Source organism: Staurois parvus, unplaced genomic scaffold (genome assembly GCF_062004578.1).
Source record: "Staurois parvus isolate SC_StPar_1 unplaced genomic scaffold, SC_StPar_1.0 ptg000140l, whole genome shotgun sequence".
Classification (NCBI taxonomy): Eukaryota; Metazoa; Chordata; class Amphibia; order Anura; family Ranidae; genus Staurois; species Staurois parvus.
The window spans coordinates 737,898-882,076 of NW_028317936.1; the positions used below are offsets into that span (position 1 = coordinate 737,898).

Below are 144,179 nucleotides of genomic sequence, written 5' to 3' on the forward strand. Positions count from 1 at the left end.
CCCCTAGTATGTATGATGCATGCATATTCTTAGCCCCCAAGTGCAGACCCTTACGTTTATCAACATTAAACCTCATTTGCCACATAGTTGCCCAATTAAACAGTGCATTGAGATCGGCTTGTAAATTGGGGACATCCTGTAAGGACGTTTTTCCACTGCACAGCTTGGTGTCATCTGCAAAGACTGAAATGGAATTTATAATCCCAGACCCGATATCGTAGTTTTAGATATAGTCATTTTAGCAGGAATTCCTGAGACCAGAAAGGTATTTCAAGGGTTCCTTTGTGTTGAAAAAGTTGAGAAAGGCTGGGTTATACATTTTGTCCCCTAAACATATTACCATTTACAAAAATAGTGTCAAAGCAAATGTGCAGAGCAATAAAAGTATTATAACACCACAAACGTAATAGAGAACCTTGTCTGATTTATTTAGGGCACTAATAAGGGAAAACCAGTTGCACAAACAGAAAACTACATCAAATGTGAGTATTAGATTGGAACAACCAATAAACTGGCCAAGGCCGGAACACAATACACACACAGTATTACAATTATACTCCAAACAAAAACACAAGAAACCTGTCATCCACTTTTTTTGTTTTAACGCTTTTACACACATAAGCTACATGGCCAAACAATTGTGGACACCTGACCTTCACACCTGTCTGAGCTTGGTGGACATCTCATTCCAAAGGGATTTTGCTTGTGGGAATTTGTGCCCATTTGTCAGGTTGGTTACTGATGTTGGGCGAAAAGACCGAAAAGTTCAAATATGATTCCTCAGAAAAGTCATGGGCTCCCCAGAGGGTTCCCCATTCTTTACTACCTCCTTTTTCTTTCCTCCTTTCTTTCCCTTCTCTTTTTCTTACTTCCTTTTATTTTGCTAGGCCTTCAGATATCAGAGGCAATTAAGATAGGACCACCTGATCATCTTTGGTCCCTTTGAAACCTACCTCTGTTCATGATCAAATGCTGTGCACCTGGGAAGGCCCAATTTTAAGTGTTAGTCACCATGGCTGTCTCAGTAGCTCTGTTTTGTTATAGCCTGGCTCTTGGGATGGCTACACAAGTAATCATTGACCCCAAGTGCTGCTCTGCCTATCAAACCTGCGAGGCTTGGAGCCCCATATGTTCAATGCATATATTTATTACCTAAATTATATAAATTCTGTTTATCACAACCCCTTAAGTTGAAGTATTTGTTACAATTACACACATATTTTGTTGTTAATTCCATTCAGGTGCTGCTTAGAAGAATATTTGTTTATTTGACAGATGGCATGGTCCATTAATGTCCATTTCCTTTCTTTTTTCTGTAAGTCATGCATCGTGTTTTCCACAAAACCATCCCAATAAAAATATTGTTAAAGAAAAGTCTAAGAAGATTTGTCATCACTATTGGCATTCCAGTTCTTCCAAAAGGTGTTCAGTAGCGTTGAGGTCAGGTCTTTGTGAAGGCCACTTAAGTTCCTTCATACCATACTCATCAACCCATGTCTTTATGAAGTTGGCTTTGTGCACAAGGGCATAGTCATGTTGGATCAAAAAAGGGTCTTTTCCCAAACTGGTTTGAAGGGCACAATTTTCTAAAACGTCTATTACATCACTATCGGCATTACAATTCTTCCCGAAGGTGTTAAATAGGGTTGAGGTCAAAGCTTTGTGTAGGCCACTTACGTTCCTTCATACCCAACTCATCAACACATGTCTTTATGAAGTCAGCTTTGTGGACAAGGGCATAGTCATGTTGGATCAAAAAAGGGCCTTGCCCAAAGTGGCTGGTATTGCACACTTGTCTAAAACGTCTATAACATCACCATTGGCATTCCAACTCTTCCCAAAGGTGTTCAGTGGGGTTGAGGTCAAGGCTTTGTGAAGGCCACTCAAGTTCCTTCCTCCCATACACATCAACCCATGTCTTTATGAAGTTGGCTTTGTGCACAAGGGCATAGTCATGTTGGATCAAAAAAAGGGTCTTTGCCCAAACTGGTTGGAGGTTTACAATTATCTAAAATGTCTTTGACATTGCCAGTACCCTTCCCAGGAAACACCTAGGCCTCAATCATTTGAAGGGATTCTCACATATTTTGGCCTTTTATTGTAGAAGTGATGGTCAGGACTCCATTTATCATACATTTACGTTTGGCCATATAGCATACATCTATAAAGGAATAGGCTACACTAACACATATACCAAGCAATTTTCACTCCAGTTTAGAACTGGATTTGAACCCATATCCAATAAATGAAAAAACTTCAAATCATGGATAAAAAAATATCAGCCATTTTTCTCTACGCTGTACATTCCAACAACCAAATGGCTGGGATAACCGAGATGCTCTTGCAGGAGACACAATTATTAAGCAGGTGGATCAGGCAGTGACTGGATTGGCTAATTTTTCTCCGCATTCTCAAACTCCTCAACCTCACTGGATTCACCAACAATTTTCCCGTCCACTAGCGTCTGCGTGACAATCTTTACAATCTTCTTGGTTCGAATGTCAGGTTCTGCAAAACAAAAGATTTTTTTATATTTTGTTCCATGTAAGTATACAGAAGATCTCATATAAAAGCCATAAAGTATCTAAAAAGAAACAGTATTTCAAAAGTAACGTATTGCAGCTTGTCAGTTCTTAGATGTGGTGGTTGCATTCGTTTTCTTTTTTTTTTTCAGGACTTTTCCACTTATTTTCACCTGATAATCCTGTGAATAACATACTTTCTGGCTCTGGGTGGCCACACTCACTCCTGGAGGGAACCATGGTGGTCACACAGGCTGGACTACAAACATGTCTTTCTGTCTTCATCTCCATTACGTGGGGTGGTGTAGAGATTACTAGTTTACCGGAAATGCAGTGTCCTTGTCCCTTCCTGGTTCTGGAGCAGCCTACCAATGACGAGCTAGACCCACCCCCCTCCTCTGTTGGTGAATATGGTGACGTGCTGGGCCTACTGCATGCATGTCACATACTGTATCCCAACAGGCGATGGGGGCTCTGATGTTATTCGCCTAATGATGGAGAATGGGGGAGGGCCGAAACTAAAGTATTAAAAAACACAGAAAACAAAAAAGGAATAAAAAAAAAAAAGAACCCAATATATGAGCAGCTTGGTGGGATGAGGAGGAGCTAAGTCATCAGAATGGGTGAAGATCTGCTTTAAGAGAAAGCAACCTCTTTTATCTTGGCTAAACTACTGATCCCATCAATCCACTACATCCAGGAGATTAATAAAGGCAGACATGTCCAGCCTAGCAGCCTACCCACATGGAAGAAAAATATATTTGAAATATGTTTTAAAAAAATTCATCCCAAATATATTGACATATGTTTGAAATACTACAATTTTGGCCATATTCAATATATTTAAAAAATATATATATATATACTACATGTTGAAATGCGTTTTTATTACAAAATATATGAAAAATATTTTTAAAAATACATTTCAAATATACTGTATGCCTTTAAAAATACAAATCTACATTTGTGGAATGCATTTACAAATATATGGTAAAATATATGTTAAAACTACTTTTTGATATGTAAAAAAAAATCTGAAGAATATATTTAAAAAAATATTTTTTTATATTTTGTAATATATAAAAAATGAATTTCAACAAGCTATATATATATATATATATATATATATATATATATATATATTTTTTTTTTTTTTTTTTTTTAAATATATTGAATATGGACTTCTCACAGCCACATTATGAGATCTAAAAGGAGTGTATTTACAAAAAAAAAAATTGTTGAGCTATTCATCCTGTGGACCTGCATGTACTTAGTTCTCTGCAAATCAAATGTTATTTGACTATTTTCTCTCCAGGTCAAATGTTATGCATTGATAAATAATTGTAAATAAACAACAGAGGGCTCACCTAAGTACAGCAAGTTTAGAAATTTAGTGAAAACTTGCTGCACTTAGATGTGGTCCTCTTTTTTATTTATTGATACATAATTGCTTGGTTTGAGAAAATTCCACATTATGGCCACTAGATGGAGCTGACGATCATAGGAAATAAGTATTTATTTCCTATGATCATCAGCCATATCAAGTGGCCATAATGAAGTATTTTCCTGATTCACACATTTGACCTGGAGAAGAAACACCCTTTTTTGGATATAACTAATAGCACTTTGTATGTTTATATATAATTTATAAATAATTTTAGAATCCAATACTGGTTACCAGAGTCTTTTTTAATTTTTTTTTTAGATTCAGACTTGTGAATTATAATAGTATCCCTTTGTTTTTTTTTAAGTGAATTATAATAGTATCCCTCTGTTTTGTTTTTTTAAGTCAAAGTTAAAGGAATGTAGCTAACTTACGTTTTGGTTCAGGGATTACAATCTTCTCTCTGAAAATCAAACATATAAAAAAAAACATTAATAGAAAACTAGCAGGAGCAAACTGGTAAAAAGTACAGATTAGAGTGTTGTCACCAAGATTATTTTATTTTCTAAACTCTTCAGCGCTTGTACATGTACAACTCTTACAGACCCATAGCAATTTTTACATTTTCACAAAAAGTAATACATTTTTTCGAGGGGGGGAATTATAAAATCAACAGATAAAAAAATTTAAAAAATGTAAAAAATAAAAAAAAAACTTTCTGTTATTTACATAGTTACATAGTTAGTCTGGCTGAAAAAAGACAAAAGTTCAACCATAAAAAAAAAAAAAGTTATAATCTTATACCCACAGTTGATCCAGAGGAAGGCAACAAAAACCAGCAAAGCGTGATCATTATGATCGTTATTTTTGTAGGGATACATTTTATTTATTAATAATAAAAAAAACCTGTAAGATTCATCAATTACCTTGGTATTAAAGAAAATGGAAAATTGAATGACAGATACTTACTGTAATTTTCCTTTCCTGACGAGCTCCATGTCAGCCCAGCTGTGCTGACATGGAGCTTGCCAGGAAAATGCTATTCCTAAATCAGATGAAAAAAATCTTTGTTTTAAACAATGTTGGTTTAGAAAAAAAAAGACATTTTATTGTAAATATAAAGTATACATTTTCGCCTCTAATGTTTCCCATTTAAAATTACCTTATATTAAAATGATTTTTCTTCCAGTACAATAAGTGGCAAAATTATTTTCAATTAAAAAAAACACTGACAAAACTGACAAAAATAACAAGCAAAATAAATAAAAATTATACAAAGATAATAAATTAAAACAAAAACAATGGAAATCAGTAGACTTAGAATACTGTTTGAAAGAATACTATGGAAGAATTCAATAATATTTTATAACGTAATCAATAATCAAAAAATTATATTTTCACACAACTGTGTGATAATTGTCCCCATGGCTGTGGGAAATAATATTTTTTGATTAGTTATTACATGTTATACATAGGAAGGAAATAAGTATTTGCTCCCCTGCTGATTTTTTATGTTTGCCCCTCACAAAGAAATGATCGGTCTAAAAATCGAATGTTCGGTGTATTGTAACACTGAGAGACAGAATAGCAACAAAAAATTCAGCAGAAATGCATGCCTAACAAATGATGCACTGATTTGCATGTTCATGAGGGAAATAAGTATTTGATCCCCTTCACAAAACATGGCTTAGTACTTGATGGCAAATCCCTTGTTGGCAATCACAGAGGTCAGACGTTTCCTGGAGTTGGCCATCAGGTTTGCACACATCTCAGGAGGGATTTTGGCCCACTCCTCTTGGCAGATCCTCTCCAAGTCATTAAGGTTTGGTGGCTGACGTTTGGCAACTCGAACTTTCAGCTCCCTCCACAGATTTTCAATCGGATTAAGGTCTGGAGACTGGCTAGGCCACTCCAGGACCTTAATGTGCTTCTTCTTGAGCCACTCCTTTGTTGCCTTGGCCGTGTGTTTTGGGTCATTGTCATGCTGGAACACCCATCCACGACCCATTTTCAATGCCCTGGCTGAGGGAAGAAGGTTCTCACCCAAGATTTGATGGTACATTGCCCCGTCCATCGTCCCTTTGATGCGGTGCAGTTGTCCTGTCCCCTTAGCAGAAAAACACCCCAAAGCAGAATGTTTCCACCACCATGTTTGACAGTTAAGATGGTGTTCTTGGGGTCATAGGTAGCATTCCTCCTCCTCCAAACATGGGGAGTTGAGTTGATGCCAAAGAGCTCGATTTTGGTCTCATCTGACCACAACACTTTCAACCAGTCCTCCTCTGCATCAGTCAGATGTTCAGTGGCAAACTTCAGATGGGCCTGGACATGTGCTTTCTTGAGCAGAGGGACCTTGCGGGCACTGCAGGATTTCAGTCCTTGTCGGCGTAGTGTGTTACCAATTGTTTTCTTGGTGACTGTGGTCCCAGCTGCCTGGATATCATTGACAAGCTCCTCACATGTAGTTCTGGGATGATTCCTCACTATTCTCATGATCATTGACACTCCACAAGGTGAGATCTTGCATGGTGCACCAGCCCTAGGGAGACTGACAGTTGTTTTGTGCTACTTCCATTTGTGAATGATTGCCCCAACTGTTGTCACCTTCTCACCAAGCTGCTTGGTGATAGTTTGGTAGCCCAGTCCAGCCTTGTGAAGGTCTACAGTCTTGTCCCTGACATCCTTGGACAGCTCTTTGGTCTTTGCCATGGTGGAGAGTTTGGAATCTGATTGTTTGATTGCTCCTGTGGACAGGTGTCTTTTATACAGGTAACAACATGAGATTAGCAGCACTCCCTTTAAGAGACTGCTTCTAATCTCAGCTTGTTACCTGTATGAAAGACACCTGGTAGCCAGAAATCCTGCTTAATGATAGGGGATCAAATACTTATTTCCCTCATGAACATGGAAATCAGTCATCATTTGTTAGACATGCATTTCTGCTGAATTTTTTGTTGCTATTCTGTCTCTCAGTGTTACAATACACCGAACATTCGATTTTTAGACTGATCATTTCTTTGTGAGTGGGCAAACATTCAAAATCAGCAGGGGAGCAAATATGTATTTCCTTCACTATATATATATATATTTATGTATTGAATTCCTCCATGGTAGTCTTTCAAACGGTGCTCTAGATTTTTTTATTGTTATTGATAGTATTTGCCATAGAAGCCAGTAAGATAGGGGTTGGTAGATCCTCCAATTTTTGTCATTTTGTGAAAAAAAAAATATATCAGCAGAAATATAATAGCTATCAGGAGAAAAGAATGGAGGAGTTTATTCACGCTTATTATAGCTAACTAGGGCTAATAAAGTGGTTTTCCTGTAAATAAAAAGTATACATTTTATTCTATAATTTTTCTCATTTAAATTAACACTAAAATAGTTTTTTTTGCTGGTACAAAACATGGCAAAAAATTTTTGCAATTTACTTTGCTTTTTATGGAACACTGACAAAAATAACAAAGAAAATAAGTGAAAATGAAAGAAATGATGGTAAAAAAAATACAAATGTATAAAAAAATGAGAAAGGGGAGAAACGGAAGAGGGAGTTAATTCTGATGGATTAGGGTTAACAAAGGTTATAGGAATACATTTTATTAAAGGTTAAAGGAACTAAAGGTTTCTTTAGACTCCATTCACACCTCAGCGATTTGTAACTCAAAGCTTGAAGCTCCAAAACGCTTGAGGAGAAAAAAATAAATTATTCTCAATGGAGATGGTTCACATCTCCACTCCAAGTTGTCTAAAGTCAAACGCCTGAAGCTCAAACAAGTTCTGGAGTTTTTTTCATTGTGTGTTTTTTCTGCGCATTTTGTCTTGTGTTTTTGTGGCTTTCTCTGCTCAAATGAAAAAATGTATGAAAAATGTAAAAATAAAAATAAAAAATTCAAATAATAATAAATGAACAAATAATTGCTAAAAAAATAAAATAAATACACAAATAAATAAAAATAATCATAAATAAATAATAAAGTAAAGATATAATATGTAATAAATAAATAATATATAACCCCTAACCTTAAACCTTAAAAAAATTAATAAATAAACAAACAAATAAACAAATTAACTAACACCCTAACAAAAAACATTTTAAATAAGGGAATACCTTAAATAAATTCTTTCAAAATGCACATACAAATTTGCGACAAAATGCCTGAAAAAAACCTTCTAAAACACACATACAAACAGGTGAAAAACACTCAAAAACATGCATATAAATGCTCGAAAAATGCTCAAATATGCAACACTTGTGAATACAGGTTAAATTCACAAATAAAAATTCACGACAAAAATGCCTGAAAAAAAACTTTCAAAGAAACGCATCCAAACGGGTGAAAAACGCTCAAAAACAAGCATACAAATGGGTGAAAAACGCTCAAAACACACAAATTAACACCCTAACAAAACCATCCTAAAATGAATACCTTATAAAAATTCTTTAAAAATGCACATACAAATTCGCTGCAAAATGTCCAGGAAAAAACCCTTAAAAAACATGCATCCAAATGGGTGAAAAATGCTCAAAAACAAGCATACAAATGCTTGAAAAATGCTCTAAAATGCAACACTTGTGAATACAAGTTAAATTCACAAATACAAATTCACGCCAAAAATGCCCAAAAAAAACCTTTCAAAAAAACGCATCCAAATGGGTGAAAAATGCTCAAAAACAAGCATACAAATGCTTGAAAAATGCTCTAAAATGCAACACTTGTGAATACAGGTTAAATTCACAAATACAAATTCACGCCAAAAATGCCCAAAAAAACTTTCAAAAACACGCATCCAAAAGGGTGAAAAACGCCCAAAAACAAGCATATAAATGGGTGAAAAACGCACAACAAACACTCAAACTAACACCCTAACAAAACCATCCTAAATAAATGAATACCTTAAAAAAATTCTTTAAAAATGCACATACAAATTCACAACAAAATGCCAAAAAAACCTCCTTAAAAAACATGCATACAAACGGATGAAAAATGCTCAAAAACAAGCATAAAATGCTCGAAAAACACTAAAAAATGCAACATTTGTGAATACAGGTTAAATTCACAAATACAAATTCACGCCAAAAATGCCCAAAAAAAACCTTTCAAAAACACGCATCCAAATGGGTGAAAAATGCTCAAAAACAAGCATACAAATGCTTGAAAAATGCAACATTTGTGAATACAGGTTAAATTCACAAATACAAATTCACGCCAAAAATGCCCAAGAACAACTTTCAAAAACACGCATCCAAAAGGGTGAAAAACGCACAAAAACAAGCATACAAATGGGTGAAAAACGCACAAAAAACACTCAAACATCCTAACAAAACCATCCTGAAATGAATACCTTAAAAAAATTCTTTAAAAATGCGCATACAAATTCACAACAAAATGCCCCAAGAAAACCCTTAAAAAACACGCATACAAACGGGTGAAAAACGCTCAAAAACAAGCATAAAACGCTCGAAAAACACTCAAAAATGCAACACTTGTGAATACAGGTTACATTCACAAATAAAAAATTCTCGACAAAAATGCCCCAAAAAAAACCTTTTAAAAACACGCATACAAACGGGTGAAAAATGCTCAAAAACAACAATACAAACACTGGAAAAACACTCAAAAATGCAACACTTGTGAATACAGGTTAAATTCACAAATACAAATTCGCGACAAAAATGCCCGAAAAAAAACTTTCAAAAACATGCATACAAACAGGTGAAAAACAATAAAAAACAAGCATACAAACGGGTAAAAAATGCTCAAAAACAGGAATACAAACGGGTAAAAAATGCTAAAAAACAAGCATACAAATGGGTGAAAACGCTCAAAACACTCAAACTAACACCCTAACAAAACCATCCTAAAATAAATACCTTAAAAAAATTCTTTAAAAATGCACATACAAATTTGCGACAAAATGTCCGGAAAGAAACCCTTAAAAAACATGCATACAAACGCTTGAAAAACGCTAAAAAATGCAACACTTGTGAATACAGGTTAAAAGTGGTATTAAAGTAATTTTTTTCCTAAATCAGATACTATTAAGGCTTCATGTACACATAGGCGCTTCATATCGTGGGTGGAATAGCTGCAATTCTGCCAGCGTTTTGAAAACACTCTGTTAAAATGTGAAAACGCACATTAGCATGTGCAGGCACCATGAAAACACGGGACAAACAAAATCGCAGGATGCATGGTGCCCAAAAATAGTTCCAGAAGCTGTGTTGGTTGCCGCGCGTCCTGCGATTTTGTCTATATGAATGAAATAGTGAATACAATGAAACTATACATTGTTACATTGTCATTACTCAATGACACTTGCAGACTGCCCGCATAGACATCACCTAGGAAGATGGGACAATGTCCTCCGTGTATTCTGTCTCCTGGGGATTGGAACACATTAATACAAATTGAAATAAGATTTCTTCTATATTCTCTATTTTTTTATGCAGCAATTGATTGATGAAATAATTATTAGCGGTCTCTATTAGCATGCGGTTGCTGGCTGAGCAGGCAGAATAATACATTCTGGAATTAGTATCCATTGAACTTCACAGCGGAGTCCTGTGTCTCTCTACAACATGCATTCATATGCTAAAACCATCAATAGTCAAATCAAATATAACAAACTACAATACCATCTTAAAAATAATAGCGAGTTACTCTTTATAAGTCATTATTAATACAATTTCATTCTCCTGTGGGGGCAGCTGAACAACATTTTGGGGTAAACGACAATAGCTGTGATTTGCTGAACAGGACAAGCGAAGGATTAACATTTTTTGGCAAAGCTGAAAAGGTTCATTTGTCTGAACGGAGAAGTTTTTTTTTTCCTTTGAGTGAAATTTCTGAAGACAAGAAGACAACCACCCGTAGAGTATTCATGGAGCCAATGAACCCGCCGCTATACTTCTAACCAAGCAAACGCCTGAGAAAGGGACTGCATTCTTGGATGTTGGGGCAAAGTACAAAACACGATCACCACATTTTTGCAACAAGTAGACTTTGCACTGCTCGAGGGCCCGGGGTCTGTAGGGGGCCCAATGAGATGCCCCTGGTACCTTTCATAGGCTTTTTTGGGTGTGCTTTGAGTCTGGGCGAGGACACAGGGGCCCCATGATCCCCTATTGACCGGGGGCCCCATGAGTTGTCAGTCCGTCGATGGTCATATTTTAGCCCTTTAAAAATGCTGCGAGCACAGGAAAATATCAGTTTATCCTCCAATAAAATCCAAGTGCTCTTGGCTTCTTGTAGTTCACTAATAGGGATGAGCTTTGATCCAAAGTTGGAAGTCAGCTGTCAGTGCTGGACCAATGAACTACAGGAGGGGGATTCCAGGTGGGATGCTTGTGACCAGGGCTTTTTTTTTCAGTGCCATATGGAAGAAAAATATATTTGAAATATGCTTTAATAATATTCTTCCCAAATATATTGACATATATTTGAAATACTACAATTTTGGCCGTATTCAATATATTTAAAAATATATTTTAATAGAGAGAGAGAGAGAGATAAATATATATATATATATATGTATATACTGTATGTTGAAATGCATTTTTAACGTTTATTATTTTGGCCGTATTCAATATATTGCAATAAATATATATATTAAATATATATATATATATATATATATAGTATATATATATATATGTATATAAAATATATATATATATAATATATATATATATATATATTTGAAATGCATTTTTAAAAATTATTTTCATATATTTTGTGATAAAAACGCATTTCAACATGCAGTATATATATGCTGCCACTAAAAATGTCCACGGCTAAGCCATAGTCCTGATAGTTTTCGCAATATGACCATTTATTTGCAACTCACGCCGCCCATTGACATTCATTGAAACTCCACTCTAGCCACCTCAAATTTGAAGGGCAATTTCTAAACTGTGACTGTGCCTTCATTTTTAATATTTCAGAGACATACTATGCATCAAAATGTAGGTCTGGGTCTTGTGATTCTCACAATATAAAGCTCTTCGGTGTAGGATTTTTAAACTACAACCGTTTAAAGATGGCAACCGCCAGTGAAGTGAGCAAGCTGGAGCAGTTTGTTTTTAACCGCTCTTCTCTGCCCTTTCTGTAGAGTGAGTTGCCATAGGAACCCAGGTGTGTGAGCAGGCAGCAGAGTGACAAGTCACTCCACCCAGTTACTCTACCCACTCCAGTTGTAGACTACTGGTGGAGGCAAGAACACTTCACACAATTTCCCCAGAAATTGTAGCTTTTCTAGTTACCATTGTAACCCGTGTGTGTCACCTTGTGTGTCTGTATTCAGGCCAAATATTCCAGGGGAGGGAAACTTCTGATCCGGGTCATTTGGGGGATTTCTGTTATCATTAGGATTTAGAAAGAAGCCAAACAACTATGTGATATAAATGGCTTCATATGATCATTATCCCTAAATAAAAGAAAGTTTTTTTGTCACGATCAGTCATATTTTCAATATAAATGCCAAAATTTCACAATTTTTGCCAGGGGATGTAAACTTTCGAGCACAACTGTACATAAAAGGGGTTGTTTTACCTTCCAAGGGATTTTATTTCTCTCCATCCAGTCTTGAGATTTACATAGCTCTGCCACACAGCATGGCCCAGTCTGGCACAGAAGGAGACCTCATTGTTCAATAACGTTTATAGGTCTCCTCTCCACCCCCTGCCTGTGATTGGACAGTGAGAACCAGAACAATGAGCTCATGTCTCTGTCACTCTGCTCTCTCCTCCAATCAGCTTGAACTGCAACACATCTTACTGGCCCCATGTGCTAACACTGGTTGTCCTTAAAAATTAAATTTAATGGCGTATTAATGATTACCGGAGCTGCAACATTTTTTTTTTATATCTGCATAGAGTTCAACTTTAGGAGGACGGTGGAGGTAAAGGCGAAGCTGTGAAATGTACCTACAACATGGGATGAGTATGAAAGGCTTTGCAGAACATCTCACACACACACATGAATATCAGCCTAAATCTCCCACACTGAGGAATGCCGGGGCTCTGTTTATAGAGAGAATCACACAAGGCTGCCACATTCCCAAGGTGTCACCATGAATCACTTCTCCCCATTCAGCTGTGAAATAAGTGCATTCCATCGGGTACCACCACACTGGGCAATATACTCACGGTGGTTCTCCTTCCAGCAAACGCCGATACTCTGCAATTTCGGCTTCCAGGGTCTCTTTAATCCTCCACAGGGCTTCGTACTCCAGCTTGTTGTTCTGCACATTGTGTAGGACCTCCGATAGGTCTTGTTCTAAGACGCCGATGTTACCCTGAAGCCGTTCCAGTTCCTTCTTGTAGCGGAGCTCGGTCTCCTCAAGGTCTCGTCTCAAGGCATTGATCTGAAAAATTATTATTATACAGGATTTATATAGCACCAACAGTTTGCTCAGCGCTTTACAATATAACGGGAGACAATACAGCAACAATACAGTTCAATACAAGAGGGATAGGAGGGCCCTGCTCCTTGGAGCTTACAATCTAAGAGGGAGGGGCTGGTGGTACAAAAGGTAATAACTGTAGGGGATGGACTGGTAGGAGGAATAGAAGATTCCATTATTAGCTGAGGGCAGGATAGGCTTCCCTGAAGAAATGGGTTTTCAGAGATCGCCTAAAAGTGGTCAGAGTAGGCGATAGTCTGATAGATTGGGGTAGAGAGTTCCAGAGGATGGGGGAGGCTCTGGAGAAGTCCTGGAGATGAGCATGGGAGGAAGAGACAAGGGAGCTAGAGAGCAGGAGGTTGTGGGAGGAGCGGAGAGGACGGTTTGGGTGATATTTGGAGACGAGATTGGTAATGTAATTTGGGGTAGAGTTATAAATGGTTTTATATGTGATTGCTAATGTTTTGAATTTTATTCGTTGGACAATGGGAAGCCAGTGGAGGGAATGGCAGAGAGGGATGGAGGACACTGAGTGGAGGTCAGTGGAGAGATTGGCAGAGAGGGATGGAGGACACTGAGTGGGGGCCAGTGGAGGGATTGGCAGAGGCATGGGGGACACTGAGTGGAGGTCAGTGGAGGGATTGGCAGAGAGGGATGGAGGACACTGAGTGGAGGTCAGTGGAGAGATTGGCAAAGAGGGATGGAGGACACTGAGTGGGGGTCAATGGAGGGATTGACAGAGAGGGGTGGAGGACACTGAGTGGGGGCCAGTGGAGAGATTGGCCGAGAGGGATGGAGGACACTGAGTAGGGGGTCAGTGGAGGGATTGGCAGAGAGGGGTGGAGGAAACTGAGTGGAGGTCAGTGGAGGGATTGGCAGAGAGGGATGGAGAACACTGAGTGGAGGGACTGGTAGAGAGGGGTGGAGGACACTGAGTGGAGGCCAGTGGAGGGACTGGCAGAGAGGGGTGGAGGACACTGAGTGGAGGCCAGTGGAGGGATTGACAGAGAGGGGTGGCAGATATGGAACAGTTAGTAAGGTGGATGAGTCTGGCAGCAGCATTCATGATAGACTGAAGAGGGGATAGCCTGTGATGAGGTCAGCCAATGAGGAGGGAGTTACAATAGTCAAGGCGAGAGATAACAATGGAGTGAATAAGTTGCTTTGTAGTTTCAAAGGTTAAGAACGGGCCTATCTTGGAGATGTTGCGGAGGTGAAGTCTACAAGATTTGGACAGCGATTGGATTTGGGGCAGAAAGGACAGATGGGAGTCTAGGATTACAGCTAGCACCCCGGCATGAGGGGAGGGACTGATGGTTGTATTGCTGATCTTGATGAAGAAATCAGGGGAGGGGGCACGAGCTGGAGGGAATAGTATGAGCTCCGTTTTTGAAAGGTTGAGTTTGAAAAATAGAAGTTTATCTTCAGACCCTGGTATTATATAGAAACCCGGTGTCCAACTTGTGATCCAAGGGCCACATGTTGCCCCTTTGGGGTTTTTGGGGTGACCCTTTTTGTCCCCTATGTGATGAAAAATAAACTTTAAAAAAAAAGTGTAAAAAAATTAAGGGGTTTGGGTGCTTGGGTGTAACTTTCTTACACTTTTTTTTTACACTTTATTTTTCGTCACATAGGGGACAAAAATCCCTTATGTGATAACTGTTTTTGTGATAGGTGACGACCCACAAATAGATTTTCGATTCCCTTCCCCCCCACACTAATGTAAAATCACACTTTGGGAGTGCCTACACAAGAAAACGTTGATTGCAATTTGTTACATATGAGAGCCATAACTCTAGGGCCATTATGCACTGTTAACTCCAAACCGATGACCTGCAGAAGCTTTAGAGCGTCACCTATGAAAAATAAAGGGCACTGAAGCTGCGGGCGCACACAATTTTAAGCCTTGACATGTTGGGTATCTTTTTACTTGACGCATCATCAAAAATTGGGTAAAATTTAGCATTTTTGTGCCCTAAAATTAACTTTAATGTGGTTTTTAATGAAATTTTGAATGTCATAAATGATTGCGCTAATATAGTGTGACATGAAAAATTGCAATTACCGCTATTTTATTCTTAGTGCAGGGGTGTCAAACTGGCGCCCCCCCAGCTGTTGCGAAACTACCCATCATGCCTTTGGGAGTCATTCTTGTAACTGTCAATCTTGCAATGCCTCATGGGACTTGTAGTTTGCCAACATCTGGAGGGCCGCCAGTTTGACACCCGTGCTCTAGGGTGTCTGCTTTGAGAAAATTTATCTGGGGGTTTTAACTAAACTTCAGGCCTAAAATGAGAGGGTTAAATCTTATGGAGCGTAGCAACTTGTGTTGATGATAAATATTCAATAATTTAGGATACATTACATTTTCTAAATTTTCGTGACGTGACTTCTCTTTATAACTCCATACAGTAAGTTAAGCCGGCCATAATTGGGGTGATTCCCCATCAACAGTCAGTTTTGATGGGGGAACCCCTCCCATGGATCCATTGTGTTCTCCCAGCAGGGGGAGCCATCCCCACCAGGAGAACACAGTGATTATTGCGAGCAGGTATTATTATTATTATTATACAGGATTTATATAGCACCAACAGTTTGCTCAGCGCTTTACAATATAATGGGAGTCAATACAGTAACAATACAGTTCAATACAAAAGGGATAGAAGGGCCCTGCTCCTCGAAGCTTACAATCTAGGAGGGAGGGATAATTGTCACTAGCGTGTAAAATCTGACAGGCTGGTTCTACCCGAGTTGATTGATCGAGGTACATTCAGCCTGCCCATACATGGTTCAAATTTTAGCTGGTCCCTGCTGAACCGGCAGAGAATCGAACCGTCTATGGCCGGCTTTATCCAATAAATGGCAGTTATTTTACAACAAGCTGATAAGAACTCATTGTTCCCACCTGGTTTCCGGCAGTCTCCAGCTCTAGTTGTAGCCCCTGCAACACGGTTCTCCTCTCTCGCAATTCGTCTTGCGCCCTTCTGACATCATCATCTTCCTTTGCCAACTGTGATGTCATAGCTTCATACTGGAAAACATGTGACACCATATAATATCCCTGCTATAAATGTGGCAAAAACAGATACAGATGAGTCATAAAATGTAAATTATTTTTTATATTGGGTTTGAGGTTAAACAGCAACATACAAAAAACACTTTTGAGTCCTGCAATCTACATCCTGAAACAGGTCATTACATTGAGGCATTGTATAATATAAATATAGTTTCATTGTTGGTTAAATTGGTCTTTCTGAATGTTTTCAGGAACCCCTGAAATAGCTTTTCCCTACTGAATATTTCCCTGTATCTCCCTATTATCTTTTCCCTGTTGAATATGTCAGAAGCCTAACCAAACACAGACAATAATTTTGTGAAAATGGCTCCCATTACATTGGAGGTCTGTAAAAAATGCATTGGTGAACAGTGGAGAGATGTCCCCTTACATTGGTGGACAGTGGAGAGATGTCCCCTTACATTGGTGGACAGTGGAGAGATGTCCCCTTACATTGGTGGATAGTGGAGATATGTTCCCATACATTGGTGGTCATTGGAAAGATGTCCCTTTACATTGATGGTCATTGGAAAGATGTCCCTTTACATTGATGGTCATTGGAAAGATGTCCCCTTACATCGGTGGTCACTGGAGAGATGTCCCCTTACATCGGTGGTTATTAAAGAGATGACCCCTTACATTGGTGGTCATTGGAGAGACGTCCCCTTACATTGGTGTTCAGTGGAGAAATGTCCTCACACTGGTGGTCAGTTGAAGAATACCTTGCATTGGTAGTTAGTGGAGATGTTCTCCCTTTGGTAGTGGAGCTTTGGTGGTCATTGTAAAAATGACCCTTTGCGTTAGATGTTAGGAAAATGCTGCTCCTAACATTGATTGTGGTGTAGATGGTAGGACAATTTGCCACTGCCAAAGGAACCCCTAGCAACCTTGTAAGAACCCTAGTTGAGAACGACTGATTTAGACTGTCCAGCTGTGATTGGAATTTTTTTTTTTGTCTGGCTAGCTAGAGCACCTTTGTCTTAACTAGGTTTTCTACAGAGGTCCCTTAAGCAGATAGCAGTGTCAGAATGACCTCCTACTGGATGGTTTCTGCATAGGGCTGACATCCTTCAGCAGAGCCGTCAAAGTGGCACAAGTGGAGCCTCTTCTCTTATCTCTCAGATAAGTAACCAATAACACCAGTGATCTAGCTAAAACAGCCTTTTTCAATGTAAGTTTCTCCAGAGGTCCCTTAAGCAGACTTTAGTTTCAGAATGACCTCCTACCTGATGGTTTCTGCATGGGGCTGGTTTCATTCAGCAGAGCCATCTAAGTGGTCACAGTGGAACCTCTTCTCTCATCTCTCAGATAAGTAACCAATAACACTAGTGATCTAGCTAAAGCAGCCATTCTCAACTTAGGTTCCTCCAAAGATCACTTAGGCAGACTTCCGTTTCAGAATGACCTCCTTTCTGCATAAGGCTGGCATCATTCAGTAGAGTTATCAAAGTGGTACCAGTGAAGCCAATAATTTTTTCATCTGTGTGTAAGGGGGCATTCTTGTTTGTAACTCCCATTGTTAACAGGGCATTCTTCTTCTCCCTGACCACCAATGTAAAGGGACACCTTTCCTACTGGCCACTTCTCCTCTGATCTTCCATGAACGAAGGTCTAATCCACTGATCATCAATGTACAGGGACCATTTTCTACTGATGTATGAGGGACACTAAAATGGCAACAATGTAGTAGGCACCTCCCCACTGACCACTAATGTGAGGGAGCACTACACTAACAACCACGTAACAGTCACTTTTCTGCTGATCACCATGGTAGGGGTCACTACACCCTTTCTTTTTTAGAAATAATTTTTATTTGGTTCAATTTTAATTTTGTTAATTTATATTCATTCATGCATTTAATCCTTGTGTACCTGTGCAGCTTGTTAAATCTTAGGCCGCAGCTGTGAATGGGGCCTCAGCATTTTTCAAACTAAGAGCAAGCTCTACCCCTTCTTAGAAATACGCCCTGCAGGAATAGTGTTGTGTTTGCCCTTAGGTGGAGATTTTGGTTTTAAATGTTGAAAATGGTTCACAGGTTCACTTAAAAGAAGATTCATCATCATCGTTACTGTATATCTAACATCATTATTCAGTGTTATTGCCTCAGCCCATAGTACAGTATCAGTTGAACTTGTGCCTAACATGGTGGACAGGTTCGCTTTAAAGAAGATCCATTATCATCATTATCCAATGTTATTGCCCCAGGCTACTGATATGGTTTGTACACATGGCTTTTTCTCTCAGAGAACAGATGCAGGAACTCCCCGCTTGCAGAGTCACCCTTTGTCTCCTCCCCCTACCCACCATTGACCACCTCCCAGTACCACGCCTTTTAAAAAATACAGAACCAAGTATCATTTTGTGAAGTAATTTGTATGGAATTTGGTAATGATAATTAGAAAATCACTAAACTAGATTCCCTGCAGCCAGCAGCAATAGATCCCCCAGCAACGGTAGATCCTCACAACAACTATGGACTCCCCACAACAAAATACAAGTAACAATAGATCCACGGCAGCAACAACAGACCACCAGGAACACCAACAGGTCTCCCAGCAGTCAGCAACAATAAACCCCTCCCTCAACAGAAGACCCACCCCCAGCAAAAATAGACTCTCCACCAGCAACAATAGACCCCCCCTACCCCCCACAAAAATAGATCTCCATTAACAATAGATCCCCCAGCAACCATCATCACCAGACCATCCAGCAGACCCCAGCACCCCTTGCCATTACATACACTTAATACTGGAGGTGCTGGAATTGCTCTTCCCTGCTGAAACAAACCCTCTTTGTACCTGTGTTTGGAATAAAGCATCTGCATCCTCCTTATTTTTCCTCATGATGTCTTCATATTGTGCACGAATTTCCGACAATGTGGTCTGCAAGTCTGGTCCCTGAGCGGCATCCACGGCCACGTCTACCTTCGCACGTGCCATTGTCTCTTTGACAGCTGCAAGTTCCTGTATAAAAGATTTAATATATTAATGCGCTAATATCTTAACTAAGTTTGAATTACTATATGACTCTGCATATGTTGTATTGTAATGAGTGGGGCTAAGACAAATTTGAGACATCTGAATATAATGAGCTTTGGCAAGAGGAACATCATTGGTGGCCTCAGTAGTTTTCATAGGGACTGTAGGGAGCCTGAATTTGAGAACATTGGTTTGTGAAAAGATTGTAATGACAGTAAGCTCCAGCAGTGGCATGTATTATTTCCTCAGACATTGTTTCCTGTAGCATTGACAAAAAGAGCTCCAGATGGTCATCTTAAGGATCCATAATCACTGATTGCTGATAGAATTGAGACAAATAGAAGCTAAAAGGTAACCATCGTGTTTCAGGGGCCAAACGATCCCCCTTCATAAGGGCTTGGGTGAGCAATGACAAACCTTCCTATAGGACTCTAATAAAAAAAAACTGCATGAGTCCACTGTGACTATTACTTTTCTCTCTATAACATAGAACACTTTTCAGGAGTTTTTAAAGAGAGTCCTATAGGAGGTTAAGCTAGACTCCTACATTGCTCATTCAAGCCCTGATAAAGGGGGTTGGTTTGCCTACAAAACATGATGGATACTTTTTATATTCTGTTCTCAATTTTATGAGTGATAACAGATTATGGACTCCTGAGATGACTGTTTGGTACTTTTTTGGTGGATTCCACCTGGATCTCCAGTGGAGGCCATCATGTTTTTGAGGGCCCTCCGACTTTGTGGTAGAGCTGCTGAGGTTCAATCAAGCCCAAGCATTACTCTTTGATGGATGGATTAATGTTCTGAGTCCAGCACCTTACACCCACGTGTAGCATGTCCCCCACCTCCATCCACTTCTGTAGTATTTCTGAAGTATCTGGTCATCTCCTATAACAGTGATGGCGAACCCGTGGCACACGTGCCACAGCCGGCACGCCGAGCCTTATCTGTGGGCACGCCAGGAGAATCCCGGCTGTAGTGTGCGTGACAGCCGGGTCCCAAGTGCGCATGCACAAGAAGCAGTGCTCTTTGTGAATGGTAAGGCGGTACCTGGGACACATGACAGATCCCAGAAGCCGCCGGACCAATCACAAAGCGCAGCGCTTCTCGCGCATGCGCACTGGGCATCCGGCTGTCCGACGAGCGCCCACACTACAGAAGCCGGGAAGACAGCGCGCGGCTGGATAAAGGAACAGGTAAGATGAAAAAAAAAAAATTTGCGGAAGTAAGAGCGGGTACCTGTCAAATTCAGGTACCCGCTCCCCCTCCCTCCCCAAAGGTCAGCAGTCATCTCTGTACTGTCCGCAGTCTCTGGTCATCTCCTGTACCGCGTCCGCAGTCTCTGGTCATCCCTGTGCTGTCCGCAGTCTCTGGTCATCCCCTGTGCTGTCCGCAGTCTCTGGTCATCCCTGTGCTGTCCGCAGTCTCTGGTCATCCCTGTACTGTCCGCAGTCTCTGGTCATCTCCTGTACTGTCCGCAGTCTCTGGTCATCCCTGTGCTGTCCGCAGTCTCTGGTCATCCCTGTACTGTGTCCGCAGTCTCTGGTCATCCCTGTGCTGTCCGCAGTCTCTGGTCATCTCCTGTACTGTGTCCGCAGTCTCTGGTCATCCCTGTACTGTCCGCAGTCTCTGGTCATCCCTGTACTGTCCGCAGTCACTGGTCATCCCTGTACTATGTCCGCAGTCTCTGGTCATCCCTGTACTGTCCGCAGTCTCTGGTCATCTCCTGTACTTTCCGCAGTCTCTGGTCATCCCTGTACTGTCCGCAGTCACTGGTCATCCCTGTACTGTGTCCGCAGTCTCTGGTCATCTCCTGTACTGTGTCCGCAGTCTCTGGTCATCCCTGTACTGTCCGCAGTCTCTGGTCATCCCTGTACTGTCCGCAGTCTCTGGTCATCCCTGTACTGTGTCCGCAGTCTCTGGTCATCCCTGTACTGTCCGCAGTCTCTGGTCATCTCCTGTACTGTTCGCAGTCTCTGGTCATCTCCTGTACTGTGTCCGCAGTCTCTGGTCATCTCCTGTACTGTTCGCAGTCTCTGGTCATCTCCTGTACTGTTCGCAATCTCTGGTCATCTCCTGTACTGTCCGCAGTCTCTGGTCATCCCTGTACTGTGTCCGCAGTCTCTGGTCATCCCTGTACTGTGTCCGCAGTCTCTGGTCATCCCTGTACTGTCCGCAGTCTCTGGTCATCTCCTGTACTGTGTCCGCAGTCTCTGGTCATCCCTGTACTGTGTCTGCAGTCTCTGGTCATCCCTGTACTGTGTCCGCAGTCTCTGGTCATCCCTGTACTGTCCGCAGTCTCTGGTCATCCCTGTACTGTCCGCAGTCTCTGGTCATCTCCTGTACTGTGTCCGCAGTCTCTGGTCATCCCTGTACTGTGTCTGCAGTCTCTGGTCATCCCTGTACTGTGTCTGCAGTCTCTGGTCATCCCTGTACTGTGTCCGCAGTCTCTGGTCATCTCCTGTACTGTCCGCAGTCTCTGGTCATCCCTGTACTGTCCGCAGTCTCTGGTCATCTCCTGTACTGTTCGCAGTCTCTGGTCATCTCCTGTACTGTGTCCGCAGTCTCTGGTCATCTCCTGTACTGTGTCCACAGTCTCTGGTCATCTCCTGTACTGTGTCCGCAGTCTCTGGTCATCTCCTGTACTGTGTCCGCAGTCTCTGGTCATCTCCTGTACTGTCCGCAGTCTCTGGTCATCCCTGTACTGTCCGCAGTCTCTGGTCATCTCCTGTACTGTTCGCAGTCTCTGGTCATCTCCTGTACTGTGTCCGCAGTCTCTGGTCATCTCCTGTACTGTTCGCAGTCTCTGGTCATCTCCTGTACTGTCCGCAGTCTCTGGTCATCCCTGTACTGTGTCCGCAGTCTCTGGTCATCCCTGTACTGTGTCCGCAGTCTCTGGTCATCCCTGTACTGTCCGCAGTCTCTGGTCATCTCCTGTACTGTGTCCGCAGTCTCTGGTCATCCCTGTACTGTGTCTGCAGTCTCTGGTCATCCCTGTACTGTGTCCGCAGTCTCTGGTCATCCCTGTACTGTCCGCAGTCTCTGGTCATCCCTGTACTGTCCGCAGTCTCTGGTCATCTCCTGTACTGTGTCCGCAGTCTCTGGTCATCCCTGTACTGTGTCTGCAGTCTCTGGTCATCCCTGTACTGTGTCTGCAGTCTCTGGTCATCCCTGTACTGTGTCCGCAGTCTCTGGTCATCTCCTGTACTGTCCGCAGTCTCTGGTCATCCCTGTACTGTCCGCAGTCTCTGGTCATCTCCTGTACTGTTCGCAGTCTCTGGTCATCTCCTGTACTGTGTCCGCAGTCTCTGGTCATCTCCTGTACTGTGTCCACAGTCTCTGGTCATCTCCTGTACTGTGTCCGCAGTCTCTGGTCATCTCCTGTACTGTGTCCGCAGTCTCTGGTCATCTCCTGTACTGTCCGCAGTCTCTGGTCATCCCTGTACTGTCCGCAGTCTCTGGTCATCCCTGTACTGTGTCCGCAGTCTCTGGTCATCCCTGTACTGTGTCCGCAGTCTCTGGTCATCTCCTGTACTGTGTCCGCAGTCTCTGGTCATCCCTGTACTGTCCGCAGTCTCTGGTCATCTCCTGTACTGTGTCCGCAGTCTCTGGTCATCCCTGTACTGTGTCTGCAGTCTCTGGTCATCCCTGTACTGTGTCCGCAGTCTCTGGTCATCCCTGTACTGTCCGCAGTCTCTGGTCATCCCTGTACTGTCCGCAGTCTCTGGTCATCTCCTGTACTGTGTCCACAGTCTCTGGTCATCCCTGTACTGTGTCCGCAGTCTCTGGTCATCCCTGTACTGTGTCCGCAGTCTCTGGTCATCCCTGTACTGTAAATTAGTTTGCACTACTGTACGAGTTGTTTTTTCTAAACCAAAAGCTCGATATTCAGGTTTCATTGCAGTGTTGGCACTTTGAAAGAAATAAGTTGGTTTTGGGTTGCAGTTTGGGCACTCGGGCTCAAAAAGGTTTGCCATCACTGTCCTATAACATGTCTCCGGGCTCTAACTATCTGCTGTTCACGGTTCTTGACAGTTTTCTGCAGGATTACTAAAGATTGAATAATGTGTGTTGTCCTTTGATGGCTTCAAGAGTTGTGCTATTCAGTACATTGCTGTAGACCGGCCATCCTCAACCAGGGTTCCATGGATTCCTTGAGTTTATGAAGTGGTTGCTAGGGGTTCCTTGAGCTTTGGCTGATTGAATTCCCATCTGATAGCACCTGCATAGTCCCGGGGTCAACACGACTTGGTAGACAGCATGTATCTGTAAAGCCAGCCATAGATGGTTCAAATCCCAGTTCAGCAGGCACCAGCCAAGATTCAAAAAATTCGATTATTGCCAGTGGCTATAGCCTCTAGCAATAATCACAGTGTGTTCTCCTGGCTGGGATGGCAACCCTCCCCCACCCCCGAAGAACCTGTGGCTGCAGGAAAGAAGGTCACTCCATCTATGGCCAGCTTAGGGTTTGCATTCTCACCACCTTCTTCCTGCTGACTACCAATGTTAAAGGTATTTTCCCACTGTCCCTCAATGAACTGTACTTTGAAGGGTTTCCCTGAGACCTGCAAATTATTTTAGAGGTTCCTCTGATATAAAAATGTAGGGAAAGGCTGTTGTAGACAATCTGTAGTAACATTAGGACAGGGGCTAATGCCAAAGGACTAACATTGTCACCATCTGACGCATTTCAAAATGTGAAACTTGTCAGAGGTTTGGCCTGGGAGGAGCCTAGGCTGAGGCTGCTTTACATCCATTGTCTCGGTACATAGGCTGTTGAGGAGTGCGGCGTCTCATACTTTGTGCATCAGACAGGGATGAGCATTTCAGATGCAGGCACCTGAAAGCGGTGGGCCATCGGATAATGTTGGATGGGTGTTTGGAGCAGCACTCTGAGAAACATATTAGTATCCCTAAGTTCAGTTAATAGTTTGTTTTATTCCAACTACCTTGGAAGTGTCCCTGTCAATAGTGTGGGAGACAATGAGTTATGAATATTAATATTCCGCCTGGCCAATCACTAGGAGTAATGTTACTGGTTTCCATTCTCTAGGAGGGTATAAAAATTTAGAACTCCCAAGAAGCTCTCTTGCCTCCCAGGCTCTGCCCTGGTGAGGATATGTGCTTTCTACCTGGACCTCCCAGGTCTGCTGCCTTGGAAGAGCTTCTGCTAAGAGAATGCCCTGAGTCCATAAGTTTATGCTGCCCCTCTGGAAGTTGACTCCAGGTGGAGGGGAGCAGAAAGCTTCCAGTTATGAGCATTCTACAGAGGAAATTTCACTGTGGTTAGAGTTCTGGAGGGTTGGGTATAATCAGCTACCTGTAGACCCTACAGGAAACCTGAACTACTCACATTGCAATCAAGTATTGCACAATTAAATGTTGCCAGTCTTGGTTTAAAGGAAGACCATACTAGTCTGCAGAAGAAACTGAAGTAATTTTTCCATTGTTTGTGTTGAACATGGAAGGAACCTTTTTGAATCTCATGGGTATCCTGTATTGCCTAACCCGTGTTCCCTCAGAGTTATAAAAAAAAAAGTTCTCATCAAGCAAATATGAAGATCCATTTATTGGTTGCTCCTGATTAGCCAGTGCTTTGGGGTAAATGTGGAACTGTTACCTCTAGACAGGTTAGGAGGGCCCAGTATTCAGAGTGGCTCCTTCAGGGGTCTCATTACATGTCTACTTCTTCAGCAACAAATTCATTAACTGGAAATTATTGAAAATCTAACTGATCAATGTTGTTCCTTTTAGACAAGGGCAAAATTGTTTTACTGCTTGTGAATCTGAATGTAACATCTCTCAACCCAGGTGAAAAGTCAGCATTATCTAGTAATTTTGTTGGGTATAGGCCCCCTCGACTTTCAAAGCCTATAGATATAATATATACAACAAAGATGGTCATGGCAGTTGAATGAGGTTCTTCACTGGTCATCAAATGGCCACTCCGACTGCACAATGATAGCCATGTGTGGGGTGGACAGATTTGGCCCAATCTGTTACCAAAAAGGCAAACACCCAGTTTTGACTGTGGCTGACTCAACCTGCATATAGCCTTTAAGCTTCTTGAACTCAACCCGAGCAAAAAAATCAGCAGATTATCTAATCATTTTGTTGGGTATAGGCCCCCTTGAATTTCAAAGCCTAAAAATATACCATACAACCAAGGCAGTCAAGGTAGTTAAATGAAGTTCTTCACTGGTCATCATATGGTCACTCCGACTGTCTGCTGATAGCACATCTGGGGTGGAGAGTTTTGGCCCAATTTGTAACCGAATAAGCATACACCCTGTTCTGAGTTCTGAGTTCTGAATTTGGTTGACTCAACCTACATATAGCCTTTAAGCTTCTTGGACCAAGCCTTTAAAAAAAACTATATTGTCTGACTGTTGTATAAATAGAAAGGGAATGTTGGCCAGTAGAGATGAGCGAAGTATTCAAAAATTCGATTCGGCTGATTCAGCGAATTCGAGGAATAAATTCGATTCGATGCGAATATATTCGCTGCGAATTTAACTTATAAAAAGGGTGTTTCTAGGCTTCAGAGAGCCTTTATATTAGTGCAGAACACTGTACCTTTAATTTAAATGCCCTTGGAGTCTGCTGGGGAAGAGAAATAATACTGTCAGTCAGTATGACATGCAGATGAGTGCCGTCGATCTTAGAATCACCGCACACTTCACTCATTTGGGCAGTCACGGGGCCAAAACCAGAGTGTGGAGCCACAGTGTGGCGGTGGAGGCAGCAGCAATGGGAGGCCATACAGCACCCTATGACAAAATGGAACCCACCAGCAGTGTGAGGAGACCTGAAAGTGGCACATGGCAGAGTGTGGCGATGGAGACAGCAGCAATGGGAGGCCGTACAGGGACCCATGAGACACTCTGGACCTGGCAGCAGCATGAGGAGGCGGTACGGGGGCCCATGGCAGATTACGGGCCTGGCAGCAGCAATGGGAGGCCCGTAATCTGCCAGCACCCTATGACAAAATGGAACCCACCAGCAGTGTGAGGAGACCTGAAAGTGGCACATGGCAGAGTGTGGCGATGGAGACAGCAGCAATGGGAGGCTGTACAGGGACCCATGAGACACTCTGGACCTGGCAGCAGCATGAGGAGGCGGTACGGGGGCCCATGGCAGATTACGGGCCTGGCAGCAGCAATGGGAGGCCCGTAATCTGCCAGCACCCTATGACAAAATGGAACCCACCAGCAGTGTGAGGAGACCTGAAAGTGGCACATGGCAGAGTGTGGCGATGGAGACAGCAGCAATGGGAGGCCGTACAGGGACCCATGACACACTCTGGACCTGGCAGCAGCATGAGGAGGCGGTACAGGGGCCCATGGCAGATTACGGGCCTGGCAGCAGCAATGGGAGGCCCGTAATCTGCCAGCACCCTATGACAAAATGGAACCCACCAACAGTGTAAGGAGACCTGAAAGTGGCACATGGCAGAGTCTGGCGATGAAGTCAGCAGCAATGGGAGGCCGTACAGGGACCCATGACACACTCTGGACCTGGCAGCAGCAAGAGGAGGCGGTACAGGGGCCCATGGCAGAGTGGCGAAGCGTAAGCAGCTTAAATTGAAGGCCATACAGAGGCCTATGTTAAAAATAATAACATGTTTGGGGCATGATTCATGGCGGATTTAGTCAGTTGTGTCAGGAACTGGTGGTTTGAAATCCAGACTAATCCACGCCTGATTCATTTTCACAAACGTGAGTCTCTCCACACTTTGGGTGGACAGTCGTGTCCTCCGCGGAGTTACAATACCTCCTGCCGCACTAAACACGCGCTCCGATGCCACGCTACTGGCCGGGCATGACAGCCTTTCAAGGGCAAATTCAGCTAGTTGGGGCCAAAGGTCAAATTTCGTTGCCCAGTAGTCAAGGGGATTGTCTACCTCGGTTGGCAGGGTGCTGTCCAAGTAGGCCCGAGCCTGTTGTTTGAGGTCCTGCTCCAGGTCCACCTGATGCTGCTGCTGCTGCGGCTGGTTAGTAGTTTCCTCACTGCGCTGGTGAAGAAAGCTACTCATCATCGACTGCAGACTGAGGCAGCTGCTGCTGGTGGAGCTGCCACTGCTCCTACCACCCCACCCCTCCCCTGCTGCCATGGCAGCGGAACGCGAGCGCACAGGGCCCACAGTGTCTGAGGATGGACGTTGGCGCAGAAAGGCAGAGACCAACTGACTACATAGGTGGTTTTTATAGTACGTTATTTTGGCCTCCCTCTCAGCAGGTGTGAAAAAGGCCACCATTTTTGAACGGTAGCGAGGGTCCAACAAGGTGGACAGCCAAAAGTCATCCCTCTGTCTGATGGTTATTATTCGGCTGTCACTACGCAAGCAACCGAGCATGCTATGGGCCATTTGTGGCAAGGAATGCGAGGGACTCCCTGCCTCCATCTCCACAGCATACTGCCACGGTGCGTCTGGGTCCTCTGTCTCCTCCTCCTCTACCAGATGCTCCTGCTCCTCCACTCCTGTCCGCTGAGTGGAAAAACCACCCATTTCACTCAATAATTCCTGAGCACCAATGTCCTCCTCTACCTCCTCCTCTTCTTCCTGTCCTGCCCCCACAGGGGTCATGTGGCGTTGAGATCTGTGCGCCACGTCTACCGCACCCTGACCAGCCATTGTTAACAGCATTTGTTCCAGGACGTGCAACAGAGGAATGACGTCGTTCATCCCATAGTCCTGCCGACTCACGAATAGCGTGGCCTCCTCAAAGGGCCTGAGCAAGCGGCAGGTGTCACGCATGAGCTGCCAATGGCTGACATCTAAGTTACACAGGGGAGTACCTTTATCCGCTTGTAACATAAGGAAATCGGTGATGGCCTTTCGCTGTTCGTAAAGGTGGTCTAACATATGTAGTGTTGAATTCCACCTTGTTGCAACGTCGCAGATCAGGCAATGCTGTGGAATTCCGTTCTGCCGCTGCAGCTCAAGGACGGTGTGCTTTGCGGTGTAGGAATGGCTGAAATGCATGCAAAGTTTACGTGACATTTTAAGGATGTCTTGCAGTGGGATGGTGGATTTTAGGAACCGCTTGACAACCAGATTGAACACGTGAGTCATGCATGGCGCATGGCACAACCTTCCTTGACGCAGAGCAGACACCATGTTCTTTCTGTTGTCGGTCAACATGGTTCCGATTTTCAGTTTGCGCGGAGACAGCCATCTGTCGATTTCTCTGTTCATTACACTCAGAAGTTCTTCCCCTGTGTGACTACGTTCGCCAAGGCATACCAGGTGCAGCACAGCGTGACACCGTTGCGCCCTGCACATGTGATATGCCGGTCGGGTAATGGGACTTGGCACGGGGGTGGCGGCTGAGGACACGGCGGAAGAAGAGGTGGTAGAGGCGGACATCTTTGCTGGACCAAAGACGTGCAAACGTGGAGGCAAAAGCAGCGTGACCTGTCCAAGTTGCTGGTGTGGCTGTGCCGGCACCACGTTCACCCAGTGGGCCGTAAATGACATGTACTGTCCCTGACCGTAGTTACAGCTCCACACGTCGGCGCTGCCGTGCACTTTGGCAGAGACCGACATGCTCAAAGACTGGCCCACCATCTCTTCTACATGTGAATGCAGGGCTGGCACTGCCTTTTTGGCGAAGAAATTCCGGCTTGGCACTCTCCACCGCGGCGCGGCACAAGCCATCATTTCTCGGAAAGGTGCTGAGTCCACCACTTGGAAAGGGAGGGACTGCAGCACCAGCAACTTGGACAGGAGGACGTTCAGCTTTTGCACCGTCGGGTGCGTGCTCGCAAACTGTTGTCTCTTGGAAACGGATTCCAAGAAAGACTGCTGACGGAATACGTGAAGAGGAGTAGCAGGAGAAGGAGCATCTGAACGAGCGGAAGATGTCAACGAGCGACAACTCCCCTCAGCAGAGGTGTTGGAGCCTTGACTGGCTGATAGAGGGCGATTGAGGTCGGGTGACGGAGCAAGTAACGGAGCGGGTGATGGAGCGGGGGCTGGGGCTGGGGCAGGCAGAACCGCCGTATCTTTATCACGGTTTTCCCAGGCCACCGAATGGCGACGCTGCATATGCTGACGCAACGCTGTAGTCCCAACATGGGCCCCCTGGCCACGCTTGACTTTCTGCCCACATAGTCGACATACGGCTACGTTTACTTCCTCGGGCGGCTTGACGAAAAATTGCCACACCGCCGAGTAGGAAACTTTGCCCCCGCTACTCCTCACTGGCTGACTGCTACTTCCTCCGTGCACACCGGCACCACTACTGGCCGTGGTGGTAGGCTGCAGTGGAGCTGGTGCTCTACTCCGTGGCCGTTTGCCTCCACTGACACTGCTGCGACCCTGCTGCCTCCTGGGCAACCCACCGACTGTTTTGCTCGCTGCCAAGCTGGCACCCTCTTCTCCTGATGATGCGGAAGAAATAGCCTGATGACGACGAGGCTGCCAAGTGCGATCAGCCTCATCATCATCAATTAGGGTCTCCGCCTCACTACTAGCCCCCTCGGCTGCGTGTGGGTCAGGAGACAGACCTGTCTCTAGACCGGCTACCGAGCCACTCTCCTCGCCAGTACTTCTTCACCTGGCTGCTGAAGAGGCGGATGTCTCCCCCCGTTCCTGACCGCCCTGTTAGCTCTTCCTCACTGTACAGTGGGGCTGAGCCCACAGCATGCGATACTTCGCTTGGTGAGGGAACACCAAAGGACAGGGGCAGGTAGAGGACACGTGATTTCAGTGGGCTTGCTCCCGAGCCATGCCAACTAACGGTTGTGTCTGACGTACCCACCGACCGTTGGCTGTAGGTGTCAGAGGTGACCTGGGAAGAGGAAGACGACCGAGCCAACCAATCGATGACGGCAGGGTTGTCGGTGGAGACACGACCGCTGGATGACACCGGGAGCACTGGCCTCTGGCTGCGACTAGTGCTGCCTCGACCCCTTCCTCTGCTGCCACGTCTGCTCGCTCCTAAAACATGGCCTCCTCTGACACTCCCCTGCGTGTTGTCTGACATACTCTTTAATTCAACGATTCTGTGTCCCTGAGTAACAATTCTGTGTCCCTCAGTAACAATTCTGTGTCTGTCCCTGAGTAACAATTCTGTGTCCCTGAGTAACAATTCGGTGTCCCTGAGTAACAATTCTGTGTCCCTCAGTAACAATTCTGTGTCCCTCAGTAACAATTCTGTGTCTGTCCCTGAGTAACAATTCTGTGTCCCTGAGTAACAATTCTCTGTCCCTCAGTAACAATTCTGTGTCCCTCAGTAACAATTCTGTGTCCCTCAGTAACAATTCTGTGTCTGTCCCTGAGTAACAATTCTGTGTCCCTGAGTAACAATTCTGTGTCCCTCAGTAACAATTCTGTGTCCCTGAGTAACAATTCTGTGTCCCTCAGTAACAATTCTGTGTCCCTCAGTAACAATTCTGTGTCCCTGAGTAACAATTCTGTGTCCCTGAGTAACAATTCTGTGTCCCTCAGTAACAATTCTGTGACCCTCAGTAACAATTCTGTGTCCCTCAGTAACAATTCTGTGTCCCTGAGTAACAATTCTGTGTCCCTGAGTAACAATTCTGTGGCCCTCAGTAACAATTCTGTGTCCCTCAGTAACAATTCTGTGTCCCTGAGTAACAATTCTGTGTCCCTGAGTAACAATTCTGTGTCCCTGAGTAACAATTCTGTGTCCCTCAGTAACAATTCTGTGTCCCTCAGTAACAATTCTGTGTCCCTGAGTAACAATTCTGTGTCCCTCAGTAACAATTCTGTGTCCCTCAGTAACAATTCTGTGTCTGTCCCTCAGTAACAATTCTGTGTCTGTCCCTGAGTAACAATTCTGTGTCCCTGAGTAACAATTCTGTGTCCCTGAGTAACAATTCTGTGTCCCTCAGTAACAATTCTGTGTCCCTCAGTAACAATTCTGTGTCTGTCCCTGAGTAACAATTCTGTGTCCCTGAGTAACAATTCTGTGTCCCTCAGTAACAATTCTGTGTCCCTCAGTAACAATTCTGTGTCTGTCCCTGAGTAACAATTCCGTGTCCCTCAGTAACAATTCTGTGTCCCTCAGTAACAATTCTGTGTCCCTCAGTAACAATTCTGTGTCTGTCCCTGAGTAACAATTCTGTGTCCCTCAGTAACAATTCTGTGACCCTCAGTAACAATTCTGTGTCTGTCCCTGAGTAACAATTCTGTGTCCATGAGTAACAATTCTGTGTCCCTGAGTAACAATTCTGTGTCCCTCAGTAACAATTCTGTGTCCCTCAGTAACAATTCTGTGTCCCTCAGTAACAATTCTGTGTCTGTCCCTGAGTAACAATTCTGTGTCCCTGAGTAACAATTCTGTGTCCCTCAGTAACAATTCTGTGTCCCTCAGTAACAATTCTGTGTCCCTCAGTAACAATTCTGTGTCTGTCCCTGAGTAACAATTCTGTGTCCCTGAGTAACAATTCTGTGTCCCTGAGTAACAATTCTGTGTCCCTCAGTAACAATTCTGTGTCCCTCAGTAACAATTCTGTGTCTGTCCCTCAGTAACAATTCTGTGTCCCTCAGTAACAATTCTGTGTCTGTCCCTCAGTAACAATTCTGTGTCTGTCCCTGAGTAACAATTCTGTGTCTCTGAGTAACAATTCTGTGTCCCTCAGTAACAATTCTGTGTCCCTCAGTAACAATTCTGTGTCTGTCCCTGAGTAACAATTCTGTGTCTGTCCCTGAGTAACAATTCTGTGTCTGTCCCTGAGTAACAATTCTGTGTCCCTAAGTAACGGTTCTGTGTCCCTAAGTAACGGTTCTGTGTCCCTAAGTAACGGTTGTGTGTCCCTAAGTAACGGTTCTATGTCCCTAAGTAACGGTTCTGTGTCCCTAAGTAACGGTTCTGTGTCCCTAAGTAACGGTTCTGTGTCCCTAAGTAACAATTCTGTGTCTGTCCCTGAGTAACAATTCTGTGTCCCTGAGTAACAATTCTGTGTCCCTCAGTAACAATTCTGTGTCCCTCAGTAACAATTCTGTGTCCCTGAGTAACAATTCTGTGTCCCTCAGTAACAATTCTGTGTCCCTCAGTAACAATTCTGTGTCTGTCCCTGAGTAACAATTCTGTGTCCCTGAGTAACAATTCTGTGTCCCTGAGTAACAATTCTGTGTCCCTCAGTAACAATTCTGTGTCTGTCCCTGAGTAACAATTCTGTGTCCCTGAGTAACAATTCTGTGTCCCTGAGTAACAATTCTGTGTCCCTCAGTAACAATTCTGTGTCCCTCAGTAACAATTCTGTGTCCCTCAGTAACAATTCTGTGTCTGTCCCTGAGTAACAATTCTGTGTCTGTCCCTGAGTAACAATTCTGTGTCTGTCCCTGAGTAACAATTCTGTGTCCCTAAGTAACGGTTCTGTGTCCCTAAGTAACGGTTCTGTGTCCCTAAGTAACGGTTGTGTGTCCCTAAGTAACGGTTCTATGTCCCTAAGTAACGGTTCTGTGTCCCTAAGTAACGGTTCTGTGTCCCTAAGTAACGGTTCTGTGTCCCTAAGTAACAATTCTGTGTCTGTCCCTGAGTAACAATTCTGTGTCCCTGAGTAACAATTCTGTGTCCCTCAGTAACAATTCTGTGTCCCTCAGTAACAATTCTGTGTCCCTGAGTAACAATTCTGTGTCCCTCAGTAACAATTCTGTGTCCCTCAGTAACAATTCTGTGTCTGTCCCTGAGTAACAATTCTGTGTCCCTGAGTAACAATTCTGTGTCCCTGAGTAACAATTCTGTGTCCCTGAGTAACAATTCTGTGTCCCTGAGTAACAATTCTGTGTCCCTCAGTAACAATTCTGTGTCTGTCCCTGAGTAACAATTCTGTGTCCCTCAGTAACAATTCTGTGTCCCTCAGTAACAATTCTGTGTCTGTCCCTGAGTAACAATTCTGTGCCCCTGAGTAACAATTCTGTGTCCCTGAGTAACAATTCTGTGTCCCTCAGTAACAATTCTGTGTCCCTCAGTAACAATTCTGTGTCTGTCCCTGAGTAACAATTCTGTGTCCCTGAGTAACAATTCTGTGTCTCTGAGTAACAATTCTGTGTCCCTCAGTAACAATTCTGTGTCCCTCAGTAACAATTCTGTGTCTGTCCCTGAGTAACAATTCTGTGTCCCTGAGTAACAATTCTGTGTCCCTCAGTAACAATTCTGTGTCCCTCAGTAACAATTCTGTGTCCCTCAGTAACAATTCTGTGTCTGTCCCTGAGTAACAATTATGTGTCCCTGAGTAACAATTCTGTGTCCCTCAGTAACAATTCTGTGTCCCTCAGTAACAATTCTGTGTCCCTGAGTAACAATTCTGTGTCCCTCAGTAACAATTCTGTGTCCCTCAGTAACAATTCTGTGTCTGTCCCTGAGTAACAATTCTGTGTCCCTCAGTAACAATTCTGTGTCTGTCCCTGAGTAACAATTCTGTGTCTGTCCCTGAGTAACAATTCTGTGTCCCTGAGTAACAATTCTGTGTCTGTCCCTGAGTAACAATTCTGTGTCCCTCAGTAACAATTCTGTGTCCCTCAGTAACAATTCTGTGTCCCTCAGTAACAATTCTGTGTCTGTCCCTGAGTAACAATTCTGTGTCCCTCAGTAACAATTCTGTGTCCCTCAGTAACAATTCTGTGTCTGTCCCTGAGTAACAATTCTGTGTCCCTGAGTAACAATTCTGTGTCCCTCAGTAACAATTCTGTGTCCCTCAGTAACAATTCTGTGTCCCTCAGTAACAATTCTGTGTCTGTCCCTGAGTAACAATTCTGTGTCCCTGAGTAACAATTCTGTGTCCCTGAGTAACAATTCTGTGTCCCTCAGTAACAATTCTGTGTCCCTCAGTAACAATTCTGTGTCTGTCCCTGAGTAACAATTCTGTGTCTGTCCCTGAGTAACAATTCTGTGTCTGTCCCTGAGTAACAATTCTGTGTCCCTAAGTAACGGTTCTGTGTCCCTAAGTAACGGTTCTGTGTCCCTAAGTAACGATTGTGTGTCCCTAAGTAACGGTTCTATGTCCCTAAGTAACGGTTCTGTGTCCCTAAGTAACGGTTCTGTGTCCCTAAGTAACAATTCTGTGTCTGTCCCTGAGTAACAATTCTGTGTCCCTGAGTAACAATTCTGTGTCCCTCAGTAACAATTCTGTGTCCCTGAGTAACAATTCTGTGTCCCTCAGTAACAATTCTGTGTCCCTCAGTAACAATTCTGTGTCTGTCCCTGAGTAACAATTCTGTGTCCCTCAGTAACAATTCTGTGTCCCTCAGTAACAATTCTGTGTCTGTCCCTGAGTAACAATTCTGTGTCTGTCCCTGAGTAACAATTCTGTGTCCCTGAGTAACAATTCTGTGTCTGTCCCTGAGTAACAATTCTGTGTCCCTCAGTAACAATTCTGTGTCCCTCAGTAACAATTCTGTGTCTGTCCCTGAGTAACAATTCTGTGTCCCTCAGTAATAATTCTGTGTCCCTCAGTAACAATTCTGTGTCTGTCCCTGAGTAACAATTCTGTGTCCCTCAGTAACAATTCTGTGTCCCTGAGTAACAATTCTGTGTCCCTCAGTAACAATTCTGTGTCCCTCAGTAACAATTCTGTGTCTGTCCCTGAGTAACAATTCTGTGTCCCTGAGTAACAATTCTGTGTCCCCGAGTAACAATTCTGTGTCCCCGAGTAACAATTCTGTGTCCCCCAGTAACAATTCTGTGTCCCTCAGTAACAATTCTGTGTCCCTCAGTAACAATTCTGTGTCTGTCCCTGAGTAACAATTCTGTGTCCCTAAGTAACGGTTCTGTGTCCCTAAGTAACGGTTCTGTGTCCCTAAGTAACGATTGTGTGTCCCTAAGTAACGGTTCTATGTCCCTAAGTAACGGTTCTGTGTCCCTAAGTAACGATTCTGTGGCCCTAACTCTGTCCCTCAATACAGACAGGTGGTCTGTCTCTCTTGAATGACTGGAGGCTAATGGAGAATTCTAAAATGGCCGCAATTTATAGCTCGACCATTACACAGTGCTGGCTGGCTGGCTGCTGATTGGCTAATGCGATCACATGTCATGAATGAATGCATTATGGGTCAGCGCGCCTTGTCTGCGCGCCTTCCCACAGATCCCCGCTCCGTCGCTGCACATGTCGCCGCCATTTTTGGAAAAAGTTCGATTCGCGCATCCGAAGTCTGCTAATTTTCCTAATATTCGAAACGAATTCCACTTCGCCAAGTTCGATTTGCTCATCTCTATTGGCCAGCTATTGGCCTTCTACTCATAACTTTCTAAATTATCTGGTAAAGAAAACATGTCTTTTGAACCATAAATAGAACCCGTTATTATAAGCGAATTCTTTATCAACAAATGCAACCTTTTAGCTTTCACATCTTTCCTGGTTCATGACTCAACAATTTGTTCATATAGATCAGGCGTGTCAAACTGGCGGCCCTCCAGCTGTTGCAAAACTACAAGTCCCACCATACCTCTGCCTTTGGGAGTCATGCTTTTAACTGTCAATCTTGCAATGCCTCATGGGACTTGTAGATTGGCAACAGCTGGAGGGCCGCCAGTTTGACACCCCTGCTCTATATGAACAAATTGTTGAGTCATGAACCAGGAAAGATGTGAAAGCTAGCTAAAAGGTTGCATTTGTTGATAAGGAATATCAACAAATGCAATATCTATATCAGGTTAAAATGTTACTAAACCCAAGACCCTTCAGTCACTATATCTGGTCTGCCCGGACCCTGCATTCACTATATCTGGTCTCCCTGGACCCTGCATTCCCTATATCTGGTCTCCCTGGACCTTGCATTCACTATATCTGGTCTCCCACAGTAGACACAACACGGAAATGCAATTATTTTAGTAAATATGAACTGCTAAATACCTTTTCTCAGCAGTTACAGCAGTCTTGTGACTTCAGCAGAGTACTAGTTAAAGGTTGTAGGAGTTTTCTTTCTGCTCTAGGAGGATATGAAACCTTTGACCCTCTGTCTGGACAGTGATGATTGGCCCTGTGCTGATCACATGCACCTTCCCAAGAAAAAAAAAAAAACCTCTCTAGCAATACACACTAAACTGAGCATGTGAATGTGACCATGGGTTGAGTCTATATCAGGTGGTCATTTCAACAAGAGGAGGGGCAGACAAGACAAGATCAAACAGCCTTTTTACACAATGCAGAAGATTAACCCCTTAGGTTCCACAGTAAGTATGCCAAACATGCTTTACTGCATATACAGACTGATTTTACTGTTGTGGGTTTAGTAACACTTTAAGACTGAGGGCAGTGATGTATTATATTAAAAAGATATTTAATAATAGTACCAGCTCATGGTCAGCCTTTAAGGAAAATAGCTCGTTCTGTAGACTGTCGAGATCGGCTCTCAGGCTTTCATTGAGGGCTTCATTCGTTTCCTTAGCTTTCTGTATGGCATTGGCATCCCTTTCCACAGACTGACGCAGCGCAGATTCCGTGTTCAACCTGATGAGATAACAACATTCTCATTCATTGGGCAGGTATAATGCATAACAGTGCAGATTATACTCACTTCAAGGCATACCTCTTGGGATTAAGTGGAATTTACCTTAATAAACCAAGTCTACTTACTTTATTGGCTGTTTGGCTTGATGTGGTTAAACACGATACTTACATTAAAAGAAGCTTAACTCAAGCTTTTTTTTCGAAGAAAGGCATTTCTGTTATTTTTTTCAGTTGTAGAGGTTTTAGTGTATTTTTTAAAGGTAATGTTAAAATCATTTACTACTAAAGAAAATCTGTACCAGAGCTGCCAATGTTGACCTATTTTTAAAATCTATGACCATGGGTATTCTCATTCTGACCATTTAATTCATAGACACCCGAAAAAGCATGGAGCCAGGGAAGTGTGAAAATTCTGATCTCCTGTATTGCATCCAAAATGGTGTCCTGAGACCGAAGTTGATCAGATATGTTCCCCTGCCTGCTATTGTATTCTGGCCCCAGTAGCTATCAAAATACCTGAACAGTGACTGCATCTGGTTGGTTACAGTCACTGTTTAGCCTGCACTTTTCCACCTGCTCCTCCAACAAAAGTTGATTGAAAAATTTACTTTTTCTAAGCCAATTGGTGCCAACAGGTCCACCCATGGCTCACATTTTGACCGATTTAGCAGGAACTGGAAACAATTTGAACTGGTTATGGCAGTCTTTACGGTGTTTGTTGATGGCAAATTCATAGTTTTGCCATCTACAATAAATGAATAAAAATGAAATAAAATTTAGTTCTGGAACCTTGTTCTTTGGGGTTTTTTTTGGAGTTACATAGTTAGTCTGGCTGAAAAAAGACAAAAATCCATCCAGTTCAACCATAAAAAAAAAAAAAAAAAATTATTCTCCTACACCCACAGTTGATCCAGAGGAAGGCAAAAAAACTCAGCAGAGCACGATCTAATTTGCTCTTGCAGGGAAAAAAATTCCTTCCTGATCCCCCGAGAGGCAATCAAATATTTCCTGGATCAACTCTACCTATAAATGTTAGTATCCAGTTATATTTTGTGTATCCAAGAAAGAATCCAGGACTTTTTTAAAGCAATCCAGTGAGCTGGCCAGAACTAACTCTTGAGGGAGTCTATTTCACATTCTCACAGCTCTTACTGTGAAGAAACCTTTCAGTGTTTGGAGATTAAATTTATTTTCCGCCAGACATAAAGAGTGCCCCCTTGTCCTCTGTGATGACCTCAGGGTGAATAACTCTACACAAAGTTCACTATATGAACCACTGATGTATTTATACATGGAGATCATATCCCCCTTATGTATTATACATGGAGATCATATCCCCCCTTATGTATTTATACATGGAGATCATATCCCCCCTTATGTATTATACATGGAGATCATATCCCCCCTTATGTATTTATACATGGAGATCATATCCCCCTTATGTATTATACATGGAGATCATATCCCCCTTATGTATTATACATGGAGATCATATCCCCCCTTATGTTTTATACATGGAGATCATATCCCCCCTTATGTTTTATACATGGCGATCATATCCCCCCTTGTGTATTATACATGGAGATCATATCCACCCCTTATGTATTATACATGGTGATCACATACCCCTTATGTATTATACATGGAGATCATATCCCCCTTATGTATTATACATGGAGATCATATCCCCCCTTATGTATTATACATGGAGATCATATCCCCCCTTATGTATTATACATGGTGATCATATCCCCCCTTATGTATTATTCATGGAGATCATATCCCCCCTTATGTATTATACATGGAGATCATATCCCCCCTTATGTATTATACATGGTGATCATATCCCCCCTTATGTATTATACATGGAGATCATATCCCCCCTTATGTATTATACATGGTGATCATATCCCCCCCTTATGTATTATACATGGAGATCATATCCCCCCTTATGTATTATACATGGAGATCATATCCCCCCTTATGTATTATACATGGAGATCATATCCCCCCCTTAATCTCCTCTTCTCAAGACAGAATAAATTCAGTGCTTCTAATCTTTCCTCATAGCTGATCTCCTCCATGCCTCTTTTCAGTTTAGTTGCCCTTCTCTGTACTTTCCCCAGTTCCCCAGTGTTCTTTTTGTGAATTGGTGCCCAAAACTGAACTGCATATTCCAGATGAGGTATTACTAATGATTTGTACCGGGGGAAATGATATCTCTCTCTCACAGAGTCTATACTTCTCCTAATACAAGAGAGGATTTTGCTCGCTTTAGAACCTGCAGCTTGTCATTGCATGCCATTAGTAAGCTTGTGATCTACCAGCACCCCCAGATCCTTCTCCACCATTGACCCCCCCCAGACCCTTCTCCACCATTGACCCCCCCCCCAGATTCTTCTCTACCATTGACCCCCCCAGATCCTTCTCCATCATTGAGAATAGAAAAGTTTATATTGCCAACTGTTAAACTATGATGGACTTACGACAATGAGATGTCTTCATTTTTTCTTTGTTTCACTTTACATAAACCTTACATGACTACAGTTTATTCAGTATATGGATTGATAATATCCCTCTGATACTCACTTTTCCTGGAAGTCATCTATGGCCAGTTTGGTGTTGTCAATAGCCAACAGTAGTCGTGTGTTGTCAAGTATGGAATCTGCAATCTAGAACATCAATGGAGATATGTCATGACAAACCCATCAAGTACTGAAGAATGTTTTTGTTGTTTTCAGTTTTCTCTGTGGCATTTTAGTGAATTACATTTTTCTCAAGCCTGTCAACACAGAGGAACCCTTAAATTAACTTTCTGGTCTCTGGAAACCTCTGCTAAAAATGATTGGACCTTCAACTCATGATACATTAGATTGATGGTCACTGGGAAAAATGCTCCTTACACTTGTGGTCATTGGGAAGAATTACTCCCTTACAGATAACTAGAAAGATCAATGGTGCCAGTGGGAACTTTTCGTAGAGGCAGAAACTACTCATTGCTCAAGGAACCCCTAGCAACCTCTGGAGGAACTCTGACTGAGAAATCCTGAAATAGACCAAACCTTTCTCAAACAGGGTTCCAAGGATCCCTAGAGTTGCTCCAGAGGTTGAAAGGGGTTCCTTGAGCAATGAACAATTTCTGCCTCTCCAATATCTAGCCCTTGACACCAATGATCTTTTTTAGACATCTTTAAGGGTGGGATTTTCCCCAGTTACCACCAATGTAAGGAGCACGGTTCTCAATAACTATCACACTAATGTACTGTGAGCTGTAGATATAGTATATATTAGCATGGGTTCCCTGGCGCCAAAAAGTTATTTTAAGGGTTCCTCCATGTACAAAAAGCTGGGAAAGGCTGAAATAGACTTTTAAAGCCTCTACACATACCTCCCAACTTTTTGAGTTTATACAAAGGGACACCTTTTTGGGTAAAGTATGTGGACAATGAACATGACCCCAACTAAAGTGGAACTAAAGTCCATTATACTCACCTTTGCTTCAATTACTCAACGTCTACTAGCTTGTTGACTGTGACATCTTTGCTCAGTCTTCTTCTAGGTTTCTGCATTATCTGCCAACATGATTGGTACTTGTACAATTTTTGGTCACTTACTGGAGGTGCATTTTTACTTACTGTACATGTGTGTTCAGATTGCATTCATGTGAATGTAAAGGTTGAAACTCCATTGGGTTTGTCATCACTGTCTTTGCCCCCACTGTGGAGATACCACCTCTCTATCTGTTCTGGTGACCACTGTCACCAGGACTAAAAGTAAGGTGGAAATCTAGCATTTTCAGTAGCTACCAGAAGAAGAATAGAGGGGAAATCTTCCAAAGAGGACACTTCTTTCAATTGGGAAATGCCGCAGAAGGATTGCCCCTCATTTTGAAAATAATTCCACTCAATTCTTGATGATTTTCCTGAAAGTGAATGAAAATTTTCCTAAAGTTAGATTACCAAAAAAATCTAAAAATTTTTATGAAGTATACCAACCTTTAGGCCTTGTGAACGATGGGCATTTAGCCATTTGTCGCCATTTCAAGGGACATGTTTGGTATCTATTTACTCAACGCAACTGGATTTTTTACATTTTACTGAAATATTGCGGAAAATATTGTGTTTATGTGCACTAAAATCTTTTTCGGTTTGTTTTTATTTTTTTATGGATACTTATATAGCGTGTTCAATTTACTCAGCAGTTTACAAATTTATTGTACATTCACATCATTCCCGGCCCTCAAGGAGTGTACAATCTGCAGTAAGATCCCTAACTCACATTCATTCCCGGCCCTCAAGGAGCCAATTAACCTACCAGCATGTCTTTGGAGTGTGGAAAGAAACCTATGAAGGCACAGGGAGAACGTGCAAACTCCAGGCAAGTAGTGGGGTGTTTGGGATTTGAACTGATGACCCTAGTGCTGCTAGGCGCAAGTGCCAACAACTTAGCCATTGTGCTGCCCCGAACTAAATATTAGTGTATTTTTTACTGATAAAGGATGCCAGTATAATGCAACTACCACTATATTATTCTTTAGGGTCTTTTATTGTAAAAAATATATAATGTTTGGGGGGTTTAAACTAATCTTCAGGTCCAAAATGTGCATTTTATTATGTGTGTAAAAAAAAAAATGCAAAAGAAGCTCTGGTATTGAAAAGGTTCTTTCAAGATGGTTAAGCTTGTTTGTTCATTCCTGTCTGCCATCTGATGGATTTAGTTGAACTGAAGTAACCATGATACAGCAAATTAGTTATAGTTTACTAATGCTATTCATGAGTCATAACCTCTTTCTTTTATTACTATTACATACTATTATTATCGAGGGCTTTGTTCCTTTTATATAGAAAATAAAGCCTTGGGTTTCACCAAAGCACAGTCTGTGTGCCGCTCATTGTATTATGTAATATTTGAGTCTGTTTGATTTAATGTCTGTCATTTGCTTCTTTTATCGTCTTTTATAGCAAACGACTGTTGTCTTCTCACCTTAGTCAAGAACTGCTGGGTCATTCCATTTGTAAAAATAATTAAAAAATAAAGTAGCAAAGGCTTTTAAAGTGTCACCTATGGACAATTTTGGGTGAGAATATTCATAATTCCCTGTACACCTGGATAAAGTCATCTCTTTTATAACAAGTTACCTCAAAGGTAATCATTAGTATTATATTATTCTAGTTAATTTATATTATTTAGTTATTTTGCCTAAAAAACACAAAAAAGGTAAAGGTTTTATTAAAAATAAAGTAGCAAATACAATAAGATAAAGGTTTTTAAAGTGTCACCTATGGACAATTATGGGTAAGAATATTTATAATTCCCTGTACACCTGGATAAAATAATCTCTTTTATAACAAGTGACTATTTTCTTACCTTAGTCAAAAATTGATAGGACTTTCTATTTGTAAAAAAAAAAATAACACCCACAACGTTAATCATTAATTATTATATTATTATAGTTAATTTATATTATTTAGCTATTTTGCCTAAAAGAAAAAAAAAACAAAAAGGTAAAGGCAAAGGCTTTATTAAAAATAAAGTAGCAAATAAAATAAGGTAAAGGCTTTTAAAGTATTACCTATGGACAATTTTGGGTAAGAATATTCATAATTCCCTGTACACCTGGTTAAAGTCATCTCTTTTATAACAAGTGGCTATTGTCTCACCTTAGTCAAAGTCTGAAAGGGCTTTCCATTTGTAAAAAAAAAAAAAATACACCAAAAAGGTAAAGGCTTTATTAAAAATAAAGTAGCAAATAAAATAAGGTAAAGGCTTTTAAAGTGTTACCTATGGACAATTTTGGATAAGAATATTCATAATTTCCTGTACACCTGGTTAAAGTCATCTCTTTTATAACAAGTGACTAATTTCTCACCTTAGTCAAAAATTGATAGGACTTTCTATTTGTTTCTTTTCTTTTAAAAAAAAAAACACCCACAAAGGTAATCATTATTAATATTATTATTACTATTATTATAGTTAATTTATATTATTTAGTTATTTTGCCTAAAAAACACACCAAAAAAGGTAAAGGCATTATTAAAAATAAAGTAACAAATAAAATAAGGTAAAGGCTTTTAAAGTGTCTCCTATGGACAATTTGGGTAGGAATATTCATAATTCCCTGTACACCGGTTAAAGTCATCTCTTTTATAACAAGTGACTATTTTCTCACCTTAGTCAAACATTGATAGGACTTTCTATTTGAAAAAAAAAATAAACACCCATAAAGTTAATCATTATTATTATATTATTATAGTTAATTTATATTATTTAGTTATTTTGACTAAAAGAAAACCACCAAAAGGTAAAGACTTTATTAAAAATAAAGTAGCAAATAAAATAAGATAAAGGCTTTTAAAGTGTCACCTATAGACAATTTTGGGTAAGAATATTCATAATTCCCTGTACACCTGGTTAAAGTAATCTCTTTTATAACAAGTGGCTATTGTCTCACCTTAGTCAAAGTCTGAAAGGGCTTTCCATTTGTAAAAAAAAAAAAAACACCAAAAAGGTAAAGGCTTTATTAAAAATAAAGTAGCAAATAAAATAAGGTAAAGGCGTTTAAAGTGTTACCTATGGACAATTTTGGGTAGGAATATTCATAATTCCCTGTACAACTGGTTAAAGTAATCTCTTTTATAACAAGTGACTATTTTCTCACCTTAGTCAAAAATTGATAGGACTTTCTATTTGTAAAAAAAACAACACCCACAAAGTTAATCATTATTATTATAATTAATTTTTGTTATTTTGCCTATTCTGGACAATTTTGGGTCGAAATTCATAATGCTTGGTACATAAAGTTGTCTATATCAAGAGACTGTTTACTCTCTCACCTAAGTCACGGTTTGCTAGGTCTTTCTATTAAAAAAAAAGTATGATAAAAAAAACAACAACAACAAACCAAAAAAGGTGAAGCTTTTTAAAGCATTGCTTATAGACAATATTGGGTAGGAATACTCATAATGCTCTGTACACATGGTTAAAATCTTTTGGTGCAAGCCACTGTTTCTGTTTCCCCCCGATCTATGAGTAATAGGTCTTTCCATTAGTAAACTAAATAAATAACAAAACAACTAAATAAATAAATTAAAAATATAAAAAAAAAGTTAAAAGCTTTGAAATTGTCTCCTATGGACAGTTTTGGGTAGGAATACTCATAATGCTCTGTCCACATGGTTAAAATCTTTTGAAGCAAGTGACTGTTTTTTTTTTTCCTCCGATCTATGAGTAATAGATCTTTCCATCAGTAAAATAAATAAATTAGTTAATTAATTAAGAAAAAAAAATTATAAAAAAGGTAAAAGCATTGAAATTGTCTCCTATGGACAATTTTGGGTAGGAATACTCATAATGCTCTGTACACATGGTTAAAATGTTTTGGAGCAAGTGACTTTTTTTTTCCTCCGATCTATGAGTAATAGGTCTTTCCATCAGTAAAATAAATAAATTAGTTAATTAATTAATTAATTAAGAAAAAAAAATTATAAAAAAAGGTAAAATCTTTGAAATTGTCTCCTATGGACAATTTTGGGTAGGAATACTCATAATGCTCTGTACACATGGTTAAAATGTTTTGGAGCAAGTGACTGTTTCTTTTTTCCTTTGATCTACGAGTAATAGGTCTTTCCATTAGTAAAATTAATTAATTAACAAAGAAAACAAATGTATAAAAAAAAGGTAAAACCTTTGAAATTGTCTCCTATGGACAATTTTGGGTAGGAATACTCATAACCCTCTGTACACATGGTCAAAGTCATCTATTATAACAAGAGACTATATTCTTACCTCAGTCAAGGATTGCTAGGTCTTTCTATTCATATAAAAGTAACAAATAAAAAAAAAAACCCACCAAACAGTTGCAGCCTTTTAAAGCATTGCTTATGGACAATTTTGGGTAGGAATACTGATAATGCTCTGTACAAATGGTTAAAATCTTTTGCAGCAAACAACTGTTTGTCTTTTCCCCCCTTATCAATGAGTAATAGGTCTTTCCATTAGTAAATAAAAATAAAAATGACCAAATAAAAAAACAAACAAAAAAAAAACACCAAGAAAGACTAGGGCTTTGAAAGTATCTCCTATGGACATTTTTAGATTCCTATACTCATCACGCTTTGCACACAGTTTGAGTTGTTTCTTTTACCAAGTGACTGTTTGTTTTCTCACCTCAACTGAAAAGTTTCTGTTAAATATTTGCTTTCAGACCTCAAGTATTGTTCCATCAAATTGTTGGAGATTTCATGTGTTTAATGACGTCACCTGAGCTGAAATTTAGCTTTCATGTGTGGTTCAGTCAAGACTGGAAGGACAAATATTGGGAATCTCCGTAGTGAAATGGAAATACGGAAGAACAAAGATAGAATAAAGTTGGCCATACACCAACAATTCCCTTCGCAGCTTTTAATAGAAGAATTTCAGGACGGCACCAATGGGACCAACTATGGAGCTGCTTTATGCTCTTCAGTCAACCCAGAAAAGGAGCTGATCTGGTTTGGTGAGCGGCTGAGAATGTGGGGGACATCGGGGTCAGTATTGCATGGAAAATTGCCTGTTTTCTTTTCACAAATGGTGGCCAATGTATCAGGTTGAGCTTGACCCTTATATATCCTATAGTCTTCTAAACCTTCAAAAATTTGATTAGTAATTTTACACCAGAGCTTAAACAGGGGACTAATATCATGCCCCCCCCCACCACCATCACATGACAGTGTTCAGACCTGGTGACTGGTGGCTATCACATAGAGGAAGTCACATGCTCTCCCATACCCTTGTGCGCACCGCCATAAACAAGGGCCCCTGGGAGTTTTGGAATGTGGCTGAGAAAGTATACAGGTCTAGGGAGGAGGACAATGTAAAGACACTATGGGGTCTATTTATAAAAAAAAAAGAGCTATTTATGTTAGAAACCACATGTACATTTGTTCAGTGTGCATGGGGGGCAAAACTAAATGTTATTAGGCTATTTTCTCTCCAGGTCAAATTTGGGAATCAGGAAAATATCACATTATGGTCACTAGATGGAGCTGATCATAGGAAATGAACTATGATCATCATTTCCATCTAGTGACCATAATGCAGTATTCTCCCAAACTACCCTATTTCTAATAATTGAATAACATTCGACCTGGAGAGAAGATAGCCTAGTAACATTCGATTTTGCCTCTATTTGCACAGAATGAATGTACATGCAGTCTCACAGGACAAATAGCTCTGAAATATCCTGATCACTTTGCCCGGAATAGGCCCGATCTACCCATATCGGAGAAAAATATATTTGAAATATATTTTTAAAATATTCTTCCCAAATATATTGACATATATTTGAAAATGCTACAATTTTGGCCATATTCAATATATTTTAAAATATAATATATATATATATATATATATATATATATATATATACCGTATTTTCCGGCGTATAAGACGACCCCGTACTTTTCCTGTTAAAATGTAGTGTTTGGGTTATACTCGCCGTATAAGACTACCCCTCTTCCAATGCCCACCAGTGGAAAGAATCATGCCCAATCATTGGTGTCAGTGGGAGGAATAGTGTCCCATCATTGGTATTAGTGGGAGGAATAGTGCCCCATCATTAGTATCAGTGGGGGGAATAGTGCCCCATCATTGGTGTCAGTGGGAGGAATAGTGTCCCATCATTGGTATTAGTGGGAGGAATAGTGCCCCATCATTGGTGTCAGTGGGAGGAATAGTGCCCCATCATTAGTATCAGTGGGGGGAATAGTGCCCCATCATTAGTATCAGTGGGTGGAACAGTGCCCCATCATTGGTATCAGTGGGAGGAATAGTGCCCCATCATTGATATTAGTGGGAGGAATAGTGCCCCATTATTGGTGTCAGTGGGAGGAATAGTGCACCATCATTGGTATCAGTGGGAGGAATAGTGCCCCATCATTGGTATCAGTGGAAGGAATAGTGCCCCATCATTGGTGTCAGTGGGAGGAATAGCGCCCCATCATTGGTGTCAGTGGCAGGAATCGTGCCCCATCATTGGTATCAGTGGGAGGAATAGCGCCCCATCATTGGTATCAGTGGGAGGAATAATGCCCCATCATTGGTATCAGTGGGAGGAATCGTGTCCCATCATTGGTATCAGTGGCAGGAATAGTGCCCCATCATCAGTATCAGTGGGGGGAATAGTACCCCATCATTGGTGCCAGTGGGAAGAATCGTGCCCCATCATTGGTGTCAGTGGGAGTAATAGTGTCCCAACATTGGTGTCAGTGGGAGTAATAGTATCCCATCATTGGTGTCAGTGGGGGGTGGAATAGTGCCCCATCATTGGTGTCAGTGGGGGGGGGGGGAGGAATAGTGCCCCATCGTTGGTGTCAGTGGGGGGGAGAAAAAGTGCCCCATCGTTGGTGTCAGTGGGAGGAATAATGCCCCATCATTGGTATCAGTGACACCAATGATGGGGCACTATTCCTCCCACTGACACCAATGACACTTGCTGACCCCTGTTGCAGTATGGTGCTGCTGCAGCCAGCATATGTGGTTGCAGCAGCACCTCTGTACGGCACACTTACCGGCCGCTCCTTCACTCGATTTTCGCGGGGCCGCTCGGCTCCGCCTCCTCGCCGGTGATTGGCCGCCTGTGTGCCTTTCCTGAGCTACAGTTCTGGCAGCCAATCACCGGTGAGGAGGTGGAGCCAAGCAGCCGCGTGAACATCCAGCGGCCGAATTGAATGAAGGAGCAGCCGCGCTTCCTGGACCGGATCGTCGTGGGACCGGAGCCAGGTAAGAGACAGCAGCCCCTGGCACCGCGCCACCCCCCTAAAAAGTGTCAGCATGCCGTATACCGGCGTATAAGACGACCCCCGACTTTTGAGAAGATTTTCAAGGGGTAAAAAGTCGCCTTATACGCTGGAAAATACGGTATATATATATACATACTGCATGTTGAAATGCATTTTTATTACACAATGTATGAAGAATATTTATAAAAATACATTTCAAATATACTGTATGTCTTTAAAAATACAAATCTACATTTTTTTTAATGCATTTACAAATATATGTAAAATATATGTTAAAATTACTTTTTTTAGATGTTAGATAAAAAGAAATCTGAAGAATTTTTAAAAATATATTTTTTTTAAATATATTCTTTAGTTTTTTTTAACAGTAAAGTAATTTTAACATATATTTTTACATATATTTGTACATGCATTCCAAAAAAGCAGATTTGTATTTTTAAAGACTTACAGTATATTTGAAATGTATTTTTAAAAATATTTTTCATATATTTTGTAATAAACACACATTTCAACATGCAGTGTATATATACAGTATATATATATATTGAAATATATTTTGAAATTGATTGAATATATATATATATATATATGTGTGTTTATATATATTTATTGAATATGGCCAAAATTGTAGCATTTCATAAATATGTCAAGAATATTTTTAAAATATATTTCAAATATATTTTTCTTCCATGTGGGTAGTCATCTATGACTAATAAGGGACATGGAGGGTCCTGCTTGTCCTTTACTAATTAGTGGCCCCAGTAAATTTTGAGTTGTAACACTTCACAACATTTTGCTTTTCCCACACCGAGTGCGGGCTGCCAGCTCAGCAATGGTTTGCAGCTTGCAGATCAGGTTTCTACTATTGAATACTGTTTTTGCTCCAGCGATTGTCAGAGCTGTTCCAATAAATGGCCATCTACGAGGGAGTTCCTGTGTTCAGTCCTCACCATGTTTGCCTAGTGTGATGGAGACACCTTCTTCTTCTGTTCACCGGAATGCTTGCTTTGTTTGCTAACAGATCTCTGTAATTTCTCTCTCTCTAAGTTCTGTCTTTTCTCCCATAGAGAAAAAATGATCACCTACTATTAAAATGTTTTGAACATTTTGGATCAATTAAAATAGTGCAAATGACGTTCCTCCATGCGAATGGCTCCTTAAACTTGTGCTCCGCCCCTGAGGAACCATCATCTTTTATCTGGAATATTATAATTATGCAGGAACATCCCCAGTTCTTACCTGTTTTCTGAGGACATGGATCAGGTTGTATTGGTCTGTGTAGTCTCTTTTCACTGAATCACTTGCTGCTAATTTTTCTCTTATCTGAATTTCGAGTTGCTTGTTTGACTTTTCCAAAGAGGCCACCTTCTCCAGATAACTGGCCAGACGATTGTTAAGATTCTGCATCACCTCCTTGTCATTGGAACCGTTGGACAGTGAGGTGTTGAGCACCGGTGTCGAGGAGACAGCCCAGGGTTTTCCATCGTAGGATATGCTAGCTGAGGAGAACCTTAGCTTTGAGGAACCTCTGCGAGGGGAGACCAGGGAAGCCATGGGATACTAAAGAAACAAAGAACATGTCTTCAGACAAACAAGAATAAACAAGAAGAACTGGAAATATTCCAGTTTGCTCAAGAAAGGACAACTAATGTGCCTCTTTAACTGTGTAACTATGCTACCAACAGACTAACTTTAAAAGAGGCCAAATTCCAAGGCTTTGAAGTCCTTGTTTTCTCCAGAAGGACACCAACATCTTCATTCAGGCATCACCAAGGGTCGCCATCTACTTCCTGGATTGAGATGCCAGCTCAGAGATGGCACGGTCATGTAAATCCTTTTGCCTGTGCAGTCCTTACACAATGTCCATGTTGTATGGAACTGTGAAGGATCGCTACTATAACAGACCCTTTACAAAGCAACGCTCCCGATACTATAGGCACTACAGGGCCGCATGTGGCCCTCAGGTTGGCTACCAGAGCTATGTAGTCATTTTACAAGTATTTCACTCGAAGAAGTCTTTTCCCATTGGCATGCTCATTACAACACCCAATGCAGCTACATACGTCCCGGACATATCTAATTACACCGGTATTACAGCTCTGTGAACTTTGACCTTGGAATTTATTTATTCATTTTGCATATGTCCAACGCGGAGTTACTGGAAACTGGCCGTTACTGAACTATTGACCTAAATGCAAATTGTGTGCTGGCTCTCAGGAAGATCTTACATTTCCATATACTGCATTGCTTCTCTTATCTCAGTTCTGAGAACATAGAAAAACTCATATTAGAACAGAGTCCCATTTTCTACATATGCAGAAGTAAAAGGGTCTACACCAGGGGCGGACTGACAACTTATGGGGCCCCCGGACAATAGGGGATCATGGGGCCCCTGTGTCCTTGCCCAAACTCAAAAAAGCCTATGAAAAAGGTACCAGGGGCATCTCATGGGGCCCCCTTCTGACCCCGGGCCCTCGGGCAGTGCCTGAGTTTCCAAATGGTCAGTCCGCCCCTGGTCCACACCCAGCCTGACGCCTACAAATGGCGCAAACGGTTTACCTGAACTAATGCTAATACTCTCCCCCCACCAGCTGTCCTTAAACTGGACGAACCCTTGAACCCTCTCTCAAGTCCCAGCCTCAAGATGGCCAAACAGGGATTGAAGTTTGGACAATGTCTTGCTGGACTGGCCAAAATGTATTCTGTGGTTAGTCCTGTCAGTACCACCCGAATGGAAAATTGGCTTTTGTTGAAGGAAACGGGAGGAAAACAGTCTCTTCATCCAATTAGGTGCAGTCACTGGCTATTCTGACAGCTGCATGCGTTTTCCGCCAAAATAAAACAGCCAACACATTTTGGGGGCACTCCATGATTGCTCGGAAACTAGTGGTCAAGTTGGTGCTCCATGAGGAGAGTTCGGTACTGGTTCTAATATAGATCTGGGATGTCACTGTGTTCTCTAAGTCCATCCAAATTTGATCCCGTTTTAAGCTCCGATGAAGGGGTAGCAGTGTTGCCCTGAAATGTGTTGGATGTTTTTTTTTTATATGATTTAGTTACCAACAATTAAATTAAACATAGGAACATAGAAGAGTGACAGCAGAAACCGGGTGGTCCATCAAGTCTGCCCCATTTTTTTACTTTATATTTATACCTTTATTTTTCGTTAGAGATATAACAATAATTACATCAATTATTATTTAATAAATAAAAAAGTATGTATATATATATATATATATATTATAATTTTATTTTTTAAACATTTTTTATTTACTTTTAATATTTTTTAGTTCTCAGATAAAAAAAAATGATTACATTAAAGAATTTGTATGTGTCTATCTATCTATCTATCTATCTATCTATCTATCTATCTATCTATCTATCTATCTATCTACCTATATATCGACCTATATATACACATACACACACACAGTATGTGCATATAAAACAGCAGATTAAATGTTCAACTTTGTTTTATTAATTTAATATTAATTATATAATATATAATATATATAATAATATACAATAATTAGATATCTTAATAAAAAATTATATATATATATATATATATATATATATATATACACTGTATATTCTTATAAACACTACATATATAGTGTTTAGCATAATAATATTTATAAATTTTATATATACAGTATATACTGTAGATTCTTATAAACACTACATATCTACATATATAAAAAAGAGCAGGGTCAATGGATCACTCGGACTTCTTATCTAAGACATTTTCATCTGGTTTTGGCCTGGCGGTCCTTTCTGGTTTTCTATAGCTTGAAAATAAAATAGAGAATATCAAAATAGCTGGCACTGCTGATTAGTAGGGAAGGGCTAGGCTTGGCCTGAACTGCAAACCTAGTTCACCAGAACTTGCAGCAAGCTGTTACATGATCGCATCGCCACCAACCCAAGCAACAGCACCCGATGCATTCTCCGCCCTCAAGTTGCACATACGCAAAAGGAATGGGGATGCGCATGACTTCATAAACTTAACATGGCAACATAGCCATATTAGGTTAATGATATTGAAATAATTAGATACAATATTATATAAAAAATTTGAAATAATATTTAAAAAAAATAAATTATAATAAAAATAAATATAAAATAATTGAATACAAATAAATATAAAATAGCTTAATGAAAAATTGATACACAATAATTTAATAAAATAAATTGCATGAGAAATGGGGGAATTAAATCATTTCTCTTGATCAGCCAACATGGTGAAATTTTGCAGAAATCTCCCAATTTTTAGAAAAATTTAGGGGGCAAATTAAAATTCCCAATTTCACTTGTCCCTACCCACCATCCAGACCCCTAGGAACAGCTGATCTCCCTGATAGAAATAGCAGCTAGACGCTTGTTTGAGTTCACTGTTTGACCTTCAGTTTACTGTTTGACCTTCAAGTCAATTGTTTGACCTTTGAGTCGATTGTTTCACCAAGATGCAGCTCCAGTTTTGGAAACCCATTCAATAGCGTTAATTTTGGGCACTATGGTGCCCAAAATTAAAAGTTACTAATAGTAATGAAAAAGGTCGCCACTCCCAAGCCCACTCAGTCTGTTGCGGTCTGAAAAATCAGGAGCAAGCATCAGATGGAGCTCGTCCATGCTCCCCATACATAGTTTCCAAGAAAGAACTGGCCGTGCACCAATGGCCTCAGCATTTCAATAGAAATTTATTATTCTGGAAGGCATGCACAAAGAAGCCCCACTTGGGAACCTCCCCACGCTAACTCCACACTTGTAGGATTAAAAAAAATAGCAATTAAAAAAAACCAAAAATTGAACTTATACAATTCTTACACAAGTCATTTTGTAAAAAAAAGACTTTTCTTTTAATTTTGTGTTGTGGCAATTTTTTTCTGTAAAATTCAATGCTATATTACATATTTCAAAAATATTCTTCCCAAATATATTGACATATATTTACAATACTACAATTTTATCTGTATTCAATATATTTCAAAATATATTTAAATATATATATATATATACTGTATGTTGAATGCGTTTTTTATATCTTACAAAATATATGAATAATATTTCAAAAAAAATTTATTTTTTAATTAATTCTTCAGATTTTTTTTAACATATAAAACAGTCATTTTAAAAAGGATTTGTAAATGCATTCTAAAAATGTAGATTAAGTGCATTTTTAAAGACAGTATATTTGAAAATGTATTTTTAAAAATATTTTTCATATATTTTGTAATAAAAACGCATTTCAACATACAGTATATTTATATATATATATATATTTATTAAAAAATATTTTGAAATATATTGAATATGGCCAAAATTTTTGTATTTCAAATATACAGTATGTCAATATATCTGGGAAGAATATTTAAAAAATATATTTAAAATATATTTTTCTTCCATGTTGGAGGTTTTGGTGCGATACTCCCCAAGGGTTAATTATTTCTAAAAGGACCCTGCAGCTTTTCTCATCAGAACACTGAGAGCGCACCAGGTGATTATAATGAACCAGACCCTCCCATTCAGAATCAGTCTGCCCTAAGATACAAGTTCGATTTTAGGCATCCCCTGCAATAGGTTTTGGTGAGATACTCCTATTCAGAATCAGTCTGCACAGGACTTGGTGTAACAAACAGTTCTTTCTTCAGAACAACAAAAGACAGGAATCTGCTCTCAAGTTTGTTCAAATGTCTGCAATTTACTTTGGGCACCCAGAGGGGATCATTTTTTTCTCAACAAAAGTGGAGTTACTCTTTAATCACCATCATTAAGCCTGTTTTCCCGGGGAGGTGGGGAGGTTCCCAGACATGGTTCTCATCTTACAGAACAATAGAGTTCTATGGAAACACTGGAATCATTAGTACGCAGCCAGCTCTTTCTTGGGAAAGGTATTTGATAGGGTGACGTCAATGTTGATTCTAAATGAATAATGGTTTAGTTTGCTAAAGCAATTTTTTTCATTTATTTTTGCATGTCAGTGCTGTTGATCTCATGCGGCCTCTTTGCAGCCACTTCCTGCATATATGCACTTCAGGAATGGCTGTATGGCTTTTCTCATGGCAAGGCTATTGTTATCTCTATTGAGAATGAATCTCACGCGGTGACAACACAAGAGCGCAAGTGGGATACAGGTGCAGAGTGTTGTCATCCTATAAACACTACTTTGAACATCTAATCATCCACAGGGAAGTTGCTGTGATAAAATAAATGGATATTTAAAACAGAAATTTGGGCACAATAGCTTTCATTTAAATATAATCCATTGGGTGCAGAGGATTTGCGCTTGGAGGGGGGGGGGGGTAGGGAGGGGGATTTGTGCTTGGAGGGGGGATTGGGGGGTAATTTGTGCTTTGAGGCAGGATTGGGAAGGAGCATTTGTGCTAAAAGGAGAGGTGGGGAAGAGGGATTTATGCTGGGAGGGGGATTTGGGGGTAGTGGGGGGAAGAAAATGAGGATTTATGCTAGAAAGATAGGTGCTAGGAAGGTGTAAGAGGGTTTGTGCTGGTAGGGGGGAATTGGGGAATGTGGAAGAGGATTTGTGCTGGGAGGGGGGACTTGGGGAAGGTGGAAGAGGCTTTGTGCTGGGAGGGGGGATTTGGGGAAGGTGGAAGAGGATTTGTGCTGGGAGGGGTGAATTGGGGAAGGTGGAAAAGGGTTTGTGCTGGTAGGGGGGAATTGGGGAATGTGGAAGAGGATTTGTGCTGGGAGGGGGGACTTGGGGAAGGTGGAAGAGGATTTGTGCTGGAAGGGGGGAATTGGGGAAGGTAGAAGAGGATTTGTGCTGGGAGGGGGGAATTGGGGAAGGTTAGAAGAGGATTTGTGCTGGGAGGGGGGAATTGGGGAAGGTGGAAGAGGATTTGTGTCTAGAAGAAAGGGGTTGTGCTGGGGGGATTTGGAGAGGAAGTGGTTTTGCGCTAGAAGGGGTACAATAGCTTTCATTTAAATATAATCCATTGGGTGCAGAGGATTTGCGCTTGGAGGGGGGGGGTAGGGAGGGGGATTTGTGCTTGGAGGGGGGATTGGGGGGTAATTTGTGCTTTGAGGCAGGATTGGGAAGGAGCATTTGTGCTAAAAGGAGAGGTGGGGAAGAGGGATTTATGCTGGGAGGGGGATTTGGGGGTAGTGGGGGGAAGAAAATGAGGATTTATGCTAGAAAGATAGGTGCTAGGAGAGGATTTGTGTTTGGTTGGGAGTGGAAGAGGATTTGTGCTGGGAGGGGGGAATTGGGGAAGGTGGAAGAGGATTTGTGCTGGTAGGGGGGAATTGGGGAAGGTGGAAGAGGATTTGGGCTGGGAGGGGGGAATTGGGGAAGGTGGAAGAGGATTTGTGCTGGGAGGGGGGAATTGGGGAAGGTGGAAGAGGATTTGTGCTGCGAGGGGGGAATTGGGGATGGTGGAAGAGAATTTGTGCTGGGAGGGGGGATTGGGGGGTAATTTGTGCTTTGAGGCAGGATTGGGAAGGAGCATTTGTGCTAAAAGGAGAGGTGGGGAAGAGGGATTTATGCTGGGAGGGGGATTTGGGGGTAGTGGGGGGAAGAAAATGAGGATTTATGCTAGAAAGATAGGTGCTAGGAGAGGATTTGTGTTTGGTTGGGAGTGGAAGAGGATTTGTGCTGGGAGGGGGGAATTGGGGAAGGTGGAAGAGGATTTGTGCTGGTAGGGGGGAATTGGGGAAGGTGGAAGAGGATTTGGGCTGGGAGGGGGGAATTGGGGAAGGTGGAAGAGGATTTGTGCTGGGAGGGGGGAATTGGGGAAGGTGGAAGAGGATTTGTGCTGCGAGGGGGGAATTGGGGATGGTGGAAGAGAATTTGTGCTGGGAGGGGGGAATTGGGGAAGGTGGAAGAGTATTTGTGCTGGGAGAGGGGAATTGGGGAAGGTGTAAGAGGGTTTGTGCTGGTAGGGGGGAATTGGGGAATGTGGAAGAGGATTTGTGCTGGGAGGGGGGACTTGGGGAAGGTGGAAGAGGCTTTGTGCTGGGAGGGGGGATTTGGGGAAGGTGGAAGAGGATTTGTGCTGGGAGGGGTGAATTGGGGAAGGTGGAAAAGGGTTTGTGCTGGTAGGGGGGAATTGGGGAATGTGGAAGAGGATTTGTGCTGGGAGGGGGGACTTGGGGAAGGTGGAAGAGGATTTGTGCTGGAAGGGGGGAATTGGGGAAGATAGAAGAGGATTTGTGCTGGGAGGGGGGAATTGGGGAAGGTTAGAAGAGGATTTGTGCTGGGAGGGGGGAATTGGGGAAGGTGGAAGAGGATTTGTGTCTAGAAGAAAGGGGTTGTGCTGGGGGGATTTGGAGAGGAAGTGGTTTTGCGCTAGAAGGGGTATGGGGGGGCTAGTGCTGGAAGGGGAAGAGGATCCATACTGAAGGGGAAATGTGGGGAGGGGAGTGTTGAGAGGTTTTGTGCCAGAAGGGTTGGGGGGCGGGGTGGGACAGAATTTGTGCTGGGAGGTAATATTGGAAAACGGAGCAAGATTTGTGCTGGAATGAGGCTTTGTGCTGGCAGGGGGGAATTGGGGAAGGTAGAAGGATTTTTGCTAAAATGGGGGGGGGGATTTGGAGTGGAAGTGGATTTGTACTAGAAAGGAGGATTGGGGGGGGGGTTAAGTGCTGGAAGGGGAAGTGGAATCATGCTTGGGGGGGGGGGGGATTGGAGGGATTGTGCTAGAAGGGGGTGGGAGGATTTTTACTCGGAGGGGGTGTTTAGAGGGAAAGAGGATTTGTACTAGAATGGGGATTTGTGCTGGGAGAGTGAATTGGTGGGAAAGGGGAGGATTGTGCTACACTCTTATTGTTATATTCTCCTCACCCCTACTGTGCATTACATATTGCTGATCCCTGCATTCTGTGCATTACATATTGCTGACCCCTGCATTTTGTTCATTACATATTGCTGACTCCTGCATTCTGTGCATTACATATTGCTGACCCCTGCATTCTGTGCATTACATATTGCTGACCCCTGCTAGCTGTGCATTACATATTGCTGAACCCTGCATTCTGTTCATTACATACTGTTGACCCCTGCTATCTGTGCATTACATATTGCTGACCCCTGCTATCTGTGCATTACATATTGCTGACCCCTGCATCCTGTGCATTACATATTGCTGACCTCTGCTGGCTGTACATTACATATTGTTGACCCCTGCATTCTGTTCATTACATATTGCTGACTCCTGCATTCTGTTCATTACATATTGCTGACCCATGCATTCTGTTCATTACATATTGCTGACCCCTGCATCCTGTGCATTACATATTGCTGACCCCTGCTAGCTGTGCATTACATATTGCTGAACCCTGCATTCTGTTCATTACATATTGCTGAACCCTGATTCTACGCATTACATATTGCTGACCCCTGCATTATGTTCATTACATATTGCTGAATTCTGCATTCCGTGCATTACATATTGCTGAACCCCTGCATTCTGTTCATTACATATTGCTGACTCCTGCATTCTGTGTATTACATATTGCTGACTCCTGCATTCTGTGTATTACATATTGCTGACTCCTGCATTCTGTGTGTTACATATTGCTGACACCTGCATTCTGTTCATTACATATTGCTGACTCCTGCATTCTGTGCATTAGATATTGCTGACTCCTGCATTCGGTATATTACATATTGCTGACTCCTGCATTCTGTTCATTACATATTGCTGACTTCTGCATTCTGTGCATTACATATTGCTGACTCCTGCATTCCGTGCATTACATATTGCTGACTCCTGCATTCTGTGCATTACATATTGCTGACCCCTGCATTCTGTTCATTACATATTGCTGACTCCTGCATTCTGTGCATTACATATTGCTGACCCCTGCATTCTGTGCATTACATATTGCTGACCCCTGCTAGCTGTGCATTACATATTGCTGAACCCTGCATTCTGTTCATTACATACTGTTGACCCCTGCTATCTGTGCATTACATATTGCTGACCCCTGCTATCTGTGCATTACATATTGCTGACCCCTGCATCCTGTGCATTACATATTGCTGACCTCTGCTGGCTGTACATTACATATTGTTGACCCCTGCATTCTGTTCATTACATATTGCTGACTCCTGCATTCTGTTCATTACATATTGCTGACCCATGCATTCTGTTCATTACATATTGCTGACCCCTGCATCCTGTGCATTACATATTGCTGACCCCTGCTAGCTGTGCATTACATATTGCTGAACCCTGCATTCTGTTCATTACATATTGCTGAACCCTGATTCTACGCATTACATATTGCTGACCCCTGCATTATGTTCATTACATATTGCTGAATTCTGCATTCCGTGCATTACATATTGCTGAACCCTTGCATTCTGTTCATTACATATTGCTGACTCCTGCATTCTGTGTATTACATATTGCTGACTCCTGCATTCTGTGTGTTACATATTGCTGACACCTGCATTCTGTTCATTACATATTGCTGACTCCTGCATTCTGTGCATTAGATATTGCTGACTCCTGCATTCTGTATATTACATATTGCTGACTCCTGCATTCTGTTCATTACATATTGCTGACTTCTGCATTCTGTGCATTACATATTGCTGACTCCTGCATTCCGTGCATTACATATTGCTGACTCCTGCATTCTGTTCATTACATATTGCTGACTCCTGCATTCTGTATATTACATATTGCTGACTCCTGCATTCTGTTCATTACATATTGCTGACTCCTGCATTCTGTTCATTACATATTGCTGACTCCTGCATTCTGTTCATTACATATTGCTGACTCCTGCATTCTGTTCATTACATATTGCTGACTCCTGCATTCTGTGTGTTACATATTGCTGACCCCTGCTCTCTGTCTGTTATGTATTCCAAAACCCCAACTCATTACTGCTCTCCTTGGGGTGCCCCAAGGTGTCCCAGGTCTGTTATAATCCTAGTAATGCCCCTGCAAAGCACACCAAAGTTCAAGGAAGAATACACATGCTTCTTGTAGTTAAACAATATTTGCTTAACACAGAGACAACACGGGTTGACTTTTCTTCATGTCACCTCATTTCACGCTTCAGTAAATCAGGCTCATAATGTCAGATGAAAATTTAGCGTCCCCCATGACCTGCAGATCCTCTATTCTATTTATTGGAATGTTATGTCAGGTTGCTGTATTAGATGTATAATGTTGCTATGGATGCTTCACACACAATTTGAATAAGCAACAAACACAAGTCTGTCTCATGTCCATTTATGATCGTTCTTCCTGTAATAAAAGCCTGGCCTTTGTTGGCAAAGACAAAACTGAAGGAGGAGAGGCATGGGACTCGGCATTCTGTGACCTAGCAGCCTGAGAACATTGCGGCCATCAGCAGCCTGGACACAGGGGGAGAGAAAAAAAAACAATAAAAGTGTTCTAAGGAGGATGGGATGATCAGGTGTCACTATAGATACAGCAGCATACATTCCAAAGTCATTCTTAAAGTCACCAAGGAACTCAAGCAGAACCATGGGCAAAAATTTTAAAAAAATTTTCTATGGGAATATGTATGGTAGAGCTTATTATAACATAAAATAAAGCAAAATACACACAAAAAAAAAATAAACATACAAATATTTACTTGTACAAAAATGAATATATAAACGGTATATATATATATACACATACTCGCACAAAAAGTATTTATTCATGCGAACTATAAATATATACATATATATATATATATATATATATATATAATGGTGTAAAAGTAAAAAATATTTATTTGCAAAAATATGCAAACTTGTAAAAAGAAATATATATATATATATATATATATATATATATATATATATATATATGCCCAAAAGGTACACAATGGTATAAGAGAAAAAAATATTTCTATGCAAACATATGCAAAACAACTTCTTCAAAAGAAATAAATAATAATAATATATTTTTTAATTTGTAAACAAAAATGCAGTAACACAATGGTGTAAAAGAAAAAATATTTACATGCAAATGTATGTAAACTTAATTAAAACTAAAAAAAATCTCTCTCTCTCTTTATATATATATATACAGTCATGGCCGAAATTGTTGGCACCCTTGATATTTCTCCAGGAAATCATGTATTTCTCACGAAACGTATTGCATTAACACATGTTTTGCTATACACATGTTTATTCCCTTTGTGTGTATTGGGACAAAACAAAAAAAGGGAGGAAAGAAAGCAAATTCGACATAATGTCACACAAACCTCCAAAAATGGGCTGGACAAAAGTATTGGCACCCTTTCACAACTGCGGATAAATAAGAATGTTACAAGCATGTGATGCTCCTGTAAACTCACCTGGGGCAAGTAACAGGTGTGGGCAATATAGAAATCACACCTGAAAGCAGATAAAAAGGAGAGACGTTCACTTAACCTTTGCATTGTGTGTCTGTCTGTGCCACACTAAGCATGGACAACAGAAAGAGGAGACGAGAACTGTCTGAGGACCTGAGAACCAAAATTGTGGCAAAATATCAACAATCTCAAGGTTACAAGTCCATCTCCAGAGAACTAGATTTGCCTTTGTCCACAGTGCGCAACATTATCAAGAAGTTTGCAACCCATGGCACTGTAGCTAATCTCCCTGGTCGTGGACGGATGAGGAAAATTGATGAAAGATTGCAACGCAGAATAGTCCGGATGGTGGATAAGCAGCCCCAAACATGTTCCAAAGACATTCAAGCTGTCCTGCAGGCTCAGGGAGCATCAGTGTCAGCGCGAACTATCCGTCGACATTTAAATGAAATGAAACGCTATGGCAGGAGACCCAGGAGGACCCCACTGCTGACACAGAGACATAAAAAAGCAAGACTACAGTTTGCCAAAATGTACTTGAGTAAGCCAAAAGCCTTCTGGGAAAACGTCTTGTGGACAGATGAGACCAAGATAGAGCTTTTCGGTAAAGCACATCATTCTACTGTTTACCGAAAACGGAATGAGGCCTACAAAGAACAAAACACAGTACCTACGGTAAAATATGGTGGAGGTTCAATGATGTTTTGGGGTTGTTTTGCTGCCTCTGGCACTGGGTGCCTTGACTGTGTGCAAGGCATCATGAAATCTGAGGATTACCAAAGGATTTTGGGTCGCACTGTAGGGCCCAGTGTCAGAAAGCTGGGTTTGCGTCCAAGATCCTGGGTCTTCCAGCAGGACAATGACCCCAAACATACGTCAAAAAGCACTCAGAAATGGATGGCAAAGAAGCGCTGGAGAGTTCTGAAGTGGCCAGCAATGAGCCCAGATCTAAATCCCATTGAACACCTGTGGAGAGATCTTAAAATTGCTGTTGGGAAAAGGTGTCCTTCCAATAAGAGAGACCTGGAGCTGTTTGCAAAGGAAGAGTAGTCCAAAATTCCGGGTGAGAGGTGTCAGAAGCTTATTGATGGTTATAGGAAGCGACTGATTTCAGTTATGTTTTCCAAAGGGTGTGCAACCAAATATTAAGTTAAGGGTGCCAATACTTTTGTCCAGCCCATTTTTGGGGTTTTGTGTGACATTATGTCATATTTGCTTTTCTGCCTCTGTTTTATATTTGTTCCAATACATACAAAGGGAATAAACATGTGTATAGCAAAACATGTGTTAATGCAATACCTTTTTTGTGTGAAATACTTGATTTTCAGGAAAAATATCAAGGGTGCCAACAATTTCGGCCATGACTGTATATACAAAAATACTATATTCACAATGGTGTAAAATAAAAATTATATGCAAAAAATGTTAATAGGTACAAAATTTGCCTCTCAAGGGACAGTGCCTCTGATGGATGTCTGTGTCCTTACTTAACTGTGGATACACTAGATAAGCATACACTTTGCTTTGTTTTACAGCTTGTATCTAGTTTTGCCAGGTACAGTGAAGGAAATGAGTATTTGATCCCATTATGATCTCCAGGCAGCTGGGACCACAGTCACCAAGAAAACAATTGGTAACACACTACGCCGACAAGGATTGAAATCCTGCAGTGCCCGCAAGGTCCCTCTGCTCAAGAAAGCACATGTCCAGGCCCGTCTGAAGTTTGCACTGAACATCTGACTGATGCAGAGGAGGACTGGTTGAAAGTGTTGTGGTCAGATGAAACCAAAATCGAGCTTTTTGGCATCAACTCAACTCGCCGTGTTTGGAGGAGGAGGAATGCTGCCTATGACCCCAAAAACACCATCCCAACTGTCAAACATGGTGGTGGAAACATTCTGCTTTGGGGGTGTTTTTCTGCTAAGGATACAGGACAACTGCACTTCATCAAAGGGACCTTCATCAAAGGGACGATGGATGGGGCAATGTACCGTCAAATCTTGGGTGAGAACCTTCTTCCCTCAGCCAGGGCATTGAAGATGGGTCGTGGATGGGTGTTCCAGCATGACAATGACCCAAAACACAAAGGCAACAAAGGAGTGGCTCGAGAAGAAGCACATAGCCAGTCTCCAGACCTTAATCTGATTGAAAATCTGTGGAGAGAGTTGAAAGTTCGAGTTGTCAAACATCAGCCACCAAATCTTAATGACTTGGAGAGGATCTGCCAAGAGGAGTGGGCCAAAATCCCTCCTGAGATGTGTGCAAACCTGGTGGCCAACTACAGGGAAAAGTCTCACCTCTGTGATTGCCAACAAGAGATTTGCCACCAAGTACTAAGCCATATTTTGTGAAGGGGATCAAATACTTTTTTCCCTCAGTGCAACATTTATTAGACATGCATTTCTTTTGAATTTTTTGTTGCTATTCTGTCTCTCAGTGTTACAATACACCGAACATTCGAGTGGGCAAACGTTCAAAACCAGCAGGGGATCAAATACTGATTTCCTTCAGTGTATATTCATTTGTAGCCATGTTTACTCAAAATTTTTGAACCACTAAAAAATGTATATCAAAAATTAAAAAAAAAATATATATAGTGTTTAATATATATATTTTTAATATATAGATATAGATATCAATGTAGATATATATATATATATATATAAATAACATTTATTTATTTATTGCTTTATTTTTTTACAATGTATATATCACTATATAGTAAACAATGTATCAGGAAATACTCATATTAAATCCAGGTGAAGAAGTCTGAAGTACAGGAGTACCCAAGCTGCCTTTGTTGCACACATTGTAATACATCATATACACTATATACATTGTTTTGGCTTTTCCTCTAAGGCAACCACCTGTATGTATATAGTATCTGTAACTGAAGCTTTTATTTTTCTCTGGAATTTGTTTTCCCTTTTCTCATGCTATATTGTAACAGTGTGATTACTTTCCATGGTCCAGTAAATGTAAAGATATGATTACATGGGCTGATCATCTGACGGATCAGATCATTTCAGGTATCCACAGACAGTAGATGATGGTAATGTGATCTTGCTGGGTTGCACAGGCAGGGTGATGGTCGTGAGCTCTATAGGCATCTCGGAACTTCAGAAGACACCCCCTGCTAGTCAGCTGATCTCAAGGAAACATGTTCTATTGCTACCTACAGGCATCGAAATGGCTGTCACACCTGCAGGCACAATCCGACCACTAAACATGCAAATTCGGAGCAGCTGTTCATTGTTCCAGGCCAACAATTTAGGCCAAAAATTTATGCAGCACTTTACTGTAAGTTCACAACAGTCCCTGCCCACAAGGAGATTGCAATCTATCATTAGGGTTGAGCTGAGTGTTCGACCATCTGAACATAATTTTGGACCAAACATTCATTTGTTAGATATTCATCCGAACGCCAAATGTTTAGGGTATTTGGTATTCACGAAAATGGCAGCTTTCCCGCTGTCAATGGTTGCTAAGGAAGCAGGCGGAGCCTGAACCCGCCTCGTCCTTAGCAATTATTGACATCATCTGGCCCATTCACTTACATGGCTGGGAATCCACATGCCACAAAGCAACAGGGTAGGAATTGGGGGATGATGCAATTTTCTAAAAATGGCCACATGGCAATAACTCTGATCATATATGGTCATATCTGGACAATGATGTCACCACTACCAGCGCCCCTTCTTCTACATTGCCAATGACAGTTCAGGGAGTGGACGTCATCACGTTAGGGCCATTGTATTTTTTTCTTTTGGCAGGTGTCATTCATCTTGATTGCTGAGGATCTACATCACTGGATGATCGAATTAACGGTGGAGCTACATCATGGGGCTGTACCCCCTATTCACTCACATGAGGGGGTTGGTATCTGGGTGCCCCTTTATTGTTAAAGGGGCACCAGATTCCGATAAGCCTCCTTGCCCGCAGACCCACAACTAATGGACCAGGGTTGTGGAGAAGAGGCCCTTGTCCCAATCAACTTGGAGACAAGGTACTTTGAAAGAGGGATCCCCTGTGGCAAAGTCCTCCCCATGTTAAGGGCATGTGGCCTGGTATGGTTCAAGAAGAAGGAGGGGTACACTCGTGTCCCCTCCCACCCTTTTCTAGCAAGTGAGGCTACATATTAGAATTAAAGGTTTGGTATGAGTTTTGGGGACCCCACCCCAAATACATTTTTGCTTGTTTTTTTTTTGTATGGGTTTTCCTCTTAAAATTCATACCAGACTCAAAAGGAAGATCTGGTATAGATTTTGGGGGAGGACCTTAACACTTTATTTTGCATGGGGCATCCATGAGTGTGGGAGGCAGCCAGAGTAACTGGAGAAAACTCATACAAGTACAGGGAGAATATGAAAACTCCATGCAGAGAGTGTCTTGACCAGGATTTCAACAAAGAATCCCAGTGCTGCAAGGGAGGAGAGCAGGAATGGAGTGGAGGAGTGGAGAGGAGAAAAAGAGGAGAGGAGGAAAGGAGAAGAAGAAGAGGAGGAGAGGAGAAAAAGAGGAGAGGAGGAGTGGAGTAGAGTAGGAGAGGAGGAGAAGAGGAGAGAAGGTGAGAGGAGGAGGAGATAAGAAGAGTAGAAGAGGAGCGGGGGAGAGGAGAAGAAAAGGAGATGAGGTGAGGAGGAGGGGAGCAAAATAGGAGAGGAAGAGTGAAGAAAAGGAGAAGAAGAGGAGAGGACAAGAAGAGGAAAGAAGGAAAAGAGGAGAGGAGAAGAAGAGAAGTGAAGGAGAGGAGGAGAAAACAAGATGAGGTGGGGAGGAGAGGAAGAGAAGAGGAAAACGGGAGATGAGGTGAGGAGGAGAGGAGGAAAATAGGAGAGGAAGAGTGAAGGAAAGGAGAAGAAGAGGAGAGGACAAGAAGAGGAAAGAAGGAAAAGAGGAGAGGAGAAGAAGAGGAGTGAAGGAGAGGAGGAGAAAACAAGATGAGGTGAGGAGGAGAGGAAGAGAAGAGGAAAACAGGAGATGAGGTGAGGAGGAGAGGAGGGGAAGTGGAGAGGAAGAAAGGAGAAGGACAGAAGAAAAGGAGAGGAGGATTGGAGAAGAACAGAAGAAAAGGAAGGAGTGGAGGAGAGCAGAGGAGGAGAAGAGAGGAGGAGAAGAGGAAAAAAAAGGGGAGATGAGGTGAGGAGGAGAGGAGGGGAAAAGGAGAGGAAGAATGGAGGAGAGGATGAGAGGACAAGAATAGGAAAAGAGGAGAGGAGAAAAGAAAAGGAGAGGAGGAGAGCAGAAGAAAAGGGGAGAGAAGGAATAGAGGAGAGGAGGATAAGAGAATGCATGGCAACACAACACAACTGCTCTATGCACAGTGCCAGTCATTGTGACCCTGCTCTGCAAGATTTAAATGCTCATTTAGGTCTAGGCAGGGTGAGGTAAAAAGCACACTACTTTGTCCGATCATCCACTCCCACAGGCTCCCTCCATGCTGCTAGACTAGCCCTCACAGCCTCTTCTTCCCTATGCCCTGGCAATTGCAAGTCCTCATCAGTGACATCATCAAGTACAAAGCAGGGCCCATAGCCTGACATCGAATGTGAGGATGCAGAGGAACAGTCTACAAGCCGGAGTGTAGGGGAGTTGAGGCGCAGCAGCTGCAGGGAGAGTGGAGGATCGAGTGAATAAAACTACTTTTTCTGGTCCCCTAGATCGTGGCGGTCATTTAACCCTTGGAGCAGCCCCACTGCAAGGGAGTATTATTGTTTTTCCCAGAGACAACAATGCATTTTTTAGTGCTTTTTGCAGAACGCACTACATTCCATTTAACTTGGTTTCCTATGGAACATTTTCACATCTACGCTTTTATGAGCCACTGCGGTTTTGGAAAGTGTCAGGGACTTTTTTAAAAGCAAAAAGCAGAGTTTTTGCTACAATAGAGTTCAATAGAGAAGCTGCTGAAATGCATGTTGTGCGTTTTTGCCACGTTTCTGCAGCGTTATGCATTTTTATTCTGCCCAGCAACAAAAAGAAATCCACTTTAACAAAAAAAAGAGCTGAACAAAATGCAAAATGCATTAAAACATGTGTAGAAAAACGCAAAAAAAAAAAACTGCAGAAGCACTGCAAAAAGCATGAAACGCAAAATACATATGTGTGAATCAAGCCTCAGCATGAATAGATCTTCAATGAAACAAACTAAACTCCTCTAAATACACCCCAAAAACACATCCTGTAAATAACATGAAAAATAAAATATTTTTTAACCAGAACCTAAGCAGCAAAATATTAGAAATAAAGAATTTTGTATTGGTCATTTCAAGACAAGTTCAATTTGAACAAAGTCACTAATAAAGGTAATAAAAGAGCACAAACTCTAACACTATAAATAGTATGGCAATACAACAGAAAAGGCATCCAAATGTAGATAAAAAAGTAAAAAACAAAAACTCCCAAACTTTTTTAAACTGGCAACATTTTTTAAAGCAATTAAATAACTTTTTTTTACCTCCAGCACCAACCCCTTTATATTTCAGCAGTGGCCCTATTTACTTCAAAGGCAGTGGTCCATACAATGCATCCTTGTCATGCATCCAAGCCAATGAATCATAAAATACTGCAAGCGATGTGCAAAGTCCCAGGAGAAGATGTCAGTTGATTTGGGCACAATGCCATCTACACACCAGACAGAAGAGAGCCTAGCCTAGAATGGGATCATACTGTACCTTGCTGCAAGCAGATCCTGGAAGAACAGTCAATGCGATGAAGTGTTACCTCTCCTGGGAAGCTTATATTCAGTCCAAGGGAGGGGATCTCACACCCACAGGAGGATGGCAGTTTACTGAGCTCATTCACAGCAACATGCAATGTGAAAATGTTCCCCAGTGAGGTCTTTACTTGGCAGGTCTGCAGTGACACCTACCCTGTACAATGGAGATAGATGTGTGTGTGTGTATATATAATATATATAAATATATATATATATATATATATATATATATTTGTAAAAAATGTAATTATATATATATTTGTACAAAAAAAGTATATATATATATATATATAAAAAAATAATTAAATATATATGTATATATTTGTACAAAATAAAAAAATTAAATATATATATATATATTAAGTATATATTTGTATATATATAATAAACAATTTATAATGTTGTATATTGTATATATACATAAAAAAATTATATATATACATATATATATATGAAAATTATTTATTTGTACAAAAAATATATATCTATATACTGTACTCTATGTACACTATATTGCCAATAGTGTTATACGCCTGCCTTTCCACGCACATGACCTTTAATGGCCCCCCAGTCTTAGTCCATAGGGTTCAATATTGAGTTGGCCCCGCCCTTTGCAGATATAACAGCTTCAACTCTTCTGGGAAGGCCATCCACAAGGTTTAGGAGGGTGTCTATGGGAAGGTTGGACCATTCTTCCAGAAGCACATTTGTCAGGTCAGGCACTGATGTCGGGGGAGGAGGCCTGGCTCGCAGTCTCCGCTCTAATTCATCCCAAAGGTGTTCTATGGGGTTGAGGTCAGGACTCTGTGCAGGACAGTCAAGTTCCTCCACCCCAAACTGGCTCATTCATGTCTTTATGGATCTTGCTTTGTGCAAGGATGCGCAGTCATGTTCAGGGGTGGACTGACAACTCATGGGGACCCCGGGCAATAGGGGATCATGGGGCCCCTGTGTCCTTGCCCAAACTCAAAAAAGCCTATGAAAAAGGTACCAGGGGCATCTCATGGGGCCCCCTACTGTCCCCGGGCCCTCGGGCGGTGCCCAAGTTTCCAAATGGTCAGTCCGCCCCTGGTCATGTTGGAACAGGAAGGGGCCATCCCCAAACTCTTCCCATAAAATTGGGAGCATGAAATTGTCCAAAATGTCACCTTAAGAGTTCCCTTCACTGGAACTAGGGGGACAAGCCTAACCCCTGAAAAACAACCCCACACCATAATGCCCCCTCCACCAAACTTGGCACAATGCAGTCAGGCAAGTATCGTTCTCCTGGCAACTGCCAAACCCAGACACGTCCATCGGATTGCCAGACAGAGAAGCGTGATTGGTCACACCAGAGAACACGTCTCCTCTGCTCTAGAGTCCAGTGGCGGCGTGCTTTACACCACGGCATCCGACGCTTTGCATTGCACTTGGTGATGTAAGGCACGGATGCAGCTGCTCGGCCATGGAAACCCATTCCATAAAGCTCTCTACACACTGTTGTTGTGTAATCTGAAGGCCACACCAAGTTTGGAGGTCTTTAGCTATTGACTCTGCAGACAGTTAGCGACTTCTGCGCACTGTGCGCTTTAGCATGCGCTGACCCCGCTCTGTCATGTGACGTGGCCTACCACTTGGTGGCTGAGTGGCTGTTGTTCCCAGTTGCTTCCACTTTGTTATAATCCCACTAATAGTTGAGCGTGGAATATTTAGTAGCCAGGAAATGTCACGGATGGACTTATTGCACAGGTGGCCACCTATCACGGGACCACGCTTCTTTCACCAATGTTTGTAGAAGCAGTTTGCATGCTTAGGGGCTTGATTTTTACATACAATGTGAAAAATTATTTATTTGCACAAAAAACATTTTATATACATATATATATATACACACACACACATACTGTATATACTGTATATATATATTTAAAATGTATGTATTTATGTATGTATTTATTGTACAAATTATATATATATATATATATATATATATATAGTATATAGGTACTGTATATATATTTTGTTTGTACAAAAATAAAATCTATCTACTGTACATGCATTTTATATATATATAATATTCTTCTTTGTCTGTTGTGCTTTGTATTTTTTCATATTGTGTTATTTTAAGCACTCTTTACCATTGTTCCCATTGAATTTTTTTTTTGTTGCTTTGCACTTTGTTGTACTAAGTTTATATGATCCGGTCTATAGATACATAAATAAAAAAAGGTGGTGTATGTCGCTATACAAATACAACCTTCGATGTAGTGATGCACACACCCTTGTGAACACAAAATAAAAGAAAGAGATAAGGAAGGACAGATGAAATATATTCACATAGCATGGACATACCATTATATAATGAACAGGATGTATTTACAGCCTGCACCACCCTACACTATTACCTAATAAAGGGAAAGTAACTATTAAAAGACACATGCTAGAACTACCCATATGCTTTGCAAAATACAAGAAAAAAAAAAGATTTAGGGTTTATGTCGACAGACATTACGCTGCGTTACCATTCAAATGCACAAGAAAACACAGCATTTGCAGGAAAAAGTTGCTTTCGATCTGCATTACCTGCACCTCCATAGGATATGCTGAGTCTAAATAAACGCGGAGCAAAGCAGATCAAGCTCAGCCTCTAAACTGTCATGTGCTATGCTCCATTAAAGTCAATGGGATTTTTCTGACCTGCCATTGACATGCGTTCCAAATGCATATCAAACACGTGAAGACAATGCCCAATAATGTGAGATACCACCCATGACATGTGGCTGGGACAGAGTTTAAGCCAGTTGTATGACATGAAGGTGTGATGTCTAATATAAAGAGAACCCTTCTCCAGTTGTGACGTGAGCCCTTCCTAAGCAGGTTCCATCACACTGTGGAGTGTTTTAAACAGGGGCGAACTGACAACTCATGGGGTCCCTGGGCAATAGGGGATCATGGGGCCCCTGTGTCCTTGCCCAAACTCAAAAAAGCCTATGAAAAAGGTACCAGGGGCTTCTCATGGGGCCCCCTATTGACCCTGGGCCCTCGGGCAGTGGCCGAGTTTGCAAATGGTCAGTCCGCCCCTGGTTTCAAATGTTCCATTGTGTGTGATGGTGCAGTATCACTTTGTAGAGTATTGCGTGACTATCACACAATGCCAGGCAATGTTTCTTCAAGCCTGGCATTGTTATGCGATTTGCATGAGTTTAATACAGTTTCTGTTTACTATTTCACACTCATGAGTCCTCCACCTCCACCTTAGCACCATGATCCCAATGATTACCAATACACATCCAACAATGGCATCTCATCTGCTATGAGAGACACTTAATTGCTGGTGTAATGGAGAGACATAAGCAGCGGGCCTATAGTCATGTGCACAAAAAATAGATGAAACTGCCAAATAGCACCCAAGATGTCAAGAGATGACTAACAACGCCCTTGCTTCCTAATCAAAAACTCCTTCCTCTGGAACACCACTTGTGTGCTTCCATAGCCAGCTTCTGATTGATTGTTCCAGATGGCAGTGGAAGGGGCGCGTGCTTTACTTACGTACTTTCTATTAAAAGGTGCCCTCTTACTCATATTACAGTGGTCTCCAAACTGCGGCATGTTGGCCAGATGTTGCCCTTTACTTGCCTTCATCCGGTCCTTGGGGCACTGTTCTTCCCACTGAGACGATGTACTATTCCTTTCATTGACACCAACAATGGGGCACTATTTCTTCCACTGACACCAACAATGAGGCACCATTTCTCCCACTTAAACCAACAATGGGTCACTACTGCTTCCACTAACAATGGGGTATTTGTCTTTCTCCTGGCATCAACTATGAGGCACCATTTCTCTAACTGATACCAATGATGTGGCACTATTTCTCCCACTGAAACCAATGATGGGGCACTATTCCTCCCACTGACACCAATGATGAGGCACTAATTCCTTCCACTGATACCAATGATGGGACAATATTACTCCCACTGACAGCAATGATGGGGCACTATTACTTCCACTGACACCAATAATGGGTCACCATTTCTCTCACTGAAACCAATGATGGGGCACTATTCCTTCCACTGATAACAATGATGAGGCACTATTCCTCCCACCGATACCAACAATGAGGTGCTATTTCTCCCACTAAAACCAATAATAGGGCACTATTCCTTCCACTGATACCAATGATAGGACACTATTCCTCCCTCTGACTGCAATACTGGGGCACTAATCCTTCCACTGACACCAATGATGAGTCATTACTCCTTCCACTAACAACAGGGCACTATTCCTTCCAAAGACACGAACGATGGGCCACCATTTCCCCCACTGAAGTCAACAATGGGACACTATTCTTCCTCCTAATGACCACAAATGCTTTGTAATTTTTTACTCCCACTGATCACCAAGCTTGGGACATTGTCTACTTGCACAGATGCCTAGGGCATTTTATACCCCCAATGGCCACAGTCCAGTCCCACTAAAGTCTGAAGGGCAGTAAACTGGCCCTTTGTTTAGATGGTTTGTAAACTCCCGTCATAGCAGAAAGTTGGGCTGTATGCCCATTTCATTCTCCATTTAGCACCACCATTTTGCCTCTCATCCCAGCTTAAAACTGAAAATCCAGAATGACAATCATAGCCTAAAAGTCCTGATGGAACAGCTGATGGAACCAACTATGAAGATACTGTTGTGATTACATGCTTGGGGAATGCAAGGGTTCCCTTTAATTCTCCTTAGCACAATGCAAGTCTTGTAAGGCTGATATCTTATCTCAACAGTTGTTAAGTAGTTAAGAAGAGTAATTGCAGCATTTAATCTACATTGTCTATAAGGGAAATCTACAAATCCCTAATAAAATAACAGAAAAGGAATCTTATCAAATTTGAAGGTTACTTCAAAAATGGTAACACCAGATAAATATATACGCCCAATGAAAATGCATTCAGCTTTTTCTATACGTTCATGTGCAGTGCAGAAATGCAACCTTTTATCCTCTTTCTCCAATTTTTTGTGCTTAGTTGGCAGCACATTTGAAAAGCAGGATATACCAGTGTTCTGCTAACATTTGGAAAGTGGGTGTTCAAAAAGCCTTCTCTTCATCAACACTTTATTAATGTTAATCCTTTAATTCCCTGGATATACTCACCAATCCATTGTTTCCCTATTTATCCATTCAGTGCCAGGAGACAGGGGGAAATTCCCAGTACTTCCCAGTATGGAGAACCATGTGACTCACTCCATGTGACGGGGCTTGGCCAATAGCTCTGTGTTAGCTACGACTCTGGTGACTCTAGCTCTCATAGAACTTTCTCTTAATTGTTGGTGACTGAATGGAGTGGTGTTGGAGCAAAAGGAAGGCGAGTCGGGATGAGCTCCCGGTTCAACACAGGTTCGGCACTGAACTTTGTTAGCTGGAGTGTTCATCATAAGGCTCTGCTTGTCAGGAGCCAAACATCATACATAGTAGTGGGTTTCCTTCCTCTGTGTCAATGGTTGTTAAAGAAGTACCCACTGCATCCTTACCAACCAGTGACATCACCGGCCCCATTGTTTTACTGGCTGAGCAAGATTTTAAAAAATTGTGTGGGATTTCCCCCAATAATTCATACTAGCCCCCTCAAACCTGGTATGAATTTTAAGGGAGACCGCACGCTGAGAGAGAGAAAAAAAAGTCGTGGGGAACCCAGATTCTATACCAGAGCCTTTGGTTTGCAGGGAAAAGGCCCTTCTCCTCATCTTCTTAAGGACATGGGGCTTGGCTAAGGGGTGAAATCTGGCAAGGTACTCTCCCATGTTGAGGGAATGTGGCCTGGTGTGATTCAGGAGAGAAGGGAGAATACCTTCGTATGTATTTTAGGAGGGAGCCCCATGCAAAGATCAAGAAAAAAAACTCAAAAAAAATCCACTTCAGACCCATATCCGAGCGTGCTGCCTGGCAGATCGGGAAAGAACGGGGGCCTTCCTTCTTCCTGCCCCCTTCTTTCCTGAATCACACCTTTGCGCAAGCCCTCGACCTGGGACAGAGGGGGGTACCTTGCCAGATGGGACCCCTTGACAAAGCCCTATATCCCCATGATGAGGAGTACAAGGGCCTATTCCCCACAACCCTGGTCTGGTGGTTGTGGGGGTCTGTAAATAGGGGGATTATAAGAATCTGGAAACCTCCCTTAAGAAATAAGATACTGCCCCCCCCCCCATTTGAATGAATAAGGGGTAAATGGTACCTCTACTGATTCGCAAAAACAAAAAATAAACAGTAATAAACACTTACACAGTTTTTACCCAGCTCTTTTAAAGAAAAAATGTTCTGTGCTATTCTTCTATCGTCAATCACGTCGTCCAATGATGCAGATCCAAGTCAACCAACCTGCCGAAAAAAAAAAGTGTAACATATGCTGACAGTAAGTATTAATAAGCTTTAGCCAATGGCCGTTAATACCATCTACTTCAAACCTTAAATTCCAAAACATATTAGAAACGCTCCTCAACACACAAAGAAAACGCATGTTGACGCATGACAATTAAAATAAAAAAATGTTCCATGCTATTCTTCTATCGTCAATCATGTCGTCTAATGATGCAGATCCAAGTCAACCAACCTGCCGAAAAAAAAAAGTGTAACAAGTGCTGACAGCAAATATTAATAAGCTTTGGCCAATGGCCCTTAATACCATCCATGCCAAACCTTAATTTCCAAAACATATTAGAAACGCGCCTCAACACACAAAGAAAACGCATGTTGACGCATGACAATTAAAAAAAGAAAAGAAAAACCTTTATGCATCTTACCACTGACTTCTAACGCACATGCATGAGTTATTGTGCAACACTGTCAATGGGCCCCTATTGTTCAGAATGGTACTAGTGTGAGTGCAGGACTATAGGACAGTTGCAAGGTCTTAAGATCGTAAACTTCCATGATGGCAGGGACAGGTGTTTATGGTTTTATATTCCCCATCAATCATTATAAAAGGTGCCCAAGTAATTAGTAAAATAAATATCGAGACTGGAGCAAGGACAGTTTATTGCTCCCTGGATGTAATGGTGGTAGGTGGTGTTTGTGCTCTTAGGCAAACATATCGTATTGTAGAAGTTCACCCATAAAGTGTTCAATATTCAGCAGCAAAACTGAGGACTTCTGTAGATTCTGCAGGGGGATCAGGTGGGATAATGGGTATCATTGGAGGTTTGATAGTGGTGGGCTTCGAGGGGATTAATATTATAGTAATGAGGTCCGCTAATATCACATACAGTAGATGGTGCCTTGGCACTACACTAATATATGATGTGGCAATGTACATTTACCAGGCGGGCAGTTGTTGTGACAATATGTGAATAACTCAGTGGCAGTCATGGCAGTATGTGGGTATAACACTGGCAATACACAGGCAATAAACTGGTAATACATGGTGTCAGGAATGGACTTGCCAATGGTGGTGGGACTCACCTGCCTTGTGGGCTGCAGTACCAGGGCTGGCCAGTGGGTGCTCTCAGCAACCAGAGGCTCACTCCTGCAATCGGCCATCACCTGAAGCTGATTGCAGGAGGTGTATTTAAGGAATAGCCAGACCTGCAGTCAGGGCTTTGGTGTATGTTTCCCATGAGCCCCTGTACCTGCATCTTGTCTGCTTCCTGCCTGATCCTGATTCTGCTTTGATCCTACTCTGAATGAACTCAGCCTGTCCTGACCTTGGCTATTCCTGACTACTCTTCCGCCTGCTCCTTGTACCTTGCCTGCCCGTTTGCTACCGACCCGGCCTGCCCGACTACGTTTAGTATTGTTCTTATTGTTATCTGTTGGAGGTTTGGTTGCACTGTGTTTATGTTTAGTCTTGCACTGCGTTTATGTATTGTTTAGTCTTTAATAAATTGTATTGTTTATACTATACCTGGAGCCTGTGTTTCCCTGTGTCAGTCCACACATCTCTGGTCATACCTGGAGCCCTGACACATGGACAATTATATGCGTCGGCACTAGGTGGATCCCTTTGAGAACGTGCGTGCGCACGAAACGCGTCAGAGGGGAGCCTCCGTGCTGACGTCATGCCGCCGAGTCCACGTGATGGTCCGGTGGCCATCTTTGTAAGTGCTTTTTATCTGTTGATGATTTTATGCTCCACGTGGTTGCTATCTTTTTAATAACACATAATACACTATATCATACTGTCTCCAGGCTCAGTATATGAGCTTGCCCTCTAGGAGGAATCCCTTTCCTTGGTTCACCGTGGGCTGGAGATGGAGACTTGGCTACTCTACTTTTGATTGTTCATTTGGTATATCTGGAGAGATCCCACCTTCAACCCGGTCACTGGCAGGAGTAACAAGCAGGAACACCCCTTAGTATCATTCCGCTCTGGGCTTACTTGCTACTTGCTTCTGGTGAGTGCATTATGGTGGAGGTTCAGTGTGGAAGTCACAAAAGTCACTACATTTTGTTGATTTGATCACATCACCATTTTTGGACTATTATGATATTTAGAGGACTTATATATTTTCATTTGTGATTTGTTATACCGTCCATTTTTTTTTCTTCATTGGAGTAGTCACAATTCTCTATTTCTTTTTTATAATATTTCCTTTCTTTTTTACAGGCATTGATTATAACACACAATTTTATTAGCGCTGCACTTTGATATTATAGTAATTATTTATTACATGTTTAACCCCTTCACGCCTAAGGGTAAAACAAATCTAAATGCCTAAGCACAATTTTGCAACGTTGACATGTGTTGGTAAAACCGTCCATATCATCACAACTACTTTGTACATCCGGGTGAATTATACTGCGTTTTTTTCAGGAACAATTGGGCTTTCATTTGGTGGCAAATGGTAATGGATACCTCCTGATTTCTTTTTATTATCAAAGGAAAACTGGCCCAAAATAGTAAAAAAAAATGTTTTTTTAATTTTGCTGTGTGTTTCTTGTTACTACCATAACTTACCATCAAAGAACAACCCGAAATACATTTTACAGCTCTTTACGATCGCAGCGATACCATAAATGTGTATGTTATTTGTTGTTTGTACCCGTAGTATAACCCAGAAACAATAGTGCACATTTTGTTTTTTGTTTTTTTACCTAAAACACACTGACACTAACTGACACTGATACCAATTTTTTTTTAAATCCTGACCTTTGACCCTGACCTTTTGACCTTTGACCCTGACCTTGACCCAGACACTTACTCTGGCACTGAACTAGATCAAACCTTGATCTAGGTATTTTTTAATATTTCTTTATCTTTTTTTTTTTTACAAACATTTGTTTCCCCCTCTATGCCAGGAGTTAGAGAGATACAATGTATCTCTCTCCTCCATTCATAGAGAGAAAAAAAAACAAGGGGGCCGGGTTGTACAGTGACTGATCGCTGTGACAGCCAATCAGAGGCTATCGCAGCGCTCATGTGACACGGAATCGGGAGTCCTAGGTTTCGATCATTAGAACGGGACCCGGGGCTTTCAATGACACCCGGTCTTTGTGCTGGGAGTGCGCAGTTCGGCACGCTCCCAGCACAAAGACAGGTATGCAAATATGCGGCCCTACGGAAAAAAGCTTAGTCCTGTGAGGGTGCATATTTGTGTTACGTCGGCATCAAAGGGTTAAATATTGCACCAACAATTTGTGCCGACGATGTCCATCCTATGACGAAACGCATTGGGTGGAGCCTGATGTGACGTCACCACACTGAGTGGCCTTCGGCCGAAATTTGTTATGCATCGGGATTGCTGCAGCTGTGCGCTGTTTTGATATCTACCTATTGTAAGCGCAATACTATTTTAATAAAGCTATTTCTTTTGGAATGTACTGAACTATTGGCTTTTATATATTCAATATTCTGCTACTGATGGAGAGTGAAGGTACACTGGAGCCATAGGAGTGGAATATCGCCATACAGCATGAATATGTTGTGGGATTGATCCCTTTACGCGCTTTTTGCTTTTCATTAAATTGAGAGCCCAACAGCTCCAGTAAGGGCTCACTCACCTGTGGTCACCAGAAGTAACCTAGAGTGTCTCTCTCTCTTCAGCCCTGCTGGATAAGCGTTTCTTTCTCTTCTCCTATTGTGTGAAGCACATCCATTATCATGGACATTTCTTGATGTGGACATTCAATTGATTATGGTGGACTGTCACTATTTTGAATATTGTGTTTAGTGCTGCACTTTATATATTATGTTTACTGTGGTTTAGTATCTTCTACATGTGCTAGCTGCTCGTGTTTCTGTTCTATACAAGTGTACCTCAGCTTATAAATTTAATTCATTCTGCGGGACTTTTGGTTTTGTGAAAAATTTGTAAACCGAAACGCGGTTTCCCCTAGGAATGCAATGAAAACCAATGAATCCGTTCTGGAGGTCAGGAATAAGTACAAAAAAAAATGTATCTGTTCAAAACTCTTTGTAAAGTGCACTTTAAAGGCATAACTACTGTACAGGGACATGATTAAAAAACAATTCATAAATGCACTGAAAACCAATTAATCAGTTCGTATTGCGAAAAAAATTTGTAAACCGAGGCATAATTTTCAATGGTTTTTTTATTCGTAAACCGAAAATTATGTTAACCAAGGTGTTCGTAAACCGAAGTACTCCTGTATTTTTTATCAAAGCGCAGAATCACATTGGGTTTGATTCAGTATGTGGGTAAAACACTGGCAATCAATAGACAACAAACTGGCAATACATGGGCAATTATTTATTACATGTATAAATATAGCACCAACAATTTACACAACGCTTTACATACTGTGCATTAACAACAGCCCAATCCCTGGGGGAGCTTACAATCTAAGGCCTCTATCACCAACAGGCACACACATATAAGAGCCAATTAACCAATCAGAATGTGTGTTGGAGTGTGCAAAGGAACCTAAGTAACTGGAGGAAACCCATGTAAGCACAGGTATAACATGCAAACTCCATGCAGGTAGTGTTTCAGTTGGGATTCAAACTGGGAACCCTAGTGCAAGGCAGAGGTGCTAACTATGAAGTCACTGTGCTGTAACACACAGGTAATTATTGCAATTTATGGGCAACAAATGGGCAATCAATGTAAAGCGTGCGTAACAAATGGGTAGCTGTGGCAATACATGGACAACAAACAGCAATTGTTACAATACAGGGGCAAAAATGACTATATATGGGCAACCATGGTAATACATGAGCAACAAACCAGCAATTGTGACAATACAGGGGCAAAAATGACAATCTATGGGCAACCATGGCAATATAGTACATGGGAAACAAAACTGGCCATCATGGTAACAGAAACAAAGATAGTCATTACAAAACATGGGCAACAAACAGCAATCACCAAAATACATGTTCAACAAATAGGCAATCATGACAATACATAAAAAATAAATAGGCAATTGTAATACATGGGCAACAAGTTGGTAGTCATGGCAATGCATGGGCAACAAATAGCAACCGTTACAATTCATGGGCAATAAATGGGCAATCATGGCAATACAGGTGCAATCATTGTAACATGACAAATAAGCAAACTTACCAGCTAGCTTCAAAAAATAAAACACATAGACGCTGTTTATTCACAATAACATGGGCCTCAAATGGGGACAATACAAGGGAGGCAAACAGCAATCATTACAGTACATGGGCAACAAATGGCCAATGCTTACAATACATGGGCAACAAATGGCCAATGATTACAACACATGGGCAACAAATGGGCCATCATGACAATATATTGGCAATCAATATAGAATGGGCATCAAATGGATAATCAGGACAATAAAAGGGCAACAAATGGCCAATGATTACAATACAGGGGCAACAAATGGGCCATCATGACAATATATGGGCAATCACCATAGCACGGGCATCATATGGGTAGCCGGGACACTACAAGGGCAACAAACGGCAATCATTACATGGGCAGCACAGTGGCTAAATGGTTAGCACTTCCGCCTGGCAGTACTGGGGTCCTTGGTCTGAATCCAAACCACGACACCACCTGCCTGGAGTTCTCCCAGTGCCTGTGTGGGTTTCCTCCCACACTTCAAAGACATGCTGTTAGGTGAATTGGATCCTGTCTAAATTGGCCCTAGTATGTGTATGAATGTGAGTTAGGGACCTTACATTGTACACCCCTTGAGGGTTAGGGATGATGTGAATGTACAATATATATGTAAAGTGCTGCGTAAATTGATGGTGCTATATAAGTACCTATAATAATACATGGGTAACAAATGGGCAATGATTACAATACATGGGCAACCATGACAATACACAGGCAACAAACTAGCAGTCCTGACAATGCATGGGCAATAAATAGATGTTCGTGGTAATATGTGGGCAACAAATTGGTAGTTGTGGCAACACATGAGCAACAAACAGCAATTGTTAAAATACATAAGTAACAAATGGATAATCGTGGCAATAAATAGGAAACTAATAGGCAATCATTATATTACATGGGTAACAAAATGGAAGACACCTAACAAAACTAGACAGAAATAATCTAAAATTGATACATGCAGGTATGTAAGAAAAAAAAAACACATAAAGTTCATTTTTAAAATATTTTGTGCAGTCCCTGTACAGCAGAGCTCAGACTGAGAAGAGAAAGGATTGGATGCACACCACTGTAGAGCCGTTAACAAATGTATTCCATCAAATCTTCCAAACGGCAGCATAAGGATACAAAGAAGCAGTATGATCGACGCGTTTCACACAAAGCTGTAATGCAATGCTCATGTGTTAACAAGCAACAGGCTGATGGGATTGAAGAAAAGAGTGAGTTGATCTCATCAGTCTGCTGATTCTCCTGCGCTGTCCAATCGCAGGCTATAGGGAGGGACGAGACCTAGCTCTATTATTTAACTGCAGTAGAGAAAAACCCAGGTCTTTAGGCTGGCTGTGCTCTCCAGCAGAGCTGTGTAAATCTTAAGAATGAATGGACAGAGACACAAATCTGCTGCAAATTGCAGTGGCCTAGGAGTGCATGTATAAAAAATTTTTATATCCATTGTAAATTTGTTCTGTCCAAATGGGGCAAAGTCCAACATTCTATATTCTCTGCAGATTGAATTTTATTCATTAGAAAATTTTAAAAAAAAAGTGTTCACTAGATGGCGCTGAGTATCCTAGAAAATAAGTATGCTCCTCCACTCCATCTAGTGGACATAAAGTGGTATTTTCCCAATACGCATTTTTTTTTTTAATGAATACCATTCAATCTACAGAGAATATAGAGGAAGTTAAGTAAGGTAACAAGCTTTCCTATCACAGTCCTGCACATTTCTAGAAGGTTCTGTCACTTACTAATCAATGTTACATATCACTGATGTGTCAGCTTGCCGTGTGTATGTGGAATCTACTTTAGCGTGTGATCTGCCCGTCAAGTTTGCATTCCCTGTTTATATATTAGTAAGGCAGTCCGCCCTCTCATGACAACTTAATTAATCTGACCGATCACTCATTTTGTTTGAAAAGGTTTGTATACGTCTTTTTGTCACACCGCCACAATTTATGGCCCTTGAAATGTCTTTTTACCTACATTGTAGGGAGGTGGCTACACAGAAATAGTGGAGAAAGCAGGTTTATTGTTCAAACTCGCAGAAGTTGTCTAGAGAAGATAAAAGGAAAATCCACAAATCGTGGGCTCTGCCAAACATTGGAAGTGCTTTGGCGGATATGTCATGACAAAGGTCTTGGAACACAATAATATATTGGAGTCTATTTCTAAAAACAATTCGCTGGACGAACGTCACAAGCATTCACCGAGGCGTATGGAATTTTCACCGTATTTTGCCTCGTAGATTTAAAGTGAAAGGCAAGTCACAACCAAGCTTAAATCTACTCCCACCCCCATTCTAAACCTATTCTATCTACCCTGAAAAAGGAAATATGTCTATACCAGGGGTGGACTGACAACTCATGGGGCCCCCGGGCAATAGGGGATCATGGGGCCCCTGTGTCCTTGCCCAAACTCAAAAAAGCCTATGAAAAAAAAGGTACCAGTGGCATCTTATGGGGCCTCCTATTGACCCCGGGCAGTGCCCGAGTTTCCAAATGGTCAGTCCGCCCCTGGTCTATACTTATCTATTCTGAGGGTGCTCTGGTCAGGTCATTACAGCGGTGGCTTCAGTGTAGAGGAGGGACAGCCAACAACTAATGCCCCATAGTAAGTCTAAGGATGACGTCACTGCATAGGTTCTGCAGCCGTGTCGCAGCTTCTCCTCTACACTGAAGCTGCTGCTGGAGAGATCATGTGATTAGACCAGAGCATGTTTTGGCACATGTGCACAAAATGTGTAAAAAAAAAAAATAAAGCAAATGTTGATTGAGGTGCCATTCATTGTTAATGGCACCCCAAATGTGGCAAGTGGATGTAGAAAGCTCAGCACTGAAAAAGGTACATGAGCTTCTTCCCATCACGTCAAAGGTTCTCCATCACATCAAAGGTCCCCCCATCACATCAAAGGTTCTCCATCACATCAGAGGTCCCACCATCACATCAAAGATCCCTCCATCACATCAGAGGTCCCACCATCACATCAAAGGTTCTCCATCACATCAGAGGTCCCACCATCACATGAAAGGTCCCACCATCATATCAAAGGTCCTATCATCACATTAGAGGTCCCCCCATCACATCATAGGTCCTATCATCACATTAGAGGTCCCCCCATCACATCAAAGGTCCCCCCATCACATCAAAGGTCCCCCCATCACATCAAAGGTCCCCCCATCACATCAAAGGTCCTACCATCATATCAAAGGTTCTCCATCACATCAGAGATCTCACCATAGCATTGGAGGTCCTATCATCATATTAAAGGTCCTGCCATTATAAAAAGGTCCTCCCGTCATATCAAAAGGTCCTAAAATAACATAAGAGGTCCCCCCATCAAATCAAAGGTCCTATCATCACATTAGAGGTCCCCCCATCACATCAACGGTCGCCCTATCACATTAAAGGTCCTACCATCATATCAAAGGTTCTCCATCACATCAGAGATCTCACCATAACATCAGAGGTCCTATCATCACATTAAAGGTCTCCCCATCATCAAAGGTCCTCCCGGCACATAAAAGGTCCTAAAATAACATAAGAGGTCCTCCCCTCACATCAGACATCCTACCATCACATCAGAGATCCTCCCATCACATCAAACGTCCTACAATCACATCAGAGGTCCCCGCATCATATCAGAGGTCTTACTATCACATTAGAGTTCCTACAATTACATCAGATGTCCCCCATTAAAACAGAGCTTCTCCTATCACATCAAAGGTCCTACCATATATCAGAGGTCCCTCCCATCACATTAGAGGTCCCCCATCACTTCAGAGGTCCTAACATCACATCTGAGTCTTCCTATCACATTAGATTACCCCCATCACATCAGAGGTTCCCCATAACATCAGAGGTCCCTCATCACATTAGAGGTTCCCCATAACATCAGAGGTCCCTTCATCACATCAGAGTCTTCCTATCACATTAGAGGTCTTTCCATCACATCAAAGGTTCCACCATTACATTAGAGGTCCTACAATCACATTTGCTCTTATTCTGTATGTATATATTCACAAAGCCCGTAAAAAACGAGTATCTTGCTTGTGGTGCCATTCATTGTTAATGGCACCCCAAATGCAGTAAATGGACGCACAAAGCCCAGGGCCCAAAAATGTACATGAGCTATTTGGAGAGTTTGTCACGGGTAGGGCAGCCCATTGAAATGAATGGACTGCCCTATGCGTGTAGCGTGAAAAACCTGCATTAAAACACGCATTTGCAGAATTCTAGGTGTGACCATAGCGTTGGGGTTAAAACAAATGGTAAAAAGGTGACATATCACCTCTCAGCTGCCTTTCAAATGCCCTCAGAAAAGCAATCCACTGCAGATTGCTCTTCAGAGGGTAACGCCAATGTAAATGAAAACTTATGAACAATTTTCTGGATCTGATTTTCCAATCAGAGCAGGAACAGGTGGAGGAGAGTTAGTCATCTCTACCAATGATCCTGAGGCCCTGACCTCCCAATAATGAGGGTTATGTACAAAGATTCGTCCGGTCAATGAACGTCACACCACAGCAAACAATCACATCATTACTTTCAGTGCTATAAATTATACATTGTTGATAAACTTTACTTTATTACACTGGATTACACAATATTTACCCTTCGGTGTTTGGCTCCAAGATGTACAATGGTGTCATTAATGATATGTGTGGAAGAATATAAACAGTCATTGGGTTACAACTTAAAATAAACTTTCTGCTTAATCTGTCCAAATAATGAAAGTCCAATTTTCAGTTTGTCACTAAAGTATTACATCTCAACTCCAGCCTTCCCTTCAGTCTTGCACAGTTGTACAGGATCCAATGAAATACCTTACTCTGATTTCACTGCACATGGTAAGCTTCTCACAATGTGCATTAGAAGCTGCAGAGGTTCCCCCCCCCCCCCATAACATTAGAGGTCCCCATCACTTCAGAGATAGTACCATCACATCAGAGGCCCCCCCATCACAGCAGAAGTCCCCCATCACATCAGAGGACCCACCATCACATCAGAGGTTCTACCATATCATCAGAGGTCCCCCCATCACATCAGAGGTCCTCACATCACATCAGAGGTCCTCCTATCAACTCAGAGGTCCTACTATCACATCAGAGGTCCTACCATTGCATCAGAGGTCCCCTGTCACATTGGAGGCCCTACCATCACATCAGAGGTCCTCCCATAATATTAGAGGTCCTCCATCACATCAGAGGTCTTACCATCACATCAGAGGTCCACCCATCAAAGCAGAGGTCTTCCAGTCACATAAGACGTCTCCCATCACATCTGAGGTCCTACCATCACATCAGAGGTCCTACTATCACAGGTACCCCAGCATATCAGAGATCCTCCCATCACATCAGAGGTCCTACCATCACAGCAGAGGTCTTACCATCACATCAGAGGCCCTACCATCACATCAGATGTCCCCCATAACATCACATCAGAAGCTTCTCTTCACATCAGAGTTCCCTCCATTACACCAGAGGTCCCTCCATAACATCAGAGTCCCCTATCACATTGGAGGTCCTCCCATCACATCAGAGATCCCACCATCACATCAGAGGTCCTACTATCACATCAGAGGTCCACCCATCAAAGCAGAGGTCTTCCAGTCACATAAGACGTCTCCCATCACATCAGAGGTCCTACCATCACATCAGAGGTCCTACTATCACAGGTACCCCAGCATATCAGAGGTCCTACCATCACAGCAGAGGTCTTACCATCACATCAGAGGCCCTACCATCACATCAGACGTCCCCCATAACATCACATCAGAAGCTTCTCTTCACATCAGAGTTCCCTCCATTACACCAGAGGTCCTTCCATGACATCAGAGTCCCCTATCACATTGGAGGTCCTCCCATCACATCAGAGATCCCATCGTCACATCAGAGGTCCTACTATCACATCAGAGGTCCCCCCATTACATCAGAGTCCCCATCACAGTGTCCTCTCATAACATCAGAGGTCCCCTTTCACATCAGAGCCCTCTTTTCACATCAGAGGTCCTCCAGTCACATAGTTGTCCCATCACATCAGAAGCCCCCCTTCACATCAGAGTCCCATCCATCACACCAGAGGTGCTCCCATAACATCAGAGTCCCCATCACAAAGTTCTATCATCGAATCATGTGCCCCTATCATGTCAGAGTCCCCCCATAACCACACAGCCCTCCCATCATAGAGAGCCCAATGACACAGCCTCCCCCCCCCAATAATTGGCCCTCCCAAGGACCTGATGCAGTTCAAACTGGTTCCCATGATTGTGGCACCCCAAGGGAACCCATACAGCACCCTGGTTGAGAAACACTCATCTAGCCATTTTCTCCTCATCTTGGCTGCCCCTGCCCTTTCATTCACTGGACTCCAGTTCTTTCATTCTGTAGCACTTCTCTTGTCCTGTATGCTGGGTGTAATTCTCAGTATCTGATAATTAGCAGCATATTTGGAGAATTACACTCTTACAGAACCCTTTCTGCATTTTTTACTGCTTGTGTTTGGTGCACTACATAAAGATAGGGCGCCCTTTGATGGATTTTTATATTGTATGAACAAACATCTGTCTGGATTTCCATTATTTGTCCCGTATGCAAATATTGACCTTTAGTAGGTAGGTATTTGCATTGGATGTCTGGGCTTTGACAATACTCATCTGACGTGACGCATAAATATTACAGAAAATGCAATGCATGAAAAGCTTTAAAGCAGCACTCCAGCCTCACCCTTCTGTCTTGCCCAGTTGTACCGGCTCCTCTCCTGGACTGAAATGGCTTACTCGGCTTTCACTACACATTGTGAGCTTCTCACAATGTACATTCGAAGCTGCAACAAGTCAGGTTGAGTCCGCCTCTTTAAATGGCCTTTCTTTCCCCAACCTGACTGTCCCTGGCCTGCCCCTTTCATTCATTGGATTTTAGTTCTTTCAGTCATGGAGGCTCAGCATCACATGTGGGAATTATCAAGGGAGGTCAGCTTGTAATACAGTTTTAAATGGATCACATACATGCATTATATTTCTGTGCCTCATGGAAAATAGCTTGGGTACCTTTGTTGACTTCGGGGGGGGGTTCATAGAAGTTAATGGGAGCACATGAAAATGCACAATGCATGTTCTTTCATGCACTGCAAACTCATAGTTACTGGAGCCTACCCCTGGGAACAGGCCATGCTCCCTTGGCCTATCTACATTTGGAAAAATGTCAGGCTCTTCTCACACCTCCCTAAATTCTGGGCATATAATTTGTATGATGAACGTACATCTAAATACAATGGAAAAATGGATGAAAACAGAAACACATAGGTGTGAAGCCAGCCTAAATGTTTGTGCAGAATATACAGGACGGGAGATCATGTCTGCCTACAAAGACTACCACATTAGATAAGGGAGCCTGTCCAATGAAAAGGTCTGAAATGTCTGCCAAAGGTGCAGCAGATGGAAACTGGAAAGTCAAAGTGTTAAAGGAGTTGAGTATGCATTGCCTACAGGCTCATCTACATGATAAAGATAAATCTCTTTGAACACCCGACTATCACACCTATATGAGTCTATAGGACATCCTCTTCCAAAGCCATGGAAATTATTATAGAGTTGGCCCCTCTTTGTGGCTATAACATCCTCCACTCTTCTAGGAGGGCTTTCTACAGGATTTTGGAAGTGTGCCTGTGGGATTTTGTGCCAATTTAACCAAAAGAGCATATGTGAGGTCAGGTACTAATGCTGGAGAAGACCTGTCTTTGGAAAGCAGACCTGCCCACACAACTTGCAAGGAGCTACACTATATGGCCAACGTCTTGTGGACACCTGACCTTCTCACATCCATGAAATATTGATGGGCATCACGTTCCAAAATCATTGTCATCAATATGGAGTTCCCTGTTTTATTGCTATAAACCCCTGACCCTCTCACACCTCTATAAGATTGATGGACATCATGTTCCAAAACCATGGTCATTATTATGGAGTTGCCCTGTTGTGTGGCTATTACAGACAATAAAGCATCTGTGAGGTCAGGTAACGATGTTGGAGAAGACCTGACTTTGAAAAGCAGACCTGCCCACACAACTTGTAAGGAGCCACACTATGTGGCCAAAGTCTTGTGGACAGCTGACTTTCTCATATCCATGAAAAATTGATGGGCATCATGTTCCAAACTCATGGTCATCAATATTGAGTTTTCCCATTTTGTGGCTATAACACCTGACTTCCTCACAACTATATAAGATTGATGGACTCACCTTCCAAAACCATGGTCAATAATATGGAGTTGCCCTGTTTTGTGGCTATACCAGACAAAAAAGCATTTGTGAGGTCAGGTACTGATGTTGGAGAAGACCTGGTTTTGAAAAGCAGAAGTACCCACACAACTTGTAAGCAGCTACACTATATGGGCAAAGTCCTGTGGACACCTGTCCTACTCACACCTATGAAATAATGATGGGCATCCCATTCCAAAACCATGGTCATCAAAATGGAGTTGCCCCGTTTTGTTGCCATAGCAGCCTCCAGTCTTCCGGGAAGGTTTTCCACCAGATTTTGGATGGTGTGTATGGAAATCTGTGCCTATTTGGCCAAAAGAGCATTGTGAGGTTAGGTACGATTGTGGATGAGAAGACCTAGCTTTGGAAAGCAGACATACTCTTACAACTTGAAAGGATCAACTCTATGACCAAAGTTTTGTGGACACCTGGCCATCTCACACCTACAGTATATGAGCTTGACTGACATCTCATTCCAAAACACTGAGCATAAATATAGAGTTAGCCCAATCGTTAGGCTATAAAAGCCACCAGTCTTCTCTTTTTCAAGTGTGTCTGTTAGAATTTGTACCCATTCAGTCAAAAGAGTATTCATAAGGTTGTGTATTAATGTTGGATGTGAAGACCTGGCTCACAATTGGTGCTCCAATTCACCCCAAAGGTGATCAGTAGGATTGAGGTCAGGGCTCTATGCAGGCCACTCAAGTTCCTCCATACAAAACTAGTCAAACCATGTCTTTAAGGAGATGTGGTCATATTAAGTCAATGATGTCAGGAGCATCCCCAGCCATTTATGTGCGTGCAGCTGCAGGGAGTGAGTATACCTTGGCAGCAATTCATTAACCTGGCACTGACAGCTTCCTTTGAGGTTCAGCTAAACATGGCTTCTGACTGAACCCAAGCCCAACCCAAGCTCATCCCTAGACTGGTGTCCAAAATGTGCATGTCTAGCTGTGTTCTGTGCATGATCTGAGCCTAGGAACTTGGTATCCACACATGTCCCTGTTTCCTTTCTCACTGTCACGGTGTAATGTCAGGTTCAGAGACCAGTAGCTATAGCAGAAGACCAAGCAACAGGATAGGTACAAGCAGATCACCCTGGGAATTGATGCTGGCTCACCTGAAGTGCGGGGTCTAGGCACTAACTGGTATTCACCAGAGCTCCTGATGGTGGAGATGGATTTTGCTGTGTGTTAGTACCAGGTTGCAGTTCTCAGGATCACCCCACCAGGAAGTGAGCAAGCCAGAATCAAGTAACTGATATGGCAGGTAGGGATCTAGCAGAAGCGTAGTCAGTAAACAAGCCAAAGGTTGGTAACAAGCGGTAGCAGGTTGGGATGAGGCAGAATCGTAGTCAAGGAACAAGCCAAAGGTTGGTAGCGAAGGTATGGACAGCAGCAGGAGAGACAAAGCGAGATACTGGCTGGAGAAGGCACAATAACATGGCAAACAGGAAGTTACATAGTTACATAGTTAGTCTGGCTGAAAAAAGAAAAAAGTCCATCCAATTCAACCCTAGGGAAAAAAAAGTTATAATCCTAAACCCACAGTTGATCCACAGGAAGGCAAAAAAACCCAGCAAAGCATGATCCAATTTGCACCTGCTGGGAAAAAATTCCATCCTGATCCCCCGAGAGGCAATCGGATATTCCCTGGATCAACTTTACCTATAAATGTTAGTATCCAGTTATATTCTGTGTATCTAAGAAATAATCCAGGACTTTTTTGAAGCAATCCACTGAGCTGGCCAGAACCAACTTTTGAGGGAGTCTATTCCAGATTTTCACAGCTCTCACTGTGAAGAAACCTTTCCGTGTTTGGAGATTAAATTTCTTTTCCTCCAGACGTAAAGAGTACCCCCTTGCCCTCTGTGATGACCTCAGGGTGAATAGCTCTACACCGAGTTCACTATATGAACCACTGATGGTTCACTATATGAACCACTGATTATACATGGAGATCATATCCCCCCTTATGTATTATACATGGAGATCATATCCCCCTTATGTATTATACATGGAGATCATATCCCCCCTTATGTATTATACATGGAGATCATATCCCCCTTATGTATTATACATGGAGATCATATCCCCCTTATGTATTATACATGGAGATCAGATCCCCCCTTATGTATTATACATGGAGATCATATCCCCCCTTATGTATTATACATGGAGATCATATCCCCCCTTATGTATTATACATGGAGATCATATCCCCCCTTTTGTATTATACATGGAGATCATATCCCCCCCTTATGTATTATACATGGAGATCATATCCCCCCTTATGTATTATACATGGAGATCATATCCCCCCTTATGTATTATACATGGAGATCATATCCCCCCTTATGTATTATACATGGAGATCATATCCCCCCTTATGTATTATACATGGAGATCATATCCCCCTTATGTATTATACATGGAGATCAGATCCCCCCTTATGTATTATACATGGAGATCATATCCCCCCTTATGTATTATACATGGAGATCATATCCCCCCTTATGTATTATACATGGAGATCATATCCCCCTTATGTATTATACATGGAGATCAGATCCCCCCTTATGTATTATACATGGAGATCATATCCCCCCCTTATGTATTATACATGGAGATCATATCCCCCCTTATGTATTATACATGGAGATCATATCCCCCCTTATGTATTATACATGGAGATCATATCCCCCCTTATGTATTATACATGGAGATCATATCCCCCCTTATGTATTATACATGGAGATCATATCCCCCCTTATGTATTATACATGGTGATCATATCCCCCCTTATGTATTATACATGGAGATCATATCCCCCCTTATGTATTATACATGGAGATCATATCCCCCCTTATGTATTATACATGGAGATCATATCCCCCCTTATGTATTATACATGGAGATCATATCCCCCCTTATGTATTATACATGGAGATCATATCCCCCCTTATGTATTATAAATGGAGATCATATCCCCCTTATGTATTATACATGGAGATCATATCCCCCCTTTTGTATTATACATGGAGATCATATCTCCCCTTATTTATTATACATAGAGATCATATCCCCCCTTATATATTATACATGGAAATCATATCCCCCCTTACTCTCTTCTTCTCAAGAGAGAATAAATTTAGTTCCTCTAATTTTTCCTCATAGCTGAGCTCCTCCATGCCTCTTATCAGTTTAGTTGCCCTTCCCTGTACTTTCTCCAGTTCCCCAATGTTCTTTTTGTGAATTGGTGCCCAAAACTGAACTGCATATTCCAGATGAGGTAATAATAATGATTTGTACCGGGGAAATGATATCTCTTTCTCTGGAGTCTATACCTCTTTTAATACAAGAGACGATTTTGCTCGCTTTAGAAGCTGCAGCTTGGCATTGCATGCCATTATTAAGCTTGTGATCTGCCAGAACCCCCAGATCCTTCTCCACCATTGGTTCCCCCAGATCCTTCTCCACCATTGATTCCCCCAGATCCTTCTCCACCATTGATTCCCCCAGTTGTACTCCCCCTAGTATGTATGATGCATGCATATTCTTAGCCCCCAAGTGCAGAACCTTACATTTATCAACATTTAATCTCATTTGCAACATAGTTGCCCAATTACACAGAGCATTGAGGTCAGCTTGTAAATTGAAGACATCCTGTAAGGACGATATTCCACTGCACAGCTTGGTGTCATCTGCAAAGACTGAAATTGGATTATTAATCTAAGACCCTACATCATTTACAAATATATTAAAAAGTAAGGGTCCCAACACTGAACCCTGGGGTACACCACTGATGACCCCAGACCATTCAGAGTATGAATCATTAAGTACTACTCTCTGAATACGATCTTTTAGTCACTTTTCTATCCATTTACATATGGATTTTTCCAGGCCCGTAGACTTTACCTTAAGTGCAGAGACATGGCTTAAATCAGGAAGTTCATGGGAGGAGCAAGTAGTTCAAGGTTCATCAGAAAAGAAGGCAGTAGGCAGGATTGTCCATAGATCAGGCAGAGTGTTGTCCAGCATCCCAGGTAGCTAAGTGAGAAGAGTTACTGCCTGGTGCTATTATTTTAGAGAAGTTTCTTATGAATTTCCTATAAAAGTTGGCAAATCCAACAAATTGTTAACGTTTCTAGGGGCAGGCCAATCCACCACTGCCTTGATCTTTTCAGGATCCATGCTCAATCCTTCTGAAGAAATGATATATCCCAAGAACTGGATCTGGGTTTCTCCAAACTCACATTTCTCCAGTTTGATGTAAAGTCGGTTCATCCTTAACCTTTTAAATACAGTGCAGACATGTTTGCGATGCTCCGCCAGGTTGTCCGAAAAGATGAGAATATCATCCAGATATGCAATCACAAACTGGTCCAACAGATCTTGAAAAACATCATTGATGAAGTGCTGAAATGTCGCAGGAGCATTGCGTAGGCCAAAAGGCATAACTAGGGACTCGAAGTGTCTGTATCTGGTTCTAAAGGCAGTTTTCCATTCATCTCCTTGACTCATGCATACAAGGTTATATGCCCCCCGTAAGTCAAGTTTTGTGAAGACTTTGGCAGAGGAGAGTCTTTCCAACATTTCAGCAATTAAAGGGAGTGGGTAACGGTTTTTAACAGTGATTTTATTCAAGCCCTTGAAATCAATGCATGGACGCAAAGTGGAGTCCTTTTTCTCAACAAAGAACAGGGCTGCCCCTGCAGGAGATGTTGAGGGTCTGATGAAAGCCCTTCTCCAAATTCTCATCAAGCCACTCTCTGAGCACCTTTAATTCAGGTTCTGATACATTGAAAAGGCAGCTGAATGGTATTTCTGCTCCTGGAAGCAGTTCAATGGGACAACTGTATGGACGATGAGGAGGTAATTGAACAGCATTCTTTTTATCACAGACGTCTCGAAACTCATGGTATTGTGGAGGCAGGTTGTCATATGACTGTGTAGTTACCATATCAGCTTGTGATTCCCTGATTGGTAGGGAACTTGTACAACATGGTTTCCTACAATGTTCCTCGCAATGGGGGGGATGTAAAATTTATAGTCTTTGCTCCCCAGTTGTTGGAGGGATTATGGGTAGAAAACCAAGGAATGCCCAGGATGACAGGAAATTTAGGTGATGTAATCAGCTGAAAGCTGATGGTCTCATAATGGTCAGCCTTAAATTGGAGTACCAGAAGAACTGTTTCATGAGTAACTGGTCCTGATGATAAAGGCGAACCATCAACCGTCTCCATATCAATAGGTGCAGATTTGTTTCTTCTGAGAACATTATTGTTGTGGGCAAACTCTATGTCCATAAAGTTCCCCCCAGCCCCGGAGTCCAGCATAGCAGAACAAGGAATTTCACGGCTCTCAGTGAAAAGTTTGATAGGGACGACAAAATGAGACTGTTTAGAACCAACTTTATTTTCTTCATGGATCAATGGGGAGATAGACTGGGTAATTGATTTTAAATGTTCAGGAAGTATAACATCACTAGCAGAAATTGTTCTTTTAACTTTATTGGGACAATTAACTGCGTAATGCCCAGAGTCCCCACAATATAAACATAAGTTTTCCAAACGTCTTCTCTCTTTCTCTTGAGTAGAAATGGATTTGTTAATAGCATCTACCTGCATAGGTTCAGGTGTGTTAGAATCTGAAGAAATGTTTAGATCCTTCTGACTGAACTGATTAGCAGAGAAACGCATGCCACCATTACTTCCAAACATTCCCAATCTCTCCTTTCTCCTTTCTGTAAGTCTCTGGTCAATCTGAATGCATAATTGAACTAACTCCTCGAGATCGTTAGGAGTCTCTACTCTGGAGAGCTCATTCTTCACCTGTTCAGAGAGCCCTTGCCGGAACTGACTCTTTTGCGCTGCTGGGTTCCAGGTGGTATCTGAGATCCATCGTCGGAATTCAGCTGTATACTCAGCAACAGAGCGTCTACCCTGCCGCAAACTATGCAACTTTGCTTCAGCGGTAGCGCAGCGGTTGGGATCATCAGAGACCTTGTTTATTGCAGTCACAAAAGTCTCAAAATTGTTTAAAGTTGCGCTGTCTTGTTCTATATCAGGAGAGGCCCACGCTAAGGCTTCCTCAGTCAGGAGGTTTATAACAAGCAATACCTTCTGTTTCTCAGAATTAAATGCAGCAGGTTGCATCTGGAAATAAATGCGGCATTGGTTAAGGAAACCTCTGTAATGGCGGCGGTCTCCATTGAACTTGAGTGGCAGAGGCATCCGTGTATTAGCAACATTGCGGGAACATAAGTCCAGCAATCGTCTCTGCAGAGCATGGATTTCTTCCTGTTGCCCCTTTACTACACTTTGCAGTTGAGAAAAGTTTTCTTGTTAGGTAACACCAAACTCTTGCAGCTCTGAAATTTGCTGCCTGAAAGGAGCCATAGCATTTGCTATAGTGGCCTCCATGTTTAGGCCAGATTATTCTGTCATGATGTGAGGTCAGGTTCAGAGACCAGTTGCTATAGCAGAAGACCAAGCAACAGGATAGGTAAACAAGCTACAAGTTACTGACTGACACAGTAGAGGTCCCAGGTTCAAGTCCATGCCCTGACACTCATCTTGGTTACTTTCCAGTCTAGAATGTCACACGTATAAAATAATTTGATGAATCACTTACTGCTGTCCTCGTACATTTATCAAAAAATGAGCTGAAGTGATGTGTCAGAGCATTGGTCCTTGTTTCCACACTGTAGGAAAACACCACCATGACGGATCATTCATGCCATTGCAGGCATTTTAGCACTGGCCCTCTAATGGGTCGGTGCAGGTCTTAGGGAATGACTAATCTGCGAAATATCACAAGGTATGACTTGGTGCTGAGGTCAGGTTCCCGGGCTCTGTGTAACACTGGCTTCCCACTATCTTACTTATCAGTTTGTTTGCTAGGCAATATAAACTGTATTATTTTCTAGTTCCTGACATGTTAACACAAAGCCTCATAGTGGTAATAAGATTTATGTTCTCCGTACATCTTCATGCCAGAAGAAGCAACAAGTAGCTATAACTGTAACTCACTTCCAAAACAAGAGCTACTTCGTATCAGCACACAGGTACTGAGAAAAGCTGTCAGCTGTCTGGAAAAAAATACAGAATTCAAGACAGTTTAGTCCAACCTTTCTCAACCTGGGTTCCTTCCAAGGTTTTTCAGTTTCCCTGAAGCATTGAGCAGTTTATGTCTCTCCAGTAGGTAACTACTGGCACCAATGTAAGGGTCATTCTTCCCACTGACCAGCAATTAAGGGACACTTTTCCCACTGATCACACAATGTAAAGGGCATTCTTCCCACTGATCACCAATGTAAGGGTCATTCTTCCCACTGACCAGCAATTAAGGGACACTTTTTCCACTGATCACCCAATGTAAGGGGCATTCTTCCCACTGACCACCAATGTAAGAGGCATTTTTCTCACTGATCACCCAATGTATGGGGCATTCTTCCCACTGTCCATCAATGTAAGGGACATTCTTCCAACTGATTACCCAATGTAGGGGCATTCTTCCCACTGATCACCAATTAGGCGTATTCTTCCTACTGACCACCAATGTAAGGAGCATTCTTCCCACTGATCACCCAATGTAAGGGGCATTCTTCCCACTGATCACCCAATGTAAGGGGCATTCTTCCCACTGATCACCCAATGTAAGGAACATTCTTTCCACTGACCACCAATGTAAGGGACATTCTTCTCACTGACCACCAAGGTAAAGAGCATTCTTCCCACTGACCACCAATGTAAGGCACATTATTCCTACTGGCCACTTATTAAGGGGCATTCTTCCCACTGACCACCAATGTAAGGAGCATTCTTCTCACTGACCACCAATGTAAGGCACATTCTTCCTTCTGGCCACTAATTAAGAGGCATTCTTCCCACTGGCCACAAATTAAGGGACACTCTTCTCATTGACCACCCATGTAAGGAGCATTCTTCTCACTAACCTCCAATATAAGGGGCATTCTTTCCACTGACCACCAATGTAAAGAGCATTCTTCTCACTGACCTCCAATGTAAAGGAAATTCTACCCACTGGCCACCAATATAAGGGGAATTATTCTCACTGATCACCAATACAAGCAGCATTCTTCCCACTGACCGCCAATGTAAAGAGCATTCTTTCCACTGACCACCAATGTAAGGGATATTCTTCCCACTGACCACCAATTTAAGGGACATTCTTCCCACTGACCACCATTGTAAGGGACATTCTTCCCACTGACCACCACTGGAATGAGTCCCTTCTCCGCTGACCACTAATGTAAAGCTTTAAATAGAGTTTGGACTAAAGTGCTGGATCCAGATCCTTGAATAGTTGATAAAAAGATCGTAGTATGAGCAAGATGGCCTAGGTTTGGCAGCTCTAACAAAGCAGGGGTGGTCCTGAAAATAGAGGTCACCAAGCTTGAAAAGTTTATACATAGTTGTACAGTAAGACCCACCAATTGCATCTTGTTGAGAATCTAATGTTGAGCACAGGAAGTGTGCTGATAGGATTGCTGGCAGGATCAAAAGTTATATATTGAACAGATCAATGGGATATTTTACAAACCAAAAGAGAGCAAATAAGGGAAGTTCAATGTTAGGGTTTACCTGCAATTGAAGGTGTGAACTGTTGTAAGATCACCGGGGCAGATACGTTAGAACTCCATTATTTGAGGATGACAGATTGTGACAACAGCTGAAACTCAAAGGGTGTTGTGGAGTATGCAACAAGCCTGCCATATTAAAAATACCATCTTCATCACCATATTGAAGACACCAACTGCACCACCATATTGAAGATACCAACTTCACCGCCATATTGAAGATACCAACTTCACCGCCGTATTGAAGATACCAACTTCACTGCCATATTGAAGATGCCAACTTCACTGCCATATTGAAGATGCCAACTTCACTGCCATATTGAAGATGCCAACTTCACTGCCATATTGAAGATACCAATTTCACCGCCATATTGAAGATACCAACTTCACTGCCATACTGAAGATGCCAACTTCACCGCCATATTGAAGATACCAACTTCACCACCATATTGAAGATACCATCTTCACCGCCATATTGAAGATGCAAACATCACTGCCATAAGAAGATACCAATTTCACCACCATATTGAAGATACCAACTTCACTGCCATATTGAAGATACCAACTTCACCACCATATTGAAGATCACAATTTCACTGCCTTAAGAAAATACCAATTTCACCGCCATATTGAAGATACCAACTTCAACGCCATATTAAAATACCAGAATCACCGCCATATTGAGGATACCAACTTCACTGCCATATTGAAGATGCCAACTTCACTGCCATATTGAAGATACCAATTTCACTGCCATATTGAAGATACCAACTTCACTGCCATATTGAAGATACCAAATTCACCACCATATTGAAGATACCAACTTCACTGCCATATTGAAGATACCAACTTCACTGCCATATTGAAGATACCAACTTCACCACCATATTGAAGATACCAACTTCACCACCATATTGAAGATACCATCTTCACCGCCATATTGAAGATACCAACTTCACCACCATATTGAAGATACCATCTTCACCGCCATATTGAAGATGCAAACATCACTGCCATAAGAAGATACCAATTTCACCGCCATATTGAAGATACCAACTTCACTGCCATATTGAAGATCACAACTTCACTGCCATATTGAAGATACCAACTTCACCACCATATTGAAGATACCATCTTCACCGCCATATTGAAGATGCAAACATCACTGCCATAAGAAGATACCAATTTCACCGCCATATTGAAGATACCAACTTCACCACCATATTGAAGATGCAAACATCACTGCCATAAGAAGATACCAATTTCACCGCCATATTGAAGATACCAACTTCACTGCCATATTGAAGATCACAACTTCACTGCCATATTGAAGATACCAACTTCACCACCATATTGAAGATAGCAATTTCACTGCCATAAGAAAATACCAATTTCACCGCCATATTGAAGATACCAACTTCAATGCCATATTAAAAACACCAGTTTCACCGCCATATTGAGGATACCAACTTCACAGTCATACTGAAGATAATAACTTCACTGCCATATTTAGAATACTAAGATATTATGTCCTGAGTTGTCAGGCTTAGCAACAAACCCTACTTTGCTTCAGCTAAGAACATCACTACCCATCCATTCAGCCAGGTCCTACGCAAAGGAAGGTATCCACCATCCAGCCCTGCCACTGGCCCCTGTGTGAAAGAGCTCTCACTACTTCATCTTTAGTATAGCAACCAACAAGCCTACTACCACTACAGGGTTTGTGAGTTCCTATACGTTTGTATTTATCCCCAACTAAGTATTGTAGCAATGCCTTGGTTGGTGCACCTGTAGGCCAGGGCAAGAGAACGTTGGCATAACATTTATCTCCTGGATACCACTAGCAGGCTTCTGGCCTTCATTTCTGTGTTAGTGTAAGGGAGCAATTAAAGTGTGCAGTCACATCACATGTATGTTACTAGGAGGTCTTCAAAATTTTACTTCAGGAATGGTATGGAAGGCGAGTTCTCATAATTTTGGCAGTACCAGTAAATTCCCTAAGATGGGTATACTTCATCCTGTCCCCATCACAACTCCCAACTAGGGTACCAGGACCTGTACAGGCATTCCTCAACCAAGGAATGCCTCTTACTTCCAAGGATACAGAGCTATGAATAGGGCCCCAACCAGTCCCATGAGGGGCAATTTCAACCACTGACTCTTCTCTACTCTACGTCTACACCAGAACTCTCTAAATCCTCAAAATCTTCAGTATTCATACTGCTCCTCCCCCGATACCCAGCTTCTGCCCAGATAGTTTGCCCGGTAGCCAAGCACACAGGTTCATTCACTCGTTGCTCCAATGATCGGTCTAGGGGTGTTATTTTTGTGGTTTTTATTGTTGGAGAACTTGGATAGGGTTGAGGGTGTTGAGTGGGATACTTCAAAAACAGGAACTGTGTACAAGTTGAGGACTTAGGTATTCTTCTGGACAAGTTATGTTTAAGCTGTGCTTGAAACAAACAGAAGACTTCAGCTTAACGATTTGCCGAACCAGCGATGAACCCGTACGTCACTAAGCAGTTATACCGGGATGATGCCTTCAGCATTTGGGTTGTCCCCAGAAAAGTAATAGAGAGGATTTCCTCTCACTTCCTGTTTTGGCTATGGGACAGGAAGTGAAGAAAAATATACACATTGGGGCACATATGGTAAAAAAAATCTGACATGGGTGGTAACCCTCCCTTGCTCTATCCAGAATTTAAAAAAAAAATTGCCTATAATTCTACCTTAAGCAATTTTTGGCACTCAAAATGACAATAGAATACACAATTTTTGGTAAAATATAAAATATGAGGTTGCCTTGAGTAATTGGATACCAAACATGTCAAGCTTTAAAATTGTGAAAATGTCCACAGGGGACGCTTTAAAAATCCATACATGTCATCGGTTTTTACTTAAAATGAACCTAGATGGGGGAGAAAGGGGTGGGGATGCAAAACATTGCCATTCCACTGGAAGAGATCAGGTGGCTTTACAGCCACCAGTCAATAGACGGTAGAAGATGCACACATTCCCTGCTGCTATAGTGGGCGTGCCTTCCCCCACTGACACTGCCGTAGCAGTGAAAGGGTTAAAGCTGAACTCCAGGCAGCTATAAAAGACACAAATGACTGCAGCTCTGTAATCATTAATAAATGATTGAATGTATCTCTTTTTTCCACATTGTATTTCCAGCCTACGAGTAATCTTAAAATCTGTAAACTTACCTTGTGAAGATGACAGGACCAATAATCGGGCACTATTCATCCCACTGACACCGATGATGGAACACTATTCCTCCCACTGACACCAATGATGGGTCAATATTCCTCCCACTGACACCAACGAAGGGTCAATATGCCTCCCACTGACACCAATGATGGGGTACTATTCCTCCCACTGACACCAATGATAGGGCACTATTCCTCCCACCAAAACTAATGATGGGTCAATATTCCTCCCACTGGCACCAATGATGGGCCACTATTACTCTTACTGATACCAATGATGGGGCACTATTCCTCCTACTGACACCAATGATGGGGCACTATTCCTCCTACTGATACCAATGATGGGGCACTATTCCTCCCACTGATACCAATGATGGGGCACTATTCCTCCTACTGATACCAATGATGGGGCACTATTCCTCTCACTGATACCAATGATGGGGCACTATTCCTCCTACTGATACCAATGATAGGCCACTATTCTTCCCACTGATACCAATGATGGGGCACTATTCCTCCCACTGATACCAATGATGGCGCACTATTCCTCCCACTGATACCAATGATGGGGCACTATTCCTCCCACTGACACCAATGATGGGGCACTATTCCCCCCACTGACACCAATGATGGAACATAATTCCTCCGAATGAATGATCTGGTGGCAGGTTGTTTGTTGGTCAACACTCCTATTAAGATCTGAGGTTAATATTCCCATATTGATGCTTTAAAAGTTTCAGGAAGCTTGCTGCACCCAATAATCTCATACAAGCTGAAGTTCCATCTGAAGAAGGCCTTACACTCACCATACATGTCACAATCTGATTGTACAATTACCTGGAGATCTACCAGCAACTGTGCAGAGCTGGAGCCTGCCTGATTGGATGCAAATTGATTGGCTATTTCAGGTAGGTCCTCATATTACATATTTTTGGTAAATTTGACATCAATTGTACACAGATTGTAATGTGTATGGTCATGTAGCATAACAATAGAGAAAGGGACAGGTTTTTTTTTTTGCCATCTGTGTACCATTGGTGAGATTTCCCCTCACTTCCTGTCCCATTGCCAAAACAGGAAGTGGGAGGAAATCTCTGAACTTGTGTCCCAATTTCCTCTTTATTCTTGTTTTGGGGACAACCCAAAATTTTAGATTTTTATTTCACTATGAAATGTGGTGATAATGGTCACCAAGACAAATTGAGAGGGCGAGTCACCCTAAAGGGGACACAGACAGCAATAAAACACTGACAGGGGCTCATCACTGGGTCTCTGTGCTTCTCTATGCAATATAGGCAAATTGTGGTTGGTGGGAGGGGCCGGCAAGGTGTTGTACATAGCCCCCTGAAAGCATCACAGCACCCAGCCTCGCTACTCCTCACAAGAGCCCTCGGTCCTGATGCAAGCAGTGGAAGGAGTTATGCAAATATCAAAGAGCCTAAATGGGTGAGTGTCAGTCCGGAGGAGTGGGCGTTACTAGCCAGACCTCCGTTAGTAACGCCCACATGTGATGCTGAAACTCCATGCTTGAAAGAGCTTAAATTCAATGAATGAAAGGGGCGGGGCCAGGGACAGTCAGGATCAGGAGGAAAGTGCCAGATGACACTGGATGGCCTCCAACCAGGAAATCAATCGGTAGCTTCTAATGCACACTGTGAGAGGCTCACAGTGGTGAAGTAGGATTGTTGCCCTAGGGCACTAGGGCCGGGACAAGGTAGGGGCAGGAGGGACAAGCGCCTGGTTGCTAAGCCCTCACAAGGGGCTGCTGGTTGGGGGTGCCATAGAGCAAGCATTGCACCACATAAATGCTCCAGATCGGTGGTGGGCAACTGGCATACCCTGGACTCCCTTATACTGCCCATGGCTTTCTATCAGCTACTGCCTTCCAACATGCCCAATCTTCGCCCCTTTTGCCCCAATCGCAGCCTGCTCAAGCAACTGACTACTCACCCCCCAGCTGCAAGACAGCAAGCAACTGGCTACGCATGTGCAGTACACCCTCCATACCAGCTAGGGGCAGCCAGAGCACCCAGGAGGGGCAGAAATGGATGCAGCTATATCCAGGGGCAGACTGACAACTCATGGGGCCCCCGGGCAATAGGGGATCATGGGACCCCCGTGTCCTTGCCCAAACTCAAAAAAGCCTATGAAAAATGTACCAGGTGCATTTCATTGGGCCCCCTACTGACCCCGGGGGCCCTAGGGCAGTGCCCGAGTTTCCAAATGGTCAGCCCGCCCCTGACTATGTCATGCAATCACCATGGGGGGCGCAATTCTGCATCTTCCCCCTGCACAGTGTACGACCATGCCCCACCAGTGTAGGGAGACATTCCTGATTTGCACTAGAAACACCTCCCCCTTTCCTCACCCTAACCCCATAGGGAGGAAGTGTCCTGTATATGACACTGGGAAGGCTGATGACATTGTTGGGGATATGCAGGTAAATTTATTTTGTACGAATGGGGCAAAATCGAATGTTCTCAGGCTTTGTTCTCTGCATATTCATTGAAAAAAATTGGAATGGGGGAAATACTGCATTATGGCCACTAGATGGCGATGAGTATCATAAAAAAATGATACCGCTCTGCATCGCCATATAGTGGCCGTAATGCAGAATTTCCCCTGCAGAGCAAATATTCATGGAAAAATTTAAATGGGGAAAGTACCGCATTGCGGCCACTAGATGGCACTAAGTATAGAAAATTAGAATGCTCTCCAGCGGCATCTAGTGGCCACAATGCAGTATTTTTCCAGCAGAACGAATATTATTCATTGAAATAAATTTAAATGGGGAAAGTACCGCATTGCGGCCAGTAGATGGCACTAAGTATAGAATATTAGAATGCTCTCCAGCGGCATCTAGTGGCCACAATGCAGTATTTTTCCAGCAGAACGAATATTATTCATTGAAATAAATTTAAATGGGGAAAGTACCGCATTCTGGCCGCTAGATGGCAATAGAGTATAGAAAATTAGAATGCTCTCCAGCCCCATCTAGTGGTCACAATGCAGTATTTTCCCAGCAGTACGAATATTATTCATTTAAAAAAATAGGGCAAAATACTGCATTGTGGCCACTTGATGGCGCTGAAGAGCGTTCTAATTTTCTATAGTGCCATCTAGTGGCCAGAATGCGGTACTTTCCCTATTTACATTTTTTTCAATGAATAATATTCGTTCTGCTGGGAAAATTCTGCATTATGGCCACTAGATGACTCAGAGTATCATTTAAAAATTTGAATATGCTCTTCATTGCCATCTAGTGGCCATAATGCAATATTTCACCTTTCACATTTTTTCCAATGAATAATATTTAATATGTAGGGAAAATACTGATGGCGCTGGGTATCAAAGATAAAATGAAAATCCTCTTTACCGCCATTTAGTGGCCATAATGCAGTATTCACATTATTTTTAATGAATAACATTCGTTCTGAAGAGAAAATACTGCATTATGGCCACTTGATGGCGCTGAGTATCATTTAAAAAAAATGCTCATCAGCGCCATCTCGTGGCCATAGTGCAATATTTTCCCAGCAAAACGAATAATATTCCTTGAAAAAAAATTTAAATGGTGAAAGTACCGCATTATGGCCGCTAGATGGCACTAGAATACAGAAATCAAGCACGCTCTTCAGCACCATCTAGTGGCCATAATGCAGTATTTTTCCTATTCACCTTTTTAAATGAATAATATTCGCTCTGCTGGGAAAATACTGCATTATGGCCACTAGATGTCGATGAAGAGCATTTTCATTTTCTTTCTTTGATACTCAGCGCCATCTAGTGGCCATAATGCAGTATTTTTCCTACAGATTGAATATTTGTTTTAGGAAATAGTATGAAAGGTGAAATATTGCATTATGGCCACTAGATGGCAATAAAGAGCAGATGCACATTTTTAAAATCATACTCAGCGCCATCTAGTGGTCATAATGCAATATTTCATCTTTCACATTTTTTCCCAAGAATAATATTCAATCTGTAAAATAGAATTCGTCCCTGCAGAACGAATAGTATTATTTGAAAAAGGTGAATGGGAAAAATACTGCATTATGGCCACTAGATGGCAGTGAAGAGCATTTCCATATTTTTCTTTGATGCTCAGCGCCATCTAGTGGCCATAATGCAGTATTTTCCCATTCACCTTTTTCAATGAATGCTATTCGTTTTGCAGGGAAATTACTGCACTATGGCCAATAGATGGCGCTGAAAAACAATTTTTTTTATGTACTCACCGCCATCTAGTGAACATAGTGCAGTATTTTCCCCATTCGCACTTTGTTTTCAATGAATAACATTTGTTCTGCAGAGAACAAAGCCTGAGAACGTTCGATTTTCGCCATTCTCACAGAATGTCCCTTTAACCCTGTAGGTGTCCTGTAGTTGACAGGCGCACCTATGTCATGCATTAGCCATGGGGGTAGGGGGCGCAATTCTGCATCTTCACCCTGCGCACTGTGTGATCCTGCCCAACCACTGTAGGGAGAAATGTCTAATTTGGACTACAAACACCTCCCCCTTGCCTCACCCTAACCCCATAGGGAGGAGCTGTCCTGTAGATGACACTGGGAAGGCTGATGACGTTGTTGGGGATATCAGTTCAGTGCGCAGAGGATTTCTGGCGGGATCCATAGATATCGCTCTGCACTCGCAGGAAATATCGCTCTGCGCTCGCAAGACACATCGCTCTGCACTCGCAGGAAATATCGCTCTACACTCGCAGGAAATATCACTCTGCACTCGCAGGAAATATCGCTCTGCCCTCGCAGGAAATATCGCTCTGCACTCGCAGGAAATATCGCTCTGCCCTCGCAGGAAATATCGCTCTGCCCTCGCAGGAAATATCGCTCTGCACTTGCAGGAAAACTCGCAGGAAATATTGCTCTGCACTCGCAGGAAATATCGCTCTACACTCACAGGAAATATCGCTCTACCCTCGCAGGAAATATCGCTCTGCACTTGCAGGAAATATCGCTCTGCACTCGCAGGAAATATCGCTCTGCCCTCGCAGGAAATATCGCTCTGCACTCGCAGGAAATATCGCTCTGCACTCGCAGGAAATATCGCTCTGCATTCTTAGGAAATATCGCTCTGCATTCTTAGGAAATATCGCTCTGCATTCGCAGGAAATATCGCTCTACACTCGCAGGAAATATCGCTCTGCACTCGCAGGAAATATCGCTCTGCATTCTTAGGAAATATTGCTCTGCATTCTTAGGAAATATCGCTCTGCATTCGCAGGAAATATCGCTCTGCACTTGCAGGAAATAACGCTCTGCACTCGCTAGAAATATCGCTCTGCACTCGCAGGAAATATCGCTCTGCACTCTCAGGAAATATCGCTCTGTACTCGCAGGAAATATCGCTCTGCACTCGCAGGAAATATCGCTCTGTACTCGCAGGAAGTATCGCTCTGCACTCGCAGGAAATATCGCTCTGCACTCGCAGGAAATATTGCTCTGTATTCGCAGGAAATATCGCTCTGCACTCGCAGGAAACATCGCTCTGCACTCGCAGGAAATATCGCTCTGTATTCGCAGGAAATATCGCTCTGTATTCGCAGGAAATATCGCTCTGTATTCGCAGGAAATATCGCTCTGCACTCTCAGGAAATATCGCTCTGCACTCTCAGGAAATATCGCTCTGTATTCGCAGGAAATATCGCTCTGTACTCGTAGGAAACATCGCTCTGTACTCGCAGGAAACATCACTCTGCACTCGCAGGAAATATCGCACTGCACTCTCAGGAAATATCGCTCTGCACTCTCAGGAAATATCGCTCTGTATTCGCAGGAAATATCGCTCTGTACTCGCAGGAAATATCGCTTTACACTCGCAGGAAATATCGCACTGTATTCGCAGGAAATATCGCACTGCACTCACAGAAAATATATTTTACCCTAAAAGAAAAATGAATGCAAGCGACACATGTGAGGTTCGGCTCACACTGCTACGACTTGAAAGCTGTGCAACTTTCAGTGCGACTTTGCATTATGACTTTATGCGACCTCAATGCAACTTTCATGCGACTTTGGCTTTGGTTAAAATCCCTCCGAAGTTAGAAACCATCACATGAAAGTGGCAGAAACTAAGACAATCCTTGCGACTTTTGTGATTTTTGTTAACAATGCAGTCTATGGCACTGAAGTCATCCTAAAGAAGCAAAAAAGTAGTGCAGGAAATTATTTTTAAGCACTGGTTCACATTGATGCGACCTATCATGCAACTTTATGGTACACAATGTCACGTGACAAGTCAAAACGTCTTTCTTTTTTTAATGGGTGCCGTCTTAACCAATGCGACTGTGATAGACCCAACCGGGGCTTTTGTAGGGGACTGAAGCCCCTGTCCCGGTCGGGTCTGTCACAGCGACTGATAAAGAAGTTCCTGCGTCTTTTGATTTTCTGCATCTTTGTTGCTACTTCTCTGCCATAGGCTGCAACAAAAGTCACAAGGACTGTCTTAATCTATGTGACTTTGATGCAACAGAATCCGACTTTAGAGGGTTTTTAGCCAAATCCAAAGCTACATAACAGCAAAGTCACATGGAAGTCACTTTGAAGTCGGATTGAAGCTAATTAGCAGCTCGATTGCTTGTAACGCACGCAAACAGCGATCGTCTCACGCATGTGAGGTATCTCCGCGATCGTCAGATCACGGGCAGTCATTCCAGCACCAGACCTCCTCTGTAAACATAAAGTGATCACCTGTAAAGGATTTTAAAGCGGATAGTAAAATGTGCTCCGTTTGCCACGCGCTCAATTTTAAAGTGTGACATGTTTGGTATCTATTTACTCGGCATAACATCGTTTTTTTTTTTTTTTTACAAAAAAACTGGCTGATGCATTCTGGGGTTTTTTTGCAATATAATTCAAAACAATGTATTTTTTCCCCCAAAATTGCTTTTGATAAACTCCTGCGTGAATACCATGTGACATTAAAAAAAAGGGAAAAAATGCCAATTTATTCTCTAGGGCCTCTGCTTTAAAAAAAAAAAATCATGTTTGGAAGTTCCAAGACATTTTCTAGCACAAAATAGCGATTTTACCGTGGAATCAGAAAGGGCCTGAAGTGCAAATGTAGAATATTCTGGGATGAGAATTGAGTTTTCATCTCAATTTTGTCCCCTGGAGGGCAGTACAGGGCAGAGGATGTGTCAGCACCGATATTATTTGTCTTCTCTGGCTGAGACCTCCAGGATTTTTGGTGCTTTTATTGTTCCTGCGAATGATAGCATCTGTTTGCCGACGTTCGTAAAATATCAATAACACCTCAATAACAACCAAAAAAATTGCCCTACATGGACACTACTGCACCAAATAGCTATTAAGCAACTTCACGATTAAATAAAATAAAAACATTGAAAGAAAGAAAAAAAATAATTACATTATTAAGCCCTAAAACATATAGAAATGTACTTATAAAAAACAAAACAAAACAAAAAACAAACTGCATGTAAATGTGTTCTGTTCAAATGGGCAAGGCCGAACGTTTTGATAGTCACTGCAGATTGAATGCTATTCATTGAAAAAGAAAAACTGCAAATGAGATAAATACCGCATTTTGGCCACTAGATGGTGCTGGGCATCATAGGAAAACAAGCATGTTTCCAGTTTTGCCTGTATTAGGGCAGTAGAGGGCAGCAAAAATGCCTACAGACAGCAAACAATTGCCCTACCACCAAAAACTGCAATCTTTAAACCGAAATAAAATACATTTACAATAAAATTTGAATACATTTTAAATCTGAATACATTTATATGTAAATAAAATACATTTAAAACAACATTTAAATAAAATAAAAAAAAATAAATTTACAATAAAATTTAAATACAATTTGAATCTAAATTAATTCAAATTGAAATGAAATAAATTTACAATAACCTTTAAACCGAAATAAAATACATTTACAATTAAATTTGAATGCATTTTAAATCTGAATACATTTAAATGTAAATAAAATACATTTAAAACAGCATTTAAATAAAATAATAAAAAAAAAATTTACAATAAAATTTAAATACAATTTGAATCTAAATGAATTCAAATTGAAATGAAATAAATTTACAATAACCTTTAAACTGAAATAAAATAAATTTACAGTAAAATTTTAATACATTTTACATTTGAATACATTTAAATTTAAATAAAATACACTTAAAATTTTTTTTAAATAAAATAAAAAAAATAATAAATTGACAATAACATTTAAATAAAATTTGAATCTAAATGAATTCAAATTGAAATGAAATAAATTTAAAGTAGCATGTAAATAAAATTTGAAGCTAAATGAATTCAAATTGAAATAAAATAAATTTACAATAAAATTGAAATTGAAATAAAATAAATGTACAAAAAAAATATATAAATCAAATTTGAATCTTTATAAATTCAAACTGAAAAAAATAATTTTACAATAACATTTAAATTTAAATGAATTAAATGTACAATAACTCCATTATTAAGCCATAAAATCACATAGAAGTGTATTTATAAGAAAGAAAAAAAACTGCATGTAAATGTGTTCTGTTCAAATGGGGCTCAAATTCAAATTGAATGTTATTCCTTGAAAAAGAAAAAATGCAAATGAGATAAATACCACATTATGGCCACTAGATGGTGCTGGGCATCATAGGAAAACAAGCATGTTTCCAGTTTTGTCTGTATTAGGGCAGTAGAGGGCAGTAAAAATGCCTAAAGACAGCAAACAATTGTCCTACCACCAAATACTGCAACTTTACAATAAAATTAAAGTCTAAATTAATTTAAATAAAATATATTTACAATAACCTTTAAACTGCAATAAAATAAATTTACAATAAAATGTGAATACATTTTACATTTGAATACATTTACATTTAAATAAAATACATTTAAAACAGCATTTAAATAAAATAAAAAAATTATAAATTTACAATAAAATGTAAATAAAATTTTAATCTAAATGAATTCAATTTGAAATTAAATAAATTTACAATAAAATTTAAATACAATTTGAATCTAAATTAATTTAAACTGAAATGAAATAAATTTACAATAACATTTAAACTGAAATAAAATAAATTTACAATATAATTTAAATAAAATTTTAATCTAAATGAATTCAAATTGAAATGAAATAAATTTACAATAAAATTTAAATAAAAATTTAATCTAAATGAATTCAAATTGAAATAAAATACATTTACAGTAAAATTTGAATACATTTTAAATTTAAATACATTTAAATTTAAATAAAATACATGTACAATAAAATTTAAATGAGTTAAAATTGAAATAAAATAAATTTGCAAAAAAGTAAATCAAATTTGAAACTATAGAAATTCAAATTGAAATAAAATAAATGTACAGTAAAATTTGAGTGTTGGATCTCTGCAGAGAGATCGCTGCTTCACAAACAAAGAAGAAGTGTCATTCTCTACAGCCTGCAGCCAAAACAGCCTGGAGCCTGCAATAGCCCCTCGACGCCGGCCCTAGATATGACTCTGGGCTCCAAATGGGCATTAGTGTTAGGTTCCATTCACGCTTGTGCGACTTGCCGTGTGACTTTAGACACATACAGTCACATGACAAGTCACAGCCTATGTATTTCAATGGAAGCCGTTCAAATATATGCGACTTGAAGTCGCAGCGACTTTAAGAAGGTTCTAGCACTGCTTTGATGCAACTTGAGTGCCACAGACTGCAATGTAAACTCTCAAAAATTGCATGAAAGTTGCATCTGAGCTGCAGGCAAAGCCAAAGTCTCATCCAAGTCACACCCATCCAAAGTCGCATGAAAGTTGCATCTGAGCCACAGGCAAAGCCAAAGTCTCATCCAAGTCACACCCATCCAAAGTCGCATGAAAGATGCATCTGTGCTACAGCTTACTCAGCTCTGCCAGCACAGAACACTGCAGGGCCAGAAAGCAGTACTAAGAAGAAATGGAATTTAAAGAAGTCACAAAACATGCAGTGCAGCTGATGGGAAATCGACTCTAAGCCCCTTGAAAGCCCCGGTCTAAGCGGCCCCAGGAGATCCTGACAAGGGTGTTTCAGGGTGGCTCTATTCTCTTGCAGCATCCTATGGAGCCACTCTTGCATGCAGGGACTAGATTTGTGTCTCCCTCCACTGTGTGTAGCAACAGAAACACACAGCCCCATAGCCTAGGATGGAAAAGCACTCCCCTGCTCCTTTCTCCTCCCACCTTCTTCAAGCTAACAGACCGAATGCAGACAGCACTGTCCACCATTAACTCTTTCCTGTAAAGACCAAAAGCTCAGGGAAGCAAGTGCTAGAGTGAGAATTTTATCAAATAGTCTATTTGGGAATGTTTATTTATTATATATTTATATGGGATATTATTAGATTATATATATTTAAATTTAATCACATTATTACAGTATATTTATTTACATAAATGTATTTATATAAATATGTTTTTTATTTTATTATTTATGTGATATTTATTATAAGATTTCCTTAACTAAATGTATATATATTATTTTTAGTTAGGTATAATTTATTTATGTATGCGCTTAGTGTGTTAATTGTAAGAACATGGAATAAATTATATATGTATATATAAATATATATATATATATATATATATATATATATAAGAAATATTAAAAATAAATAATACCGAGAAAAATATATATTATATATTTACTGTATAGATCAGTGGTTCTTAACCTGGGTTCGATCGAACCCCAGGGGTTCGGTGAGTCAGTCTCGCGGGTTCGGCGGAGGTGAAGACCCACACCCGACTCATATGATTCGTGCAGTAAATATTCATTATTATGTTTTTGTTTTTGTGTGAAAATCATGTTTTAATGGTTTTGTTCTTTGTTCTTAACGGTTTTGTTCATTTTGTGCACCTATGTATAAATATATATCTATGTTTTGAATTTTAAAAATCATATTTTATTTTTCCAATTAATAAGGGTTCAGTGAATGCGCATATGAAACTGGTGGGGTTCAGTACCTCCAACAAGGTTAAGAACCACTGGTATAGATATATGAATATATATATATATATATATATATATATGCAAATATATTTATTTGATATTATTTATTATTTTATATATTTTAATTTGATCACATTATTACAGTATATTTATGTACATAAATATGTATTAATATAAATTCTTTAAATGTTTCTATTATTTATGTTATATTGAATTATTTATTATATGATTTAATTAAATAAATGTATATATTAGTTTTAGTTAGGTGTAACTTACTTATGTATGCACTTAGTGTGTTAATAGTAAGAACATGGAATTAATTTTTGTGAATAAATATAATAATAATATAAAGTATATATGTATATATATATATATATATATATATATATATATATATATGACCATTACTGTATAGATATAATATATATATATATATATATATACACATCTGTATATAGGATTGAGGGGGGAGGGAGAATTAGATTATAACGGGGTAGACAGATCAGACAGGGGTCAGTACTTATTTGGGGGTGGAGTGGGGAAAGATGGGGGGAAGACTATGGCAGATGATACGAAGGTTCCCTTGTTACAAACAACCAGTGGAATTGGTACCATTTGTATGAAAATAAAAAATATGCAAAATATGTGTGCACAAGGCGTCAATGATTTAAAGTGTTTGTTCACCAATGCCAGAAGTCTGCCAAGCAAAATAGGTGAGTTAGAAGCTTTGGTGCATGAACAGAACTATGATTTAATTTGTATTGCTGAATCTTGGCTTCATTCTTCGCATGACTGGGCCTTTAATATTTCTGGCTATGTTCTCTTTTGGAGAGACAGGATAAATAGGAAAGTTGGTGGTGGTGTCTGTCTGTATGTGAGAAGTGATCTCAGAGCGAGTGTGAAAGAGGACCTAGTTGATGTAGAGTATGATGAGGCTGAAGTATTATGAGTGGAACTGCACATGGGGGTGCGTACTACAAAGGTAATCATTGGAGTTTGTTATAGGCCACCCAGTGTTAATGAGGAGGTGGAGACTCAGCTCCTTATATAGATCGAAGGGGCTGTAAGGGCTGGGACAATGATAATAATGGGGGATTTTAATTAGCCAGAAATTGACTGGAGTAATGGTACTACAGGAGCAGTTAAAGGGCAAAAATTTTTATACCTACTACAGGACAATTTTATGGTACAGTTCATAGAGGCCCCAACTAGAAATGATGCTCTGATGGACCTGGTAGTCTCAAACCATGCAGAGTTTATAATGAATGTCCATATAAAAGAACATCTGGGTAGCAGTGACCATAACATGATTTCATTTATTGTTAGCTGTAAATAGCAAGCACATACGGGACAAATAAAAATGCTCAATTTCAAGAGAGCTAATTTTCCAAGGCTGAGAGCTGCTCTCCAAGGCTTAGACTGGGAGGCAATATTGGCATCGATGAACGCAACACAGAAATGGGAGTTCTTCAAAAAGACTGTATGTGAACACACTGCAAAATATATTCCCATGGGCAACAAGTTTAAAAGGCTAAAAATCAAACCTAAGTGGCTTACGGCCAAAGTTAAAAAAGCTATAGGTAATAAGAAAAGAGCTTTTATTAAATATAAACATGAAGGAACGCTATCATCGTTTAAACATTACAAAGAATATAACAGAAAATGCAAAAAGGAAATAAAGGTTGCAAAAATTGATAACGAACAACAGATTGCAAAAAATAGGACCAACCCCAAAAAATACTTCAACTATATTAATAGTAAAAAGGTTTGGTCTGAGCATGTAGGCCCTTTACAAAATAATCTAGAGTGGGTGACTGGAGACAAAGAGAAGGCAAATTTATTAAATACCTTCTTCAGCTCTGTGTATACAAAGGAGCATGGGGGAGCTCTTGTCCACAATGGGCATGGTATTGACACAGCTCCAGATGATTCACATTGGCTCACAATTGATATGATCCAGAAATATTTAGACAGAATAAAGGTGAATAAAGCACCCGGACCGGATGGCATACACCCACGGGGCCTTAAAGAATTGAGCTGTCATTTCAAAGCCATTCTTTCTAATTTTTAGTGACTCTTTAATGACTGGCATAGTACCACTGGACTGGCGTAAGGCCAATGTGGTGTCAATATTTAAAAAGGGATCAAAATCTTTACCAAGTAATTATAGACCTGATAGTTTAACTTCTATAGTTGGGAAGATAATGGAGAGTTTAATAAAAGACCACATAGAGGAGTTCTTGCTGGAAAAAAATATTTTAAGCACCAGACCGTATGGATTCATGAAAGACAGAAGTTGTCAAAGAAATCTGAATTCTTTTTATGAGGAGGTGAGCAAAACCTTGGACAGAGGGGTGACAGTGGACGTGGTATACTGGGAGAGAGGGGTGGCTGTGGACGTGGTATACTTGGACAGAGGGGTGGCGGTGGACGTGGTATACTTGGACAGAGGGGTGGCGGTGGACGTGGTATACTTGGACAGAGGGGTGGCGGTAGATATGGTATAGTTGGACAGAGGGGTGGAGGTGGACGTGGTATACTTGGACAGAGGGGTGGCGGTGGACGTGGTATACTTGGACAGAGGGGTGGCGGTGGACGTGGTATACTTGGACAGAGGGGTGTCGGTGGATGTGGTATACTTGGACAGAGGGGTGGCTGTGGATGTGGTATACTTGGACAGAGGGGTGGTGGTGGTATACTTGGACAGAGGGGTGGTGGTGGACATGGTATACTTGGACAGAGGGGTGGTGGTGGGTGTGGTATACTTGGACAGAGGGGTGGCGGTGGATGTGGTATACTTGGACAGAGGGGTGGCTGTGGATGTGGTATACTTGGACAGAGGGGTGGCGGTGGATGTGGTATACTTGGACAGAGGGGTGGCTGTGGATGTGGTATACTTGGACAGAGGGGTGGCGGTGGACTTGGTATACTTGGACAGAGGGGTGGCTGTGGACGAGGTATACTTGGATTCTGCAAAAGCGTTTGACACAGTTCCCCACACACGGCTAATGTGTAAGGTAAAGTCTACAGGCTTGGAAAAATCTGTATGTAAATGGATAGAAAACTGGCTAAAAGATCGTATTCAGAGAGTAGTGGTTAATGATTCATACTCTGAATGGTCTGGGGTCATCAGTGGTGTACCCCAAGGTTCAGTGTTGGGACCCTTACTTTTTAATATATTTATAAACAATATAGGGTCTGGGATTAAAAATCCCATTTCAGTCTTTGCAGATGACACCGAGCTGTGCAGTGGAATAACGTCCTTACAGGATGTCTCCAATTTACAAGCCGACCTCAAAGCTCTGTGTAATTGGGCAACTATGTGGCAAATGAGGTTTAATGTTGATAAATGTAAGGTTCTGCACTTGGGGGCTAAGAATATGCATGCATCATACATACTAGGGGGGGTACAACTGGGGGGTCAATGGTGGAGAAGCATCTGGGAGTTCTGGTAGATCACAAGCTTAATAATGGCATGCAATACCAAGCTGCGGTTTCTAAAGCGAACAAAATCCTATCTTGTATTAAAAGAGCTATAGACTCCAAAGAGAGAGATATCATTCCCCCCAGTACAAATCATTAGTAATACCTCATCTGGAATATGCAGTTCAGTTTTGGGCACCAATTCACAAAAAGAACATTGGGGAACTGGAGAAAGTACAGAGAAGGGCAACTAAACTGATAAGAGTCATGGAGGAGCTCAGCTATGAGGAAAGATTAGAGGAACTGAATTTATTCTCTACTGAGAAGAGGAGATTAAGGGGGGATATGATCTCCATGTATAATACATAAGGGGGGATATGATCTCCATGTATAATACATAAGGGGGGATATGATCACCATGTATAATAAATAAGGGGGGATATGATCTCCATGTATAATACATAAGGGGGGATATGATCTCCATGTATAATACATAAGGGGGGGTATGATCTCCATGTATAGTACATAAGGGGGATATGATCTCCATGTATAATACATAAGGGGGGATATGATCTCCATGTATAGTACATAAGGGGGGATATGATCTCCATGTATAATACATAAGGGGGATATGATCTCCATGTATAATACATAAGGGGGATATGATCTCCATGTATAATACATAAGGGGGGGGGGGTATGATCTCCATGTATAATACATAAGGGGGATATGATCTCCATGTATAATACATAAGGGGGATATGATCTCCATGTATAATACATAATGGGGGAGATATGATCTCCATGTATAATACATAAGGGGGATATGATCTCCATGTATAAATACATCAGTGGTTCGTATAGTGAACTCGGTGTAGAATTATTCCCCCTGAGGTCATCACAGAGGACAAGGGGGCGCTATTTACATCTGGAGGAAAAGAAATGTAATCTCCAAACACGGAAAGGTTTCTTCACAGTGAGAGCTGTGAAAATGTGGAATAGACTCCCTAAGAGTTGGTTCTGGCCAGCTCAGTGGATTGCTGTAGGAAAGTCCTGGATTCTTTATTAGATACACAGAATATAACTGGATACTAACATTTATAGATAAAGTTGATCCAGGGAATATCCGATTGCCTCTCGGGGGATCTGGAAATAATTATTTTCCCAGCAGGAGTAAATTGGATCGTGCTTTGCTGGGTTTTTTTTGCCTTCCTCTGGATCAACTGTGGGTGTAGGATTAAAACTTTTGTCTTTTTTCAGCCAGACTAACTATGTAACTATGTGTGTGTGGACGGTGGAGGATCTCTTTCTCTTCTGCGCACTGGTCACATATGGCCATTTGTGGACTGTGGGAGTGGTGTCAGCCCTGTCCAATTGTCTTTTGCTATCAACCACTTGCGCTCTCAAATCTCTCCAACATTAAAGTAGAACTAGGCAAAACTTTTTTTTTAACATTTTGGATAAATTAAGGAAGGGTTATAATCCCGGTCAGATTTTTTTTCACAATCTGTGTCCCGCTGGGGAGATTTCCCTTCACTTCCTGTCCCATAGCCAGACAGGAAGTGAGAGAGGAAATCCCTGCAAATTAAGGGAATTCCTTGGGGACCCCCCAGGTCACCATTGGAAGATTTCCCCCCTATTACTTTTCTGCGGACAACCCAAAATTCAGGATTTTTCTTTTACTTTCAGTGATAAGACTGTTTACTGCTGCTCTCTCCCCTTGGGGAGGGACTGGTCTTGTTTTCACCCCCTCCAGTCATTTTCTGAAGTGGGCAGAGCTTGCCAGGCCCCTCCCACAACTCTGCTCTCTGCATAGGCTATGAACAACCCAGTGATGATGTCACTGCTACTTTTACAAGGTAATATCTGGCATTTGGTGCGCACAACGTGGATTTATCTTCTTTGTAGTATATACCTAAATGAACATTTTTTTGCCTGGCGTTAATCTTTTAAAATAAATTCTGCGTGTTTTAGCTATTTAATGCCACTTATCTAAATATCTGATTGTGGATTACTTTGATAGATATTAATAGTTTAATGTTGCTTTTTTTTCTTTTTTTAATAACTAAATAATATAACAAAGTAAATGAAGGAAATAAATATTTGGGCACACATCTACTTCACCAAATTGTCAATTAATGGAGAGATTTGATGGGAGAGGTAAAAGTAAATGGATTGGGTAATTAAAAAATGGGAGCAATTAAATTATTACATTAAATTAATGATCCACTAATAATTATTTATATTAATTATTTTAATTATTAATAATTTACTTATAAAATCACATGATTCAATTTCTAAATTAGAGTCATTAAAAATGCGACATTTGCTTTGTGGACGAATATGGTGTGAACTGTATATATATATATAAAAAAAACAAATAAAATATGTTAAACGTGAAGCTTAAACTTCCTACTGACCTTCCCTGTTTCCTCCTTAACCACCCCACCCCCCCTTATCGACACATGAATAAAAAATGTTTTTTTCATTTTTATTACCTCCTTTAATATATACCTATTGACATCATCACTGGTCTCTGTGCTTCTCTATGCAATGCAGGATAGTGGGAGGGGCCTGCAGGCTGCTGTACAGTACTGGGTTGAAGTCATTTAGAGCCCAGGGCAAACATGTCAAATTGCACCCCCCCCAAGATGTTTGAGCATTATGTGTCAGCAAACATCCCCTCCACCCCCCTCAAAAAAGTCAAGCGCTAATTTGCATAATAGGCAAAAAATTTCCCCTCCTCCCAGTACAAACCTGCCCCTCTGCTGAAATCCCCACCTCCCAGCACAAATTCTCCTCCCCCAATCCCCAATCCTACCACAAAGACTCCCCCAAATCATCCCTACAAGCACATATTTCCCCTCCTAGCTCAAATCTACTGCTTGTCCCCCAAGCATAACCCCCCAAATACAAATCTGGCCCCTGTTGAAAACCCCCCTCCCAGCACAAATCTTGGCCCCCCATCCTCCCCAGCTCAAATCCTTTCTCTCCCCATATGCTGCCAGCACAAATACCCCCCCCCCCAAAAAAAATGTTCCCCTTTTGAGCACAAATCATGTCCCCTCCACTCCAAATCCCCCCCCCCAGCACAAATTCCCCTCCCCCAATCCTAGCACAAATGTCCCCTCCTACCACAAATACCCCCCTCCCAATCATCCCTACTAGCACAAATTTCCCCTCCTAGCTCAAATCTACTGCTTATCCCCCAAGCATAACCCCCCAATACAAATCTGCCCCCCTGCTGAAATCCCCCCTCCCAGCACAAATCTTGCCCCCCCATCCTCCCCAGCTCAAATCCTCACTCTTCCCATATGCCCCCAGCACAAATCCCCCCCCCACCACCAAAAAATAATCCCCTCCTAGCACAAATCCTCTCTTACCCAAATTTCCCCTCTGAGCACATGCCCCTCCCCACTCCAAATCCTCCTTCCCAGCACAAATTCACCTACCCTCTTTCCCCATTACCCTCCCAAAACAAATCCATCCAAATCACCACTCCTAGCATACCTTTTCCCCTCCTAGAACAATTTCTGCTACCTCCCAAACTCCTCCCTCCCAACACAAATCTCCTCCCCTTCTGTACATAGCTTCCTGAAAACATTGCGGCACCCTGCCTCAGTACTCGTCTCAACAGCCCTCAGTCCTGATACAAGCAGTAGGAGGAGTTATGAAAATATCAAAATGCCTTAATGGGTGGAGTCTGGAAAAGCTAGCTATGCACATGTGATGCTGAGCCTCCGTGATTGAAACAACTAAAATCCAATGAATGAAAGGGGACAGGGCTAGGGACAGCCAGGTTGGGGAGGAAAGGGCTAGAGGATTGAAAAAAAAAAAAGCAGACTGATTATTTCTTATGAGCGTATTCTACCCAGGTGCTGAAAAAGGACAAAACTAAATTCTAAATTATTTTTTATTCAAATTTTATATTATCTCTCCATATAAACTGTAGACGTGGATGCACACAGGAAGTTTTAATTCAGAGGTCTGACATTATCTAATGATCTCATTACAGCCTACAGACATCATGCTGGGCCAGATGATTGTCTCGTGACTGTCCATGAATGGGTCAGCCGGTGACTGGGTCAGTCCATGAATGGGTCAGTCGGTGATTGGGTCAATCCATGAATGGGTCAGCCGGTGATTGGGTCAATCCATGAATGGGTCAGTCGGTGATTTGGTCAGTCCATGAATGTGTCAGCCGATGATTGGGTCAGTCCATGAATGGGTCAGCCGGTGATTGGGTCAGTCCATGAATGGGTCAGTCGGTGATTGGGTCAGTCCATGAATGGGTCAGCCGGTGATTGGGTCAGCCATGAATGGGTCAGCCGGCGATTGGGTCAGTCCATGAATGGGTCACCCGGTGATTGGGTCAATCCATGAATGGGTCAGCCGGTTATTGGGTCAGTCCATGAATGGGCCAGCCAGTGATTGGGTCAGTCCATGAATGGGTCAGCCGGTGATTGGGTCAGTCCATGAATGGGTCAGTCGGTGATTGGGTCAGTCTATGAATGTGTCAGCCGATGATTGGGTCAGTCCATGAATGGGTCAGTCCATGAATGGGTCAGCTGGTGATTGGGTCAGTCCATGAATGGGTCAGCCGGTGATTGGGTCAGTCTATGAATGTGTCAGCCGATGATTGGGTAAGTCCATGAATGGGTCAGTCCATGAATGGGTCAGCTGGTGATTGGGTCAGTCCATGAATGGGTCAGCCGGTGATTGGGTCAGTCCATGAATGGGTCAGCCGGTGATTGGGTCAGCCATGAATGGGTCAGCCGGCGATTGGGTCAGTCCATGAATGGGTCAGCCGGTTATTGGGTCAGTCCATGAATGGGCCAGCCGGCAATTGGGTCAGTCCATGAATGGGTCAGCCGGTGATTGGGTCAGCCCATGAATGGGTCAGCCGGTGATTGGGTCAGTCCATGAATGGGTCAGCCAGTGATTGGGTCAGCCCATGAATGGGTCAGCCGGTGATTGGGTCAGTCCATGAATGGGTCAGCCGGTGATTGGGTCAGCCCAAGAATGGGTCAGCCGGTGATTGGGTCAGTCCATGAATGGGTCAGCCGGTGATTGGGTCAGCCCATGAATGGGTCAGCTGGTGATTGGGTCAGTCCATGAATGGGTCAGCCGGTGATTGGGTCAGCTTGGAAGGTGAACTAAATATAAAAAGTCTTTCACAGCATCTGTACAATGAATATCCCTTCAATCATAGACAGACTCTCCTTCTTTTTTAGTATCCTTCAATGTGTAATTCTTACATCAAAATCTTCATCTTCAGCTTGATACCCTCAAAAAAATACATATAGTGCATTATCCTCAATACACTCTCAGCTATCCTAAAAGAATCACACTCACACAAAATCCGTGCATATCCGCTCCACCACGTGTTCACTTCTATTAGTCTGCCATTCTTACTCTCACCCTCTGTCTATATTTAAACCGCCTAATGACAAATTCCACAGACAATTATCTTCAATTCACAACTTCCTCTTTCCATCCTCCCCTTCACAGGAGACATACCCTCCAGAGAAAGCAATATCTCAATATATTGTCCTCCCGTGCTCCACTCCTTTACCAAATGTGACCACCAGTGAAAAGTGATATAACCACTCCACCACATCACAGACCGTGCACCTTACCGGACTAAGTAAGTCAGATAGCATAGGGTAGAATCAGCTCTTCCCAACCGACAGTATTCCCGGTTTTCCAATGGTAACGATATGTAGGTCTGCACCTCTCTTGGATAGCCTGAGTTTGGTGAGAAGGTGGAAGATGGGGTGTGAGCTCAACGGGTACCTTCCCAGAATCACCTAAAAATAGACTTCCTTTAATTCTGTACGGCATCTTAACAAAGTGCGACTGAAAGATACCATTACCAAAAAAGAAGGAAGTGAACGTCCTTGCATGGCCTAGTCACAGCCCAGACTTAAACCCCATTGGAAATCTGTGGAATGACTTGAAGACTGCAGTCCACAAATGTCACCATCAAATATAACTGAACCTGAGCCATTCTGCAAAGAAGAGCCGGCAAATATTGCAACATCTAGGTGTGAAATGTTAGTAGAGACATATCCCAACAGGCTAAAGGCTGGAATTAAAGCAAATGGTGGCTCAACAAAATACGGACACAATGGGGAGGGGGATCCTTTTTCCAACTCAGTGATCCTGTTTTTGATTTTGATCTTTTTTTCTGACATGTTGGTGTTATATCTTTCACTTGGATGTTATAAGTTGCACTATTTTTTTGTCTCCATCTCCTGACTTGTGCCTGTCCACAATTTATCCCCGAGATCCCGGTGACATTGCCACCCATGGTAAATTGTTTGCTTCAGTTGCATGACAAGGGACTGAAATGCTCCAGGAAAGCTCTTTACATGCTGAACTAATCAAAATGACCACAGCTGATCACAGTTGAAAGTCAAATGACTTTGTGTGCCATTGAGAAGGTGATTAGCTACACCTGATTGAGTTTACAATTCATTTTTGGGGTGGGGGGTGATTCTTACAACTCGGTAATTCTGTTGCACTCAGTAAATACAGCTGGATAAAACAAAAACTGTGTCTGTCTTCATTTCAGGCTGAAAAGCACCAAAATGTGATTATTTTAAAGGGGAGGAGGGTTGGGTGATTCTTTTGTATACCCACTTTTTTTAAATTTAACTAAAAGTATATTCATTTATTTATTTAGTTTATATATATATATATATATATATATATATATATATATATATATATACAGTATCTCCCAGAAGTGAGTTCAACCCTCACATTTTTGTAAATATTTGATTCTCTCTTTTCATGTGACAACACTGAAGAAATGACACTTTGCTACAATGTGACGTAGTGAGTGTAAACTTGTATAACATGGAAATTTGCTGTCCCCTCAAAATAACTCAACACACAGCCATTAATTTCCAAACTGCTGGCAACAAAAGTGAGTCCACCCTCTAAGTCACAAGGTCCAAATTGGGCCCAATTAGCCATTTTCCCTCCCCAGTGTCATGTGACTCGTCAGTGTTACAATGTCTCAGGTGTGAATGGGGAGCAGGTGTGTTAAATTTGGTGTTATCGCTCTCACTCTCATACTGGTCACTGGAAGTTCAACATGGCATCTCATGGCAAAGAACTCTCTGAGGATCTGAAAAAAAGTATTGTTGCTCTACATAAAGATGGCCTAGGCTATAAGAAGATTGCCAAGACTCTGAAACTGAGCTGCAGCATGGTGGCCAAGACCATACAGCGGTTTAACAGGACATGTTCCACTCAGAACATGGTTGACCAAAGAAGTTGAGTGCACGTGCTCAGCGTCATATCCAGAGGTTGTCTTTGGGAAATAGACGTATGAGTGCTGCAAGCATTGCTGTAGAGGTTGAAGGGGTGGGGGATCAGCCTGTCAGTGCTCAGACCATACGCCGCACACTGCATCAAATTGGCCTGCATGGCTTCATCCCAGAAGGAAGCCTCTTCTAAAGATGATGACCAAGAAATCCCGCAAACAGTTTGCCGAAGACAAGCAGACTAAGGACATGGATGACTGGAACCATGTCCTGTGGTCTGATGACACCAAGATCAACTGATTTGGTTCAGATGGTGTCAAGCGTGTGTGGCGGCAACCAGGTGAGGAGTACAAAGACAAGTGTGTCTTGCCTACAGTCAAGTATGGTGGTGGGAGTGTCATGGTCTGGGGCTGCATGAGTGCTGCCGGCACTGGGGAGCTACAGTTCATGGAGGGAACCATGAATGCCAACATGTACTGTGACATACTGAAGCAAAGCATGATCTCCTCCCTTTGGAGACTGGGCAGCAGGGCAGTATTCCAACATGATAATGACCCCAAACACACCTCCAAGACCACCACTGCCTTGCTAAAGCAGCTGAGGGTAAAAGTGATGGACTGGCCAAGCATGTCTCCAGACCTAAACCCTATTGAGCATCTGTGGGACATCCTCAAACGGAAGGTGGAGGAGCGCAAGGTGTCTAACATCCACCAGCTCCGTGATGTCATCATGGAGGAGTGGAAGAGGACTCCAGTGGCAACCTGTGAAGCTCTGGTGACCTCCATACCCAAGAGGTTTAAGGCAGTGCTGGAAAATAATGCTGGCCACACAAAATATTGACACTTTGGGCCCAATTTGGACATTGTCACTTAGGGGTGGGCTCACTTTTGTTGCCAGCGGTTTAGACATTAATGGCTGTGTGTTGAGTTATTTTGAGGGGACAGAAACAATTGAGTACTGTCCGTGATACTTTTTTTATTTGCACTAACATACAATTTTGAGGACAAGCTTTCGGGGTATGTCCCCTTCTTCAAAGTCCAAGCAGTACTTGGGGACAGCAAATTTACATGTTATACAAGCTGTACACTGACTACGTCACATTATAGCAAAAGTGTAATTTCTTCAGTGTTGTCACATGAAAAAATAGAATCAAATATTTACAAAAATGTGAGGGGTGGACTCACTTCTGGGAGATACTGTATATTTATATATATTTATTTTCAATACATACATTTATTTATTTATTTTACAAAATTCTTAGTTACATTCTAGACTTCCCTAAATAAATTTTATCAACTCATCCCAGTATCTTGTGAATTTTAGTTGATTAATTTGTGATTTTGTAGATCAAACTGTAAGAAAAAAAATATATTTTTTTAATAATAATTTTTTTTTTTAACTTTGAAATAATTAAATCCAACTGGAAATATTTTCTAGACCTGCATCCTAAATGGTTTTCTTGGAATGAGAAAAAAAAAATAAGAAAAACACAACAAGTTTTGTGCCCGTGTTAAGCTGCGAGCAATCAGAAAGCAGGCAGGTGGTACAGATTCATATCCATCAAACAATGCGATTTCGTTGCTAACCTGTGACTAAATTTGGTGTTAGCTTTGATTTTAGAGTCTGCTTGTTAATCTCTATGCAAAGTAGATGAAATGAATATGCAGCATTTTTGATGTAATTGTATGGCTGGTGTGTAGCACTATAATTTTCCAAACAGGATCTTGCAATCAAGCTTCTATTCATTAGTGTGTGAACAATTTTATTTTCATGCTCTTCTCGTTGCCAATCACTCCACTGTCGTGAGCATCTGTGACAGAGAAAAACTTTCTTTTGTGCCCGTGGCCATGAGTTGAAACTCCAACTTTTCTGGCTATAATAAGAGATACGTTATTATTTTTTTTTTAGATGTGCGTTGTTTTGAAGTTTTGAAGATTGAGGACACTTAGTGAATGATGTTCTTTTTTTTATTGTACTTTTTTTCTTTTTTTTTTTAATCCAGTGCAATTAGGAAATCCTTTTCTTTGTGCCATGGATGGAAAATTAAATAAGTTTCAAATTTAGCGCAACAGTAATTTTTTCAAGTTTTTTTATGTATAAAAAAATCAGCTTTTGAATTTGTTTGAATATAACAGGGTAGAAGTGGCAGAACTATAATCTGTATACCACCGTATATTTGTTTCTAACTAATGCTGTGTATATATATATATATATATATATATATATATATATATATATACTGTATATATATATATATATATAGTATATATAATTCTATAAAATTGAAATGATATATTTATTAGATATATTTATATATAACTATATATTTATATATATTTTTTGTTTTAATCATAATTTTTGTTAATACTGCCGTTGTCCTTTATCTTTACACATGAAAATACAATTACTTTGTAGTATGTCTTTAGGCATATTGGTTTTTACTAACCTTGTTACATTTGAGATATTACACTTATAATATTATTTTTATTATTTTTATTATACAGGGTTTACATAGGGCCACCACTTTGCACAGGGCTTTACAGAATATTATATAATTATATGATTATAATATTCTAATTATTACTTTTATTATTACTATTATCAGTATTGTTATTATAAAGTCATATACTCTTGATATAGGGGAACATTTACTATTCAAGCAGCTGTGCATAGTAACCAATCAGCTTCTAACTTCAGCTTGTTCAGTTAAGCTTTGGTAATAAAACCTGGAAGCTGATTGGTTTCTAGGCAGAGCTGCACCAGATTCTGTGTACACCAGTTTTAGTAAATTCCGCCCACAGATTCTTATAGATTGCCATATATATATAAAAAACACATAAATTTATATATATATTATATTTACTTACCTGACATACATCAATTGGAAGGCTGAGAGATCCACAATGACTAGGTAAGTCCATAACGATTTTATTTAACATGATGCCACAGTATAATCTGACGCATTTTGGGGGCTTAAAACTCGTCCTTCATCAGGACTGAGAATCAAGTTAGTACAAGAAAAATATTTTTTAAAAATGTATAAACTGCTCATCTAAAAAAAGATCTATAAGAATCTACATCAGGAGAACATCAACTCATAACAATAACATTGATGATAATAATTTGATAATAATATGAAATAATATTGGTAATAAAAAAAGATAATTAGAATATTATAAACTTGATATCAAGCTTATAGCAAGTATATATATGTATATATATATATACATATATATAAATACACTGCTCAAAAAAAATTAAAGGAACCTTTTGAAGACCCATCAGATCTCAATGGGGAATAATCTCCTGCTGGATCTCTATACTGATATGGATGGGGTAATGTGTTAGGAACGCAAGGATGCCCCATCGTTTGATGGAAATGAAAATGATTGACCTACAGAGGACTGAATTCAAATACACCCTGAAAATCAAAGTGAAATGTCATTGCAGCAACTCAGAATAGTCCACAGTAGTTTGTATGGTCCCCACGTGTTTGTATGCATGACTGACAACATCGGGGGCATGCTCCTAATGAAACCACAGATGGTGTCCTGGGGGATTTCTTCCCAGATCTGGACGAGGGCATCACTGAGCTCCTGGACAGACTGAGGTGCAACCTGGGGGCGTCGGATGGACCGAAACATGACATCCCAGAGGTGTTCTTTTGGATTTAGGGCAGGCGAGCGTGGGGCCATTCAATGGTATCGATTCATTCATCCTTCAGGAACTGCTTGCATACTCTCCCCACATGAGGCCAGGCATTGTCGTGCACCAGGAGGAACCCAGGACCCACTGTACCAGTGTAGGGTCTGAATGGGTCCAAGGATTTAATCCCCATACCTAATGGCAGTCAGGGTGCCATTGTCTAGCTGGTATAGGTCTGTGCATTCCTCCATGGATATGCCTCCCCAGACCATCACTGACCCACCACCAAAACGGTCATGCTGAACCATGTTACAGGCAGCAGAACCTTCCCCACGGCTTCTCCAGAACCTTTCACGTCTGTCACATGTGCTCAGGGTGAACCTGCTCTCATCTGTGAAAAGCACAGGGTGCCAGTGGTGGACCTGCCAATTCTTGTGTTCAATGGCAAATGCCAATCGAGCTCTATGGTGCCGGGCAGTGAGCACAGGGCCCACTAGAGGACGTCAGGCCCTCAGGCCACCCTCATGAAGTCTGTTTCTGACTGGTCAGAGACATTCACACCAGTGGCCTGCTGGAGGTCATTTTGTAGGGCTCTGGCAGGGCTCATCCTGTTCCTCCTTGCACAAAGGAGCAGATACCTGTCCTGCTGATGGGTTAAGGACCTTCTACACTCCTGTCCAGCTCTCCTAGAGTAACTGCCTGTCTCCTGGAATCTCCTCCATGCTCTTGAGACTGTGCTGGGAGACACAGCAAACCTTCTGGCAATGGAATGTATTGATGTGCCATCCTGGAGGAGTTGGACTGCCTGTGCAACCTCTGTAGGGTCCAGGTATGGCCTCATGCTACCAGTAGTGACACTGACCCTAGCCAAATGCAAAACTAGTGAAAAACAGTCAGAAAAGATGAGGAGGGAAAAAAATGTCAGGGGCCTCCACCTGTAAAACCATTCCTGTTTTGGGGATTGTCTCATTGTTGCCCATCTAGTGCACCTGTTAATTTCATAACACCAAAACAGCTGAAACTGATTAACACCCCCCTCTGCTACTTACCTGACCAGATCAATATCCCAGGAGTTTCATTGACTTGATGCTAACAGTGGAATACTGATCGTCGTATGGGACCTCTGTGCGAGGTCCCGATCATGTGATCACTAATTGGCCAATCAGTGACCACATGCAGAGTAGTAAGCAAGATGTCACTTCTGACATCATTGCTTACTACGTGTGAAATCTGTGAATGATCACAGAGATCACATGGTACAGGGCTATTCACAACAGCCTTGTACCATGTGACAAGCTGTGACCAATCACAGCTCACACAGTATTTCTCAATGGCTGCAAGAATGCAGTTAGAGACAAGGAGAAATGATTGCTTTTACAGCCTTTATAGGTGTAAAAGCAATCAGTGTAAAAAACTGTACGGCTAGGGTGACAGTTTGTAAAAAAAATAATAATAATGTAAGAAAATAAAATAAAAATGTAAACAATTTTTTAAAAAATTATAATTTTTGGTTATAAACTTTTTTTTTACTAAAACGATAACTGAATAAATTTGGGCCAAGATTTATGATGAAATATTATTTATTTGCTAAATTTTATAACAAAAACATTTTTTTCAAAAGTTTTGAACTTTTTCATTTATATAGCAAAAAATAAATAAAAATCCCAGTGGTGAATAAATACCACCAAAATAAAGCTTCATCTGTCTCAAAAAATGCTAAAAAATTCACATGGGTACAGAGTTGCATGACCGCACAATTGTTATTCAAAGCGTTATAGCGTTGAAAGCTGAAAATATGCCTGGACAGGAAGGGGGTAAAAGTGTCTGGACTGGAAGTGGTTAAAAAGTCTTTCTTTATATTTACTTACCTCACAGAAATTAGTCAGGAGGGTGAGAGAGCCACAATGGCTAGTTAAGTCCATTAAAGAGTTTTTTATATAATATGATCCAAAAATACAATCTGATGTTTTTTGGGGGCTTAAAATGCATACTTCATCAGGACTGAGAATCAAGTTAGAACAAAAGAAATGAAACAAATGTATAAACTAGACATTTAAAAAAGATCTAAAATAATCTCTATCAGGAGAACATGAACTCATAAATATAATATGCATGCTGAAGATTTGGCCATAAAGGCTAAGTAAGTCCATTAAAATGCCTCTTTTGTCAGGATTGAGAATCAAGTACAAAAAAACATATATACTGGTCATCTAAAAAAGATCTATTAGAATTACATCAGGAGAACCCATAAGAATAACTTTGATGATGATGATTTTGATAATCATCTCAAATGTGTGTTGTGTGTATATACATAAACAATATGTACTGTGTGTATATATATATATATATATGAGCTCTTTGGGCAGCTGAATGTAAATGGATCCCACTGTCCGTTTACATCAGACTACCTCTAAACCATCATGTTTAGGTCTGGAAAAACAGAAAAGGAAACCTGTATAGGCCTACCTGTCCGTAAGGTTGCACAGAGCTTTCAATCAGGTCCACCTAAAAAAAGACGGGTTTCTGTCCATCCATTTCTGAGATTTGCACAGTTCTGCCAGATGACACCACTTTTTTCTTCCACAGCTGTAAACTGCATAAGTGATAGAGCGGAGTCTTCTCCCCATCCCCAGCCGGTGAAAGAGCAGCCACAGACCGATCAGGTCATCCTATTACTATCATAGTTCGAACAAAGCCTTTCTCCACTTTTGCTTCTCCGTCCTCTCCATTGATCCCCTGTACCGATCCTCTTTCCTCCCTTGCGAGAAGAAGGGGGGGACGCTTTATTTGTAAACTTTGTAAACGATAGAGCTGTTTACATTTGTGATTGGCCATCACAGCAATCGCAAGGCACAGAGCCACTCTGGTTGGCTCGGTGCCTTTAGCATATAATTCCTGCTGTCTAATGATGGAGGTATCATAGGCATTGAGTGCACCTCCAGCGAGCACCCCTTTCATTTCTTGACTGGAACTTTTCTTAATCTACCCATGCAAAAAAAAAAAGTCTTGGTTATAATAAACTGTAATAGAGAAAGTGGTGTTGTAGGGTAGGACTGTGGAGGTGCCAGTCGTCTCTTGCTCGCTCTGCCCTCTCCTACTATCAGCGTGTTAAATATCAGAAGATTTGCATGCAGCTCACCTGATTGGCTCCCAGCCCAGCCCCTCTCTCTTCTAGCATTTGACCCTTGCAGTGCCACATTTCTCATTTCACTGGAGAAGGGCTTTTAACCCTTTGGCAGCCATGGATGCAGTGTGGTTTAACACTCTCTCGGCTAAATGTTAATAAATCTGATAAGCTAACCGTATAGCTGACAGATCACTTCCACCACCCCTGATACATCTGCCCCTCCCCCCAACGTTGCACCCCCTGTCATGTTTCCTGGGGGTCTGCACTCCCATCTCTGAGCCCAGGAACCCCATGGCAGGTGCCACCTGATGAAGGAGAGAGAGACCAGCAATGTCCGTTCATTGATCTCCCCTTCCCCTTTCTTCCCAGAAGGTGTATTAGCTTCGATGGTGGGCATGTGAGCTATTGGGGGTCATTAAAGAGACCAAAAGTTCCCAATGTGATAAAAAAAACAAAAAAACTTTAGTGAAAAAAAAGTGTAATACAAAATGTAGTGTTAAACCCAAAAATCTAAACGCCCCCACACACAAAAAAATGTTTGATTCATCCCCACCCCCTCCATACACACACCTACAAACCCTTAAGGAACTTTAAAAGCACCGTCTATGGAAAATAGAGGTTAATAAAGCTTGTCGCTGTTTCAGGGTTGCATGCAATTTTAAGACTTGACATGTTTGGTGTCTATTTACTCGGCACAACCTCATGTTTTATATTTTACAAAAAAATGTGGGTATTATACTAGGGGGGAGGTACTAAAACTGGAGTACTCAGAATCAGGTGCAGCTGTGCACAGTGGTGTATTTAGGTGTTGTGCTGCCCAAGGCAACACAAAAATCGACCACTCCAACCTCCTCCGAAAGAGAGAGCCTGATACCGACCAACCCACCAAGAGTAGAGAGAGCATAACACCAACCTACAACCCCCCAAAGGAGAGAGCCTGATACCGACCAACCACCAAGCGCAGAGAGAGCATAACATCAACCAACAACCCCACAAAGGAGAGAGCCTGATACCGACCAACCACCAAGCACAGAGAGAGCATTACACCAACCAGCAACCCCCCAAAGGAGAGAACCTGATATCGACGAACACCCCCCCCCCCACGCACAGAGAGACCATAACACCAACCAACAATCCCCCAAAGGAGAGAGCTTAATACCGACCAACACCCCCTCCCCATGCACAGAGAGAGCATTACACCAACCAGCAACCCCCCAAAGGAGAGAGCCTGATACCGACCAACCCCCCCCCCCAAGTGCGGAGAGAGCATAACATCAACCCACACCCCCCAAAGGGGAGAACCTGACACCAACCAACACCACCTCCCTCCCTCCCACCCACGAGAGAGCCTCCCACTACCACCGCCTCCCCCATATACTTGCCGCAACCCACGCCCCCCCGACAAGAGCGAGAAAGAGACTCATGGACATTTTCACGGCTCCGGACATCCCCGGGAACGAAAGTTGGGTTCTGCATACACCGTTAAGCAGCCCGCAGTCTCTCTTGGTCCCCATGTGGCGTGTAATCAGCTTCTAACTTCAGCTTGTCCAGTTAAGCTTTGATGATAAAACCTGGAAGCTGATTGGTTTCTGTGCAATTGCACCAGATGTTGCACGCCACAGTGTTAGTAAATTCACCCCCTCCCCCTTTGTGTTAATGTGCCCTAAAATTAATATCACTGTAGTTTTTACAGAGATTTTGTCCTCGATAAACCATTAAAACCATTGCATTAAAAAATGTGTTTTTAGTGCATTTTTAATCTATTGCTTTCCCATGAAATCTTGTGTTTCATGACATTTACGTTGTTACTTTAAGTCCCTATGTGAATGCAATGCAATGCAGGATGCCTTTAAGATGTGCTTTTCATGTGTTTTCCTACTTATTACTATCTATCTTATTACTTCATTTTCGGTGTTTCCTGACAGCACATGTGTGCTCCAGATCACTGGTGGGCAACAAGGTGGGCAACATGCTCCAACATGCTCACACATCACCCTAACTGCCCATAGCCAACAAGACAAACACATCATGCATGCTCAACCACATACCCACCCCTAGCTGCAAATGGCTATATATGTGCACTGCATCCATGCCAACTTTGATGCCAGGGCACAGGAGGGTGCAGAGGAGAACCAGGCCACATGGCCTAGCCAATGCACTTGTACTGGCACTAGCACTTTTTATTTTACATACTTATTGCTCTCCATGTGTGTATTGCTGCACTTATTTTTGTGGTCCCTTTTACTCGTGATGGAGAGCATGGGTCCTCAGGCCTACCCTGAAGTCTAGGAGGAAGATGTGTGGTCATTAGTTTCCTTCCCCCCCTACCTTGGGGGGGGGTCTCCTTTCTGAAGAACTCCTCATTCATAACTCAGTGGTTGGCATCGGGTGGAGGATTAACAGTATGTGTCCTCGGTCATACCCTGAATTCTACGGCCAGGATGTGTGGCCATCAGGTTCCTTCCTCCCCTGCCTTTGGGTGGTCTCCTTTCTGAAGAGCTCCTCATCTAGAACTCAGTGGTTGGCTTTGGGTGACCACTAGGAGAGAGGTCCACCAGGGCTTTTGGACCTGGATGCTCCTCAGGAGTCTTGTGCCCCGAGGGCGTCAGGGAGGGGTCTTACTTCTTCGGGAGGTTGACCAGAGACACACCCCCAGTGCACTTTTTTGTTCACGTGTTGGTGTTTAGTTTTTCCATAGCCACCGCGGTCTTCGAAAGAAAAAGAAAAAGAAAAAAAAAAGGGCGCTCTGGAGCATAAATTGCGGTATGCCCATTTATATCATGGTGTAGCAGCTTTGGAGAGGTAAACAGTTCTGCATCTTTACCCTGGGCACTGGGTGAGTCTCATCATTGTACATACTTGTTTGCATCAAATTTACTCTTTAGCGGATCACCCAACACCAATCCAATTCCACACTTCCGAAGATGTAAAAGAGTGCATCCCTCACTGGTTCTTCATGCTTACCTGTACTTTGCAGGCATCAAGGGTAAGCAGGAGGAACCTTGGTGGCCAATGGAGAAAACCACTATTCAACCAGCCAGGGGAGTCATATTGGGGGAGGGGACTGCAGTTCCATATCTTTACCCTGGGCACTGGGTGAGCCTGTCCTGGCACTGTACATACTGTTTGCATCAACTTTACATTGTAGTGGATCACCCAACGCAATCCGATTCCACACTTTCGAGGATGTAGACGAATGTGCACCCCCCACTGGCCACTGTGGTTCCTCCTGCTGACCTCTTCTTAGCAGGCATCAGGGGTCAACAGGAGGAACCATGGTGGACAATAGAGGAAACCACTATTCGACCAGCCAGGGGAGTCATATCAGAGGAGGGGAGTTTGTATCAAATTTACTCTTTAGCGGATCACCCAACACCAATCCAATTCCACACATCCGAGGAAGTAAAAGGGTGCATCCCTCACTGGTTCCTCATGCTAACCTCTAATTTGCAGGCATCAGGGGTCAGCAGGAGGAACCTTGGTGGCCAATGGAGAAAACCACTATTCAACCAACCAGGCAAGTCATATTGGGGGAGGGGACTGCAGTTCCCCACCCTTCACCCTGGGCGCTGGGTGAGCCTGTCCTGGCACTGTACACACTGTACCTGTTTGCATCAATTTACACTGCAGTGGATCACCCAACACAATCCAATTCCACACTTTTGAGGATGCAGACAAATGTGCACCCCCCCCCCCCACTGGTCACTGTGGTTCCTCCTGCTTACCTCTTCTTAGCAGGAATCAGGGGTCAACAAGAGGAACCATGGTGGACAATAGAGGACACCACTATTCGACCAGCCAGGGGAGTCATATCAGAGGAGGGGAGTTTGCATCAAATTTACTCTTTTGAAAATCACCCAACACCAATCCAATTCCACACTTCCGAAGATGTAAAAGGGTGCCTCCCTCACTGGTTCCTCCTGCTGACCTCTACTTTCCAGGCATCAGGGATCAGCAGGAGGAACCTTGGTACCAATGGAGAAAGCCACTATTTAACCAGCCAGGGGAGTTATATTGGGGGAGGGGATTGCAGTTTCACATCTTCACCCTGGGCACTGGGTGAGCCTGTCCTGGCACTGTACATACTGTACCTGTGTGCATCAATTTGCACTGCAGTGGATCACCCAACACAATCCAATTCCACACTTTCGAGGATGTAGACGAAAGTGCACCCCCTCCCACTGGCCACTGTGGTTCCTTCTGCTGACCTCTTCTTTGTAGGAATCAAGCCAAGGGTCAACAGGAGGAACCACAGTGGCCAGTGGTGGTGGTGGTGGTGGGGGGGGGGGGGGGGGGTGCACATTCGTCTACATCCTCGAAAGTGTGGAATTGGATTGTGTTGGGTGATCCACTATTCGACCAGCCAGGGGAGTCATATCAGACTCCCCCACTTCCAGCTGAGGGTCCTACTAGGAGCTCTGCTACTGACCTAAGTTTTACCAAACAGTTTTACAGTTTAGTGCAGTTTTTATTTCTTTGACCCCCAACAGGGTCACTTTAAAGAAAAAAAAATGTTTTTGGGCCATAGCACCAAATTTTAACTGAAATGGTAAATAAAAGACACTTGCACACATGGCATCTTTAAGAAGGTTTATTCAATAACGTGTCATATTATTTTACTTTGTTTTTTTTGTTTTGTTTTTTAATACAATAAACACCATATACACCCGATATGTGATTCTGTTTTCCTTTTGCGGTCCATTAAAGCCTGTCAGCAGCGAGGTGGTTAACACCAGTTCACGGAATGATGTGGCTATCCCAGAATCCCCAGCACCTCCTGTATGTATGCTATAATTGCATGTTACAATGCAGACAACTTTTTTTTTTTTTTTGCTTTGTTCAAAGAAAAAAAAAAATCTTAATAACTTTGCTGGTCTTTCTATTCACAAGGTACTCAAAGAGACATTCCCCAGACAGGGGACTGAAAGAGCCAGGCAAAAACTAGCCAGAAACTATAATTACTTCCTGATTGTGGAGGCCACCCACTGGGCGAAAAGATTTTTATGTATGCTCACTGCAACTTGCTCAATAATGTGTGATTTGAACAGTCATCATCCATCTAAAATATGCAGAATAATAATGTTGTAGCCTTTTACATGTCAGCAATTCAGAAGTTAGTCAAAGGGTATAGCCAGACATTACTCAGATTTATTCCCAAACCTCCCCCTCCTTTTATTGATCATGTCCCAGCATTAGTAATTTTCTTTACCTTGTCCTTTAGTGAAAAATAATTTTATTACTCTTTGTGATGTCATCAAAATTCCTGCAGGGGAAGCTGCTGGGAGCTCCCTTCTGACTGACATAGACAATCCCCCAGAACTACACCTCCCAAAAGCCCTTTCCTACACACATTGACTATGCAGTTTATTGAGAAATTAATCAATGTATGTATGTTAAGAGGGACGGAGAGGCAAGGATGGGCAAAGTTCTGTAGTCCAGCGGGTAGGACTGATGAGGCCAGTTGGGATTTGGGAGTGGTAATGGCACCGTGTTGTCATCCTGAACATGAAGCGAGGAGCTCACTGAATTTCTGGCAGATGAGAGACTGTGGGCATAATACAGGAAATGGTCAGAGACTACAGACGTAACACAGGAGATGGTCAGAGACTGCAGAAATGATACAGTAGATGGTCAGAGACTATAGACATAATACAGGAGATCATCATGTACCATGTCTGCAGTCTCTGACCATCTCTTGTATCATTTCTGCAGTCTCTGACCATCTCCTGTATTATGTCTGCAGTCTCTGTCCATCTTTTGTATCAGTTCTGCAGTCTGACCATCTCCTGTATCATGTCAGCAATCTCTGTCCATCTCTTGTATTATTTCTGCATTCTCTGACCATCTCCTGTATTATGTCTGCAGTCTCTGTCCATCTCTTGTATCATTTCTGCAGTCTGACCATCTCCTGTATCATGTCAGCAATCTCTGTCCATCTCTTGTATCATTTCTGCAGTCTCTGACCATCTCTTGTCACATGTCTGCAGTCTCTGTCCATCTCTTGTATCATGACTGTGGACATAATATAAGAGATGGTCAGAGACTGCAGACATGTGACAAGAGATGGTCAGAGACTGCAGAAATGATACAAGAGATGGACAGAGACTGCAGGCATACTACAGGAGATGGTCAGAGACTGCAGACATAATACAGGAGATGGTCAGAGACTGCAGAAATGATAAAAGAGATGGTCAGAGACTGTAGAAATGATACAAGAGATGGACAGAGACTGCAGGCATACTACAGGAGATGGTCAGAGACTGCAGACATAAAACAGGAGATGGTCAGAGACTGCAGAAATGATACAGTAGATGGTCAGAAACTACAGAAATAATACTGGAGATCGTCATGTACCATGTTTGCAGTTTATGACCATCTCTTTTATCATCTCTTGCATCATGACTGTGGACATAATATAAGAGATAGTCAGGGGCTGAAGACATGATGCAAAAGATGGTCAGAGGCTGCAGACATGATACAAGAGATGGTCAAAGACTGTAGAAATGATAAAGGAGATGGTCAGAGCCTGCAGACATGATACAGGAGATGGTTAGAGACTGCAGACATGATACAAGAGATGGTCAGAGCCTGCAGACATGATACAAGAGATGGTCAGAGCCTGCAGACATGATACAAGAGATGGTTAGAGACTGCAGACATGATACAAGAGATGGTAAAAGACTGTAGAAATGATACAGGAGAGGATCAGAGCCTGCAGACATGATACAGGAGATAGCCAGAGACTGCGGACATGATACAAGAGATGGTCAGAGACAGAACATGATACAAGAGATGTTCAGAGACTGCAGACATAATACCAGAGATGGTCAGAGACTGTAGACATGAGATTCTGGGTCATTAAAGCTGTCCTGCGGCTTAGGTTGTACGACTGCGCTGTACATAATCTTATTGTAAAAAAGTTGTTATTGCCATCGCCCGGCTTATTTGTCTTATTTGCTTTATACCCCTGAGAGGGTGACCAGTTGTATTGGATTGGTATTTGTTTAATAAAAATGTTGAACCAGAGACTGTAGACATGATACAAGAGATGGTCAGAGACTGCAGACATGATACAAGAGATGGTCAGAGACAGGGGCGGACTGACAACTCATGGGGCCCCCGGGCAATAGGGGATAATGGGGCCCCTGTGTCCTTGCCCAAGCTCAAAAAAGCCTATGAAAAAGGTACCAGGGGCATCTCATGGGGCCCCCTACTGACCCCGGGCCCTTGGGCAGTGCCCGAATTTCCAAATGGTCAGTCCGCCCCTGGTCAGAGACTGCAGACATGATACGAGAGATGGTCAGAGACTGCAGTCATAATACAAGAGATGGTCAGAGAGTGCAGCCATGATACAGGAGATGGTCAGAGACTGCAGACATGATACAAGAGATGGTCAGAGACTGCAGACATGATACAAGAGATGGTCAGAGCCTGCAGACATGATACAGGAGATGGTTAGAGACTGCAGACATGATACAAGAGATGGTTAAAGACTGCAGACATGATATAGGAGATGGTTAAAGACTGCAGACATGATACAAAAGATGGTTAGAGACTGCAGACATGATACAGGAGATGGTCAGGGACTGCAGACATGATACAGGAGATGGTCAGGGACTGCAGACATGATACAGGAGATGGCCAGAGACTGTGGACATGATACAAGAGATGGTTAGAGACTGAAGACACGATACAAGAGATGTTTAGAGACTGCAGACATGATACAGGAGATGGTCAGGGACTGCAGACATGATACAAGAGATGGTCAAAGCCTGCAAACATGATACAAGAGATGGTTAGAGACTGCAGACATGATACAGGAGATGGTCATGGATTGCAGACATGATACAGGAGATGGCCAGAGACTGTGGACATGATACAAGAGACGGTTAGAGACTGTAGACATGATACAAGAGATGGTTAGAGACTGCAGACATAATACAAGAGATGGTCAGAGACTGTGGACATGATACAAGAGATGGTTAGAGACTGCAGACATGATACAGGAGATGGCCAGAGACTGTTGTCATAATACAACAGATGGTCAGAGCCTGCAGACATGATACAGGAGATGGTTAGAGACTGCAGACATGATACAAGAGATGGTTAGAGACTGCAGACATGATACAGGAGATGGTTAAAGACTGCAGACATGATACAAGAAATGGTTAGAGACTGCAGACATGATACAGGAGATGGTCAGGGACTGCAGACATGATACAGGAGATGGCCAGAGACTGTGGACATAATACAAGTGATGGTTAGAGACTGAAGACACGATACAAGAGATGTTTAGAGACTGCAGACATGATACAGGAGATGGTCAGGGACTGCAGACATGATACAGGAGATGGTCAGGGACTGCAGACATGATACAAGAGATGGTCAAAGCCTGCAAACATGATACAAGAGATGGTTAGAGACTGCAGACATGATACAGGAGATGGTCATGGATTGCAGACATGATACAGGAGATGGCCAGAGACTGTGGACATGATACAAGAGATGGTTAGAGACTGTAGACATGATACAAGAGATGTTTAGAGACTGCAGACATAATACAAGAGATGGTCAGAGACTGTGGACATGATACAAGAGATGGTTAGAGACTGCAGACATGATACAGGAGATGGCCAGAGACTGTGGGCATAATACAACAGATGGTCAGAGCCTGCAGACATGATACAGGAGATGGTTAGAGACTGCAGACATGATACAAGAGATGGTTAGAGACTGCAGACATGATACAGGAGATGGTTAAAGACTGCAGACATGATACAAGAGATGGTTAGAGACTGCAGACATGATACAGGAGATGGTCAGGGACTGCAGACATGATACAGGAGATGGCCAGAGACTGTGGACATGATACAAGAGATGGTTAGGGACTGATGACACGATACAAGAGATGTTTAGAGACTGCAGACATGATACAGGAGATGGTCAGGGACTGCAGACATGATACAAGAGATGGTTAGAGACTGCAGACATGATACAAGAGATGGTTAGAGACTGCAGACATGATACAGGAGATGGTTAAAGACTGCAGACATGATACAAGAGATGGTTAGAGACTGCAGACATGATACAGGAGATGGTCAGGGACTGCAGACATGATACAGGAGATGGCCAGAGACTGTGGACATGATACAAGAGATGGTTAGAGACTGTAGACATGATACAAGAGATGTTTAGAGACTGCAGACATAATACAAGAGATGGTCAGAGACTGTGGACATGATACAAGAGATGGTTAGAGACTGTAGACATGATACAAGAGATGTTTAGAGACTGCAGACATAATACAAGAGATGGTCAGAGACTGTAGATATGATACAAGAGATGGTCAAAGACTGTAGAAATTATACAGGAGATGATCAGAGACTGCAGACATGATTCAAGAGATGGTCAAAGACTGTAGAAATGATACAGGAGTTGGTCAGAGACTGAAGACATGGTACAAGAGATGGTCAGAGACTGTAGAATGATAAAAGACTGGGTCAGAGACTGAGAACATGATACAGGAGATGGTCAAAGACTGCAGACATGATAAAAGAGATGGTCAGAGAGTGCAGATATAATACAAGAGATGTTTAGAGAGTGCAGACATGATACAGGAGATAGCCAGAGACTGCAGACTTGATACAAGAGATGGTTAGTGAGTGTAGCCATGATACAGGAGATTGCCAGAGACTGCAGACATGATACAAGAGATGGTCAGAGACTGTGGACATTCTGCAGGAGACTGTCAGAGACTGTGAACATGCTATAAAAGCTGTTGGAGACTGGGGACATGTTTCAGGTGATAATCATAGACTGGATGTATTGCACGAGACTGCTATAAATCATTGCTATAACAGGGCAAGAGGAAAACAGATTAGTCTGCAGGGGTCCTGAGAGCCACATGGTTGGGCAACAGGGTGTTAGTGACTGCTTGGTTGGTTGAAAGTATTTTACAAAAGAGAGGGAGGAGGATCTAGATTTGTTAACAACCCCAGGACTGCTAATTGATCCAGCAGCAAAGGGGGCCCATTGGTGTAGAAATTGTCTTTAAAGCCCAACTCCAGGAAACTAAAGAATTCTCCCTTGCGGTGGGGTTGTGCCTGCACTGCAAGGCTTAACAGCTTGTTTAGATCTAGGTCAGCATAGAAAAGAATATCAACTTACCTGATCCTCCACTCCACTTTGTTGCTAGACCGGTCCCTGCACCATCTTTTCCCCTATGCTCCAGCAATTTAAGGTCCTGACGTCTTCAAGACTGATGAAGAGTCCATAGCCTTGCATGAGATGTGATAACTCCCAGGGACAATCTACCACTAGAGCATGGCGGAGCACCATCTGTCGGGGGAGCGAAGGATCAGGTTAAGTAAAACTTAGTTTCCCCTAAAATAAATGGGTAGTTAACCCTTTGGAGTGTGGGCATAGCTAGAATGCATTCCTGTGTGTGCATCCTTTCCCTTGTATTCATTTTTTTTTCTTTAGATTTGTAACCACATTAGCAGCAGACACATCAAAATGAAAAAGAAAAATGAACTTAGGGTTGAGCTCCATACAGGGGAACACATGTGGAAGACCCAGAAGACTCATTGACATGGTCATGTGCCTAGGGACAACATGTATGCCACTGGATCTGCCAAGTGGCTTTGGACCTGGAATTATGCAGGCACCATCAAATATTAGGTCAGAGACAGAGCTCAAGGAACCCTTGGAAACCTCTTGAGGAACCCTAGGGAGGAAGTCCATACAGGGGAACCCATGTGGAAGACCCAGAGGACTTAATGACTAGGTCATGTGCCTAGGGACAACATGTATGCCACTGGCTCTGCCAAGTGGATTTGGATTTGGAACTATGCAGGCACCATCTAATAGGAGTCCAGAGACAGAGCTCAAGGAACCCTTTGCAACCTCTTGAGGAACTCTAGGGTTCCACAGACCCCTGGTTGAGAATGGTTGCTCTATAACATTAGGGTATATGATGCTAATTTCTGCATAGAATCAATCATACTAACATTTCTAAAAAAAAACTTAATTAATAAAGTAATGGGAAATAAAAAAATAATTTATATAACAAATATAATAATTACATAATTTTGTGCTATGGTGGGCCCTTCAAGGCTTCTTGCAGGACTTCCCTAATTTAAAGTTTTTTTATTGTGGCTGCCTGCCTAAGATCACACACCTAAATTATGTTGAGGTCACTCTAAAGTGGCTTTGTAATCCCCCAAACAATCCCACAATCATTGGTGATTAGTGGCATTTTAAAACACTCAACCCCTATAATTGATGTGGGGCATCTTGAGTAAAGGGCTAAGTAGAAATAGCCTGGGGGGATTCTTGGTCGGTTGGTCATGGGAAGCAGTGCAGGACCAATGCAGCAAAGATGTAATCTTTGAAGACCTAGCTTCTGGAAGCTTTCTCTTAGGGGGGAGATGGTGAGGAAGGAGAAGTGATGGACTTATGGGACTACTTATATGCCTTCGATATAGAATGTTGGACTGAGCACACTCTTGGTAATAAAGTGCCCATCTGTCAGACCACACAGCCCCCTTACACTGTACGTCATGCAATATTTTATGAGCCTGTGATATAATTATTTCCAATTCCACGTGTATTTAGAGTCAATCTACACACTGCTATTGGGGTGCACTGAGAATGATATGAGACAGACTACTGTTGGTGTTGGTCAAGCCAGGCCAGGGGCCACTGAGGCAGTGCCTCTGTATGGTTCCCAGGGAAGGATTCAATGCCCATAATGCCTCAGGGAGTCTAGGGGGCCCAACATTTGCTAGGAAAAAATGGGTTAAAGAGTCTAAATGTTCTCCCACCACAAGGCCATAAAATTGGAGGACTTGCAGCCCAACATGGCTACTCAGTAGTGCCAACCTCTAGACTTTGAGTTGTGGAAGAGTTCTCACAAGATTGGCTGAACACAATCACAAAAATGTTGATAGGTATGACCGTTCAGGTATTTATCTTTCAGTTGTGTATTGATCACTTTGGTCCAAGCCAGACCAGTGGCCTCCACAGTGGTGCCTCTGTATAGTTTCCAGGGAAGGATTCCATGCCCATAGTGCCTCAGGGAGTCTAGGAGGCCCAACTTATGTCAGGCAGTGGAAACAGTGTTACCCGCCGAACTTTGCAATTTAGAAGAGGCATCACAGGATTAGCTGAACAAAATCACAAAAAATGTTGACAGCTATAACTGTTCAGGTATTTGTCTTAAAATTGTGTATTGATGGCCTACTTGACATTTTGGATTTTACGGAAAGACTGTTGGCTGCGTTGACTTTGCTTTCTATCCATAGCACATGCTTGTTCAGTAGCCTACGATTTCCTGCCAGTGTATCCATTTTCTTCTTCTCCCCAATCTGCTCGACAAGCCCAGCACACTCTCAGTAATAAAGTAGCAGTCTTGGACCACACAGCCTCCTTACACTGTACATCAAGCAATACATTGTGAGCGTATGATATAATTATTTCCAGGCCCACGTATAATTAGAGTCGATCTACACACCCCTGTTTGACTTGGGATTATATACTATATCCTTTGTTTACAGTTTCATCAAATATGAATGTTGCAAAAAAAAAAAATTGTACGGCTATACTTATAGAGATATTTCAAATTAGCTAAATTACCATTTAAAAAAAAAATCAAGCTTTGAAAGAAAGTCATTGAGAAGTCATTTCTATTGGCCTACTTGAACATACCTGAAATTACGGCCCACCGCCTTCAGGGACTATTATGCACTTTAATCAGCTTTCCGCGGACTACAACATTGAGTAAGGCAGCGTAACAATTTCAGACTAATGGTGGCGTAGTTCATTTTCAAGCGGCAATTTCCATTTTGATTAAAACATATAAAAAAAAAATCGCTGTTAACTCCCGCCATGCCAGCCACTGGTGTTGGAAACATCGGAGGAAGAACAAAGTAAATGTTATTTGTTATGGCCTAAGGGGGAAGAATAATATTTTGGGAAGTGGTATACTAACACTGCCATTCATGGAAAGATCTGTGTACGAAGTCAATTAGGACTTTGTAAACCAAAAATATGGCATGTGCTCAGAACATTGCATATACTGTATGTTCAACTGAAAGTGAGACTTCAATTTTTGTCAGATTCTGGAAAGTTGAAACTGACCTCGGGCCTTTCGTTCGGTTGTACTGGCTCTTCTCCTGGACTGAAATGGCTTACTCTGATTTCACTGCACATTGTGAGCTACTCACAATGTGCATTAGAAGCTGTAGCATGTCATTCAGACAGAGCCCACCTGGCTGGAGGACATTCAACACCATATAGCTCTTTCCGCCCCAACCTGACTGTCTTTGGCCCACCTATTTCATTCATTGGGTTTCAGGTCTTTCAGTCATTATGACTGGGCATTACCTAGGGTGATCTGCATGTAAATACAGCCTGCCTAGCAACACCCACTCCTCCAGACTGACTTCCATTGATCAAGGCATTTGGATATTTGCATTACTCTTCCCAAGAGCCAGCTTTCATGGAAGTAAAAAGCTGAAAAAAAATGGTAAGGGGTCTCCCTCTAAATATCATGTTCAACCAAACCTAGAAAAAATGTTTCAGTGTTGGCCAAATCAGCTGCATCAGGGCATTGATCTAACATGATATTTTGGTCATATTAGATGGGGAACTCCCTGGCTGCAGATGATTGGTCCATCACTGATGGTTTCCTTCTGTGTTCAGTAAATATGGGACCCAAGCCAAGCTTATACCTGCTCACCATTTCCCAGGATCTTGTTGGTTGGAAGATGACATCAATACTGGCACTATTCGGAGATAAGTATATCATCTATTCCTCTCCAAAGGTTCTCATTTGGTTCTCTAAACCCCACAGAACGCTGTTAGTACCAAGCCAATCAGCTGCAGCCAGGGCATTTCCTGTCCCATGGCTGCACCTAAACAAAAAGATAGAGATGCTCATGACATAATTGACCCAATTTGGCCACATGACCATATTCGGTCAATGACATTGCCCTAACACAGTGTTTCTCAACTCCAGTCCTCATGGACCCCCAACAGGTCATGTTTTCAGGATTTCCCTCAGATGAAACAGCTGTGGTAATTACTAAGGCAGTGAAACTGATCAAATCACCTGTGCAAAATAATGGAAATCCTGAAAACATGACCTGTTGGGGGTCCATGAGGACTGGAGTTGAGAAACACTGCCCTAACAAGACCTTGTGGTCATATTAAGCAGGGAATACCCTGGCCATAGCTGACTGAGCTGGCACTGACAGCTTTCCTCGGAAGCTGGCACTACGGAAGGGGCCACCTTGAAAAAGAGGATTTCACCTGAAGTTCAAGGTCTGCTTTAATTTTTTTAACCTATACGTTGGCAGATATCTCCAATATCATAGTACTGAAGGGTTGATGTATGTTAAGTAAGGTTGTGAACAAACATCTCCCAGTTTACAGATCAGCATCTTTAATACTGGGTTCAGTATGGGCCCATGTTCAACAGAACTCCGAAGGATGACCCAACCCAAGCTCTCATCATCCTCCAGGTTGGCAAGAAGATGTTGCCACCCTCTGCACTACAGAAGCACACACCCTGAATAAGTGGATCTCACCTGAAGTTCAGGGTCCACTTTAATTTTGTGCTCCTATACATTGGCAGATATCTCCAATGTCATAGACCTGAAGAATTGATGGTTGTTAAGTAAGGTTGTGAACCGACATCTCCCAGGTTACAGATCAGCATCTTTACTCTTGGGTTCAGTCTCAACCTATATTCAGGCAAATCCTAAAGGAAGTTATCCCTCATTTGAGGCCGGGGCATTTGGCTTTGGCCAGGTCATTCTCCAATCAGCTGCAGTTTGGGAATTTTCCACCTTTCAGCCGCATATAAACAAAGTGGTGGGGATGCTTGTAACATCATTGACCCAATATGACCAAATGACTAGAGATGAGCGAATCGAACCAGGCGAACCGGAATTCGAGTCGAATTTCAGGAAATATTCGATTCGCGTCGAATCCGAAATTTTGCCTACTTCGGGTGCGCGAATCGAACATTTCCCGATCAGCCGGTAAAAGTGTCCCTGCAGTGAGCTCCGCTATTTCTGACAGTTCTCTGACAGAAGGAACACATGTTTAGCGGTTGAAACATTGTATCTATTAGTTTACATTTAGGATACAGATGTTTCAACCGCTGTACATGTGAAGAAGCTGTGAGAGAACTGTCAGAAATAGAGGTACTCTGCACATACACTTTTTGCCGGCTTGGAATTATTCTTCTTTTCATCCTACTTCTTCTTCTTCTTCATCCTCATCCTCAGAAGAAGAGGATGAGGATGAGGATGAAGAAGAAGAAGAAGAAGAAGTAGGATGAAAAGAAGAATAATTCCAAGCCGGCAAAAAGTGTATGCGCAGAGTTCCTCTATTCTGCAGATACACTTAGAGGAGCTCTGCAGATACACTTAGAGGAGCTCTGCACATACACTTTTTGCCTGTTTGGAATTAATCTTATTTTCATCCTACTTCTTCTTCTTCTTCATCCTCATCCTCATCCTCAGAAGAAGAAGAAGAGGATGAAGAAGAAGAAGAAGAAGAAGAAGAAGTAGGATGAAAATAAGAATAATTGCAAGCCGGCAAAAAGTGTATGTGCAGAGTTCCTCTATTCTGCAGATACACTTAGAGGAGCTCTGCAGATACACTTAGAGGAGCTCTGCACATACACTTTTTGCCGGCTTGGAATTAATCTTATTTTCATCCTACTTCTTCTTCTTCTTCTTCTTCATCCTCATCCTCAGAAGAAGAAGAAGAAGATGAGGATGAAGAAGAAGAAGAAGAAGTAGGATGAAAATAAGAATAATTCCAAGCTGGCAAAAAGTGTATGTGCAGAGTTCCTCTATTCTGCAGATACACTTAGAGGAGCTCTGCAGATACACTTAGAGGAGCTCTGCACATACACTTTTTGCCGGCTTGGAATTAATCTTATTTTTATCCTACTTCTTCTTCTTCTTCATCCTCATCCTCATCCTCAGAAGAAGAAGAAGAGGATGAGGATGAGGATGAAGAAGAAGAAGAAGAAGTAGGATGAAAATAAGAATAATTCCAAGCCAGCAAAAAGTGTATGTGCAGAGTTCCTCTATTCTGCAGATACACTTAGAGGAGCTCTGCAGATACACTTTTTGCCGGCTTGGAATTAATCTTATTTTCATCCTACTTCTTCTTCTTCTTCTTCATCCTCATCCTCATCCTCAGAAGAAGAAGAAGAGGATGAGGATGAAGAAGAAGAAGAAGAAGAAGAAGAAGTAGGATGAAAATAAGAATAATTCCAAGCCGGCAAAAAGTGTATGTGCAGAGCTCCTCTAAGTGTATCTGCAGAGCTCCTCTAAATGTATCTGCAGAATAGAGGAACTCTGCACATACACTTTTTGCCGGAAACCGCTGTATGGAGGGAATGTCCCAGAACTGTCAGAAATAGACTATTTCTGACAGTTCTGGGACATTCACTCCATACAGCGGTTTCAACCGCTGTATGGAGGGAATGTCATAGAACTGTCAGAAATAGACTATTAATGACAGTTCTGGGACTGTCCTTCCATACAGCGGTTGAAACATTGTATCTATTTTTTTCCATAAATGACATTCTGCAAATACACTTAGAGGAGCGCTGCAGATACACTTTTTGCCGGCTTGGAATTAATCTTATTTTCATCCTACTTCTTCTTCTTCATCCTCATCCTCATAAGAAGAAAAAGAAGTAGGATGAAAATAAGAATAATTCCAAGCCGGCAAAAAGTGTATCTGCAGCGCTCCTCTAAGTGTATCTGCAGAATGTCATTTATGGAAAAAAATAGATACAATGTTTCAACCGCTGTATGGAGTGAATGTCCCAGAACTGTCAGAAATAGTCTATTTCTGACAGTTCTGGGACATTCACTCCATACAGCTGTTTCAACCGCTGTATGGAGGGAATGTCATAGAACTGTCAGAAATAGACTATTAATGACAGTTCTGGGACTGTCCTTCCATACAGCGGTTGAAACATTGTATCTATTTGTTTCCATAAATGGATCCATTTATGGAAACAAATAGATACAATGTTTCAACCGCTGTATGGAAGGACAGTCCCAGAACTGTCATTAATAGTCTATTTCTGACAGTTCTATGACATTCCCTCCATACAGCGGTTGAAACAGCTGTATGGAGTGAATGTCCCAGAACTGTCAGAAATAGACTATTTATGACAGTTCTGGGACTGTCCTTCCATACAGCGGTTGAAACATTGTATCTATTTTTTTCCATAAATGACATTCTGCAAATACACTTAGAGGAGCGCTGCAGATACACTTTTTGCCGGCTTGGAATTAATCTTATTTTCATCCTACTTCTTCTTCTTCATCCTCATCCTCATAAGAAGAAAAAGAAGTAGGATAAAAATAAGAATAATTCCAAGCCGGCAAAAAGTGTATCTGCAGCGCTCCTCTAAGTGTATCTGCAGAATGTCATTTATGGAAAAAAATAGATACAATGTTTCAACCGCTGTATGGAGTGAATGTCCCAGAACTGTCATAAATAGTCTATTTCTGACAGTTCTGGGACATTCACTCCATACAGCTGTTTCAACCGCTGTATGGAGGGAATGTCATAG

At 41.8% G+C, this 144,179-nt stretch overlaps 1 protein-coding gene across 1 annotated transcript; it reads right to left on the bottom strand.

Moving 5' to 3' along the window:
* Window positions 1-404: 404 nt before the first annotated feature.
* Window positions 405-66,638, bottom strand: LOC149465207 (keratin, type I cytoskeletal 18-like). The gene is made up of 9 exons (XM_089673536.1): window positions 66,506-66,638; window positions 48,783-49,103; window positions 39,355-39,437; window positions 36,609-36,765; window positions 19,165-19,329; window positions 16,217-16,342; window positions 13,055-13,272; window positions 4,341-4,369; window positions 405-2,508 (listed from the first exon to the last, which is right to left on the bottom strand). Exons 2-9 carry the CDS (start codon window positions 49,095-49,097, stop codon window positions 2,393-2,395), a joined length of 1,209 nt encoding a protein of 402 aa, XP_089529662.1. The 5' UTR covers window positions 49,098-49,103; window positions 66,506-66,638; the 3' UTR covers window positions 405-2,392.
* Window positions 66,639-144,179: the final 77,541 nt, after the last annotated feature.

What these genes read in the sequence shown, in the direction of transcription:
- LOC149465207 (XM_089673536.1), bottom strand. Translation starts at nt 49,097, where the DNA reads ATGGCTTCCCTGGTCTCCCCTCGCAGAGGTTCCTCAAAGCTAAGGTTC. An exon ending in ATGCTTTATTCCAAACACAG is followed by an intron (nt 16,343 to 19,164) that starts GTACAAAGAGGG and finishes CATGTTTTCCAG; the next exon opens with TATGAAGCTATGACATCACA. An exon ending in TGGAGACTGCCGGAAACCAG is followed by an intron (nt 13,273 to 16,216) that starts GTGGGAACAATG and finishes ATAATTTTTCAG; the next exon opens with ATCAATGCCTTGAGACGAGA.